This window comes from Trichoplusia ni, chromosome 5, assembly GCF_003590095.1.
Source record: "Trichoplusia ni isolate ovarian cell line Hi5 chromosome 5, tn1, whole genome shotgun sequence".
Taxonomy (NCBI): Eukaryota; Metazoa; Arthropoda; class Insecta; order Lepidoptera; family Noctuidae; genus Trichoplusia; species Trichoplusia ni.
The window spans coordinates 1-133,639 of record NC_039482.1 but is presented as its reverse complement, the minus strand read 5'-3'; the positions used below and the strand labels follow the sequence as shown (position 1 = coordinate 133,639).

The window sequence follows — 133,639 nt, the reverse complement described above, 5'->3', positions numbered from 1 at the left end:
TCATTACTATCCTCCTTCCTAATAAGACTGAGGTAACGTTGAACTCTTTTCAAATTTCTGGCGACACTAGTCAGTGACCTTTTACTAATTTAGTTATGTAAGAAATGCCTTTTGCGACCTGAAGTGACATTATAAGACTGATTTTGAACAGTAGTTATATTTATGTTATAATAAGAAAGACCTGACAATACAGCCTACAATAACAGCAAGTAGTACTAGACTAGGTTTTTGGTTCAAAATATTCCATTGTTCTATTTTTTTTTAAAGTATTATTCGAAGTATTTGTGATCTGCTTCGCAGCGCTTTTTGTGTGTGAAAAAATATTTATAGTATTCATTATTGATGTTTTAAATTAGTTGTATTAAAAAAGTATTAAAATTATGTTTCACACTTATACTTAGTAAGGCTGATGCAGTTTTGTTGATAATGTTGTAAAGGAATTGTTACTTATATATGATGATGTTTTTACAGACATGTAATTTATGTAGACCGTACAGTGTGACCCAAATTTGTGGCAATATACAAATATTATTGCATTTTTTATGAAGCAGTAAGGTTCATTAGCAAATTTGAGCTCACTACTGATTTGTGGAACACCGCACAGTCGAACCAAAGCATTTTTTAACGATACTGTTACACCTTTTATATGGAGTCTGTTTAAACATTTTTTTATTACTAAATTTATAAGTGTAGCTCAATGGTTCAAAGCCACTTCGAGTATAAATGCTAACTGTTGCTCAAGTCACTGACAGCCGGATGTAAGAGCGATACATAATGTGTGATTTTTCATTCGATGCACTTAGGTGACATTAGTCGAGTAAATAGTTGTTTACTAAACTTATCAACATACATTATTAATGAAAAACATTTTTACCCTGAACAAACATACATATAATTAACATGACTGAATACCATTACTTTTAGTGGTGAACTAAAATGAAGTGAAGTCAATTTAAGTGACTGCAGTGTCTGTAAGGATTGAGGAGCCACATCAGATATTTTTGATCCGATCTCACGATTATTTTGCAGCACCAATTCCAGATTTAGCAGCAAAATATATCACTAGTTATTTTAGTGCAAAAGAGCCACCTAGAACTCGTTAAGTAATAGATCAATATTTATGAGAATGCTGTATCATTTCGCAGTAACCACCGTATAAAAAAATAGTTTCTGTAGCGTTAAAAATATGAAATTTCAATACTTTTGACCTGTTTCCTCTATCTAAACTCAAGATGCGAATTTCTATATGACGTGAACGTCAATTAATATAATCGACAAAATGATCATTTAGTAGGTGTTTTGATTGATTTTTCAGTATAGGAAACACACTGCAGTCATGTCTGAACATTTGGTCGCGACACAATTTGTCACAACGATAACGTGGCATATCCACAAACAAAAAAAAAACATTTTAATCCATCTATTTAAAATGACACTTTTGTAATTGAGGTTCTAACATGTCTCCTGTATGTATATGCGTCTGCTGTGCATCGCTTTTGCAAGCGGCTGTTATTAGTCGAAAAATTATTTAGTTTTGTGAAGATGATTAAAAATCATTATTGTTGAATCATACTCATGATCATAACAGTGCTAAGATTCTCCAATTTACACTGTTTTGTCTATACGTGAGGACTAAGTGCACGACAGCAGAAATTATGTTTTTTATGGTGGTCGACTTAACGGCTGTACTGAGCTGAATTACAGTGTATGCTGTCCATTTGGATCTCTAAAGGCGTGTCCAAACGATGAGCGGCAAGAGTACGGCAGCAACAGAAGAGGCGTTTGTAGAAAACATTGTGAGTGCGGTAGCCAGTCGCACCCGTTTTCCGCTTGCCATTCGTGGTTGGGACTACACCGGTTTCAATCAAGCATTGTGTTTAGTTTGACTGTCTCGCTGGCCTTTGACCATTCTTAGCTTTAACCCATTTTTATGGAATATATACAATAATCTTTAAGCGAATCGCTTGTATACATAATGTTTTAGCTGAATAGCGAATTGATAAAAGTTGTAATCCTACTATCTGAATTCGGTTAGAAAATACTATCAACTCATTCATTTATAAAAAGTACGTACAGTCGCCATCAGAAATATTGTAGCAGACAAGGCGACCAAATAAAACTTTACGTTGTATAATATTCAGGTATTTTTGGTTTGTAGTATGTATAGAAATTATTGATAAGCATCTGCTCAGATATTAGCGAGATAATAAATGTTCAGATATTAATGGTAACTTGTATCGAATGGAACTTATTGACATGTGAAATTGTTCAGAAGTATGAGGTCACCTTTGTCTGCTACAGTATATCTAATGGCGACTGTACTACTAATGTGTGCGTAATCTAATCTTCTGCTCAGAATAATCGTAATATGGTGCTATACTTTTAAAATATTGACATAACTGTGTAGGTACGTAGTTAATTAATTTACTAAAAATATTGTGAAGTATAGTTTTTATTATATTGACATTAATCGTTCCTATAAAAGTGATATTTTACTCAGACTTGTGTTTTATTTTCCTATGCGTTGCGACCGGATTTTTTGGCGTTTTTGTGTACAATGCGAATGAAGGCAACTCTGCCCTTTCTAGCGAAGGTAAACCATCTTATTTTACTATGTCTAACAGAATAAATACTATTAATATATTGCTGCTCTACTTTGGGCCTGTAGCGCTAACGCTGATTACCGGTTAAATGATAATATTAATGGATTACATCGAACTGACTAACAGTAATCAATCCCTTCATTCACCGAAAAAAAAACAGTTTTCTTTTTTAAACGATTTATAGTTAGTTACATTTAGGCCTGATTCGCACGGGAGCTTTTTTAGCGCCCGTTAAAAAAGCGTACCAAATACATTTTCATACGACTATTCCCTTTAGCGCCCAACGCCCAGCGCTCAAAATGCAACACTACTCGACATAAAAGCGTCGCGTTTTAAAAGCACGGACGTATGAACAAGTACTTGGAAATGCATTTGCTCTATTTGAACGCTTTTTTAATGCGCGTTAAAAAGCTCCCATGCGAATCTGGCCTTCTGTGTATATTTCCTTAAGTGATCAATATATTGGTACAGGTAGTATTAGTAAATGCCCAACACACATTATGCACGGGACATTGATAATGTTGACTTCTTTGTGTTTTATATTAAAAATAATGTTTTACTGCATGTAAATGGCTATGAACGTAATAAATAATTTATTTTATAAGCAATCGCAATCGACTAACCTCTCGCTCTTGTACGTAAAGCGGACTAGTGTCTGGCAAGATTGAAAAACTATTAAAACTGACCGGCTATTGCGGTCACATTTTTCATAGGGCCCCAGGTAAGAAAAATCAAAATTTTGCTTATATTGTACTATTTCGAAAGTATAATTAATGCAAGTTTATGGATGTTTGTCATAAGTGTCCAGCAATGGGTGGCGAGATTTCTTAAGTGACCCAAAGAAATAAAAAGATTGAGCTTTATACTTTAACGAAAGTAAGGTACTTTTTTATACATCTTTAACACCGATTACCTGCCAAAGTAACCACTATTCAAACTATAGTCGCTGGTCGTTCTTACCTGAGAAGGACACAGGTACTATTTTAGCTTTAATAAAATAACGAAGCTTTCTATAGAAAGTGACGGTTGCCCTTGCATTTAAGATAGGACGTCACTGGTATGTTTCGTTTATTGCTTGTGTACTCTCGAACTGTAAACCTGCACGCTGGCCCCAGTGTGCCACGCATTGACACATTGGGGCAAGCAGGGGCGGTTGCCCCAGCCTGGCTCCAAGGTGCCTAAAAATAAAAATAATCAGATCCATAAGAATGTTACACGAAATAATTTTTAGAACACACCGTCCAAATTCTCCAGATGAAAGTTTGGAAACTGATTATTCCCTGGCTAGACCCGCTATTATGTCATTCGAAGATCGTATCGTGGAGAGTAACTTACATACCATTCTTAGGCATATTCTTTGGTAACATTGCACCCATGTAATATGTTGCAAATGACATGTTCCAAGATTTTGAAAACAAAACAAAAACAGAAGAAAATTTTATAAATGAAATGATGCCTTCCCAAGCTGGGCTGAAACGTGGTATAATTAATGGGAAGAAGAAAATACGGAAGAAGGAGATGGAAGTGGCGGATAAAATCAAGATTTCAGAAATGCAATTTCATGCCAGTGTAAAAACTGTGCTCGCTATTTTTCTTGCCCAGCCAATACGACCTGTACAATAGAGCGATCATTCAGCACATTACGGCAGGTCAAAACGTGGCATACCTCAACCATGAGCAAAAGTCACCTTAGCTTCCTGTGTATGCTAAGTGTGCACGGAAGGAGAGCAAGAAGTGCGGAATAGATTCAACCAGAACCCACGCCGGCTTCTCTTGAAGTAATATTACATGAGCCCAAACGGCCCAAGTTACAAAAAAAAATACCGAGGTAGGGGGAATAGGTTCACTGCTGCTCCACCCCGAGGCCAAGGCTGGCTTAGCCGATGGCGCCTCTAGCTGAATTGTGGCTCTAGTACAGTGCGTTTTTATAAAGTTTTTAAAATTTTTGCAGAACTTTGGATGCTACACAGATATTGTTACAATTATGACGCTTTGTCGCTATGACGCTGAACTCATATACTTGACGATGTCAAAGTCAATGTTTCGATATGCTTGTCGAAGTTGGGCCATTTGCATAATTTGAAAACTTTCATTGTACTAGTAATATTGATCACTTTTAGAGTTCTTTCATATCTGAATATGTAAAATGTTGAAGCTGAGTGTAAACTAGTCTAGGCACTCAGGTATTTACCAGAGTAGAGCAGCAACGCGATGCCAGTAAGTATTCTATGATATTTTATCGTTACGTTTTATTTTGTCGTAGGTGAATGCTGTTTGACAGTGCAAGGATAAGTAATGGTGATTAAACAAGTGATATGGACACTTATTTCCCAGCTGGTATTTCGGGAAGTGTTTCACCGTGTTATCCTTATTTGATACGTAATGACACAATTTTAAGAGTAGTATAGTTACATTTAGTACTCGTTTACAAAGTTTTCGAGATGTATGTAATTTTAATTATGAATTAATTTAATCGTTCCAGAAAAATAATAATAAATCCGTATAATATTGACATGTTACTTTTTGTACTCGTGGCAAAGTTTTCGAGTTGTATTTATTTTATTTGTGAAATAATTTAATTACCGTAAATTAATAAATCCTTATAAAACAAAAATCATATAATGGAGTAATTATTTTATTAGTTGCAATGTTGCACTATTCCTTCGTATTACATTTCGGAGCAAGTGCAGTTATAATGACAATACCCATACAATCAAACTGTCAACGAGCAGTAAGGCTGGATTACACAGTTGGACAGCTGGACAGTTAAGGTCGCAAGGAGTCGCAACAGTTGAGGCACGTTGCGACGCGACGCGGCGATTTATTATTAGATAGGTTAATGTCCCATTAGCCCTTAATGTCCCATTGTATGACCTTTCTTTCCTCCTCTTTCCCACTTGTTTTTAGATCTGAATTTATGGCACTCGGCCTAGCCTTTTCCCAACTATGTTGGGGTCGGCTTCCAGTCTATCCTGATTCGATACCAAGGGGTATCGTGTTGCTCAGGTAACTGTCTACGTCTATTCAAGGGGCTAGACTGGTTGTCAGACTTTCAAGCTTCTGACCACCTGTAAAGACTGTCAAAGATGTAGTAATAACAGCCGGGGCTTATACAAGATGGAAGGCACGTCATACCGATCCCATGGTCAAGCGTCATCGGAATTTTTCATCGGTCTTTTGATGAGTCGGTTTATTCATGCGGCTTGCACGCGACGCCGCGCGCCGCCTCTGCTTCAGCTCATGATTGAATGTTGAATTGACCATTTTGACGTCACTTTCGATTAGATTTGCGAGAGAGCGATGACCGACTAGTACCTTTACGAATCAGCTGATCGGTAGCAGTTTTAGTGTTTTATTTACAAAGCCTTTTTTCGTGAAAAGGGCTAAATAATGATTTTTGTTATGAAAATATTATTATTGAAATACGTAGGAAAAATTATTTTATGACACTTAAAATTTAAAAAATGCGAAAGCAAAATGCACAATTTTGTGAAAAGACCGATGAAAAATTCCAACGCAGGGAGGCTGGAATCATGTCCAGAACCCCTGGACCATGGAATCTGTATGATGTCCCTTCAACCCTGTATTTTAACGTTCCTTCTGAAACTCTTTATGACAAATTGGTCACCCATCTACGGACCAACCGCGTCAAGCGTAACTTAACCTGTGATCGATTCACTTATGCGGTTATTATCGTGGCTAATATATTAGATTAGCCCAATTGCTATTCATTCATCGGCCATTGTGAATTGCAAAATTGGGGCCCTATTTGTTCAGATTATTAATGAAGATAGTTATTCTGAACTTAAACATTACTTTATTTAAGATCCTAGAATCCATTTTTTTGTTGTGTTCTAAGTTCGGTCGAAATGCGACAGACAAAGGAAGTGCCACTTGTTTTTGGTAGCCGTGCTTGATACTGCGTTACAAAGGCGACCTGGGATTAAGAACGCAGTATCAAGTTCCTGACTCGATCTGCGACCTCAACGCCTAGAATGCGGAGCCCCATGTTTGTAAATCTCATCCAACAACTATCATCCAGTGGCCTTCCCAGCTCCACTTCAGCCTCGTTATTGTGGCACCTACGTCTCGAACTTTGGGTTCGTTTTCGGATATCCACATTATGGACTTGGAGTTTGATGCCCATTAGAGCGCTCTATGGCTCCTTGTGCCACTTTAATCTTATGGACAGCCTCATGTGTAAGCGTCCATGTCTCGGCACCATAGGACCTTGCTAAAAGATAAAAAATCGCCAAGATACTCGTAGTTATCTAAAGTCTCCAGGACTTCATTACCAACTCTAATTGAATTTAAAGAGCTGGAGCTCGTTCACACCGACATCAACTTGGTCTTAGACATAGTCATCCCTTAAACCCTGATCTTTATTGAGCTTTGGAGAATATATCGAATACCTAAGATCGCCTGCAAGCATAAGCTGAGACAAGAATGCACTATTTATCTTAATTCCACGTGAATACCAGTCAAGCATTGTAATGACATCCTCAATGGGACAATGGTTGAAAGCTTGGGTGAAATCGTATAATCCTGTCGCACCCCTCTCGAGTAGAATAGGCCGAATCGTAATGATCTTCCAATTATTGTCCAGTTACATCTCTAAGATTACGGAGTGGAATCTCTAAGTTTACTCATTTATTTTCGGACTTTTAGAAAAAGAAACTAAATCAATCTACCATATTTTTATAAATATAGTATTTTTGCTATCTCTTGGCAGTAGATGTTAGAAAACTCAAATAAATGATAAATAATTAAAAACTTCTGGTTGTATACATTATTTATACTTGAACTGTGTTCCTATTTTTTTTTAAGAATCCCAGTTTTTTTACGCCATCTCCCCATAGATACTTCTCAGAAGGATTGGGTTAAGTATTATTTTTAATTATTGTACTGTGTAATTTAAATCTTTCTAATGAAAAGGTGGCAAGGCAGTGACACTGGTAAGTTTGGAATAGAAGCAGCCTCGTGGCAGTCTCACAAGGAGAAGACAGGCAACCCTATATAAAACTGGCTTCTGTTAGCTATATCCCGAATAAATGAAAACTGCAGTGCAACATTAGTAACAGATACCAACAATAATCAAACGCTTAACTAAGCGTAACTTGCAACTGTAGGGTGGATATAGTTGGATTTCTAGAGTAATGTGGTTAGACAGCGTAAGTAATAGAACTGGTTAGAAAGAGGAAGCTTGAAAGTAGCACCATTGCAGCAGGGCTACATTTTAAAAAGGGTGAAATAATGAGGCCTGATACAAGCTAAGCAAAGAGAGCACAACCAAAAGGTGTTTGTTCTGAATAAAACATAGTTCTGTGAAAAAGGTATAAAATACTAGCTGTTGCCCGCAACTTCGTCCACGTGGTTAGAATTATCCCCGTGTTTTCCACATTTTCCATTGCATCTTCGCTCCTATTAGTCGCAGCCGTAATGCCTAAAACCTTCCTCGATTAATGATCTATTGAACACAAAAAGATTTTTTTCAATTTGATCCAGAAGTGCCTGAGATTAGCGCGTTCAAACAAACAAACAAAACTCTTCAGCTTTATATATTAGTAAGGTATAGATTAGTACAGATGAGATCACAAATAGAAGGGATGAATGGAAGAAAACAACATGACAGGGAGATGTTGCCTAAATAATACTTTACTTACACTTACTACAGTGTAGCTAGCCGCAAAAGGCAAGCAAAACAGATCCATATTACCAGTAACCTTTTTAAAAAATTCTTTGTCATTTAAAATAATCACATTTTCTCTAAACCTTTTCAACAAATTCAAGCACTTCGTCCATTTTCAGACATCCGAAGGAGTAAGTAAGCTAAGAAAAATATCAAAATCAAAAGCTTTTATTTCAATATGGCCTATAGACCAGGCACTTTCAAAACGGTAACGTACAATATTGACTCTAGGCGCACGGTTACAAAATGCCATGGAGAAGAACCAGCAAAGACTCCTTAATACGTTTTTCCAATTTCTCTTGACAGCAGCTGAATGGCGTTGAGTCCAAATATGAAAAATGTGCTAATATGCACACATGGCTGTGAATCTGTGAAGAGCTGGTCAAATCATCACGATGATGTCCATTAAAGTATATGCGCCTCAGTTTTAAAACTGTAACTCTTGCGACTCGAATGATATTCCAGTCATAAAAATGTCGGTAATCTAATACAGAATTGCTTATTTTAATTATAAATTAATTTAATTATGCAACAGTTTACTCACGCTTATTTATCGGGAGTGCCCGATTAGTTTCAGACCCAGTTTTTTCAAGTCGACTCGCGATCACGCGACCGGTTGGGTCCAAAAGTAGTCGGTCAGCCCCGATTAAAATTATTTATAATTATTAAGTACAGAAAATATTAGACTTATGTTAATAAATTGGTCCACAAAAACTGTTTTGAACGGATGGACTGTGGACTCCTATTGAGTCTCATATAGTAATGCAAAAATGTTATAAGTATAATATAATCTAAGTTATCAGGTTTGTATATATAGATATTTATGAATTTATATTTTAGTAACTTTTAGTTAGTTAGTTTTTGTTAGTTAATGCGTGAGTAAACCTAGCCTTTGCATCATTTAATCAGTGTTTCGATGGTTACTATAAAAATAAAGCCCTAAGTAATATATTAAAAAAAAACAGATACTCTTCCTTTACAGAATATTTTGCAATCAAGATTGCACAAAAATTAAAAAAAATACTTGATGATTCTAATAATTCTACTTAAAAAAAAACTTACAACATAAGGGGACAAATCAAACTGGATGTCAAAAAATAACATTGCTATCTTTTTATTTTTTCAAGATTAATTAAACTGTATTTCAAAATTTGAAATCCATCCTCCTAAGTAAGCTCTGTCAGCTGTTTTGCTTTCAGTTGGTTTCGAAACATTTGTGCAGTGCAAACTCGCCATCTGGCGATTATTAGGTACGTATTTACTGTATTTTTCAGGTTTTGGACAAAAGACACCAGTGGACAGTTCCCAGTTACGGTGACCATCCACCGCCTAGGATTGTGAAGCGTCGCGATTAACACACAGTGTCCTACACAACTTATATAAGTAGAATGTACTCTTTGCCAAAAAACGACGACTCGATTTCCAGAACAGTTACTCATTCAAGCGCTTTGCCTCACAAAAACAAGATTGCCTACCTTTGTGTACGAATACAATTATTTTTATACAAAAAGATATACAATATTATACTTAAAATGTTTTGAAAGTAAGACTCACCAGTGGAAAAGTTCACTTTCCCATAGACAATTTTATGTATTCTGTGACGAAGAATGTTGAGTTGAGACTCTGTGGTCCAAACAACTGAAGTTCCTAGGTCAACAATGTTGTGACACTGTTCATTACTACTGCAATATAAATCTGATGAAGTCAAAAAAAGGAAAGCTTTATGTAATTGAATTCCGTGATGGTGTGACTGCCATATTATAAGCTTATATTTGAAATAACTTCTACTATTTAGTTACATGATATCGGCCTGTAAGTTTAATGTAAGCATTGGTCTCAATCTCTCGATCTAAAGTCACAACCAGATGTTCGATGAGTTCTGTTTTTTATATAACAATATCAAAAATAATGTATAACTCGTTATCATCTTTGCAGTCCATGAGCAGCAACAGCGAAGTAAATGGCCATCAGCCGCCTTCATCACAACAATCAGCGCCACCATCGGACCCTCGTTTGAGAAACGGGTCATCCTCGGACCCACAGAGAATATGCCGTGACTATGTTTGGGGTATTTGTGGCAAAGGCACGCAGTGCAAATTTCGTCACGACTTTGATGTGGGGTCAATGAAAAACATATTGAAGTTCTGCCACGATTATCAAAATAGAACTGGATGCGCGCGTCCTGACTGTACCTACTTGCATACCACAAGAGAGGAGGAGAATCTTTTCCTGACTACTGGTCAGATACCTAGAGCGCTAGCCGAGAGACACGCAGCCATGTTTTCTGCACCAATGAACGTGTTTGTGAACGAGTACTTGGGCCAGGCTCCACCTCCCCCTCCACCGCCGCCGCAGCCCGCGGCCGCTCCGGTGGTGGCGCCTTCATGTGCGACTGCTGCTCCGCCACCCCCGCACCCTTACGTGACTGCTCAGCCGCCGCCGCCCCCCAGCACCTCTGAGGCCTCTGCTAGCGCCTCCGCCACCGCCGCCACCTCCGCCGCCTCCACCGACTATGGCTACTGTGCCTGCGCAAATGACCCCGCCTGTGTTCACAGGTAATTATTGCTTATAATATATGAATAAGTTGTGATGACCTCAATAGCGATAAGGAACTGACTCAGATTTCATACAGGATACTTTATTGTTTTTTGGAAAAATGTGCCGAGTAATGAGAGCATACCGAGTTTTACTCGGCTTAATTTTTTCAACCAAGTCCTCAGCCAACTACCTCAGTTCTATCAAATACCCGTTTTGCAGATGTAAAAAAGCGCACATGTATGTACAATGTACAACTTTGCTTAACCTTAAATGTACTACACATTCTTTATAATAATATTTATATATACTTAATGTAAACATATTGCTTTTTTAAGCAAAGTTTACACTCCACTCAAACTAAGTAAGTTGGCTGAGAGCATACTCAGAATATCTGCTGAGTATGCTGAGTACCGAGTATCATCCAAGTACTCGACCAATCTATTTGAAGAGCATTAGTGCATATTTTGTATGTTTTTTGTGGAAACCCCTGATGGAATGTCTTTTAGGGAGCTTATGTAAACTATGTGTATACACTAACTTTGATATATGTTACATTACTTATTTTTTGTTTCAGCTCCTGCTCCATTCAACAGTCCTGCTATGTATGCTGCTACTCAACAGTCACCACCTCTACCCATGTAAGTTGTTTTATTTACACTAGAAGAGATAAAAACTAAAATACATAATGAAAAATATACAATTAAACCTTCAGTGGCTAAATCAAATTAAAACCGTGAGAGTAAAAATGTTAGAAATAAAAATGTCTGATTCTTGTATTTACGAACTCCGTTTCGTATTTTATCTTCAACAAAATGATTGATTTAACTTTACAGGTTTGATGCCAGCAGGCCTCCTCCACAAATGTCAACAGTTGCACCTAAAACTAAAAAAACTGTTGTGGTAAAACGTCCGGCTGAATGTTCTGAGGGTAATTATCACAATTTCTTTTTATGATATTAATTTGGCGTCGAAAGGGTACAAATGAAGAATTAAAATCCAAACAATGCTCAGCGAAAATCAGTTGCATAGAATAAGCAATGTTAGCATGCGCGAATACTGTGGAATAAGACTAATTGGATTGACTGACACATGGTGTTGTTTATAAGTGGTCCCATAAACCTAGATCTATAGTGATTTAGGTTTAGGTTTTTACAAAAGCTGATTAGTTTTTTATTTTATTGTTACAAACCACATTTATTTCAATAGTTTTGTTTGTAGGTTGTTCTTCTTAAAGTTTATCTGTCAAATACAGATGTGATTGATGTTATTAAAGTTACCTATCTCTTTCTCAGGCTCTGGAATATCTGTGTAGAAAATTTCATTACATTCGGATCAGTAGGTTTTCGAGAAAGCAGAGACCGACTTTTTTCAAATTACTTGATTTGCTCAGTCACACCAGGTACTTTGCGAGTTCATAATTAATCAGACCTAGCAAAACATACTAACTGGCATGACAAATTGATAAAACTTTGTGGAGAGTTACAAATATAAATGCTTAATAAAAACATATATAAAACCTTACTTAAACTATTTTATGTTTTTTAAATATTAGTTTAATCAATATTTATAGGTCGTCTTAAGCATACACTGCAGTATCTCTAATTAATGAGGTCTCAAAATATTGTGGTGTTACTGGGACCACTTATTAAACATTCCATTGCTTGAGTACTATAGTTTTAATAAAGCATTATATTCATGCATCAAAAAATATATATTAATGGCACTTATTAACGAACATTCTTAATTTTAAATGGGTTTAATATAGGAAATGATTGAATGGTTCGAAACCACCTGTTAAAACATACATCTAACTAACTGCTGTGAAATCAGATATATTTGTTCAATTTTGACTTTGTTTAACATGCCACTGATGTGATGTGATCTATATCCATTCTGGGTTACAAGAGTAAATTTTTATGTAATAGGGGCAAGCCTATTGCTATTTGCCATTGCATAGTACCTTCTTTGATAGAAACCATTGAACTAATCATGGGTTAATGGACTTGATAACAACTTTTATTAAGAGTCTATTTTAAAAGTAATGGCATAATTTATAATAAAGCGAATATTTGAACGTAATTTATTAAAAGGATGACAAAACAACACATCATCAGTCAAAAATAAATTGAGTTACCAAATAAAATGTAATATTTGTTTACTTGTGCATTTTCTGATCTGAAACACGAAATGAAATACTACTTTTTCCTGTTTCATGAACTAAATATGGTTTTAAATTATGTTCAAATATCCACTTTGAATAAGTGCTGCCTGAGTTATGTCTTATGTATTGTGCTCGTTTTGATACAAGTTAGAATAGCTAATGTTATTTGCTTGGCGCTTATTGACTTTGTTCTCAGCCGGGCCAAGCAAAGCGAGAAAACTGGAGAGCTCCAAACTTGAAAGACTCTGCGAAAGCTGTGTCCAGCGGGAACTCAGGTTTGACACGAAAAGATTCATCACTATATTTGTACGCATGAAATTCCTATCGATAAAAATATTCGAGTCTTAATATGAGAAGTAAAAGAGAATGGTCATGAATCGGCGAGTGTTTTAAGCGAAGTGCGTTCTGACACCGATAGCAATATATTTCGAGAAGCGAATTTATAGCATTCAGTATGTAATATGTTTAATATATTTCATAAATGCTTGCATTACAAATATATACAGTTTCATCTATTAAGAGAACATCAGACACTGTAAATGTCAAATGAGATCGCCGTTACTGCAATACTAGTAGAAATAACATTAAAGTATATGGGCACAAACCGCAGAATGAACAAAATTACAAAGCTGTGCGAAATAATACTTTATCACCACTATTGATGCACATCCAGTAAATTAAATGATTAAACGTTCAATGTATCATTAATATGAAGTTTTTTTTACAATGGAGTTTGTAATGCATGTCAACAGTGTTTTCATTATTTACCTCATTTTCTATACGATGCTCTAGTTGGCAACACTTTACCGTTCTTACGCCCTTAGAGATTTATGCGGTCGCGTTGAACGCCTGTAAAATTGGCTGAAGGTAGCTATTTAATATAGAAATAGTAAAATCACACTAATACGTATATTTTAGTGAGTGTGTGGCTGTTACTATAATGAGCAATACAACGTTATAGGATCGATCTGTACCGCAAGGAGATGAAGAAGCTGGAGTGTGAGAGAGAGTACCAATCATACATCTATGAGACCAAGTCCGAAGGATATGAAAATGGCCGTCTGTTGTTGAAGTCTGTTCTTAGTCCCGAGTCGTTTCGTATTCTCGACGAGTACGTAGAGGTGAGAGAAATATTAAAGTCATTTTATCAGTATTTGAAATATTGAAGGATGCAATTGTTGTATGGTGTTCAAACTATATCCGTCTTACACAGGGATCTTCGCAGCAGTTCAACCAAATGTCTCCGTTTTCTGTGAGTATAATTTTTTTCGTAACATGTTTATACTAAAAAGCAAATTTCGCGAGTAGTAATAGTATACGAGTATGGTACCAAGGGAGTATGTAATAATATTATATGAGACGTACTTCAGGAGGAAAAGTTTTAGTAATCAGAAGGGCGCTAGGTGCCAAGAAGCAAGGTAGTAGTGGAATGTAACAGGAAAGGTGGTGTGTAGGCGTTAAAACTGTTTGCGACGTTAGCCGTTGGTTGAACTTAGCGGAAAAATACAGTCAAATCTCTCGGAAGTGAGGGAAGTGGTTCTGACAAGTCTGACAGCGAAGAATTCCTGAGCTGTTTAGTAGCAAGCGGCATTAGGCAGACCAATTTACCAAATACTTGGTTGTGGTTCCCGGCGACTTTCTCATTTAAAAGCGCGATCGTTCCACCAAACCTAACTTTCGATAGGAGAATTCTACATTGAGTTCGAAAGAGTTATAATGACTTCCGGGAGCCTTGTATTCACCCTCGGCGTAAAAAAGTAAAAATTGCTGCAAAATATCCAGTATTACCACCAATATGCAATAAAGAAAAAATATTGTCAATGTCCCTATTATTTACTGGACTCGTGATGTCGTTTTCAATCTTCCAAGTATGTGTTCTGCTTCTTTGATAAAAGAAAGCTAAATTAACAATCCTTTTTTTAGGCAACTTCAACAGTGCCCCGACAGTTTCTGCTTCAGTTGATGGATTGCGTGTTCAATAACTCAAGAAGTCTTTTGGACTCTGTAAGTATTTCAGACTGTGCAACATATCCAGTAGAAAATATGGTATTATAATAATGCAGCTTTCTCAAACTTCTTTTTCAGCCGCCTGTCCCTAGTGTTGGAATGGACGAGTTGTCGCTATTACAGTCACTGACAGCGTTGACCAGGAGGTCGGAACCTATAAACGACGCGCCGACGGATGTCATACAGGCAGTACTAGGCGTGCTTCGGAACTGTAAGTCTCAACGTCGATTAAAACAGAAAATGCTCTGTAAGTATGTGGGCGCAAAATGAGCCATAATCACGATTGTTTCCAGCCACGACGTTAAGCTCCTACAGAAGCCCTTCAGCCGAAGCGCGGTCGAGCGAGAGCCTGGGTGAGCGAAGAGGTGCGAGCAGCAGCGGCGCCATGAACGGGCTGAGCCACTTCCTGAACGGGCAGAAGGCGGAGGGCGCGACGGCGGGGCCCGCGCGCTACGGGGGCGCGTGTTCTGCGATCAGAGCTTTCCCCACGGCAAGCGCCGCGCCCCCGCCTGCCGCGCCCCCTCCCGCGCCCCCTGCGCCCCTTCCCGCGCCCGCCGCGCCCTCTCCCGCCGCCCCCGCGCCCCCAGCGGCACCGGCCCAGCGACCAGCGGTGCGACCTACCGGCCCAGCCGGCCCTACCTACCTGCCGTACCAACCGCCGCCCTCCCGGCCGTATTACCCGCAGCAGTACCCCTCCAGCTTCAGCCGTGAGTTCACGAGACACTGTGATGAGTTTGCCGGACTTACGAGCCGACTTGTACGCGCAAGTGCAGTGTGCCCCTAACCGCCTGACTCTCTTGCAGATATGCCAAACGTAAACACGCCTTATAATAGTACCGCTCGGGGCCCGGCCCCCCACGCCCCGCAGCGTCCGGCCGCGGCCGCACAACCTCCGGCGCCGCCGCCACCCAACTATAATCTGTACGGGGCGGGCCGATACCCCTCTCAGCCTCATTACTATCCTCCTTTCCAATAACCTAGACTGAGGTACGTCGAATTCTTGACATCTAATGACGAAGCTAGTCAGCGAATACGTGCTAATTTAGTAATGTAAGAAATGCCTATTGCGACCTAATGTGATATTAAATAAGACTGATTTTGTACCATACCTTTCAGATAATATTTTATACAGAAACGATTTTATAACATGTATGTAAATAAATAGAAAGACTTAATGCTTATGCGGGACAGTAATGATGAAATAGACAGGTCGAGCTGGACATTCAAGATTTCAAAGCAGCAATTTGACAATCGATATGTAGTATTAACATCGAACTTTCTTGGGAATCTTGGGAAAAAGCCGTCAGCTATTTATCGCGCTAAAATAGTGATTATGTTTTCTTATAAATATGCGCCGATGAAATTTGTCGTAAAATGGAAGATAATGAAATACTAGTTTATTGTTTTATCGAAGCGACAAAGTCGCTTAAACTAAAAACTTGGCCTCATTACTATCCTCCTTCCTAATAAGACTGAGGTAACGTTGAACTCTTTTCAAATTTCTGGCGACACTAGTCAGTGACCTTTTACTAATTTAGTTATGTAAGAAATGCCTTTTGCGATCTGAAGTGATATTATAAGACTGATTTTGTACCATAATTTTAAAATATAATTTTAAACAGTAACGATATAATATGTTATTAATACTGGCATAGTATTCATCGTTACAATTGTTTTTATTCCGATATAGGTATTATCTAGGATAACATTTTTTGTTAGTTAATTATTCAATTGGATATAATTCCTTTTTACACATTCTGCACAGATAAAAACTGACATTTATTTAGCTGTTTTTGTTGTATTAATTGATAATAGAGTATTTGATTAAGTCTAAAAAATTAAAACTGTTTTTTTCATCAGACAGAAGACCAAAAAATATTGAATAAGTGTTTTTCATTTTATTACATCATAAAAAGGTAAGAAAGATTTAAAGCACTTAAAAGAATGATTTGTATGGAAATGGGTGCGATAACGTCACTTGCTAAAGCAGACTGGTTAATGACGTCACACGAGATTTTATTTTATTGTATCTCCTCATTCTTGTTTACGAGATACAATGAAAAACAAGTAGCCAATATTTTTTGAAATCTGTCTGGGGCATTGTTTTTTGTAAGATATGTATTGCGAAGTTTTTTTACCGGCTTCACAGCACTTTTTGCGTTTTGAATGATAATGATAGTATAAATGTATAAATTATTGATGTTGTGTTTATTACTCAAAATTTCTTATTGTTGAAAATAGTAAAATTATATTTCACACCTATATTTAGTAAGGCTGATGCAATTTTGTAATAATATTGTAAAGAAGTTGTTACTTATATATGACTACGTTTTTACAGACACGTAATTTATGTAGACCGTAAAGTGTGAAGCACATTTTTGGTAATATATACATATTATAGTCATTGAGTTAGCATTTGAATCGGAAGCGGTAAGATTAATTTGCGCTTACTACTGATTTGTGGAGCACCGTAGAGTCGAGCCAATGCATTTTTAAACTATACTGATACATGTTTGATGAATTATCTAAATTTATTTGGAAACTATGCGTTTTTTATAAATAAGATAGTAAGTCATAAGTTCAAAACTATAGTATGACTAACTAGAGTATGATTACTAACTGCTGCTCAAGTATTTACATTTAACTTGATCTTGTTCAGACCCATCTTTTGACCACGACTACGAAACAACTTACAAAAAAAAACCATTTTAATCAACTTTGAAAATCACACTTTCGTTATTGAGGATATTGTGAATTATCGACTTTATTATATTGACATTAATCGTTCCCATAAAAACGATATTTTACTCTCACATGCGTTTTATTTTCCTTTGCGTTGCGACCGGCTTTGTTTTTGTCGTTTTTGTGTACAATGCGAATGACGACATCTCTGCCCTTTCTAGCGAAGGTAAACCATCTTATTTTTTTCTAACAGAATTAATATTATTACTACCTATACTGCTGCTCTACTTTGGGCCTGAAGCGCTAACGCTGATTCACGTTCAAATTATAATAAAATTAATGGATTACTCGAACTGACTTAACAGTTATCAGTCACTTCACTCGCCGAAAAATTTCAGTTTTGTATTTTAGACCAATAAGGTTCAAGCAGTCTTTATAAATAAACAACACCCAAAGATCTTTAAAAACAAAACTTTTCAGTAGCGAGACCTTTTCTTTATTTCAAAGACAACCCAAACGCCGCGCTTGTGCGCTAATGCATTATAGTGACACTAAAACGCACAAGCGCTAATAATAATTATTGATCACTTTAGGAGTATATGTCTGAATATGTAAGATGTTACTTTTTATACGAATGCCTATAGTAAGAGCAACGTATTCTCAGGTATTTACCAGAGTAGAGCAGCAACGCGATTCCAGTAAGTATTATATGATATTGTATCGTTACGTTTTATTTTGTCGTAGGCGAATGCTGTTTGACAGTGCAAGGATAAGTAATGGTGATTAAACAAGTGATATGGACACTCATTTCCCAGCTGGTATTTCGGGAAGTGTTTCACCGTGTTATCCTTACTTGATACGTAATGACACAATTTTAAGAGTAGTTTAGTTACTTTTAGTACTCGTTAACAAAGTTTTCCAGATGTATGCAATTTTAATTATGAATTAAATTAATTTTTCCACAAAAATAATTATATTGACACGTAACTTTTGTACTCGTAACATTTTTTTCACTGGGCCTGCACTTAATGTGCTGCGGTTTTTCCTATTATGAGCCCTTAATGTCCCACTACAGGACAGGTCACTCCTACCCCTTTCACCTATTTCCGGCAATGCCCATTTGGATCTAGTTCTGCGCAAATAAGTCGAGTTAGTTGTGTTCTCATAGGTCAGAGCTCTTCGCAATGATTCAATGTTCTATTTAGGATCCATTTCATAGTTTAGCAAAGTATTGCCAATGCAGAATTTTCTAGATTTCTGACACACGTACGGTTTTTTTTTAATTTAAATTATAAACAAATTTGCAATTTAGTAAGAAATAGTAATAATACGAATTCGCCGCGGTTTCTCATACATACAAAAGAACTTTGTATGTTGTCTGATAACCGCGGCGGAACTCGGAATCCACTTCTTCCAAGAAGCAAATAGCAAGCCAATAGGCTACACGGACTCATTATAAGTTTGCGAATTTCATTTAACCAACGCATTCGACGATGTTTTCTTAATTTTGGTGTGTTTATAATATATATCATTTTTGGTAAGAATATTATGAAAAACACAATTTTTTTCACAATGTTGTTTTTTGTTTTTGGATTTTATGCTACATTCGTACACTACGAACGGTATCGATATCGATCCACCCCATAGGCTGCCAGTCTCTATACCATGTTAGATCTGTATCAACAGAGATACATCATCGCCGGTAATATATTGCATTTGACACTTTATTTCTCGCCTCATCTAAATTATCTTTACTGTGAAGAATTTCACTTGTAACAGGCTTCGATGTCAAATCTATAACTTGAAACCCCGGACCCCCTTTACTTCCCGTTATTTATCAAGACTAAAATAAGCCAAATCGCTTCAGCTGTTCTCGAGTTTTAGCGAGACTAACGAACAGCAATTCATTTTTTTATGCAAGGAAAAGAAAGCAAGAAGAAGAATAGTGTAACACTTATCACTTACCTATTTAAACCTCCTTTTTAGTGTGTAATGTACAAGTGTCGGAACAGGCTGAGCCATGATGTATCAGGCTTTTTCGTGAAGCTGTTATTGAAACAGTACTCAAAATATGTGGATTAACTAGCTGGAGTCCGCAATTGCTCTGATCAGGATTATTAGAAGCTTATAATAGCGTGGCCTAGAACAGAACTAGTACTATGACATACCGCATAAGCGATAGTATTACTACCAAATGGGCATTCTTGTACTTGCTTGATATTTTCGACGATTCACACAATATATCTATAAATTGTACTCATGGATCAGTCTTATGCATAAGCCGTGCCCAAAATACTTTTATAAAAATGTATTTAGCAGTTTTTAAAATTTGTGCAATTAATTGTGAGGTTAAGAAAAACAAATTGATATATACCAAAGTGTGTTTTAATTTAGTGTCTACCTTTGCTGCCGAAGTGACCCACTTCTAATAACAATATTTATTTATTATTTCATGTTGTGTTGCCCTTGCAAGCCCATTGTAAAGTTACCTTTATGATACAAGTTTTTTTAGTACAGTTATTGTATTTGGAAGATTTTTTTTTACAATCGATATATATTAATAAAAGCATGTATAACATTAACAAAATACATTTATGATTATAAGGAAATTCAATTAAAATTAATTTTCATTTCAAGTATCAGATGCTAGTAGACATTAGCGAGCTTAAAAATATATTTACAGATTATTCCATAATTACATTTCTGATTGTAGTTTGGTGATAGTTATTATATAACACATGTAAAATTAAATATAGTCAACAATTAATTGTATAACATTATAACTTGGAAACAGCTTTTAAATACAGTTTATCGACGGTATTTCTTTAGCTAGTATTTGTGAAGTATATACGAAGTTTAATAAGACACAGTTCAAGTCTATCGTTCAGGTATACCATCAGCGTTGTACACTGGATATCGTAATGATTATATAAAGTGTGTTTATCTGGTCGTGTTGAGTTATTCGTTCTTCATATCACTTAATCTTGACACGAGAGGGAAGCGAACGATGCGTAGTTGATTGGCATAGTCACAGACTATCGCATCCTTCAATGGTAATATTTGTCGCACGAAGATACATCCGTCGCTCTGCCCTGGAATATGATAATCCATTTAGCCTGTGTAAATAACTACGAGCCCATGTTCTGTACAAAGCACAAACTACTATCCCTACAAACTTAATAAATAATTTATTTCTGAGGTCCGGTGTATTTTTATAGATCACAAAATTGTTTTTTTTTCTAAATTTTGTGCTTTTATAATAAATCGACTTCGGAATATGGCGAGAAACAATATAGCGGTATAAAGCCATAGGCCGTGTTGAGGACAGTAGGGTACAGCCAGTTGCCGAATGTGAACAGGCTGTGATCTTTTGATTAAAAACTGCAGTTTCCCTACAAAACGCTTTTAAGAGTAGATAAAACATAATACTACAAAGGTCGACAAATACTAGTTTAAAGCTTATGTAATGTTCAAAATATAGGAAATTTAATGTAAAGCAGTTCTTACCCAAGAGAACTCGGCGTATGACGTCACCACTGCTAAGGTCGTACGCGGTGAGCCCGCTGCGGTCACCCATCACAAGCATCGTGTGCGTTAGCGGCAGCATGCGGCTCATATAGTTCAAGCCCTGCACAAATACGGAGCTTTAAAACAAGGCATTTGTAATATTTGTATGCACTGAACAATAAGCAACATTTTCAAAAACTACTAGTTGGCCTAGCAAAGGATATATATAGAGACCACACCTTAAATTCGGTGTTAACCAAGGATGTCTAACCGCAGGCAATTTATTTTTGAATTTATCTTTTTTTATTTTTATTGTCTTACTAATTGGATAGATTGGTAGAAATTAATGTTTTCTTAAAAAAGTTGTTAATTATCATGGGCAAAAGTATAATTTGAAATATGACTGGAACTTTCCGTTAAAAGTCATACAATTCGGTTGTACTTACTATGTGAATAGAGTTCAGCATGTGTCCTTGGAAGCGGTCCCAGATGCACAGTCGTTCGTCCGCGCCGGCAGACACTACATACGACGCAGTGTACGCGAGTGACGTCACAGCCCCGTCGTGAGCCTGCATGCTGTATAGGCAAGCACCTGAAATCGAAACAATATATATATTTTTGACAAAAACACCTTTTGGAAACTGAGTGAAATATTTACCACTAACGACCCGCCCCGGATTCGCACGGAAGCAATGCTAATACACGCTACAATATTTCTTTAACGTTCTTTATTTTGATAAGCATTCATACCATCGTTATGAAACAACTTTGGAATAAACCTTTGAAAGAAAAATTTTATATGTATTTATTTTGATAAGGATAAGTACCATCTCAACAAAAACAGCTTCGCAAAAATGTTTTGTTTTATAATAAAATTAATAGCCAAAAGAGTGGTTATGGTGAGTGAACCTTAAAGATAAACATATTATTATGCTCTCACGGACTTTTTTGTAGATCTTTTTATGGTGTACAATATTGTAGAACATTATTTTGATGTAAGTCGTAGGGTTAAACCAGCGTTTGCGATGAAAGTATAAAATAAATTGGTAACAGAAGTGGTTATTGTGCGTGAACCTTAAAAGGTAGACATATCATGTCTGAGTTATTATGTTATTTCGTTGAAACATATGTGAAAGAAACAATAAAAAAAATATTCTAAATAGGTTTCCGAAGTAGCACATTCGAACGTCACAAAATAAATCTAAGGCCATAGGAAAAGATGATACCGTAAGTTAAACTGACGTTTTGATACGTTTTACCATCTTTGACGCGTTTTTTTTTTCAGCTTAATACCGTACCCTTTTGCTATATTATCCTGGTAGATGCCCAATTTTTTTTTCAAATCGCACTTTTTTTTTCAAAAAGCCATATTTAACTCACCAGTATGTAAATCCCATACGCATAATAATCCATCTTGCGACCCACTGCCAGCAATAGTGGGTGTCGCATGGTCAATAAAACAACTCGTTATTGGCCCACAATGACCATGCAACGTGAACAGTGGATTTAAATCTGCACTGGAGAAAACCTACAAAATATAAACATGGTTTATTAAAATTTTCATCACCCAGGTAGAATGTTTTTTTAACTTTACGTTATAGTAATTTGAGCGATATTTAAACTGTTGGAGACTGTCCTTGTAAACTAAAAGTTCAAGTGTGTAAATTTTATGATTTTGCTACATTAATTTGATTTAGTATTATTCTATTCATCTATGTTCTTAATATTATTGTTTATGTAAGCAAATAAATCTGACCTTGAGAACATGATCCTGGCCACCGGTAAGTATGCGCCCTCCTTCAGAATGCATCTCAGTGATGGGCTGCTGGTGAGGTCGACACTGTGCTATCCTGACGCATACCACTTCTGGAACCACGAAATGAGCCTATTACATTTTTAGTTAGTCTAAAGCCTTGGACAACGTCACTCGCATTGGATTACAAAAAGGGTAGAAATCTTAACACCTAAGGGAACGAAAATTTATTTCAACAGGTGATGTGGTGGTGCTGTCCACAGGCTTATTTTTAAATAGTTATGATAGTCCTTATTTGTTTCTTTTTTATAGCCTTTAGGACCACGAACAAAAGTTGATAATTTGACATTTAATTCAATTTGCCAGCTTTTCAGATGATTGATCGAAAGTTATAAGTTAAGTTGCGTATCTTATGTAAGCTAAAATATTATAAGGACGATCCTGAGAACGTTTAGCCGAAATCAGTCTGTGGATTTCGGCTAAACCGCTAGAGTAAGCAGCCGGCGGGTGAAAAGGAGTGATGTTTATTTTTTTTATTTTTTCTTTGACTTCCGAACATGTTACTAAGTGGCCCATTTTGAAATAAACGTTTTTCTTATTTTAACGCTGACCGATCGTTCACTTATATAAGACGGATAGCCGTAGTCATTTTACTGGTCGAAAAAAATCCGAATGTCCTACAAGTACATTTAAAGCTTTAGAGCTGCTTAGCTTTAATGATATAATTTGAATTCGTTTACCTTCTCCATCACTTATATCAGACTCGTATGAGAAACTCATTCTGGCTCGCATCGACTCGTCATCCGGTGTGTGAGCCTTTCGCAGAGAGCCCGTAGAACCCGTGCGTTTGTGCGCTGAAAAATAATATTAAAATCAAATTACCACTCCACTTCGTGATCACGGTAATTACATCTTTGACGAAACGACAATCCGTGTTGTAATACATACAATCTGTGCTGAAGTGTATTCATTAGGTTATCAGCCTGAAGTAACGTAGGGGACTATTCCTCGAAAAATAATAACTTTTTCGCATTTAAGAATAGAAAAAAGACTATATTATATGAAAACAAAACAAGTAACAGCCTTAAAGAAAGTATAAACATAGAATAACGGGTTTGTGTCAATTGGTATTACAAGAGCTAAAAGAGAGGTTAAGTTTACTTCTCCTGTGTGCGGTGCTGAATTGCCAGTCGACGTGTGCGCCCGAGGCGGCGTTGTAGGCGTCAAGTCGCAGCAGCGTGAGGTGTCCGGCCAGCGAGGCCACGCAGACGCGGCGCGCGCCCGCTAACGAGCGCACGTGTGTCGCGCCCGCCGCCACGCATCCGCCGCGAGCCTCCACGCTCCACCACACGCACTACACACACACATATTTCTACTACATATGAGTTGGTAAACTTCAAACGTGGCCATCTCCAATAGTCTTTAAAAAATGTTCAAAACGCACAATAAAGCACATAAATGATTAAATAAATAAATAAAGCCTGTTAAATAAAAATAGTCCATAATATTAACAATAGCCAACCTAGACTGTTAGTCCAGGCTCTGACGGCTATATAATTAATACTTGGCCTTTTTTTTGTTGTAGCGGGCTCTCCTCATGTACACCCGCCCTCTCGGGGGAGAGGACGTGTAGTTTCAGACTCTTACTGACTAAACCTAACCAAACCAAATGTCTATCAGATGTCTAGCACTCATCATACAACCTTTGCTTAGTTTGAGACTAGAAGGCGTTTTCGAAAGTTGTGAAATATTATGTAATATAATTTATATATTTTTTATTTATTTCCCACATATGAAATAATGTAGTTACCAATATCATAATTCGTTATACGTAATATGTCCTCTTTTACATCATTTGACAACAGATTTTTGGACTATGACACTGGTAATAACTGGCAACTAAATGGAAAGTTAGTAATTCATTCAAATGTATCAAAATACCTTTTCGTTATCATAAGATCCACAAAAAAACAACGGTTTCGCAATACTTACCATAAGTTTCCCAGTACTGGCCTCCCAGAACTCGAGGCGGCCGTCGGCACAACCCAGTATGATGAGGTCGTTACAAAAGTCCATGCACCACACAGGAGATTCTTTGACAGCTTTACCTCTCCAGTCCAAGTTACTCACATTCTCATGACTCACATCCTCCATTGAGCGTCCATGACGTCCATGATCACTTAACGTCTTACTACTATTACTATGCGTATTTACAGAATTTTCACTAGAATTAAACACGAATATGTCTTCATCACTTTTATCACTATTCTTAACACTATCGTCTATATGATTACTGCTAATGTTTAAATTACTTGTATCCACATTTTCTTTAGCTTCATAACAATTATATAGAACGTCTTGTTGGTCGCCGCAATATAAATTTCTGTGAACAAAGTTGTTGGGGTATTATCATATGCTTTGTCTAATGTTCAAAGGAATCAAAATAGAAACTCGAGTGATTTTAGGGACGATTGCAAGCAATTTGCAGTATATCTGACAGGTTTGTACGAACTTCGTTGCGGGTTTAAACCCCAAGATATTTGTACTGTAATCGCCATTAAGCATGTTTAATGCTCATTCTATACCTACACGTTATGAGACCCTATAGCAGGACAATATTACAATACATTAATATGGTTAGAGTGCTATTGAGGAGCTCGTGGCTAAGCTATAACCACATAAGTGATTCGATCACAGGTTAAGCTATGCTTGACGCGGTAGGTCCGTAGATGCGTGATCATCTTTGTCATAACGAGTTCCTCCGTGTTTCGGAAGGCACGTTAAATTGTGGGTCCCGGCTGTTATTCCTACATCTTTGACAGTCGTTACAGGTAGTCAGAAGCTTGAAAAGTCTGACAGCCAGTCTAACCAAGGCGTATCGTGTTGCCCAGGTAACTGGGTTGAGGAGGTCAGATAGGCAGTTGCTCCTTGTAAAATACTGGTACTTATCTGAAACCGGTTGGACTGGTAGCCGACCCCAACATTGCTGGGCAAAGGCTAGGCCGATGATGATGATGGTTAGAATGCTATTATCATAACACTTCAGACTTATATTATAAATGTGAAAGGCTACTTTTAACCGACTTCGCTAATGTTGTGACCGACAACCAAGTAGACGCAGCTGCCAACACAGCTAGTAAGTAAAATGAGTAAATCTTGTATTAATGAGTATACCTGTAGTTCTTAGCGAAGTCATATTTGGTAGTTTCTGCCGCGGAGAGGTGCGGCGGCGAGTCGCGCGCCACTGAACGAAACCGAAGCCCACTGAGGTACGTGCTGAGCCCTTTACGTAGCCGATGCACATTCTGCAAACATTAGATTATGAACGTTCTAATTATCTACGCGGAGACGAAACTTTGTGTAATTAATATATATACTTTATCTGATAAACCTGATGGAACAGCTAGTCCCATAAAATCGTTTTTCGGTCACTATCTAAAATGTCAATTATAGGTGAAAGTGTCAATTATGGTTATGAAACATCCTAATAATCATCATGTATTTTCTAGGAAAACGCCTATAGTTATGCACTATGGCTATAATAACCAATTTTTACACAAGTAAAGTACACACATACATACACAATACACGGAATACTTATAATTCTAGATAAAATGTTCAATGAAAACATCTAACAACAATTATTTATTAAAAAAAAAATGAACAGTGCTCTTACCTCGTTGGAGCGCGGGGATGACTGAGGGCTGTGGTTCACTATAATCAAATAAATAATTCAACATTTATTGATTCATAAATGGGTGTCAGAGGAATGACGACTTCGAAGATGCTGGCAAAAGGAACAGTGGTGTAACGATCAGCTAACTAAGCAAAGGTAAGTAAGCTTATGGGAGAATGGCCAGACTAGGCAGTACATAGAGAAGTGTAAAGGTCTATGGGGGAGACTTTTGGCCAGCAGTGGTACATTGTTAGGTTCAATAATCCTACAGTTAGGCTATGTTTCCAACAAGAAGTAAATTGCTTGTTTAATTGAACTCTGTACAAGGGTAGGTTACTTAATCTATTAGAAAATGACACAGATATGTCATCTACGCAAATCCTGGTGGAAATAAAACCTAAAATGCAATGAATTCAAACACCTTACATCGCTAATGTTGAAGTATCGTACTTAATAAAAACTGAAATTTTCTAGACCTGTAACTTGTATCTCTCCCTCTTTTACTCTCTCACAAGTAAATAGAGATATCTGGATACGATAGTAACAATGGTTATGTTTATACAATTTAAAATGATTAATATAAAACGAAACATGATCTCACCTTCTCGAACTTCATAAGTTAAATTATGTTTCTTAGAGACTTTATCGTACAATTCCTTTTGTAATTTGAAGAATCTGTAACAAGTGAAACAGTTATTAATATATTATACAAAAGTATATTAATCGAAGAGGAATTGGGATATAAAAAACGTAAACACAAATCAAGATGGAAACATAAAAAGTAAAAAGAAACAACATTAAATTACATTTTGGCCATTATTGGCGTAATTTAACGACATTTAGGGCCGATTTTTCAACCGTCAGATAACTTTTATCTGACGAATATGTTTGACGTTTTGACAGCGTTTGTCTAGAAAATATTTTAACGGCCATATTTATTCCCCAGATAGAAGTTAACTGATAATTGCCTTTAATGAACTTGAAATATAAGTATAATTAAAAAAAGTAAGATAATATTAAGCAGCTGGTATTTATTTAAGGTCAATTAAGGAGTATTATTCAGTAAGGGACACATCGAGACAAGCAGTCGTTTTTTAAAGACGGATGAATTACTCAACTCACAGACAATATGGATCTTGTGCGTTTAGATATGAGTATCCAAGTTCACAATCAATTTCTAAATACGTTTTAAGTCCTACACAATATTGAAATTGCGGGGCTTTTTTAATGGTAACAGCTTAAAGCCTTCATTAAGGATGAATTTACGAACATGTGATCCTATGACTACCGACGGTGTATTGAAGACAGTTTTAACGGTAAATTTTGTTTAGCGAGTCTTTATTGCTTTTTTGATCTATTCTTAGATGTAGGAACTGTACTTACGCCCCCCTATCGATGTTAGTAATAATCTCTCCGTTTTGCGAGTCCCATACTTTGATGTTGCCTTGTAGACAGGAACTCACAACCTTCTCTCCATCTGTTACCAAACACTCCACCTCCTGGCTGTGTCCCGACACCACGAGAGGTACCGCCTCCATCACCAACTAGAATGATAGACATAACTTGATAGACACCGCATAAGGAACATTTAACAGCGGTGAAAGCCGTTGGGTCTTCTTGGATGCAGGTGGCAATGAACCGGTCGCGCTGGAGAACGAACGGAGAGGCCTTTGTCCAGCAGTGGACAGCTACAGGCTGAGATGATGATGATGATGGAACGTTTTATTTTTGCTAGATTTCACCGAAGACGCGCTAGGTACAATTTGAGTGGTTGGTTCAAGGTCACGTTAAATGCAATACCTTCTTATATACCAGGACTACCAGGGCTATATCTGGGTGCTGCTTTATATTATATGCAAGGCCATGTATTTTTGGTGCACGTAAGCTACTATCTATTCAGCATCTATCAGTCGTATTTGAGATAGTGTAGGTTAGCTAAGTATCGTTCTTGCTTACTGCTTTTTATGTTTGTATGCATAGTTTGTGCATTTATACTAATTCACGCATACAGTATTTTTCAGCCTAAAAAAAATCAAAGTGACCTTCTATTAAATGTATGTACCTGTACAGCTGGTTGCTTCGCCACAATCTTTCTGTACTCCTCGTCATCATTCCAAGAAGCGCGCCACTCCGCATAGTGACGCGAACACACACATCTGTACAACATAAATCAATTAACATGTTAGTTAACAATATGGGCTTCATAAAAAACGCCTGAAAGAAACGTTACTACCTATTAGATATAGATAGATTTAGTGTTTACCTGTATAGTACAACCATCATGTAGGCGATAACAGCTACGCTTATGGTGCAGAGTATGGCTAGGAGAAGGATTTCCATCGGTGTCGTAGGGTATATCGGCAGGTCCGAGCCTTTGCCCCACTGGTGCGGAGGGCCCTTTCCCTCGATGATTTCAAAATCTGCCCAAAGACAACATACTCAAAACCAAGTGTCAAAAAAAGTAAAAACTATTTAGAACAGTTTAAATTTGATGACACAGAAATCCACAAAGCGCTTTGTTTTTGTAGTTGTATTAAGACTGTACTTAGCAGAACTGCAATTGCAGTTGAAACTCTAAACTTGTCCAAGGTGGTCCGACACGAGTTAAAGCGTGCATATTAAATGTATCAATGACCGTGGTCTAGACAAACTGTGATAGAGGGGGGTGTTTGAGAAGAGAGGGCTGTTATTGTTATGATGTGAGATGTGTTACCGGGGAGCATATCGATGGGGTCTAACGCTGCTGCTAGGGCCTGCCAGCGTAGCGGCGGCGGGTCGCGCTCGTCCGGGTTGCGCACACCGGCCGCCAGCTCGGGGCCCACGCGGTGGCTGACGAGCACTGGCGGCAACACGGCCACGTGCCGCCCCGCGACTGACTCGTTGTAGTGCGATAATATAGCCGACCAGTGGTGCGATGATAACCTGAATAGAATTTATAGAGAGGCTCATCAAACAACATAGCGGTGCTTAAAATTAGTACTGAGAGGAAGCGCTACAGTTTACAGGAAAGCTACAGTGGCGTCATTGCTTGCAATGCTCCTGTCAGCAACTAAAATAAAGAGAGAGTCCTAGTGTCACTGTGTTTGGACCTTTAGTTTTCAGACAGTATTTTTCTTTTTCTTCTTATCATTAAAGACATTTTTTAACTTTCGTGAGGCTCTTGCATGATTTTTTAATACCAGCCATTGCACCAGCGAACAAAAACAAATAAGTCACTTTCATTTATGAATACGAAAGCATCTATGCCTGGTAGGTTTACAAACAAAATGACGAGTTGGATGTTTTTAAAAATAAATTTTATATTACTAAATCTTAAGACACACGCCGGTTATATAATAATATAAGATATCCGTCTGTGCTTAGTATAACATATATGCTGTTAAAATTTTATTAATATCTCACCTCGACCAGGGGCGCGAGTGCGGCAAATGTTTAAGCATAATGGTGTCATTAGCATCGACGACAGTTTTCTCGGTTTCGATATCCAGAAGCGGCGGGAACACGAGCGGGTTTCTATCGGTGTTATTGTAAAATATGTACGTCGATTGTTTCGGCTCTGACTTCTCCACACCTCTCCTGTTGACGTCGGCATCAGGCTTGTCTATGTTGCTTATGAAGTAGTCCACGACCCCGGAGTTGTATACTATCATGGAGATCCAGACCAGCATCCACACCATGAAGGCGCGCTGGAAGAAGCGCGTCCTCGCCCACATGTTCACCAAGCGAATACGCTTCGGCACCCTGTGATCTTGGTGACCCGGACTAGAATTCCTTTTCGCCACCACATCTGTCGGACTGTTATGCGCTAAACCATTAAGCCTCGGGTGAGATTTAGACTTTGTCATTCTTTGAGGTGAAAAGCTGTTTTCCTCCACATAGTTTTTGCTAAACCTCCAATTTAATGCGTTATTGGCGTTAAAATATTCTTTTAGGTGCAATTTATTGTTTTGTTCTTGAAAATATTCCATACGGCGAACATCAACACCGAGTATTGTTGCAAAAAATGCCATTTGTATAAAGTAATCAGAAATTAAACTAACTATCATAAAAATGGAAAACTCTTGGATAAATGGGACAAACGTGAAGAAGCTGACAGTTAATATCGTTATTTCAATGAGCAGATTCTTGGTGATGGACCACCCTTCTTTGCTGAGCCCCTGCGCGAGACGGATCTTGACGTCAAGTCGGGAATCAGTAGACGTAACACTCTTGGTCAACACTAATACATTCTCCAAGCCTACTATAATAACTAAATAAGGAAATATTTCTTTGCCTTGTAAGCTCAGAGAAAATCCAAAATACAAGCAGATACCCATAGACATGGCTAGACTGCCACCAATCGTGAGAACTGCACAGGCCGCCAGACCGAGTTTGGATCTTATGAATTCTATCTTTCTCACAGAAAAGTATACGTAGAGGAAAAGTCCGACAAATGTTATAGTTAGTGGAACTAATTCTCTGTAGTTAAACTGTCCCGGATAATAAACCAACGTGAACTCATTGACGTGGGTGTACGGCGTCTCTTGGTATAACGGATACATCTCCCTTAACTTCTTTGTCAGAGACGAGATAAATCTGTAAAAATTAATATATAAATTTTAATAAAATATATTTAAGCTCAACCCAAAATTAAATATTAAAGCATTCTCATCTGTAACTCAACAATATAGTGCTCATATTTAAAAGATGCTTACACTTGTGATAGTTGCTCAATCATTATTTACTTGGGAGGAGCTCCGGCAGTGGGACAGTTATGTAATATTTTAAGATAATATTTTAATACAAATCATGAGCCATATACTGAATATGGGATCAGCGACACATCGGTCACTGTGGAAGTAAATTTTTAAACATAACAATTAATTTAGATGTTGAAGTTGCTTAACCTTTGGTCTGGTTGTTGATAGAAGATGGTGACTGCGTACTGCAAGACACGTGGCCGAGCTCGCAGCGGATACCTTTTGATGCCCGTCTCTCGGAGCTGCATACCGAACGCCATTTCTGATATTGAAGCTTTGGCTTTTTGAATATTCTAAAAACAATGTTATACCAGTTACATACAGTTCATTGACTGTAAAATATAAATAAAGTAAGAATTATTAAATTATTTGAAATTTATTTTTGAAATTAAATTTTATTGGGAAATAAATACTAAACCCAACGAGCGCGACGTGTCGCGGGTTCGATCCTCGAGTAGAACAAGTCTTTGTGTGATCCTCAAACGCTTGTCCTGCGTCTGAGTGTCTTGTGCATGTGACTTAAATGCTTATAAAACCACCCGCGACAATATTTTTGTGAAATAATCTTCGCTCGAAGCATAGGTAGGCCAGAATTGGATAAAGTAGTAGTATTCAGAAGTAGTAAATGTATTATTGTTTAGCGGTGGTTTCCTACAAGCATTACGACACATAACTTCGTAATGTGCGTTTGGATGTAAAGCAATATGTAACACGTTTATGAACCGGCTATTCAGTAACTAGTCATACCTGATAGTTATAGACGGTGTTTACAATATTTGCATCGAGTGAAAATGACTGTAGATTTTGTTGCCAAAGGTTCGCGGGTGATAGCATCAAGCAGCTGTACTCAGGCAGAACGCGTTCCATGCTAGCTTTACTGTCTCTGCGTTTAATGCCCCCGATTTGGTAGCAATGTTGCAGTAGAGTGCTTTTTCTGCAACAAATATTACCACACCAATAAAAACTTAGCAAAAAATCACAGACCAAAAATTTTTTGATTTTCAATTCAGATTTCGTCAATCCAAAATATTAGTTACGTATTTGGGCATAGCACTAAGGTATTCAAGCAGAATACTTGTAGAAAGCGATAATTTACTAAAATTATTTTTTCTATCTGGCCCACTGTGTCCCACTGCTGGGCAAAGGCCTCCCCCAAACCCTTTCACGAATCTCTGTACTGGGCCGCATGGAACTCAGCTATAAACAATATTCATTAAAAATATCTCGCCCATTAGCCTAATGTTCAATGAATTAGTTCAATTAATATTCAAATTATTATTTTTGTCTTGTTAAACTCTTTTACAGCACAGCAGTTTTAAACAGTACTCAAGTATTACAATAATGACTTTATTTTGCAATTGCTACACAAAGATGAAAGAAAATGAAAGGTTGTCGCTCAGGCTAGACATAAGCTGCAATTGACACACTTTTTATAAATGCACATGGCTTTTGGTAAGGCGAAAGTCAACATTCGCAATAGCAATATTTGTTTTTGTAATACCATGATATTTCAAATGTAATATTGCATAAAAGTATTATAAGCTATTCATCTTTTTAGTTTACAAGTCCCAAAATTTCTCAAAGCGTATTTTGGTTGGTTGGTGTGTATTCATTATATAAAAATACAGTTCATTGAGAAATTGAAAAGCTTTTATAATAAAATTTTACTCATTATGTTCAAATTAATAATACACAAACTGTGGAATGATTGTATTTAAACAAGTTTAGGCAGTGTTGATTCTCATTTGATTTATCATATTACGCTTGGCTTATTATATATTAATGATATGTCTGAACAAATCCTCAATTTGCAGTGAGCATGCAGTAACATGTAGTACTTAATTGTTACAAGCACGAAAGCTTCTTACATACTAAGTATTTCTGTATTTTCAAAGTTTTACACAAGTTCATCTAGATATGAAGGGACTCAGATTAGTTAGAATCTAGTGCACAATGAAAATTTGCATTTTTTTTGGCTATAACTGTACAAATACTCACGTTTCAGGATCTTCATGGTTCCTTATAGTTTCTAACAAACGAAATACTTCTTGTAAAGGTGCTCTAAATGCATCCCACATTTTTAAATTGTTATTCCAAGGAGATACACCTGAAATTGATTAATCATTTATTTATGATATAAAAAAAGAACAATTTAGTTTAGACAACATTGAAGTTGAATTGATTTTTAGACGGCCTGGAACTTACTTAGTTCAGCTTTCAAATTCTGATTCTTTTAAAAATAAACTATTTTTTTTTCATTTACCTACAACATTAGTGTTAGCCTTCAGAAATAATGGGATGACTAATAGAATTTGCAAGTTTATTATGGTTTATGGGTCAGTTATTGTAAACGAATATTGTTATTTTCTGAGACATTACAGCAGGCATAATAATAATCTTCATAAAATTGCTATCACAACATCATATAATAAATCCACTCTTTTTAAGGTTAGCTTCAAGTTGTAATTATGTGTTTAGTGACTTATCAATGATAGAGTTGACACTTCCTTAAAACAATCAGATAAGAACATAATCACTTTGGATTTTTATTTACCTATTTTCATAATAATCTGTTGGACATACAACAGGGGCTTGTCCTTTGCCCAAATATATGGAAGTTTTTGTGTTTCATTGAACAGGATATCTATATGTGATGATGTTTCTGTAAAAATAAATAATTACATTATTAGAAATAATATCTTTTTCGAGATCGATAATAACAACACCCTTTATTTAGTCGTGTATTTATTACCTAGTATACATTTGTTTTGACTGCAGTCTTTGGAGGAAGCAAAGATATCATTTTCATGTAGCGGTAATGTTACAACCGTTGGTATGTTCCCAGGTAAAGGCACATTCAAAAGCGGATAACTGCAAAAAATAGACAAGTCAGCAAGGCAACTACTCAGAATACTTGCTTCCCGTGCATTAATATTACTCACCAACAAAGTAATAAGACTGATAATACTAATGTGACGGCTGTTATGGGATAAGACGAACAAAACAGGCCGTAAGTGTAATATATTTGCGCCACCCTCTCAGGCAGAGTGGTCCCTGCCATCGTTGTCACTCAAAACTCGCTGATAGTAAGAGAAATTGCGTTTACTAATCTCAAGAACATCGCACGAGCGTTCGTCGTCACTTGCAAATTTCAAAACGTTGTTTACATGCGAGTATTTTAGCAAAGGAGCATTTATTGCGGTCGATCGCGTGTGCTGTAGTAATAGTCACGAATGCTATGGTATTTCGCATCATGCACGAGCATGCCGCTATTAACACTGTACACTTATTACCAATTATTAGGTATTACATCAACCAAAGCAACCACGCAATTTTGACAGTTTACTTTGCTACTGCCATTGAGTCATTTTGACATTTATGATTCATGCCACAGATTAGAAAAGCGTTCGGATACTGGTAGAAATATTGATGTCGATAAAAGATAAATAAATTCAACAGTTAAATAATAATAAATTTAAAAATTGTAATGGTTAACCAATCTAATTGGTTGTCGAGGTTATTACAATGGCCTCTTAATTCAGATTATTTTTAAGTAAACCGTTTAATCAAGACTGTAAATATTTTCTTATTCATAATTATTTTATGTAAAATGTTATGAAGCAAAAATAAACTTTGGCCTCAATGTCATTAATAGCTGTCGGGCAGATTGCAATGAAATACCTAACCTATCATTAATTGTTCTTAGTTTTCGACTTCTTTGCCACCTGTTCTTATCGAACAGTCGAGTGGCATGCGTCATCAATCATCAGAGGTGATTATATGTCTTATCTTGTTGCAAGATATTATCATACGCAATTTAATCGCTAAACCATAATTATACTATCAAGCAATATGAGTTAAAACTAAATTACAGGAAAAAATAACGATGTAAATTTTATATTGGGTATCAACCTATCACATTTATCTATCTACTTACTTATCTAAGCTAGGTAGCAAATTAATATTATTGCAGTTTTCAGCATAAATGTTTCAGAGAGGAGCTCCTATGGGGCTATGGCCACCCTGCATGGCACCAGGTCAGCTCCTTGTTATTCATATGAGCACATAATTATGCGTGCAAAAATTCAGCGCAACTGAAACCGGGAACTTGTTCTAAAATGACTTGCAAAACATGATTTGACAAAAGAGCTAGGTGAGATAAACATGGCAATGTTAAAAAAAATGATATGATATAACACGGATATAGCACGCTCAGGGACGGTTCGGCTAACTTGTGTCTACCTTAGTATATTATAATGTTTTCAAGCAGCCATGTTTTTAAGGAGACAATTACAGTTTTTCGTGTCTTTGAAAAAAAAGGCTTGGTAAGCAAAGACTTTTAGGCAAGTGGTCATTGCTGACTTCGCATTTACATTGACTATTCATATTTTCTGAAAATCAATACTGTGCCTAGTAATTAGATATGTAATTTAATGGTTAGGAATGTTTAATTGCGTATAGGCGCTGAAATATAATAGTAAGTGGGTAAAGACTATAGCTTTTACTTGTAACATCACAAGGTGCCGCTTTCATTCTTATCATACTAATTTCTACAAAATGTTACATCGATGAGTTGCATGTGTGACATTTTAACAAAAGGTTCAATTTAGTTTTTTCGGAAAGTTTAGCATTATGACAACATTGTCAAACATCGTCGAGCATTCGCACGGACGTTAAATTCCAAGGAAGTGAAGGAAGACACTATTAGGAAATTAATTTTCTCAAATTAACATTCATCATTGCATAATGTTTCGGTGATTAAAATAGGTAGAGTATAGACACCATACAGTCGTTCTCTATTTTAGGGACGTGCATTTCTAAGCATTCCTCTTCCTATCCATTCGGTTTCGAACAAAAAAAGAAAAGTTCGGAGATGATGAAAATGTAATACGAACAGAAATAGCGCGAATTTCGGGATGTTGGGTTTAATCAAGTTACGAAAAAATATTAACAACCTAAATGCAAAATTTCAATAACGGCTAGCATATGTAGGTAGATATTTATGTACAGAATAATGGCAAAGTTTGGGTGGATGATTTTTTTAACTCCATTACGTCGCGGTCGTGCCGGTTGAACGGATTTTGATGTAATTTGTCACTTATACTTTGGGTATACATGCAGCTGTACTACATTCTGTTCATGTAGATAATGTTTTGTGCCGTCTCATGGAATGCTCGAAATCTATCTGTTTCAGTAATCTTACTTACACAGATGGCACATGGTGAGTTTTGGAATGACTCTCGCCTGATTTCATTCATTTTATAAAGACTTTTCAAGTTTAAATCTCAGAATTGGGGTTTTTGGGGTTTAAAGGGTAGTAATGAAACCCTATTAAGCTCCTCTGACGGTCGTTCATCTGTCACTAGGCAGCGTCTCATGAAGGGTGATAGGTAGAGAAATATTTTAATAGATGGCTACTGCGGTAGTAAACTCGAGGTGTGCCCATTTTGTAGAGACTTATCTTAATCCTGTCATTTCGGTTTCATACCACAGAAGTCACCTATTATCAAGTTATTAATTAGCACTCGCTGTCAGCCTGAATGCACACTCATAATACAACCACACTATTGCATTCAAACGGACTAACTGTCTCTCAATCCTGTCATACATGCCGTCCTATTGTTGAACAATCTATTGACCGATTTGTGATCTGTAATACATTATGGGCCAAAGCCTACATTACCTATGTCATTAGTAAATGTGTTTTAGACGTACTCGCTTGATGGCAAACGTATAATAAAACCACACTAGAAGATAGGATTGCTGATGAAGCTGCAGAAGTATTTTAACGTTTCGCAACCGAAGGGTAAAAACGGAATTATTAGTAAGGCTGTCCATCGGTCACCAGGCTGTATCTCGTAAACTTGCTAGGTAGACACTTGATTTTTACAGATGTGGTATTTTTATTGCTGCCTTTGAGGAAGGCGTTAAGCATGGATGTGGATGGATATAAGGGAAGAGGACGACCAAAGAAACTATGGATGGATACACAATCCATCCATCGTTTCTTTGGTCGTGGAAAGGCGATATGGCTGTAAAGAGTGTTTCTTGTGAGATGACGGCCGATAGGAAGGTATGGAAGAAAATGACATGTTGCGCCGACTCCAAATATAATAATTGGGATAAGGGCAGGGAAATGATAATGGTATTTTTAATGCTGCCCATACAAATGCTAAAAATGATAGTTAAGCGGCAATTTATACAGTTATAAATTTCCTGGGCCGTGGTATAACTATAAACTGTTGGCTACACAAAGGACTTGTTTTTCTTTAGCCAATTTATGTGGAACGCTCTGTGTTGCGAGTCCACCTCATACTTGACCGGGTATTTGTGGGTGTCATATGCTTTTACTCCTAGGCAATCTCTTATCCCCCCAATTACTTATACCTACTTAGGTAGGTACTTACCTACATTATTTCTTCTGTATCAGGGTAAGTCAGATTGCTATTTCTATTGTAATTATTGTTGTACTTACAGTAAAAGTACAAGTATTTCATAATGAGAACACAAAGCTTTTGCAAACGGAATGCAGAAACTACTTCTTAAGTTGGTACCATAAAGCGCGATGGAAACAACATTAATGTAACGGAAAATATGTTTAGACGTTTTTCGCGTATTTGTATTTGCCTCTTTTTCATCTGAGATACTTTGTGAAAGTTCCTCATCGGGCACCCAGAAGATATGCAATCTTTTTTAACTACATTCTTTTTGCGTTCGGGGTCTGAGTTGAGGAAGGAAGGAAATGAGACTATCTCTTGGAAATCAGAATAGGGGAAGCAAACTACGATAACTAAGCGATGACTACTAATCCCAAAGAGATCACTTTAATATTAAGAAATTATTATCATATAGTATAGTTATAATTTTAATAGTATTCAACCTAACTTATTAATTGGATTCATTAAAAACTATTTTCACTTTTGACATTGATTCCGTCTTCGAGAAAAACTGAAGTGGTACCTAGGTATTAGTTAACTTTTGAAAGAAATGTGACAGGTAATACTTCAGCAAATCCCTGACATTTATGATTAGTTTTTTTTTCAGTTTCTCAAAAGTTCTGCCACAATGCCCAATAATTCTGGGTCTATAATCTCTAATAAACCTTCGCACAACCTAGATGTAATCACGAAACTATATAAAAGAAAACAAGTCGAGTAAGTAGTAAGTTTCTCTGAATAAATAACCGAACCTTATCATCAAATTACATCTGCAAAATCCAACAGCATTTATAAGTTTCTTAAAAAAGGACCGCGTCAACGGCTTTGATTTTATAGACTTGGCCACTCTCGGAACGTCCGGGTTGTGCTATTATTAGAGCCGCTAATGCCGGATCAAATTCTGTAACTTTTGCAATATTTGTAGTACGAGTACCCACCTGGAGACCTAAGAACAAAGGAAAAATAAGTTATTATTTTCTAGTCGACCCGGGCCTTCTTAGTTTGTCGATAAACATTTTTATTAGATTATACTGACTATAACATTCACAAATAAGGTACTGTGGTATTGGTAAAATAATATGATAACCGGTTTATTTGAAAACCTCACAATTTTCTCCTCTTTTGGCACAATTTTACTGTAGAATGTAATAAAAGAAAGCATCCCGCACGAAAAAAAATGAAGAAGGCATTTTGCGTGGTGGCTTTTAAACCCAGTCTTAATAAATACTGAAATAAATTACCTAGAATCTAAAACTAAACCAATATCAGGGAGTAGAATTAATAAGTATGGTTAAGTTATTGGAAAAACGAAGATATTCTCTCCGAGCTTTAGCAGCGTTGCCGATACAAAATCCGTCCCAGTGCGGTTAGAAACAGAAATCAGTCAACAAAATTCGGTTTTCAAAATAAGTCAATCAAATTCTGCTGCAGCTGTTATCCTAAAGTTACATAAAAGACTTTACGAAAACTGTAATATTTGAAACGTGCTTAGCAGTAATTCCTACATGCCTACACTGAAAAATACGTAACTACTCTGTTATTAAGTATTTGACGAAGACGACTTCTGGACTGAAGTGTCATGGGAGTTACCATAGTCATCACTGGCCACAAAGAATATTACCTACAAAAATAAAAACTAAACTGTAAATGGTCAAACCAAAATGCCGCAAAGTAACACTAATCTAAATAGTCAGTTGCTGCAGACAAAAGTGTGAACTAAATTCATGGCTTATGGCTACAATCTGCCTGAAATATTATAATAAGAATTTTTTACTGTTATTTTTGGTAATTGGTTATAGATCAGGTAGTTTTTGTGGTACATAATACGTCTTAATATTAAAAAAAAACTGTCAAATTTTTTACATGCTTTGTATTTCATTTACCTATATTTCTATTAGTCGCGGTAAATGGGAAATACCCTCCGAAACCCATCAAATACTCAGAAACAGTTGCCGATCATTATCTTAGAACACAAACATTGATCTTGTGTAAAGCCTACTGAATAAAAACCAGAAATGCCACGAGGGCCATGAGGTTCAGTTTGTACGATGTACGGAACGTAAAACCGCAAGTTTCTTACTAACTTTGCATCCCGTTTTACTTCCTTAGGGGTCACCCCTATCATCAAAAAACCTTTCTTAGTGCTTACTTTTTTATTAAAAATATACCTAGCTGTGAAATTTCTAGTTACTAACCCTTATAGTTTAGGCTAGTTGATACTGTAGGTACTGTAGTTAACAGATACAGAATGTGCGGTCCCCATCGCTGTCCAAATTCCTCCATATAGAAATCAGTATATAATAAAGTCCATCGAATAGTTACAAAAAGGGCCTTAAGTTACATTTATTAAAGTCAGTAATTTTATTTTTAGAACTTAGTAATTTTTTGACATTCCCGTCAAAAGTTTAAGGTTTCAAATTAGTTGGGTCTGAGTTTCTCTTTCCCGGCCTGGTACTTGGCAGGATAAGACTAGTTACGAAGAAGTATCATTAGGTTACTATATTAGATTTTCATTTAGAAATTTTATGCTACATGTAAAAAAAAGTTCTACACGTGAACGTTTCGGCTGCACTAGTATGTACTCGCGGTAAAAACACAGCGCGAAAAACGACAAGCATTGTGGCTTTCAGTTTGAGCCCAATGTAATCGCCGCAACCTATAGTCAAGAGAGAGTTTTCTGTCCGCCGGACTAATTGTTCGATGTCGGTTAGTGCATACTGGCATGAACTCAGCCATAGAATTCCATTTCGACTTTATTTTAATTACAATAAAGTCAATTGATAACTGGGTGGCTGAGGCACTATAGCTTTTTTTAGACTTCTTTAATAATAGTTCAATTTACATTACATTGATATCTTTTTCACACATGCCGCAAGATATAGAATTTGTAAATAAGAAAAATGTGTAGAATCTGTTTTTTTTTCTTTAGAAATTAACGCCTCCCGCAATAACGAATCATAAACATTGACATCAAATAAAATTACTATGCATTCAAATTATTTTTAGTAACTGATTTCCTAAATAATATTATGCTAAACTCTTCTTTTTGGATTCGTATTTCTAAATTAAGTGCTCATGTTTATAAAAAAATCTCATTAATAAAATAATTATCTATATTAATGAGAGAAGTAAAAACATTGTAATTCTCTGCTTCATGCCAACCTTTGTTTAAATATGGAGAATCTAACTACAACTTGGAAAATTCAATTAGCATAATTGTTTTTAATACGTAGGGACGTGTGCGTTACGTTAGCTTAGCTTGTTAGTTAAAATCTATCATTGTGTAACAGGATCAACTCTTCCTCGCTTTTCCCTCCCCGTTTCATTTACTTGAGACTTCTCATGTCCTGCTTTACGCTTGAGTGAAAAGTTCTAGTTTTCCGAGCCGAGGTTTGTCTTACATTCTAATGTGAATAAATTATACCACCCTGTTAAGAAGCTTTTGTTTAAGATGAAGTGCAGCCGACCAGGTAGCCCATTCCGCTATTTACGATTGCCGATGATGAATCAAAATTTGATTAAATTTGTCACGTTTCGTATTCTCCTTAAAATTTTGCCAGCTAATTGAAGATTTTGTAGGTACGGGAGGAACACTTAACGTCAATACAGTTGTATTGTAAGCACTATCGATGGCTGAGCAGTGAGCACTTTCTTACGGTTATATGTACCTCAGTAATCTTATTAATGTATCCGCGGCTCTTTGGATGACACGCTTTCACAAGTACCAAAAACATTAAAACGTGGTGATTTTCTGATGAAATTGTTAACGGGGCAATGTCTGGATCCCAATAATCTCTCGAATTTTTAGTAAGGCAAAGTGGGCAAACACGTCATGGGGTTTGTGTGATTATCTAAGTGAGGGGTCTAATATAGAAAAACGAGCCAAAGAGTGAAAACTGAAATTGAAGGTAAGGAGAAACATTGGACGGGAAGAACTGCCAATACATGATCTTTCGAGGCGAAAAATAAAAAATGCTACAGTTGTAATTTTCACAGATTTTAATTTATGAAAATAAGATCGAAGTTAAGATTCAGACAAGATACAAATTTATCTGTTACCCAACCGATTTACTGTGCCCGACAGAGTCCATAATTGTTTTCGAATATTTTATTTTTTACCACCTGGAAGGATACTTTATGGATCGTAATAAACTATTGGTACGGAACCCTTATGTCGCAGGGCTGACTCAAACTTGACTAGTTATTTATGACGAAGATGAAGGCGCTAGGGCGGCGCGGCGATGCGATGCGAGGAATAGTTCGCAACGTTTGAATCCATAAAATCGTTGGTCCCGGTAATCCCCTTAAAATATGTCTATAAATAATTTTTATATTCATAATCATACATAATATTAAAGGCAAGTCAATTTTGATAGGTAGTTATCGAACTAAAGAATGTTTTATTTGGTTTTCATTTGTTTTGTTCGCATTGCATTTCATTTCAGTTGTTTTAACAAAATATGATACAGACATTTATCATATATAGGTATAAAGAAGTTTATAAATAGATCTAAAAGCAGCTTTAATTTCATTACAAAAAAATAAGCAACCCTATGTAATCTATATGTTTTCATTAAATTATTTTATAAAACTTGTAAGCAGTGTACGAAAACGAAATATATAAAAAATAAAGCCCCTTGAACCTCAGGGCTTAAAATATCTAAACTTCCCGAAATTTCAGCTGAAGATACACTTGTTTTTATCCTCATTACTAAAATCTCTCTGACACTCAAACGGAGAATATTTAAAACACAATTTTCGCGTTTCTGAGGCTCAAGAAATTATAATCAGTCGTAAATTATCTCTTCACCTCTATTAAGTAAAATAAAATGTAGTATTAATATTAAATAACGAATGGTAGGAAGCTAACAGCATGCATATCTTAACATCTTTGACAAAGGTACTTTGAGTAGTTTCCTAATAGAGGTGTACTAGTAATCTATCTATGAATTATTAATTCAGAATCAGGAACTTTTTCTTCGGAGGAGGATATTTATTACCGAACAGACAGTAACGAAAAGTTCATGTGGTATAATTGAAATAGATTTGCAAAAATGCATTGAAATAATGCAGCCATAATCTAAATCTGGTTACTCGTTTATTAAATTATCTAAGTTACCAGAGTATCAACTTTTTTGTTTTATAAAATGCGTTTCGGTTATACAAAGCGCAAGGAGTGCGGCGGGCGGCGCGGCCGGGCGGTCGGGCGGCCGGTGCGGTGCCGTCATCGCGTATCGCATCCCGGCCCGCTTCGGCTGCGTCGACACTCGGCAGCCGCTAGTTGTAGTCGACCAGTCGGCTCTCAGCAGTCGCGCTCGCTATCTGCCGCTCGCATCCAGCGGCGCTACGTCCGTGAATAACCGAACCTCTCAATTTTAAAGTCTCAAAACTTTTCGCTATGAAGCCTAAATTATTTTTTAAGTTCTTACTTCTTTTTAATTGTTTAAATTTAGTTCTTTCGAAAAACTGTCCGAGTAAATGTCAATGTTTCCGAAATAAAGTTGCGTGCTTGCATCAAGACCTGTTGACCGTGCCAAAAGCTCCGGCCGACTCCCACAGCTTGTAAGTATAAATGATTATCCTTAAGTTTAGCAAGTTTTGTTGCCTGCTCAGTTTATTAATAGCGTCTTGTTACTATGGCTTTATAAATAAGCGTGAGATTCATGGCAGCGGCCACGAGCGGGCGATCGCGAAATGTTATTGTTGCGAAAGAGTCTGTTTAGAAGGAACTTAAATAGTTTTAAAGCTTGTTTCTCGTCATCTTGCACGAATCGGAGAAGCTGAGCGCCTCATTCCCTGCTAAGTACTTATTTTCAATCTCGAGGTTACATTGTTATCTTTGTTGGTACCCTAAAAAGATAAGAGGTCTCCAGAATCTTGACTCGCATTCCTGATCTTAACTTTCAGCGACCGTTTAGTGACGCGGTGCCAGATTGAGGTGATTTAGTAAACGTCGTTTATAATGTTATCCTTGCCCTTAGTCGCGCTTTCATTGGAATTTTATTTGATTTGATTAATGTTGCGATAAATTTAGAGGCATATAATCAAAGTAATTATTTTTGTGTTTTAAATGTTCGGCGCAAGGTTTATTGCGCCGAAAATTGTGAGTTTAAAACAAAAAAGTTCAACTACGGTTATGGTTATTGCATAATTTATTATTTCCCTATTAATGTCTCCTTTTTAAAATTCTGTACTTATGTAAGTCTAAAATCATAGATAATATTTAATTAAGCTCATATTTTAAATTTGTACATTTAAAAAGAGAAAATAATAAACTTACATATATCCATACGAGTAGTGTTACCATTATTCGCTCTCCTGACTACGACCCTAAAGATAATGTAAAACAAATCAGTTCCTAGTTCAATCTTACCTCTGAAACTGTTTGCTGACATGCACCAAGCGTTTGCGACGGTTGATTAACATAAAGATCAAGTTACGAATCTTATTCGATGCCACTGTCATCGAAGTTGTTTGCCATGGAGTTCAGTATTTATTTAACAATACGGTCAGAGGCAGCCAATTGAATCTACGTCGAGAGGATCCAATCTTCTGAGCAGGCTTCAATAACAATAAACTAAGTTCGAGATTAAGTTGCTCCCGGAAAAAAGTTTTCCGAATACCAATGGAAGTTTTGTTAAGGTAAACGGTCATGTTAACAGTTTTATTTTATTAGACTGTCTGAGAAAAAGCCATGAAATACCGATAAACGTTTTTCAAAATCCTATATCGCCTTTGAAGCGGCGCCGCGGCGGTTTGGAAAAATATTTCCGGATTTTCCTTTTCCTCCAAGGAATATGTGAAAAGCTAGTAAAACCATTGCATCAGAAATGCTATGACTATGATAACTAAAATAGCGATACTTTTTTTTAAAAATACTACAGATAACAAAAAGTAAAGAACTATCTTAAGCGTCGACTTTTTTTTAAATTAGCGTGAGTCACCTGTTTGTTTCTGGATACATAATCGATATTTTAATTTTAATTGATTCTTTTTGTGAGTCTGTATTTATTTTAACACTAATTTCGGGTGTGGAAATACGTGCTTGCCATTTTTCATGTAGTATTACTGTATTAGTTACTTGCAAAGTTATTCTACATTTATAGATACATTCAGCCAACATCAGAGCTTTTGATTTCATTTGGTTCCCTATTAGTGCCGCCAACGAATATTTCCCATTGCTTGAGTAAACTAAGAGGCTAATGCTACTGATTAGATAGCTTTCATGTGCCGTAAATTAGGCAGGTCATTAGTATAAGATGTGTTTTCTCAATCCTTGAAGATATTTTGTCACTGCGTTAACAGTTCCCATTTGTTATGACAGTTTAGACAGATAGACAGTTTAAATTTTGGAGTTCTTGTATTAAACATGGTAGCGCATTACACAGTAATGAATGAGTTATTTTAAGTTTTGGACTCTACCCGTAAACGCAATAAATGTATTATTATTATTAAACTCCAATATACCAGATTGTGTGAACGTTAAAACTAGTTGTAAGGAAGAATGCGGGTGGCACCGCTGGGCTCAAGTAGTGGTATTTTGTTTATATTATAGTCTAGATCATATAATAACTTTCGTAAGTCGAGTACGTAAGACTGATGAGTGGGTTCGAAAATTCGAAATCGCCTGACTTGTTGCGGACCCAACCGAGCTTCTTAGACATTAGCTGACGCGGAGACTAATTAAAATATTAACCCGTGGTTTCTCATGACGACTAATTAATAAAGAAATATCCGAAATTAAATACGAATAATAATAACCTTAGACAGGGCTCAAATCTGCGACCCCTGGCTTAGTTTCCGTGGTTACTGACCACAAATTTGAATTTGTTAATTGTTTTTTTTATTCCGCACTATGGAATTTAATTCTTGTGTCGCGAGGGATTTCACAACCATACAAATCACATTCACAAAGACACCGAGACTCAGAACAAGCATTCGTGGATCACACAAATGCTTGTCCTACGCGGGGAATGAATCAGCGACACGACGCGCGCAGTGGTTTATCATGGTGACCTCAAACACTCGACTATCTTATGGAAATATATTTAATATTACATTTTATCCGTTTGGTTCAAACTATACATAAGTACATAAAGGGAAATCAAACCAGACGGAGCACCACGGGATAGCGATGTTTCGCTGTATGGTTGCTATGGTTACCCTCTGGCTCTATCATTAGACACAAAAGCATAATCATCATTATAGAATTACCTACTTATGTAACTAAGTATGTGAAGTTTCAGCTCAATTGAATAATGTGAATTAGATCTAATTTGAATCTAATTTACCTATAGATATATGCGGTTGAAACTAAATGAAGCTTTTGTATCGATAAGTAATGAGATTCGTATCCGTGTGAATTTAGAGTTGAATCGGCTGTTTTTATAGTTCCGCCGTTTAACATTCATTGTAACCCCTTCTGTAGATAAGGCGTGAATAAGTTTTAAAGTCATGATGTTATAATATCGCGAAGGATTCCTAAATGATGTCATTGTAGTAATATCAATTAGCTATTTATATGCTTTGTAGCCACCGTGCGTAAAGATAAAGATAAAATCCGAACAAGTGCGAATCGGAGACGCGACTCAGAGAGTTCCGTACAAAAAGGGTACAAGAAAAACAAATTTGAAGAAGAAAATGACCGCTTAATAATGTGTTTCTTTACCTAGTGTTCTTTAAAATCTATAGAAATGCTTCGTCTGTGTATATAATATAATATATTATATGGTACATGAGCTACGGCCTGGTGACAGCGGAGCCGTAGCAACAGGGTTCCGTTTTTCCCATCTAGTTGCGGAACCCTAAAAACGGTTTACATAACGTTATGGCACGGCACGCAATAAAATTGTATAACTAATCCGTAACCGAGGTTGTAAAGTTCGGAAGATTTTAGAGCCCATCGTTTTCTTGTGGTAATCTTTCTGTGGAACAGTCGGCCGTCTTAATAATACTATGTGATCTAGATTCAGCTAACAAATACAGATTGTATTAAAACTTATTTTTATTTTTTCGTCAGGGCCCAGATAAATTAAAACAGTTCCACTTTTAATGATCGTACATATTGTGAACGCGAATTTGAAATCCTTGTTACATTTATGCGCATAAACCTGATGAAAGATGAAAGTTTTACATTATAGTCTAGATTAAGACAAAAGATTATTTTAAGAATGATATAAGGTACATCTTTGTAATCCCACAGCGATAGTATAATTAAAATGAATCTTAAGCTGAAATATTTAAATAGTTTTTTTAGCAAAGAGTCCATGCTTCGACTTATCGAATCGCAAACATTTTAGTGTTGAGTGATCGTAATTTGTTGTTTAACCCGTCGTTGAATAACGTTGAACTTATTGGACTCCTTTCAAAGTAAGTTGCTCAACTCCCTGCTTTCCTAGTACTCTTGAGGCAATCGCATGGGAGATAAGTCCATTCCTTTATAAGGCTAATAGAATAATGTGAAAAGGAACTAAAGTAATTGCGAGTTAACTTAAATTCTCGACCTTTACGTCTCAAATGTTTGGTCGTTTCATAACTGTTTGAGACTTCTATCTATTCTTTGCCATTTAATGTTGTTCCTATATATTATTATCCTCTTAGTAGAAAATTATTATTTCTAATATTACATATTCGCAAAATTCATTCCAACTATCAAACACATTTTCAGGCAGTTTTCATTTTTCATACAACAATCAACAGTTGAATTGGGTTGCCCTATTTGATCTTAGTAAAAAACCCTGTCAACCAAGAAAGTTTTGTATAATACTGAATTATTTCCTTATTCAAAACATTCAATTCCACAAGAGTGACCAAAATGATATAAAAAGTGGATAATGGGAAGTAGGCACCTATGTTTTGTCCTGGCTGTAGGAGCAGTGATTAGCAGTGACAGCCAGGCTTCGCGAGTCTTTACAATATCAAGTTGACTCTTGAATCCTGGCGGCGTAGCGCAAACAACTCCGACCTTTTTACTTACAATTATTAGTAGGCAGAAGCTAAGACAAAAGACTTAACATTTTGAGTAAGGCTATAAGATATATGACATCACACTACGACCAATAGAAACGGGAATCAACCTCACCTAGTGTATAATAGGCAGAAGCCGTGCGTTAGCCATTGTGCTCGGGATCTCCCAGCACAATAGCTAACGCACTAGGGTATCTACCCTACCTAGCAATATTACAATACTCTATACTCAAATAATATAAGCAATCTTCATGTGTATTTCAATATTTTATCAAAGCAAATGTAATTTTGGTTTACCATTTCATATTATTTTAATACATTTTCAGGTAAAAAGTCACACCAAGATTTAATTATCTCATTAATTAGGTATCTCAAAATCGATGATCTATATAAACTGACGTCGAATTGGCAAGCGGTCGAACTAAAAACTTACTCAGAGCAACCAGTATATTGATTTCAGACATACGCATGTATTATTTTTCAGTCAACCTTCCCAATCACTATTTTTTTAAGTCAAAATTTTTCGAAAGGCTTCATTATTTCATTACTAAGCCTTTATTGTCCGTCCGTTGCATCTGTTTGTTTATCAGGCTTTATTTTACAAACAGTAGCAGGTTGAAAAACAAAGTTATCCCTTTTTGTGCGAATCCGTCACGCAACTGGCCGGTTCTTTTTTATGTTATAAATGGAATTTATTTTATAATGCATAATCTAAATACTGCTGTAATCTATATAATGGTTTATAAGTAGGTATCTAACGCAATAATGCCAAGCCGCTATCCCGCCATATTTTAACACTATTAGGAGTCTATGACATTATGACATGGTTGGTAGGTTAATTGGATCCCACTATGATGCTCCAGGCACCCGCGGGCTGTATTTTCCGGCCACGGGCTTTTTAGTAGCGCCAGTATTTTGTATATATTTTTTTTTCTACCAATACTGTTTAAGCCAATTTGACTATTTTTCGTGGTTTTTACGACCTTTTTGTATTAATGTATTTCCCGGTCAATGTTACTTTGCTCGACTTGGCGGTTCGTTGGGTCGTAGAGAAATAAAATACAGAAACCAATAAGTGCTTGGCTTGTTACTTATGAAAGTATTTTCTTGCAATTGTTCTTGATCGTGCTCTCATTCACTTCTGGAGAATTGGTTATAATTAAATTGAAGGATTCTTTCCGAACCGCTTTGTAGAGACGGTCATAAGAAAATGTAGAGCAAACATATAAAACGATTAACACGATTTTGCATAAGTCAGTTACTATAAGAAAAGGTAATAAGTGTCTCGTTCGACAGTCCTTAGAGTTGCGCGTCGTTTTATAGCCCGCATCCTGTGCCATTGCCGTCTCATCCGATTCATTCGTCGAGTTAAAATAAAACGATGCTAACTTAACCGACTGCAGTAATCATTTCCTTAACTTTATTAACTCTCCTTGACTTCATTCGCGCTCTTGACTACGACTTAACTCCTTTGTATAGTATTTAAGTAGTGAAGAAGTGTTTTTGTGATTGTGATTGTTCTTATAAATGTGGGTTAAGTCTATTTGAATTGTTGCTATTTTTGTTAATTTTTTGTCGATCAAAATTCTATGTGAAGTACTGAAAAGGAGAGTCGATATGAAAGTGCATAATCTAAACCCTTTGCGTAAATACAAAACATTTTAAAATGATCCTCAAAGGGGAATACCCACCTACCATAGTCATTTCGGGCCGGGATGCACACATATAATAGCATACAGTAATGATATTATGCATCTTAAATAATCAATAGGTAAAGGAATTGGTTTTACAAAAAGTGTGGGTTCTTAAGATATAAATTGGCTTTTATTTTCACAAATATCATATTTTAACAATCATTTTACAGATATTCATTATCAAGCATTTCTCAGAATAAATCAGTTCTTAGAGGAAGACATGACACATGGTGCCATTGATCAACTATTTACCTGTTGTGGTCGAACCCGTTGTTGTATAAGATTTCGCACTTCTGCAATTTCCAAAAGATGTCTTCGTAATTTCGTGACATTTAAGCCACAATTGACAGCGTAAATAAATAAATAAATGTGAGAGCTGGGCTCGTCATTATCAGCGGATATCGAGTCCAAGTTCTTGCAGGGGTCATCGTCTGAAGCGCGAGTGATATTCATGTTCAGGCCGTGGTCAGTAGGGTAAGAAGAATTTGTCGAGGTCCATTTAGAAACCTTTTTTGTTGCTCAGATAACTCCACGAGAAAACAAAATAATAAAAATGCAAACGAAGTCGACTTGTGACAGTTAGTTGTATTTGACAAAATAGATTGATGATGATCGATGTTGTCACTTAATAGAAAAACAATAAAGACAATAATTAAAAGAGTAACAATAAAGAGTTTGAATTTGAAAAAAATCGAGAGATCGATGTCGATTTTGTTTGAATTATAACGAAACAAAAATATTCATAGTTGAGGCTGTTTAAAAAAGGTGCAGAGCTTTATGGACGTCTTTCAAACATAGTCTTAGTTCCTATAATCTATTTTTTAATATTATTAGTTTTTCAAGACCAGAATTATAGTCAAATTGTGCTGTGCAGAGCGTATTGTTATGATCTCAATAATTAATTGTAAATCAGCATAGCATTTTACTTTTCAAATAACCATAACCTCGTAATAATTATAGAAATAAACGAACGCATAGAGCATTAAAACGACGTCTTAAAAAAACAATCGAAATAGAATCGATTATCTTTTAATGTAATTATTAATTGGCAACTTTTTCAAATCAATCCACAAAATAATGAATTCTGGATGTCACAATTTCATTTTTGTATTTTCGGTACTTTTTATTACAGATATTTTTGCCATCTTTTTTCGATAAATTAATACCGTGACTAATTAACATTAAACTAGACATTTTTTTAGAGAAAAGCTCATTGTTGGGCGTTTCATGGCCAAAAATGGGCACTCCCCTTTACCAGTATAATACCTACATATTTTCGTTTTTCTGTGGATTTTTTTTTTATAATCAAGACTTTTGCGGCCGTATGTCGTACACTTAGAGGAAAATTACTGAAATAGGACGACCATTTTTAAATCGACCGAGTTCAAAAAATAAGAATGTAGAAATTCATATTGGTTTTTCAGTACTTTCTTTTTCAATTTTGGTATTCATATTTTTTGGTTATTTTTGTGGGATACGACGAATTCTTTCAAAAGCACAGCAAGCGTTGGTTTTGATTGCGTACGATACATATGTGCTTTTTTTTGAGCTAAAGGGTACGATTTTATGCAATTTATATAGCTAGAAAATTTTTTTTTTTTTTTTACAAATGCTTATTATGCAGTTGCTGAAATTGTAAAAGTCTGCATGATGCCGGCTAAGGTAAACTGAACCCATTCCTCAATACCCACTTCTCATTATTGATTATCTATTAGTTAGTCTATACAAAGTATGCGTATAATAAAATGCTTATTAAGCAACGACGCATACATGTCATTGAAAACTTTATAACGAGATGATACGGCTTTCCTATAAATAAGTTACAAAAAACGTCGGAAGTCTGCGGTGCCGCGTCAGCCTCATGCAGTCGAAGAGACGATGCATTAACATCACATCCTAGTCAGGTCTCTTTGAAACTTTTATGCGTTTATTTTAAAAATAGGATATTTAACGTCACTTGCAACGTTCCCGTGTCTACAAGTACGTGCAAAACGCTTTAATCTTTTATAAAGGGGAACATGTTTATGTGGTACGCCGTAGTTTATTCGTTATCGAATCGAAATTGGTTACATGCCCCAGTGAGTGGTTTATTTATCCTTTTAGAGTAATATCGGGTTAAATTTCAAGCTTAGCTCGTAAAGTTTGATAGTAGAAATTATACCAGGTTTGGCAATTACTCAGCCTATCTTACTAAATACTATGAAGTTGGTAAATCGACACAGCAACGCAAAATAGTTTAGCCTAGCAACATAATTGCCGAAAGACTAATTAAAAGCTAAGTGTTGGGTTCTTTGAAAGACGCATTTGTACCAGTTTTAAGAATAAGGTAACTCCTACCTTCACCTTATGTTTGCCTTCCATCTCAGGCAAAGTTTCTAAAAGACTGCGATGTGAGAAACCGTGACAAAGAAGTTTTTAGATTTTGTTTTTAAAAAGCGGACGCAATTTCATTTACAAAATTGCAAGCGGATTTTTTTGATTTTGCGGTTTCAACGGTTAATTACTGACAAGTGCTCATGAAAATCTTTTCTCAGTAAAACTGATGAACCGTACCAACGTCGAATAGTTTGTCAGTCAAAAATATATCTCTATAAATTAAACGAGCTAATATTTAAGTACTCGACGCTCCTTATAACTTATCATTACTTTATTTCTCCATTAGTCATCAGCATATAATAGAATCAAAGTGAGTGAGTGACAAGTGAGTGTGCCGCCGAAATAGGTTTCCACATATTGTACATTAAAGTGCCGCTATCGAATGAACTTGCCTAGGTATAATTGTTCCCCCTTTATTGGCTACTTCAAAACTGACAGATCGATATGCGCTGACGGCAAAAGCTCGACTCGCATCAAATATATTATTACTAAGTGACGTATTCAGCAATATGTTATTACGACGTGGATGCTGAATGCATAACAGCTTCTATTGTAACGTGACGTGCGAAGGACATTCAATGTTAGACTGGTAAACCAATTATTTAGCCGACAGCGAACGTGATCTGCAATCAATCAAAAACCGATTTTATATTCTAAACTTAACGACGTAAAACCAGACGTGTTAAAAAGAGAAATAGACAAGATTGATTTTCTATTTAAAAACCACGATTATTTGGTTTTAAAAGTTAGGTTGAACAACTGAATATCATTCTATAATTTAACGCTTTTCATTTATTATTTATATTAATTGAATAGTGAAAAAACATGTTCTGTCCTTTTTCGTTCCGGGTAAACAAAGTTCATATCAAACAAAGCTAAGAACACTCCCGACCATAGACAAATAAACCTTTTAATGAACAAAAACCTAACGCAAGCGCGACAGGCCTGTACGTCCAACTTATAACAACACGTCGTTTTGCTTCGGCGGCTAAAAATAAAAATACGACAAAGTTTGTAAAGTCTGGATACCCTGGTTAGTAGGCATGAATTTTCTCAGCAAACGCCGAATTCTGTCAGTTCACCTGTCTATTCAGGACACCGGTTATACACCTGGAGATAGCTGGAATAAAACCGCCACATTTTCAGCTTCGAACTGATAGTGTGAAAATCACTTCTTGTTTAGAGTGCGAGTGCTGCGATTCCGTGCGTGTCAATTACCAAGTAGTGGCTTTATTGGGTTTCCGATCTGCACTTGATTGTTAATTTCATTGATAGACCGGCCGCTGTGAATCGTCCAAATGTGTGATCGCGAATACTAAAAGCACCTTAATTTGATTATTGAGGCACGCATTGATGTTTCATAAAGGATAGATGTGCTTACATTAATAACATGAACTAGAAGTGCACATCTATATTACTAACTATTACTTACTTACTAACTATTATTACTAGTGAATACTGGGTACAGTACAATGCCGGTTGCAGTATCCGTCCCCGAAATATACGGTAACTGAATTCAGGTTGTCGTAGTTATAACGTCAGTCGATGTCGGATGTCGCCTTTTGTGTAAGAACTATTGGACCTAGAATAAAGCCGAACCGTCAAACAACTAGCATAGATCAATCATTCAGCTACTGACTCCTGTTTCAGGGATCACCATGTCATATATCGCTTTGGCAAAACAGTGTTACTCTAACAACTGAGATAGGTTTACTCACAAATCAAACTTCCAAAATCCATCAAGCCTCTAAGGCACTGCACGTGCTATATAATATCTTAAATGCATTGACATAACCTCGTTCAGGCAAATAAATAAAATTAAGAATATTTTAAATTATTGAATGATGCAACGGTTAAATCACGGATGTTTATCGGGATTGCCGGATTAGTTTCTGACCCAACTGGAGCTCTTAATCATGAGCTGACGCGGCAGCGGGGTCGCGAGTCCAACAGTTGTGTTCCAACTCACGATAGTTAGTATAAAAAAAGGATTTTAAATAGAAAAAAAGAGTAAGGTAATCTTTAGAGTTTCTATTGCGGTTTCTAATTTGAAAGCAGCTATTAACATTATTACTGAAGTCCGTTTCGGTTTTGCGTCCAGTTCAGAATTGAAACGGATGTCAAGCAAATGCGGTTTGCAAGTTGTGGCTGATATTCATTATGTGGGTGTGTCTGCGCAGAACTTAATTATGAGCTTTTAGCAAACCATCTTTTTAGCACACCAGCCAAACACCGTCAGCCTAAATAAAGCTATTTAATAAAGCTTCTTCTTTAATCATTTAAAGCGTTTGCAATATCAAACGACAGCGGTCCAGTTGAACTTTCTCGTTTTAGTATCGCATTTTAGTTCTGACTTATTCGAAGTCCTTTAAATTTGATGTCAAGTGTTTTTGGTACTTTAATTTTATAAACACAAAAAGAAAAGCAATAATGTAGGTAATACAGTTTTGAATTTTTATTAACTATCATGGAGGCACATCATGGCCCACAATAACCTGGTGAAAACTGTTGCCGGTGTGGAAGTGAGCTGCTACTCTAAGCACGTATCGCGCTGTCTCACTCCCACAACTCAACAGTAACATTATAAAAGAGGAGTGATTAGTGCAAATAGAGTCTTCGTATCGTTGTACACTAAGATGTTAGCCACGCCTGTCTGTGCATTCGCAAATGTATTAATGTTTCAGTATTTAAAAATAGAAGTATCGCTCGGAGCGGGCTTTTGCCTGCCTTTCCTAGAAATCGTCATTTTTTCTCTTCATCTAAAAAATCTAAATAAAAATGTAAGTCCGGAGCATGGCGAGGCGTTCTTGTTTTTCACCAGTATGTTGTTGATATTAAAGAATCTGCTTTGCTTCAAACTAATTATGAAATATTTAGATTATCTGTACAATGTTGTTGCCATGCGTGCTATATTAATTAGTTTGGCGATTGTTGAAGTTTACAGAATGTTTACATATTTTATGCTTGCACGCCCGAATTCGATGTTTAATTTATAGTTTAGTGGACTTGCCTTTAGTAATATTTGCATTTAAGCAATATATTTTTGAAGGAGGAAAGCATTCAACAGCTCAGTCCTTGATGATAGGTACGTCATTTGCTGACAAACACGACTTTACCAACTTTCATTACTATCAGATGAAATATCAATAGAATATTTTCCATCCTTCCGCCACTATATTTAAATTGCTTCACTGTAAATAAATTTAAATTCGAAATAACATGAAATGCAAACGGTTAAATAAAACCATAGGCGTGCCGCGGGTCAAATATTGCCGCTTGTTCTCTTTTTATAATGAATGATTTCCCTTTAAATTATATACCTAGAGTGTAATACAACACGCTGCCTTTTAGTTATATTAATATTAATTTTCAAGTAAACATGAAGTCGAAAATAATTTGAAAATTCATGCAAATATCGTACAGTACGGACATTCGATATTTTTATCAAATGAAATATATTGAACAAATGTAGATATTGATCGCGCAGAGGAGTCATCGCAACCGTAGTAATCCTTCACCTTACCTTGCTGTGCCACTGTTTCACACTATTTTTTAGCTTAAATGGCTTTTAAGTATTGGCAGGCATGATATAGTTTCGTTAGCCATGGTATAATCATGAGAGCAATATAAGTAGGGCAATTTAAATATGATTTTGTTTTGATGTTTTGCGATTTTAATTTACTGTCTTAGATTTATGATTATTTCACATGTGTTACTTTTTAACGACGAAAAATCTCGACATTTAGTTTCAAGTGCACGCCTTCATAGATTTTGTAAAAACAGGCTGAGACAGAGGGATAAATCGATACCGGAAAACCATACTAACTAAAATTAGTTTTTAGACAGTTCCATTTACAACTTTGCGAAGAATAAAATGCAAAAGAGTATATTATTGTCTGGCAGAATAGCAAATGCCTTTTATTAAAAAAGCACACTATCTGATTGTGGTTTAAGTGTCTTATTAAAAAGCTTTTAGTGCGGAGAAGACAAAGGGGCTTTCTTAGGTCACCATCATTCTCTTCTTATTTTGCGCGAAGCCTGGAAATACCTGCAATATTTTGCAACTAAATTGAAATTGATACTTCATTTCCAAGATCTAGCCGGTATGAGTTCTATGGATGATAGTTGAACCGGTCTAGATTTTAATTGAGCTCTAATCTTGAGATAATTAGTCAGCGGTAATGGGAATCTATAAGCCTAATAATGAGACTTGAGGGAGATGGGATAGATATCATATATTACGTGTTGTATCTACGGGGTATTGCAAATATGATCAATTATCCACATCATGCATTTTTACTTCAATAGGACACCGAATACGAATGCGAAGGCGAAGATTCGACAGGATAGCTTTCCCTAAATTCAGTTAAAAGTTTAGGTGTCTGCGTGCTAACGAACTAAATGTAAGAAGTCGCATTCAATCGATGTGTTGAAATATAAAGATGCGAAATCAAGGTGATATCTATTCATTTATTTATTGTGCCTGTTCTTCTAAAAATGAAAACTTTGTCTTGTTATCTTTTGTTAGGGGTTCAGTAGTGACGTCAGCATCCGGCCACAGCGTGTCATTCATTTTATCAGTCGCTGTCTGTCCCAGAATGAATTGTGGTCGCTTTGATTTACCGATCATATGAATATATTCGCGAGCAAAATCAATTCAAACCAAATACCAGATACCAAGAGCGTAACGTTTTAAAATATTTAACCTGACTATTTATACGGATCAAATTTAGTATGAAGCCTTCGTAATTATTAATTTGAACGTAATATTTTTATTATTTTACAAAAGGTTTGTAATCGACAGCTATTTAAATGTGAATGGTTATTTAAATAGCTTCATTTGTTTACGCGATATTAATAGGTGAGTATCGGCATCGGCTATTAGTTTTTTAGTTGCTCATTGATAAGCTAGCTCTATGGAGCATAACTTAGGAGCGCCAGGCGCGCCCAGGCTGATTCGTTACTACCACAATGAACTCAAAAATAGCGTTGCCATTGACATGAATAATTTATGCTTGGATTAAATCAGTTTGTTACATCATCGTTTGGTGCGGCCTATTATGTAGAGGATACTGCTGCTCGCTGGGTTATCACTAAGAGTTTATTAACATCGGTGTAATTAATTGATATCTTACAAGTAAACACTCGTTGTTGCCATGTGCCTTTGCTTCCTTACTGCATCTATACCGTCAATAAATATTATGTTATACACAATATATAATTAAATTCCGATTTATCCGTGGCCGGCATATAAAGTTTTTGGTATTTTATGAATTTACAGCAACATTTAATGTTTGATCGATAACCTCAGGTAATCTCTGCCATATCAATTACGTGTACTTCATTTAATATTGTTAATCAATGTTTCATGAAATATTGCTTTTATTTTGCTTTACATTTATTGCAAAGTTGTTAATGGAGAGGTCAAGCACTATTAACGTAATTTTGACTTTTTTCTGAGTAATTTTTGAGAGATAATTAGACAGCAAACATAAGTTTAAAAAAACAATGATAAAAAGACTGTTCCAAAATATATATTTTTTTAATACATAATTAAAACGTATTGAGTGATTTCCATGTTGTTTTCGGGTCATACATAAGAATATGACGCTGTCCTAAATTAATGTGAAACTTTAATAAATACGTGATCGAAAGCACGAGTGGGTGTAAGCAGATCAAGCATGCAGCTCCTATCGATCGTATACTCTCGTGTGCCGAAGCCTGACTCACAACTTGTTTATACTTGTCTTAGTTTAAGTATCCTGTAATTTCTTACACATGCTGTTTTAGGTAGAATCCATCAGAGAACGTTATCAGCAGACGTCAGCTTAAAGGGTCAAAGTTCAAACCCTAACACTGACGGTTGCTTTATCATATTTTTGCTTTGTATTTAATACGAGTTGGTCTATCTTATCTTGCAGAGGGCACGCGGTGATCGTTCGACCTCTCATAATTAATTCCGCGTTGTAAAAGCACTATACGTTTCCTGTTGAACTAGCTTTCCAGCCGAGTCCTGTTGAGCTCGTGAGAGTTATCCTAGTTTAATTTAAAGTCCTATTAACCTAATGAAAAAGGTTTTAGTAAGCATGGAGCTCTATTCGGCCTGTAGTATATGAGTAACTGTGTAGCGGCTATTACAATCAGCGCGTGTAAATGTAAATAAGAATGGATAAATGATATTAAATTACATAAAATAGAATTGTATCGTGAGTGATAGTGAATAAATACAATAAGCAGAATTTGCGTGCGATAATTTAAAATCTAGTAAACAAGATGACTTTCATTTAATTTAAGAGATGTCATTTGCTTTTGTTTTTATAAACGAAACCCGCGCTAATGAATTTTATGTGGGGTACGAACCCGCGACACTACGCGCGCTGTTGGCTTGGCGTGGTGGCCTCTACCACTCGGCTATCCGTACAGTCAAGTGTTACTGTTAAATGAAATGCTACAATTTTTTATATTAAACTTACCAACTATTATGAGCACTTACATAACATCCATTTATAAATCAAAAGGTAATAACATCCCTGACCGATTAAACAATGATTTAATTACCATCAATCCGCTTGAAATACTTAACCGATAACACTACTTAACATCATACTAAATAATGCACACACAGGCTAATCCGCGCTGCTGGGATTACCTCGACCCTGTATCACGAAACGTTTGCTGAAAATATACCGTCAATTTATCAGGCGGGGACGCCTAACTGTAAGTAGCACTCGAATAGAGCTCGAAAATGATCTGGCTCGTTAAACTGACATAAAGTACGGACATCGTAATGCAACGTATCGCATGGGCACAACTGAAAGCCGATTTAAATAGCTCAAAGCTAAGTGAACTGTTTCATACTACAGTGTGGTGGCAATAGCTCGATTACGTGTGAGCGACTAATCTAACGGACGATTTGTGCTGTGGATTTCAATCTGAATATTGATGTTCTTTACTAGGTTTGCCTCGCGGTCATTCAATACAGATTGCTTTGTTTTATTTGAAACAGAAAAAAATGTATATTTTTTAATAAAGGGTCTTGGTTGAAAATTTTAAAGAGCCGTTAAAGTATGAAGAAGTACCAAACGAACTCAGTAACTTTCTTCACTTTTCTATATTAAGTTTAAGTACTCTATATTAAGGCACATGCTTTGTTTGTTTAAGCAACAATCACCCCTCTAAAAAAATGTTAACAAATTACCTTCACTAAACTGTTATGCTGCCTTTACACAAGGACACTATTCCTTCAGATTACTGTATTTACAAGTTCAACGTGTTTAGAAGAAGGTCTGAGCCGTAAAGCTTTTCTTGTGGGTGCCTACCACCCACACTCGACTTGGAAAAAGACGTATTTTGTATCATATTTCAATAAACAGGGCTTTGTAAAAATAGTTTAAAAAAAACTACTAAGCAAGTGTCGTAACAATTACAATTACTAAAGAAATCATCCTGAAAATAAATGCAATATGAAATCCTTGTGGAATGTAGCGCTGATTTTATCGTTTATCATTTTCATCACACCAGCAGTATTTCGCTCCTTTGATTGCCTGGATGTCGGATATAACTCAAAAAACATGACTCTCCTTTATCGCACTCGGATAAAGCATAGCCTTAATTATAATCGAAGGTATTATTTATGTCCATACCTAAATTCATCAAAATCAGTCTAGCCGTTTGAGTGTGAAGAGGCAACAAACATACACAAAAACATACAAACATACTTAACCATTTATAAATTATCAGTGTGATATCAAACACTCCTTTGTCTCTCGTGCTTAAAATTTCCATTCAAATTCATTGAGTTTAAAGCGCCATTTTGCAAAAAGATTTGATATGCCATGTGCTAGGTGGTGATCGTAGCTAAGCCCCATTCATAGACCTCGCCGTATACTAGGTCTCTCGACGGACGGAGGGGATTTGTATTGCCCCATGCGAATGAAAAGTAGCAATAAGTACATTTTAAAGAAAAGAAGAAAAAAAAGAGTAAGGCCTTATCTTAGTTACAGATCCCGCAGGAGATGTTCTTAGCTTTCGCAGCTTAACGTAAATTGCCCTGGCTGGCGGCTATCGTCTTATCAAATTACTCAACGCAACAAAATAATTCCTTTAGAACGAACTGCGGTATAAACTAATCTGCAGAAAAGTCTTTATTCAACTTGAAGTTGAATACGTGCTGATCTATAGTAAATAACTTTATGAGTACGTATTGCACGTATATTATAGGAGTGGTATATAATTGAAAACGAACAGGAACTGGAATGTTATTAGTTTGTTAAAGAATCCTTAAAACTGAATTGTTTCACTAACTGATAAATTTCAAACTTTCTTATAAATTTTATTGCGGCACCGGCGCTCTACATGCATTCGAAAGATTGCTTGAATGTTTTTATGAGTTCTTTAAATAAATAGTGTTGTGCTTTTCTATTTATTTCAAAGTGAAATCACTTTCATTAGGAAGTTAGAGTAGATATCAGGAACGAGAACGGACAACGGTCAAACAGTAAACAAAGTTAACTGCTTTTAGAGCAAGCGAAACATTTCTGACTGCTTCAATACTTACTTGGTTCAATTTCGTCGTCTAATTTCTCCAAGATGTCTTACGAGATCCGAAGTCCATGAAACAGAAATGCAATAACGCCTCGGGTGACCTTTGATGATCGGAGACTACCATTCGCATTCATTGCAGTGTCTATTGAAAGTTGTAGTTGTACATCCAACGGCTGCTTTCTCATAAAGTCAGATATTGTATATAGTGAGTGTTACTTGGAGTTGCAATCGCGTCTTATTAAACTTTCCGACCAATTCCGCTTTTATAAAGGTGGGCTCTTACATAGTAATATCAGTTACTTACATTACAGTAGGCAACAGTTGGCCGATGACTAAAAAGAAAACTTAGTGGCATTTTATGAACGATAATATCATTTTTGTTGCTTATGTTATAGCTACCAGTCTTAGGAGTGTTGAAGCTCTTGAAATGGCGCAGGTATTATGGGAAAATAAAATGAGTAATATTTTTATCAGCCAACGAGTTATGCTACGCTGGTCTTTAAACTTTCTAACCAGCCTCTAGCTATTCCTCAGTATCTTACTAAGTGAGGAGCTCTTACAAAGTAGTAGATACAAATAAAAATCAATAAACTTGTCTAATGGTTGTGAAACACTGCAGTATTTACTCCATTATTTCGAATGAATTCGTAAGGTAAAAGCTCCGAGTTTTGAGCATTGCCTTGTAATGTAACATTGGTCTGAATGCTCGGCGCTCTGTTTGATGAAATGCTTGCGTCAATACACGTATTACGACTATACATCACATGTATTTTTTTGTTTTGATTGAAATATCAGATATCACGTCGCATCGCCCGTGCTCCTACAAAAGCTCAAACAGAATGATACACCATAACGACCGTTGGTTTGTATCAAAATGGCAGGCTCGCTCGACGCTCGGTTCGTAAAATGGTGATTTTCGTGACACACTAGAACATTCCAATGTTCGGCTCGGTATTCTATTACAAAAGACCTGTAAAGCAGTTCAAACAGATAAAATGAAATACGTCCAAAAGGACTTTTAGAATAAGCCTTAATAGGTTGCAATATCATTTCCCTTTGGGAGTGAGTATTAATTATGCATGATATCAGTGTCATTTAAAATAGAACGTTTCCTAAAATAACTATGTTTAAGTGAAATTGTTGAAATGACTTCGATTCAAAACGCTTTACATGTTACTTTCAGTAATTTTGTGAACTGTATTTGTAATTAATTTAATGTTTCGTTCGTGTTTACTTTGTTCGTTATTCAGAATATAAATACTTGTCACGGAAATGTCTAGGTAACGAGAGCTCCGTACGTTTCCTACAGAATTGAATACAACGAAACTGGCGAATATTTTGCACAGAGTATTGTAACAAGCAGTCATTTTGTTTTTTTTTTCTCGCTAAATGTCATTCCTGATATTTTCAGATATTTCAACGGTATTATACGCCGGAGTTACTTTTTAGGTGGAAACTTCAGGATTCTGAACTCAGTGCACTCATTTAAAAGTAAAAATATAGTTTTTTTTAATTTATTGAATAACCGGTCATTCGCGGCACTGTGAGTCCCTACCAAATAGACTAAAAAAAAATAATTTGCAAAAAGAAAAAGACATCTGATTTATGGACGACCCAACCGTTATTATTATTTTCATTATGTGTGAAGTAAAAGTCTAGCTATCACGGTTCATGAGATACAACCTAGTGACAGTACTACAGACTGACAGACAAACAGCGGAGCCTTAGTAATAGGGTTATTTTACTCGGTACGGGACTCTGAAAAGTTATTACTTTAATAACAGTAATATTGGAGCTGCGTTTTCAATCTGCAGTTGTATTTGTATTATCAATCTCGATTCTAATATATGATTCTGTTTTAATAGGCACCCGCAAGTCCACATCATGGATGATAATTATCCGACATTAAAGCCATTCGTCGGTGACAGCTAGCGCTAGGCATGCTAGACGCTAATAAGCCTGGCTATACCGAACACAAATTAGACTAATTGATCGTTATCGATTACTTTGTATACTACCTTTGTGGTCAAAACTAATCGATAGTATTTGTTTTGGTTGTATCAATATTAGTTGGAAGTATATATTTTATGTTATGTTGAATCCCCGGACTTATGAAAATATAACTATCATGGTTTTGAAATGAAATGAAATCATTCGTTCTTAAATTAAGTAGAATATTAATCTTTTTTTTTGAGTTTGCTGAAGTCGACATTTCCTATCTTACCTACTACGATAATATATAAAATGATCGTATTTATCTTTATATAGTTGTATATCTTAATGAAGTTATAGAATCTACACGTTTTGCAGAAACAATAAATTTTCTACCTCAGATTTAATACAAAGATGTCTACTCATCGGAACGTGCTTTGCAGTTCATAAGTTTTGTAACAATGATGATTTAATTTATAGTAGCTAAAATTGTATTGTATTTCTCATCAATTTTGCTGGTCTCAGGAACAGATTTTGCACTTAGAATGAGGTATCTGTAGTGTAACAAAATATTAAAAAGCTAAGATTGAATAAAGTTCAACCTATAATATCGAATGATCTGAAGTAAGTGTACGTGAATAGTGACAGAGTAGTGACAAGGATAAATTTAGATTAATATAGACGAATTTGCATTTTATTCCGTCCATGCAATATTTAACTAATACAGATAGACGTATCTAATAACGTATTGTTCAAAAATAGACGAAACAAACCAGCCGAGTTGTCAACATATTATACACTAGGTATGTCATAACGTTTCTGCTCTGCTTATTAATACCTTCTTAGGTACTGCATACAATCTTCTAATTAAAAAGCAATTCAATACAGCTTTGATTCTTGCGCTCTCATTATCCTTTGCCTTTTCAAGTCGCGAGGGGATCTTTTAGCCTTATTAGCTTAACTAAAACATCCTGCTGCTCTTAATTGTTTTTTATTATATTATTATAGACTAGTCATAATATATGTAAGACTTTAAGTGATGGGCTATAAAAACATCTTGAGAGGTTCTTGTGCCGAGAAACAAAGCTCGTTAAAGAAATCGTTGCCCAACTGCCCAGAAAATAATTTATTTTTTAAAGTGCTAAAAAATTGACTATTCTTAAAAATTTGAATAATTGACATTAAATTGCTTTTTAAAATCAATTATTTATTTTCTTACTATTAGAAATTAAATTCAACAGATTTATAAGAGGAGCAATTTATTTCCGGAAAACATGTTTACATACATAATACAACTAATTGATTAGTTGAAAGCTACTATCAGAGCTTTTAACGCAAAGCCAGTAGAAGTTTCGTTCCCATAGTAGTTGCTAGAGATTGCCAGTGAACCGACAATAAATTCAGCCGAGAGCGAGTGCCGCAAAACACCTTTGCTCGACGACGGAACTAAATCAGAGCTCAAATATTGCATCTTACAACATTTCGAATTGCGCAAACTTGTAAACATCCCGTAAATGTTCATTTAATAGCGTTTCAACGATTCGCCGAGAACTAAATAAACGTAGGTTTCTTGAGATATTTGTGTTAAAGTGAATAAAAGTAAGCTTGAATGCCTTAACACATTGTTGATTTATTTTTACGTGTTCTTATCAAAGTATTTTTTTATATTAAAGAAATCTAAATGTTTAGTGCAGGCGCTGAAGTTTATTATAATAATGTTCTAATGGCTGCCTTTAGCATCTATGCCATCAATACTGATTCATTTCCAGCTGAAACCAATATTATGAAATTCCTAAATGATGTATCGTTCTGCTTAGTTACGTATTCGTAAAATAAACTTCGATATTATTTTAAAAATATTTAGAAAATATTGACTCTAAATGTATGGATACGAAAAATAGAAATTTACGAATTTATTGGAATTTATTTTACTTATTTAATTCGTTGTTGTTTTTAATAGGAAAAGAAATATTATAAAATTCACGATAGATTAAATGCTGTCTCAGACCTGCGAAGATATAAAAGAGGTGTTCAGCAGTCTATTGTACCGTCTGGGCTTTAAGTGATGAGCAGTCAACACGACAAAAAGTAAACGGGGATTCGAAGCGAAGTTTGTTCTATAGTTTGTATTTTTATTACAAGACGTATGAGTAATATTTTTAGTCCCCTTTCGACAATAGACTCAAGACTCACAATAGTAACAGTTTTATAACAATTTTAAGAACTGAAAAAGATTTTCTAAGTTTGAGAGAGTTTTTTAGAAATCGAGCAATCACAAAGACTTTCTTCTCGTATTATTTCTGACAACATTTAGATTAAAAACAAATGTGACGTAATGATACGTCATAATACGACGATTTCAGAAACATACTTCGGCAGTCTTTAAAGATATCGAATTAGTTTCAATACAGTTCGTTAGTTTTTCGCCCGGCGTGTATCTTCATAACGAGCTCCCATACACGTGCGTTGAAGTGCGCTTGAGCCCTCATCAGTGCTGACGAAGTTAATACCTTTCATTTACCTACTCGTTACTCAAATTAAAATCACGTAAGTATGTCACAATCCGTACAGGAGCTGCGTAGGTTTCGTCCAATAATACTTTGAACAAAATATAATGCGAATGGAAATTGTATACTCACGGAGTTCAAAGAAAGAATGCTCATATAATTTAGCTGTATTAATTGCTTATTAACAGTAATCATTAAATGAATGCCCAAAATACGTTGTAGTTCAGATCGAGCGAATAAAAGACGATTTGAATTGTAACGCTGCGCTGGGTTTCTAACATTGCACGCGTCATTCAATTCTATGAAAAAACTACAAATACTTATGCAAAGAATTAGTTTACCAGTAGCGTTCAAAACTATTTTTTCAGTTTTTCTGTAAAGTTCGAGTTTTCAATTCACGTAGTTACTCCTTTGGTTTTCGTTCAACATATTAGTAGGTAAATATGCACTAGATCGCGCATGTACCTATTGAAACATTGCGTTAACGTGACAATGCCAATCGTGCTCATTATCGGATTTTAGGAGAAATTCATGCAGATCGAAATGCAGGGATCCGAAGCATTAGGGACCTGATTTGCGCGACATGTTTCAACTACAACTGTGTGATGTTCCAATGATCATTATTTCACCACAATCCGAATTCGTAGAATAACGGATTCAGTATTGAATATGTTTATCCTTCGTTTGCATAAGAGATTAAATGAAGTTTGTTTATATTATTGAATACTGATAAATAATCGCGAATAAAGTGAATGCGATAAATAATATACGTGTGTAAGATCTACATATTTTTCACATTCAAATTGGTTAGTGTATTTTTATTGCGAAGTTTAATTAAAAAACTTTGAAGGTGGTTGTAAGTAGCTTTTTCTCTATTATGAAATGGGAAAAATGGTAATAGATAACAAAACTGGGACATTCCAAACTGGTTTTCGCTTTCAACATCTCTGTGTTTTTAGAGCACACGCTTCTACAAGTATTACAGTTGAAACCTATTTAAACGGCTCTTTATGATACCAAACGCTTAAAAAAGATTTAATGAGTGTTGACTGGTGTTGACGGAATCATAGCTATAACGGCTTGAGAGATAAACAAAGGTAGACGATGACATAACGTGAGTATAGGCTATTGTAAATAAAATAACAACGATCCTCTTTTTTATATGTTCTAGTGAATATCTTTTGAGTGAACAACATTTGGTACATCATTTTGTCAAGTAATTCGATATTTCAGTAATGAGCGATTACAAATTACAACCCAAAGTTTGATCGAAAATCTCACTCGCTGTTAGCACTACTCCGAACATTCTTATTAACCCTTCATTATTAGGAAATGCTGTTTATACTTATTGCACTTGCACTCTATCAATCGTTAGAATTAAGTATAAGGCCTATAGTGATATATTATAGTGAAGTTCAAAGCACAATGATTTGAAATATGAAATGGAACTCAAAGCGAGTCTATATTGAACTCGCATAAAGACGCGAGCATCTCATAGGTGCTGATATTTCTGTGATCTTCGCTCGTCAATGTTACCCTTCCACAACTGAAGCCTGCATTTAGCACACGACGGATAATGTAAAACATATATTGCAGAAATCTTCGTTCCACATTTTTAATAAGGTTCATAGATACCCACTATCTCTCTCAATATTTCTGAGAAAGGCACAATTAACTGCCTTTTTCCTATTTAAAAATTAATTCTGAGAATAACTTTATTGCGAATGTATTTCTCTTTTTCAGCTTAACATACAAAATTATCAGTGATTAGGATTCGTTAAAACAAACATAATCTACAGTTAATTGCTTTTATTGATAAAGTTTTGTATGGCATTCAGAAAAGCGTAACTTACATCGCAACAGGGCTTTTGCAATCAATTATTGAATTGATTGCAAAGGCCTGGTTGATACTATTCATATTGGTCTCAAGTTTGTAAGGATAATGTTGTGACGTCTTCCCGCGTAAACTAACGAGTTAGGTTGTTACTGAACGGTTATTGTCAGGTAGGAGGAATTTCGTTAGTGTTATAACCATGTAACTTAGTATTAAGTAAACTATCTTTCGTCGACACCTTCGACCACCTGCTTTCGAATTTGTCTTTCAGTTTTGCCGTGCTAACTTAACCTTATTCGGTTGTTATGGGATGAATTATATTCGAAATCGATTAACTCGATGTTTGGTTTTAAGAATATTTGTTTAAAAGTTTATATAAGAATTCTGGGAAAATATGTGGTAATAAGATTTTAACATATAAATTAACAGCCAATTAGTCCTCATCCCGTATAAGGATTTTTTATAATTTCTTTGATACGTTTCAGTATTCGCTATTTTAATCCCAGTGACCAAAGATTGCACTCTTTATAAGCTGTCTAAAATCTCAAAACGAAATTCCGTTTTTTTGACCTACCTGGTATTCAAATCTCGACTACTAACGATGCCTGTTTGCTTCCAATAAAGCGGTTCCCTCCGACAATAATTGCCTATTGAGACAAGCTTGGCGGCCTCTAAAGTCGAGAGCCAGGGTTAAGGGTTAAGGGGCTTAGCCTGTAGGCCTTCACGTACACCTCACCTGCTTAATATAGCTCCCTTTGTATTACAACTTGTCAGTCATATCATGCCGTCGAAAGTTTCACTATATATTTGATACTCCATCGTATTGTAATGGATATGTGCCAATCGAAACAATAATAAAATGCAGCTGCATAAAATGTAACGTGTTCCAATAAAGCTGTCAGATGGCTGAGAGCAGCCTGAAAATAAAGGTCAATTTTATTTTTCTTTGTTGAAGTTTTCTGTTAGATTCATTACAAGTGGACAAAGGGGAGTTAGACTGGGAAACGAGAATCTCGAGAAATTTTGCTAATTGTTGAAACAGTTGTTGAATTGTTTTCCTAAACATCAATGGGTATCTACGAGCCACAATTTCCGATACATTCAAAATTGTTCTTAGTACTAAAACATATTTTATAGACAGATGGAGAACCAACTTAAATGTTTTGAATTGTGAATTGATTAACCTGATATCTTAAAAGTAGATTAATTTCAAAAAGATTTTTTAGAACTGAAGTAAAAATCCAATCACTAATAATATCACTATTGAATTTCAATCCTGGTCGTTAACCGAATGTGGCGGGTTCCCGAATTAACGGACACAGGCTTGTAAAACTAGAGTTTCAAATGGAAAAATACAAACTTTGCAAATTCGACCGTCATTCCATCACACCTGAGTTCGACGAAGTTGTAACAAAATAAAATCAAAAGGGAAACTGAAACCTTTTCCATAAATAAAATATTCACAAATATGTATGGAAATAAATTGAGTGTAAAAGCTATGGCAACAGAACTTTTTATAGAAGTTGCCAATAAACGCCGGTACCTTCGTCTGTCGACTTTTCTTCACGTAATTATAATATTACTAGCTCGACATTAAAAGCATTAAACTAGTTGAGAAGTCTTTGTTCGAAAGTCTTTGGTAGTTGCGTAAAATAGAGCACAATACTTTACCTTTTCTGAACAATACGCAAGAGGTAGATTCTTAGTGGAGTAGACCTCTTTGCTTTCAGTGTAAGATATAATCTAATAATAGTAGGTATAATAAAATTATAAACTGTTACAGTTAAAAAATGTAAAGTAATATAATGAGAATACGCTCATTACAACACAGTAAATTTGTTGCAAGAAAGCTAGAAATCTATATTGTATTGTACATAATATATACAATACAAGTATAATACAAACTAACACCATTACCGTGTGATGTCGAAGCACTTTGTTTGACGAATATCGAGCATAACGCTTACAGAGCCTCACAGCACTGCTAATAAAAATCACGTTCCACACAAACTTGACTCGAGCAGATTGTGAGTGCTTTACTCCATAATTGACATCAAGTTAAACATGTCTGGTCAAAGCGTCGCCCTCTGTGTCCTCGGTGTAGCATAACATTCACAAGGCAAACAATATGAACACCGACTCCACATAAAAAAGGACTCTCGAAGCTGAGTTAAACTGGTTTTGCGTTAGGAGCGTACGTATTTTTTTATTCCTTTGCAATCGTTCATGGAATGCTAAGTTTGGCATATTGCTGTTCCTGCAATTTATTACTCGGAATAATTCCTCTGTTCGTGTTTGCTGCCTTCTAAGGGTCGAAGGGTATTAAGGTGTAATAGTTAGGTTGTTTTGAAGTCGTCGGAGCCGAAGACACCTGCGACCGGCCTATCGTTAACGACAGTTATTGCCTACATACGTTATGAAATAGTTAGTCGGTACCAACTAAGAGGTCCCTCGGACTTGTAGGTGTTGTAGAAATACGTATACAACTAACAATGTATATGTGTAGTGCTCGTGAAGCTAGAATTTTATGAATGAGAGTTACGAATGGCACCGACGGAAGGAGCTCGACGAAGCTTGTTTTTTTGTTTGTTTGTTGTTATGTTATGATCATATTTTTAGATACTTTATTTTAATAAAAAAATAAAAAAAACTCTGATACTTCTGGTCTATGCTAATTCTAAAAAGGTTCATGGTGTTACCCGATAGTACCTACTTATGCCTCATTCAATCATTTTCGTATTTCATTTAATACTCATGTAGTTTACCTTATTTGCGAAGAACTTTATTTAGCTTTATACTGTTTTTGTGTGTTGAGAGGTTTCAAAGGAAAGTTAAAAGCGATATATTACAGACCAATCGGCAATTTTATTGTTGCATGATTGCGTCAGAAAAATGTAATGCTATATTTTCTATATTAAACCTACTTAAAAAATATTTTTAATAATTATTTATGCAAACCAAAAAGGCTACCCATGAATTTATATATAGATCTTTATGGAAAATATCAAGGTAATGATTTGAAAATTGATATTTTTTGAAATAAATTTTATGAAAGTATTTTCTTTTCATCGCAAAATACAAAAGGGCAAAAATGGCTCTATCTCTGTCTGTCCAGTGGGATAGTGCACACACAACAAAACTTACTTTTAAGAAAGCTTAATTTTAGGAATAATTATAAAATGTGTTCTAGACTCATCTTACCACGTATGACTTAACTTTCTAGTTGAACAATATTAATCCTTTCCTGCAAATTACTTGAAAATTAATCTTTTTGTGTTTGGGTATTCGCAGCAGTACTTACAATTCTCATGAAATGTTCATATTTTGAAAGCAAAACATAATTTACAGAAATGTTTGGTTTACTTCTGAGTCCGTAGAGTATTTACACGTTCAGAGCTTAACTTAGATGTTTCTTTTGCTTTCCTACGTTCATTCGAAACTAATTACTCGTATCACACGGAATGGTTCCGATTGGTGGATTTATAAGGTTTCATGTTTTCGCTACGCTTTGATACATTTTTTCTCTGTTTATAAAAATGTGTCTGGATTATGAAATTAAAATTGTAGTAGAGTATCTGTTTATGTCAGGCCGTCATGAATACTATATTGATAGACGAATTTAAACAGCGATCATTTGATTAATTTCTTTACAACTGATTTCATTCATTACAGATACCATGTAACGATTTTGCCAAAATAATATTCGAGCTTATGACTTAGAGCATAAGTGTAAATTACTTGAAATCTTGCACAGCGAATATTTTGCCATCTCTGTAAATTATGAGACTCATAGTCATATGCGTCGCGATTCTCCGGCGCCTATGTTATGTGATACACGCCTATCGTCATACATACTTGCGTTACCTTACCTTTGACTCAAAAGGGAGGAATGTTTGTTTGTTTATTATGCCTCAAACTGTATTCGATAGTTTGTAGATTAGTGGTAATGACAGCAGCCAGTGTTTGCTCTGGCAAAGTTAATTCATGCGTGACTCGTTGGCTTTATGATATCGTGCCAAGTGGAGTGTACCATTTGAGCTAGGTTGTATGTCCAAACCTAATTTGCCGTGAGCGTGACGTAGTACTGCCTAAACTGGGGGAGATTTTACATATAATTGGATGCTCGAAGATGCGATCAGTTTCCTTCTCGTTGCTATTTTAAATGTTTTTGTTGAAATGTAATTATAAATGCTACATCTTAACGCACAATTCTAAAACTATGTATGTATTTGTCCAGGGACTTGCGGTTCAACAAGATTGAAGACATCGAGGATGGCGTGCTGGGGCACTTGCACGGGCTCCGCTCCCTGCTGCTCAACGACAACCGCCTGCAGGAGCTGCGCTCGGGCACGTTCCACGGCCTGCGCCGCCTCAAGTACCTCTACCTCTACAGGAACCGAATCAGGAGCATCGAACACGATGCCTTCCAGGAACTCGTGCAACTCGAACAACTGTAAGTCCAAACATTCAATTGAAATCTTACGTAATTCATGCTCGCATCATTCCATTTGGATTAGATTACTCTTCGGACTCAAAGAGCTGGGGTTTTTTAAGTTTTTTTTAGTTCACTCGCAATGTTTTTGATCACGAAAATTGAAAAACATTCAGCTTGATTAACTAGTCCTAGATAAGCTCGTGTGTTGGTAAACAAACATGGAAAAAACATGGTTCATAAATGTGTATATGGATAAGCAAACACAAATAGCTGTGTTCGTAGTTTACATTCTACTCATAACTCTTTCCTACCGATGATCAGGTTTCAAACTTATAACTTTAGATAAACGATCGAGTGGTAGCAACTTGGCTTCGATGTGGGAGGAAAATGGAATTTTGAACCCAGCCTTAGATTGAAAGTTTGCTATTTATAAGATGCAGAGCAGAATAGATTACCATGACTGATACCAATGTGAATATGAGACGTTAAACGCCTTATTATTTTACACGAGCATGTGTTAGGTGAACGTGCATTGCATATCTGATAATAGTAATTTTGCTCCGACCCCATAACTTTTTAAAGTCGATGAATATGGAGTGATTCTTTCAGTCTGGACTACGCCAAGTCAATGCCTGGGGCATATGTCATAAATAAGTTTTTTGCACTGTTTTTTGCCTCTTCGTCATTCAACGTTTGTTTTCCTGATGGAAATCACATGATGTGTCTCCTCCCGCTTTAAACCCACCCTTGTTTCACCTCGTACCCTTTGAGTACCGAGCCGTTTAAACCTTTTAAGAACCATCTTCACCTTTAAACAACCATCATCATGATCATCATCACCCGGCTCAGGAAACTGCTGAACATAGGCCTCTCTCATGGCGCTTTACTGAGCTCAATCTTCAATCGACTTAAGTTCGGAATTATGCATAACGGATTAAGGAGTAGTGCGAAACAAAGATCAGATAGGCTGTCGGTAAATGTAGTAATAATTAATAATGTCGGTGACATTAAAACCCGACTCTTACACAATTGGAAACATATTTATGGGTATCTACAACATGAAGTACAATTTTAAACAATTTTCATTCCTACATTATTCTTGTACATTTTAAGAAATAATTAATTAAAATTTTCAAATTCTGGGAATTATATCCGGTGGCATCTGTGAGATAAGTGCGAGCCCCGGCCCCTAACGTAAGATAAGATAAAAAGGACGTGTGTATTTCTGTGCGTTGTTGTTTTTGACCTAAATTAAAGTTATAATTAATTTTAGTTGCACTCCTTTGATAAACATATGCGGGAGACAGAGTGGAGAATCGAGAACCGTGATCGCAGTGCTTGTTTATCATTTATTTATTAATCTATCAGATAATAAAACTTTTTTATATAACATTCGTGGCCTCATTCAGAATATTGCTTTCCTTATAGAAATATTCAGCTTTCTATTAAAATACAATGGTATCTATAATTCGCAAAAAAAAAATGACATTAATGCACCAAAAGTGACAAAAAATAATTAAAAAAAACACTCCTGCACAGAAACAACGTTTAAAACATTACGAACATCTTAAGACGATATTAAGTAAGCCCTAGGTTTGCATTATGTTAGCAGTTAAACCTACGGGCTAAACTAATACAATGTAATCAAACTATTAATCTGATATGAAAAGGTAGTCCAAACAATAGTTCTGTAAAGGACTCCGTTAATTATAGCATCGGTATTGACTCTACTTGTGTGCTAGCTTCGCATGCGAGTACTAATAACATATTTACTAGTACAAGTATTCATACAACGTGTTTAAATGACCCCGCTTGATTGTTTACCCAGAAAATGATGTCATGGTTTTATAATTAGTTTATTTATTGCTAAATACAGGATACTAAGATGTTCCTCCTGACAGTTAGGTAGCATATTATGTTGGTTAAGTCGATATAATTACAAACAGCTGTGTATTTATTTTTGATAAAACATTTAATTCAAATGGACAGATGTTTGTTCCTCTTTCACGCAAAAACCACTAAACGGATTTAGACGAAACTTGGTACTCAGATAGTTCATAACTAGGATAAACACATAGAGTAGGTTTTTATCTCGATTTTATGTTCCCGTGAAATTTGTAGCGGGCGGGACAGCGTTCAACAGCTAGTACATTATTAAAAATGACTAAGTGTAAATAAAATATATAAAATGAATGTCATACATACAGTCTTCTAAATGTATTATGTCTAAATGGGTATAGATTCTTGGAAGGAGAATCGTAAATCTAAACAATGAGCCAAATGTTTACAATTTCTAAACACTTAATTTAAATTTGTAGTATGCCAGTACTATGCATCGAGTATGCGGCCCATGTCACTCATGCCATCAGAATTGAGTAGCAAGCACTCGCTGCCAGTCGCTGGCATCAGGGAAGCCACATGGGGCGGAAACGTAACCTATATCGATACTTCGATATGCACTTCGTAACAGTTTCTAACATCGCATACAACGACGACCTATTTTCCCCTTCTGATTCTTACAATATGTACTAGATAGAACTCCCTTTGTAAACATTTCATATACAATACAACCAACGTCGTGTTTATCTAACTGCATCATTTCGCAACGGAAACAAGCAATATTACTTGCCTTATTGTTAGATCTTTCGTTTTGTTCGGACGACAGACAGCATGGTATGAATAAAACATAAAACAAAACAAGCCTTAAAAATTCACGTCGATCATTATTTTTCGAGGAGTAAAGGACTGCGTTTTGTGTAATTTGTACACCTCTACAATTGTTTGCGGAACATTGCAAATGTTAAGCGATCATTTATTCGACCTTCAATGGTTGATAATTGGAATTACGCCGCATATTAAAACAGTTCCACACAAAACAAGAAAAACACTTGAAAGTAAAACATGCGAACGAAATCGCGAGCGACATCGGACAACTCGGAGTAATAAATATAATTCCGGACTAGTTACAGCAGTTCTGAGTTTACGTGGCATGGAAAGTATGTGTGTAGGGAAAGGAAACTCTAGCATGTATTCCCACTATTTAGCAAATTTAATCTAAACTCACTTGTTACCACGTGAATGAGCAACCACCGCTGCATTTCACAATGCTACTATGATCTACGTCTAAAATTATATTAAACTTACAAACAGGATAAAATGGGACTCACCCTACTAAAATTATAAATACGAATGTTTGAGAGAGTTTGTTTGTTATCTGCTCTTTCACGTAATAGTTACCAAAATGGATTCAGGTTAAACTTTATAGTAGTACAGCTTATGAATCAAAATATGAGCCTAAAATTTATTAAATCATGGCTGACCAAATTTCGCCAAGGAAAAAAACATGCAATAAAAACTAACTGGTCGTTAAGAAACCATATATATCACGTATTTATTGTAGTGCCATAAAATTGTCATAACATTATTCTAGCAACAAACTGTCGTTAAGCATTTTTTTCTAGTACCTAAGCACAACGTGCGATGCTTACTTAAAGCTTATCGGCGGTCTAATCACGACCCGGGATGGTTGCTATGCCACAAAAGACATTCAATTGATTAAGTACAGATTGTGCGGGCACAATGCCAATTGACATTTTATGAGTTGACAGTAATTCTGGTAACGCCTTGCAGTGCCCTAATGTATTGGAACATACGCGTTTAATAACTGTCATAACAGCTTTTAAGTGTTCATCTAATAACATTAGCAAATAAATTAAACTGTTATATTGCTAACAGAAGTATAGCATATTTATTTTAAATAGCTCCTGATATACATCGTACCTAAAATATTTGAAGTGTTCTTTATTCGAAAGCGTTCAAATTTTGAGTGTTTTCTAAAGCTCAATTTGACCGATATTTTAGGCTATTTAAAATTACAATACCTGGTTTTTTAGATACAAACCGGCGTATAATCCAATACGCGTACAAAGACACATCTTATATAGTTACAATATTAGTATACTAGTATCATAATGCATACAATGCTATTATGCAGTATCATCTGCCTCTACGGATTATGGAGCGAATACATCAAACAAATCTGTAGACTTGGCTTGACATATCTACACGTACAATGCCCCTTATTCTGAATGCTGTTCAGTGTTTGTATTAGCAGTGTTAGCAGCTATTACAGTGCCTGTGGGCGATAAACTATTATACAGTGCACTACAGAGGTGACCTCTAATCTATAATTTGCCACGCATGGATTGTCGAGCTTTGGCGTTCGAACATATTATGTATTTCCTAGTATAACGCTGGATGCAGTCTGCGTTTGGCGTTACTTTGTACCAAGTCAATATAACTTTGTAAGTGGATAGCTTAAATTCATTCAAGTATATTGCGGACATAGTTCGAAAACCACTTGATTAGAATCTATCGACACAAAATTTGGGGCTTTTCGTTGAGCGAGAGCAACAGCATTGTTACGATAAAAAAAATTTATAACATTTCCAAAAATTCGATGCCTTTAATGTCTAATCATGAAAACCTATATCTGCATATTGACCCAGCGACACTGAAACGACTTCATTAGTTCATTCGGACAGATTATTGAGTGTTTAAATTGGGTTATGATGAGATGTAAGTAACATGCATGTTCGTGACGTAATCATCGTCGCGCAAATTCCAGAATAAAATTAAGCGCGAGTGACGTCGTTATAGGAACAACAAACACTAACTCCAGCGAGCAGCGACGACGGAAAACTTTAAGGAAAGGCATTGAAGAAGAAACTTCTGGTCGCATAAAATCTGGGAATTATTTGGTGACACCTTTTCGCTTGGCAGGAGACTAGCAGTTGTGTAGTTGTTTACAAAGTAACAACCAGTCTTTTGGAATAGACTGACGGAAAAGGAATGTTTGCACTAAATCGGCTTCCAGTGGTTAGTTCACAGTATTTTTCGACAAACTTATTTACGATATTGGCGCTTTCAGTGTAGGCACCTGCCTCAACATCTCGAGCAGTTGCTGAACTTCGACTGGTCTTGACCAACTTTGAATTGTACTTAGAACCCGATGCCATGAAATAATTGTACTTGTCGGAATGTCGTTCGATATTCTTATTCCTTCAAATACAGTGTACCTAATAATGTTTTTAGTTTTCTTAACACTATGAGTTTATTTTAGAACTTGTTCATGTTTTTTCAGAAACGATGTTTTAGAAACTAAAAAATGTTGCTTTTGATGAGATTTCTTTTATGATGTTCTCGTGACTAGATGGACTATGACTGATAGACCTTTGTAAGCTTCGAATTGGTCTAGGTTCAAAAATAGGTTAACGACTGCGCTTTCGTTTAACCACGAGTCTCCTCTCTATATTAAACAATTGAAATATCACCATATGTATATGACAGCATTCCATGACTGAACTTTTAGTACTCAACAAACATGAAAAAGATTTTTATTAAGTCCATTGCCCAATTGGTTTCAATTTATAACTATAGACGGTAATTCATGCAATTTAAAAGCGACTTTAATAATAATTTGATTGATTTACAACATAACCAGGCATTAACTGTTTTATGGTGTGCCATAAAATCGTATCAAAACTATTAGCAGCGGAATGAGAGTATGATGTATGTTTATATATCGCAGTTGTTTGAGTCGTGCACGTGAATGAGCAAAAGAATAGTGTCAGCGTTTCTTTGTGACGCCCCGACACACATCAAGCAAGTGTTTTTTCTTCTGGCTGGGTCCGTAAAACTTTCAAATATAGGAATTATAAAATATGTAAGAAGGGATGTTGAAATATCTATCAAACTTTGCCTTTAAAGCTGGCATACTTTTGTGCATGCATCGAAATTTTCGTTGTTTATGATTGGCATCTAGCAAAGGCTGTGCACCTGCAAGACAAAGCGTATTTGTTCTTTGTTTTTCCTTAAGTACAGGAGACCACAGCAGGCGATATTCCACTTTATAATAAGTAGGTATTTAAAGTATTTTCACATATTCTTTATCCATAAAATTACCCATAAAATCACTTCAACAACGGCTAATTTAAATCTATCATTGTTGACAAGTCGTTGAAGTTCAATAAATGTTCAATTCAATTCAATTTTGTAAATTACGACGACTCAGTAGGAAAATATATTAATTAGCTAGACACAGAAATAAGCCAGCCAAGTGCGAGGCACATTTATAAGACACATAAGGTAACTATTGAATGTCTATACTTGCTGTTTTGTAAGTCTAATTATAAAACTAGTGTTTGTCAAGTTTTTTAAAAGAATATTGGTTTATACCTAAATTTTAGCGGATGCTGTTGTCTGTGTGTGTCGAGTGCTGTTATTGTGTTAGGCTAGAAATGCAATAATATTAGTGAAAATTTGCTGATGACTGTACTGGTAGCACCGAGCTTTATGAATACTTTACGAGATTCTATCATATCACGTATCAAAATAGAAGTTTATATCTTCACCTATATTTAAAAAACAAAGTTGTGTTGGTTACACCATTTGAAATTCCACAAAGGCAGGAACAATATTTATGATAGGTACTTGATTTTTCGGACAGCTTTAAGTTCAAAAATAAAAATAACATTTGAAAAAAAAACTAACGGGTAGGTTTAAAGGGATAGAGTTAGGTTTTAATAAAATCTTCTACACCTAAATAAAATTATGATAAACATTTAGACTTAATATTTAAAGTATTTGGTTCTTGTATGGTTGTGGCTCTCCAGTTCATTTTAAAACTATTATATAACAGGAATCTGTTTACCTTTCATACTAAGGAACATCAGTGGCACATTAACAATATCGATTTTCTCTTTCTCCCCGATAAGTAAGCCAACTTTGCTTCTATGTCATCGCTCTTTAAACTCAACCGTCGTCTATCCGTCGACTTATCCTTGTTATCCTCTTCCAACATGTTTTCTATAACAATACCAGACAAAAGACGGAGAATGTAAGTAGACTGGATCACTCAAAGAGGCCCCTTTAATGCAACACAAATGAAGACTAGAGTCACAAGAGTCTTAGAGATTTTGTTCTCACAAAGGAATCTCATCACTACCTATACGACTGTACTCGAATACAAATCTTTTAGCTGCAAGAGCTTAGATATTATATGAAAAAGCGGTCAAGTGCCAGTTTGACTCGCGTCAGTCGCGACACTGAGAGTTCTAAACGAAGAGGTTAAGGTAACAAAGTAAAATTTGGACACCTATTTTTTCAACCTTAGCAGCGTTGCGTAACCTCAATTTTATGTGTATTAAAGTATGATGGTAATTATATGGTTATAGCACCAAAATGAGCTACTACTAGCAGAACTAGCTATCACAGTTAATGCGATACAGCCTGGTTACAGACTTCAATGAGACAAGCAGGCAGTAAGCAATAGGGTTTTGTTTTTACCCATCGGATGTGAAACCCAAAAAAATGAGTATGTTTTCGAATTTGGATGAAAAATTCAGGTCGTTCGATTAAAGCGCGAGCTTTTACATCAAAGTGGAAGCCCCGTTGATAGAGTTTACATGCCTTGTCTGGGGTTTGTACTTGATTGAACGACTGTATCATTTGCCTTCGTACTTCTAAAAAGTTGGTAAAATTCTTGATCATTGATATGCATTTCATGATAGTGTCGAAAACAATTAAAAAGTCATATAACAGCTGTTTCTCGTTTTTCGTTTTTCGCTGTTTTTCGTTTGCTTGAAGCTCTTTGATGCTATTTTGATCCTGAAACAAAAGAGATTAGTCTATGTCTTTTCCTTAATAAACGACCTTTAAGGAATTTAAATCTTATGTCACGCGGGCTACAAACATTCAAGCCACTTGCACAAATACCTCTTGAACCAAGGCATGCATACGTGTATCATTAAAACGCTTGTCTTTCGCGGGGAATGAACCCGCGATATTGAAGCTATCCGTGCAGTCGAATTTGGTCATAGTATGCGGCAACTAAGTCGGATATTCTTGCCAACCTTTAGTTTTACTTCTAAATTAGCATTCTTTAAATAGTATGAAGTAGTTGCGGTTTCCCATCTTTATTTCGGGACATACAGGGCCAATCAATGTCCTGCGGTACTGTGGCTTTATATTTCAGCTATTTTCATATTGATTTTAAGACTCAAACATATCTTCTGCTAAATAAGAACAATTCGTATACCTACCAAATAAAAGTTTTTAAACAATTTAGTAGATAACGCAATTAAACGGGGCAACTGAAATTAAACTAAGCAACAAAAAGACTAGTAACATTTATAAGTTACTAGCTGACCCAGCAAACGTTAATTTTTTTTTTTTTCAAAAAAAGGAAACAAACATTTTCGTCCAAAAAATAAAATATATTTTTTTGTGTGAGCAACCCTTATCACTTAGGGGTATGAAAAATAGATGTTAGTCTATTTTTAGACATACTTAATACGCATATAAAATTTGGTTAAGCCTTTTCGGAGGAGTACGGTAACTAACATCGTGACACGGGAATTTATAATTATATATTAGAAGACTTGAAGATTAGTAACTGATAGTAACAACATCGTATCGTAATCCCAAAAACTAAATGACGGAATAATATGCACGGAATTGGAATGCATTACCTACTGGTTCATACCAGCTTCAATTAATAAAGCGTTTGAACCGTTTGCAATTTAACAAAATATTCTCTGTTTTCCAGGTATTTGCACATTAACGAGATACATCATATGGACCCTAGAACGTTCACCAACCTGCCTCATTTGGAGCGATTGTAAGTATCAATTCCACAAAGTACCTCAAACAAGCGTTGTATTGCAGAAGGGTGCTTAGTAGTGCTCGATGAATTCCTTCAGACCGAGTGAGATGTTAGGTATCTACATCACTATGTTACGTTTCATTTCTACCAACAAATTTAATGAGTACGTCAGATTTACTACCCTGTTCAAGTATCTTATAAGTGTCTTAGGGTAAAATAGAAACTCTTGAATGCATAACTGGCGTTAAAATTAGCATTGTGCATAATAAATATTATTTATTAAGGTAATTCTACATCAATATCAATAATAAATGTATTCCAGGTATTTGCATAACAACCACATTAAGAAAGTGCCGGCTGGGTCTTTCTCGGGCATGCCTAAGCTGCGAAAGTTACGCTTAGATAGCAATGCCCTGATTTGTGATTGCTCGATGTTGTGGCTCGTAAAGATGATGGCTACTCACAACGAAATGTATATAGACGCAACTTGCTATGAACCGTCTAAAGTTACGGGAATGCCTATCTCTATCATGGGCGAACATGATTTCGATTGCAGTAAGTAGATCTATTTTTCAAATTAAATTGTAAAACAATACCGTTCATGACCTCTTGTACTAATACCAAATTTTATGCACGTTTGTTATTTTTAGAACTTCCTGAAATTCAGAAGGACCCCCAGGACATCTATGTCAATTTTGGAGAAGCTGCTATGTTTAGCTGTGTAGTAACTGGCGAACCGAATCCCGAAATAGTATGGCTCAGAGATTCCAACGAAATACCGATAGACGGCACTCGGTATGAAATAACAAACAACGGTTCTCTAATGGTGCACGATATACGGGAAGCAGATAGTGGCTTTTTTGAATGTATGGCCAAAAATTCGGTTGGCGAAGTACACTCCAAGCCAGCGAAAATGACCGTAAAGCCCAAACCGGTCGAAAATGGTAAAATATCAAAATTAAATATTTATTTTGTCCTTTTAAGGGTTTTCAAATATTTTAATATTAATGTTTTTCTAGGTCCCCCTGAGTTAGTTGTGCAGCCTAGCAGACAATTTGCCAAAATCGGCCAACAACTCGTTAGCTTTGACTGTGTTGCCAGAGGTCATCCGAAGCCCCATATTGTTTGGCTCTTTAACGGACAAAGGATCTTGTTAAATGAACGTATATTAATACGATACAACGGTTCGCTTTTTATTCAAAATATTCAAGATACTGATGCGGGCTTGTATACCTGTATAGCTGAAAATGTTAACGGAAAACTGAACGCCACTGCGCCCCTGGAAGTGATGGGTAAGTTTTCACATGCATTCAATAAATATTTAAAATGTTCGCGGTGTAATCGTAGAAAGGTATTGGAAAGCCTTTTTTAAATACCATAATTACTTATTTGTTTTAGTCGCACCCATGTTCATCATCGAGCCGCGTAACGAAACGGTCAGAGTTGGGGACAAAGTTGAGTTTACATGCAAGGCTAAAGGCGTACCAAAACCACAAATCAATTGGTTTAGGAATACACTCGTGTTACCGGTAACTGATAATGTCGTTTTGAGCGATGAAAATCAAAACTTGACGCTTTTATCAGCAACGACTGACGACGACGGCATATATCATTGCAGAGCTGAAAATGCGGAAGGCTATGTAGAAGGATCAGCGTATTTAAAAGTTGAAACTTTTGAAATTATTAGACCACGTATCGTGCTAAAACCCGAGGATACAGATGCTTTCAGAGAATCGACGGTTCAATTACCGTGTGAAGTCGAAAGTGATCCACCAGCCACAGTAGAATGGAGGAAAGATGGCTCCTACTTAAGTATTGATGAAAAACATTCAATAACCGTCATTGGTAGTTTGATTGTTAATAACTTGACCTTGAGGGACACTGGTAGGTATGAATGCTCTGTTTATAATGATTTTGGACGAGATACTGCATCTGCTTTCTTAACTGTTAAAGATCGAGTTATTCCTGGTGACGAATATGTCAATATAGCTTTGACTGAAGCGACTAGAGATATCGATCTTGCTATAGAAAGGACGATGAATGATCTATTCAATAATTCTCAATCTGTAAAATCTGACATACACCGGTTGTACAGGATCACTAGTTTTCCGAATGCTCCAGCTAGAGAGGTAGCTCGCGCTGCAGAAATTTACGAAAGGACTCTAGATAAGGTCAGAGATTTTATTCACACAGGCCATAAGGTGACATCAGCGGAACCTTTTAACTATCAACATTTTCTAACCAATCAGCACCTCGAGGTAATTGCTCGTTTATCTGGTTGCGTTGCCCATAGAGATAAGGATAATTGCTCCGATATGTGTTTCCACAGTAAATATAGATCTTACGATGGCAGCTGCAATAATTTCGCAAATCCTACGTGGGGATCATCACTCAGTGGATTTCGGAGAATACTTTTCCCTATTTATGAAAACGGTTTTAGCCAGCCTGTGGGATGGAACAAAGATATCAAATATAACGGGTTTACCTTGCCAAGTGCCCGTTTAGTGTCTACCGCCATTATTACCACCAAGGAAATATCTGAGGACCTTAAGATAACGCATATGGTTATGCAATGGGGTCAGTGGCTTGATCACGATTTAGACCATGCCTTGCCATCAGTAAGCTCCCAAACTTGGGACGGAGTTGACTGTAAGAAAACTTGTGCGTATGCGGCTCCTTGTTTTCCCATTGATGTTCCCAACAATGATCCTCGCATTTCCAACCGCCGCTGCATTGACTTTATTAGAACGAGTGCAGTTTGTGGGTCTGGCATGACTTCAGTTCTGTTTGGAACCCTCCAGCCAAGAGAACAAATCAATCAATTGACCTCTTTCATCGATGCCTCGCAAGTGTATGGATTTGAAAAAGCCGTTGCGGAAGATTTGCGAGATTTGACAAATGAAAATGGATTGTTGCGTGTAGGAGTTACTTTTCCAGGCCGAAAACCACTATTGCCTACTATTGGTATTAATGGAATGGACTGCAGACGTAATTTGGAGGAAAGTAACCGTAATTGCTTCGTTGCTGGAGATATCAGGGCCAATGAACAAGTTGGTTTGGCGGCTATGCATACTATTTTTATGAGGGAACACAATCGTATTGCTATGCAATTGAAAGTCCTGAACTCTTTCTGGGATGGAGACCAAGTTTACCAAGAAGCAAGAAAAATCGTAGGAGCTCAAATCCAATATATTACTTATGAACACTGGCTACCTATCGTCCTCGGCAGCGAAGGATATAAACAATTGGGCAAATACAAAGAATACAACCCTAATCTAAACCCATCAATTTCAAACGTTTTTGCTACTGCAGCACTAAGATTTGGTCATTCTATGATTAATCCGATTTTGCACCGTTACGATGAGAACTTCGAAACGATCCCGGAAGGGCATCTTTTACTGCGTCATGCTTTCTTCTCACCGTGGCGGCTAGTCGATGAAGGTGGCGTTGATCCGTTGCTTAGAGGAATGTTTACGACTCCGGCTAAACTGAAGACACCCAAACAAAATTTGAACTCGGAATTGACTGAAAAACTATTCTACAATGCTCATGCGGTTGCACTTGACTTGGCTGCTATTAATATCCAGCGAAGCCGTGACCATGCTATTCCATTCTACACCAAGTGGCGACAGTTTTGCAATATGTCTGAAGTTAATGATTTTGAAGACCTGGCTGGTGAAATATCCGATGAAACTGTTCGGCAAAAATTAAAAGAACTTTACGGATCAGTGCACAACATTGACGTTTGGGTCGGTGGTATTCTAGAAGATCAGGTAGAGGGTGGAAAGGTTGGGCCGCTGTTCAGATGCTTGTTAGTTGAACAGTTCAAACGTTTGCGGGACGGGGATCGGTTCTGGTACGAGAATCCATCAGTATTCAAACCCGATCAATTGCGTCAGATCAAAGAAACGAGTTTGGCTAGAATTTTGTGCGACAACGGCGATAACATCGACACTATCGGAGAGAATGTATTTTTCCTGCCCGAAGTACAGGACGGTCTGGTTTCGTGCGAGGATTTGCCCTCGATTGATTTCCGTTATTGGGCTGATTGCGAAAGTTGTGGAGATAATGATGTTGAAGAACGCCCGAAACGTCGAGTCCGCAGGGGCAATGCTAACGACAAGAAAGCTGAAGAGGAACGTATCAACGAATTGGTAAAGTCGCACTACAATATCGAGAACACGATTGCATCATTGAAGAAGAGGATTGAATTTTTGGAAGAAACCTGCAAGGTGGAATAAATCTTAATAAGACAATAATGTCTTGAACATATTTTGATGTCTATTTATCATGTATACTGTTTCTTCGTATCCATTTACACTGTAAGCTTTAATCCTATCTATGTGGTCCAACTAATTAAGATTTAATTTTATCTTCGACTCATAATTATACATTTATTTTGTTTAATTTATTCTCTTAGCTACAATTACGTCTGTTTCCTGACAAATGGTACTATGTAATTTACTACTTTATCTACCAACTTCTTTTGCTACATTTAATTTACTACACCAGCATGTTCAGTATATTTACCATTATCTGATAATTAAGCAAAGTATTGATGTAATCCATTGTTATAGAAATAGTTGATGTCTGTAGCTAAGTTGTAAAATCAACCATTCCTCTGGTCGGATACGATTTATTAACTTGCAGTCAAAGGTTTAATCGTTTTTTTGTCACAGCCGCGTTTTTGATTCTGAAGGCGTGAAGTTCTGGAACTTTACAAAAGTTTTATTATGTAATAAACTAAGGCGAAGGCCTAAAATAAACTTCGCACCTTTGGAATGGTGATTTAACTGCAACGTCATATTTATCATAGTACATACAATTAAATACATATTATTAATCCAGTTTCGATGCCATATCTTAATTAATTATATTAATCATAGCAACGTAGAACTGTTAGTGTTATAAAAACAAAATACAAAAACAATGATAAAAAAATAAAAACGAAAAAAAAAAAGTTTTTTTCTCGTTTTGTTTGTTTCCAATTTTCGTTTGCATTCATTTTGTTCCGTTTTAATTTGAGGTTGGTTATTGTTACAACGTTCTGATGTTTTTTTCTGGTTAAATCGTATAGGGATATGGACTAAAATACCTTTTGTAAGTAACATTGAAAGGAGAGTAATTTCATTTATGATATATTTTTTTATTCATTTCATGTTGAATTTTACGTTAATTTTGATATATTTATTTATTTTTACATATCAAATTCTCTAAAATAAGTCGTATTTATCGTCTCTGTAAGTCAAATATATTGAGTGTTAATGATAATGCATTTGAAATAGGTATTCAATTATATCTACCTTAAACATGTTACACAATATTTAGATTAAGTAATGGTAACTTGCTTGCTTACTTATAAAATACTTGTTAATAACAACTGTCTATCAAGATGAAGACTATCAAAACCTAGTAGTCTGTAGATACCCACTCAGTTGAATGTGCGTATACATCTATCAAAGTAAAAGCCCGATTAAAATTTCGACCGAGAAAGTCTGTTGTTTGAGGGGGCTCTAAAAGGTGTGAAATAAACGATCTGATCATTACACCTATCAATCAGAGGACTCGTAATTCGTAGTAGGTATTAAGACAGTATGAACATCCTTTGCCGTCAATCTGTGATCACTTTGGCATGGAGACCTGCATATACCTCTTAAAGGAAGATTTTGAGGAATGAGAAAGAGACAACAAGCTGCGCCGTTTCTCTTCTACAGCTGTAAAAGAACTTACAGAACTGCTTGGAGACGTCGTGGTGGGATCCTAGGAAGGTAAAATACCATTCAAATGACAAATTCAAGTAACACCCTGGCTTACAAGTACAACATGTAAGCTGTTTTAATATTTTAATAAGTGAGTGGGCAGGATACCTTCAATAGCTGTTGCAAGTTTAATTAATGTTACTAATTTATTCGAAATAGCCATTATTTACGTAGTGAGTGGCTTTCAGTGTTACATTTAAAGCATTTAATATTTAAAATATTGGTGTTAATACACTTAGGTACTTAGATCGTAAGGGTTGGATGACTGATTAAAGATATGTTAATATCCCGGTTTGCAAGGACGGAAATATTTTATCACTTGAAATTGTATCTACTCCATTCACATCGAGGGCCAGTTAGTCGCGAAAATTTTAAAATGACTCGCAGCAAATAAGAATAGAACACCACATAACGTGTTTATTGTCAGTAGTTTTGCAACGTATGTCGTTGAGCGTTGCATTATCTGAACTGACATAAGGGACACACAAGACTTTAAAATAATTCTTTTTGTTGACTACACTGGCCTTCTGAGCTTATATTGCGAGGAGTAAAAGTGATGGCAGCAGGTCTAATATAAATTCTAGATTTATATTCCTCTATAAAATTCGAATTTGTAATGGTGCGTTCACACAGCGATTACTTATCATGATAATATTATTTAACAAATTCTGACAAAATTGGAAAAGGGTACGTCTAAAAATAAACCTACAGGCAAGATTCTTTGCCATCTAGGATCACAGTACAAAAAGCCTTTACCATTGGTATCCCGAATACGACGGGATTGTGCTCCTATCTAAGGAGCTCTTAAATTCACTTTTTGGGTACCATCAGACCAGCCCAAAGATGTGTCTACCGATTGCATCGATCACTGAATTTACTAAGAGGTGGTCAATTAAATGTCAAGAAGAGTTTCTATTTCAGTTTGGTTTGGTAACCAACTGATTGCTGAAGATTACATATACCCAGATTACCCAGCTTCTGACTGAGAACAGCACTGAAAAATGCCGAATACCTGTTGCATTGTCACCGAACCTCTATGTGTAGAGGTAGACGTGGTTGGTCTTTACAAAAATCGAACGCTAAGTGTTCCTTTATGAACTTGCCAAATACTGACCTAACCAAACAACTTACAGAACACACTTTGTCGCTTCTATAAATTACATAGAGCTTAAAACTAACACACAAAATATCTACAAATAAAAACAATTAGCTACGACCTAACACTGTCCGCACCGCCTCTTCGGAAAATGGAAAAGCCAAAATACTATTTACATACAAACCCTGCAAACAAAACTATTTCGCATATAGGCTTCACCCCGAACACATTCCACCAAGATGTGTTGCACATCCTCTACTGTGCCACAGTCAGGACAGTTGGACGACAAAACACACACATACCCACTCACACACATTACTGTCTGGTATTCAGTTTCTCGGCAGACTAGTTACCTACAACACGTTACATGTTTTCAATGAACGAAATGATAGAATTTGACATGTTTGAAACCATTCAACAGCTCCCAGTCAGAGGTTTTTAAAAGCGGACATCTATGCTAACGAGTTTGTGCCAGACAGCAATACAAATAGGAAATTAGGTCAGCAACGAAATAGACGTACTTAGAAAAACAAGTTTGTTGAAATTTGTTAGATGTATTACCTACATTTTCTGCCTTGTTAAATATGTTTTTTAATTATTTGTAAGGTTTTTTTAGGTGCTTATTATATTTCTGTTAAACGACAAAACAATAAGGCTTTAAAAAAGCTTACGAATCAAATAAAAATATTCACAGATAAACTGGTACATAATTGAACTTGAACTTAAATGCTTGACGACCTGTTGCGTTATTATAAGCGATGACAGGTGAAAATATACTTACACACGAATGCTTAATTGCGACGCGAGAAAAAGCGCCGTTGCAAATGTGGCCAAAACTCCAAATACGCGAACAATGGAGCCGAAAGATCACGATCGATGTTTATCACTTAGATTTTTTACATATTTTCAGTTTTTCTAGCAGTTAATTGTTCAAATTGTTCTACAGTAGATTTACTAACTACACTTTGTCTCCATTATATTCTGGGGGTCTACCACTGTCCCATCAATACGCCTAACGGGCGAACAGGTGCCTAAATGCGAGAAAGGTAGCCTCACCAATATTACCGCATCAAGTAAGGGGCTTGCAATTGCGAATGCGCCCTAGAGGTACATCTCTCATACACAACTGAAACAAAATTCTTGAAAAACCGATGGTAGGCCCCTTGGATATGCTGTGTAATAGAACTGTTGTAAATAGCTTAAACGTCCCGATGTTTCAACTACTATGCGTTTCAAATAAAAATATAGGTCATCGCAAATTAAATAATTAAACTTACAAAGGTGTATTTATTCAACTTACACACGATAGAAATATTAAATTAACACGATTCAAAATTTCACCTCAAAAATGTCAACTTATTTAAAACGCATAGTAATTCGATCTTGGTCCAAATCTTCACCATCTTTGCAATAGTTTTATTCAAGAAGGTTTAGTCTTAAAACTGTGAAAGGTTTTTGTTACATTGTAATTTTCAAAATAGCTCTATACTGAATATGTATCTAACACTGCCAGGCAAATGTTTAAGAATAAAAGTTATATTTTTGGTGGGTACAAAGTCACTATTGCAATAAGATCTCAGTTAAGATACAAAATATTAAATAATGTACCTTGACACTGATTAAAAAAAAATCACTGGTAATATTACATTTATCATTAAGAACTAGTCATTTTAATATTCAAATTAAAAAGTAACAATTAAAATATTACATCATACACATGTCTTGCAAAGTTAAATGTATATCTTTTGTCCTTAAACAGATCTGGCAACACCAAAAAGTGACTGCTGTGTGGCAACACTATAACATTGTAGTATCAATTTGTGTGAAAAAATAAATGAAAAAATGTAATTGTAGTTTCATTTCTCTAAGTAAATAACCAACAGCTATTTAATTTATTACACTCTTCTAATTCTACATTATTGAAAACACATGTATTTAGATTGCTGAAACATGATTTAATAACTTGGAATAACATGATCATCTACAAATTAAAATATATAAATAAAAACATATAAAACAATGTACAACTGTTAGCAAATACTAATTTGAATAACACAGTTGGGTGACAAGTTGTGTACATTTCTTTCTTATCACAATTTTATCTACTTCAGTCTACGTAAACAAACTATCTTGTAGACTTGTGAGTTACTAAAATTGAATGATTCACAAGAAGCAGCATTTCTGTCTTGAAATTCAAGGTTCCCTTACTACCAAGGTTCAATGAAATCTTCTAAACGATCAAACACATTCACATTTACAGTAATAGTAAAATAGAAATTAAATGCCTATATACTTGGTGTGTCTGCCTGTGGCAAGTAACTGATTTGTTTCCTTGTTCCGTACCTCCACTTCTAAGAAGGCTATTTTTTTGCCAGCCTTTTTTGTACAAGCTTCTACTTCAATTATATCACCATCTGCTGCAGCAGTCAGATAACTGAAATGATAAAAAGATGAGGTTATGTACACTTCTGAATAAGTATTAAAATTAGCTAATATGAGATATATTCTTCTGGTGATTGGTCAAAGTCCATGGTATTTAGAAAATCTAATTTGTCATGCGTTCTTTCATAAGAATAATACGAGAAAAATTGAAGTCTAAAGTCGTTGTTTACCTTACACTAAGATCTATAGAGACTCCTCTTGTGTCAACTCTTTCGTGAGTGGTCAATGCATAAGTGGAGATAGCATCAACCAAGTGTGCTATAAAACCTCCATGCAGTGTCCCTCTCTGGTTGAGATGCTCTGGCCCCACTCGGAACTCTGCCAACATCCTGCCATTACCACATGATATCAACTTTACCTGGAATTTGTAAAATAAAAGTCCTTGAAAAATTTAGAAACAAATAAATATGTTTAGTATGAGAGAGTAATTTTGCTGACATTTTTTTTTGCCATATGTGCTACTTCAAATGATCGCATTGTAAAAGTATTATTCACTTATTCGCCAAGTAATTTTATATTGCGACCTGTGTGGACCTAATACATAATATAAACAAAATTGTTTATTTTGATAGTAGCCATCTTTTTCACAATCTTTTTTAGTAGGGGAAAGCTAATTTTAGAAAAGAAAATAGCTTACTTATTTCACATTTTTTTCTAAAATAAACAGTGGGGACAATCGGTTACGAAACGTAAATTTTATAACCTTGCGCAGATGTTGATCAAATCCTTTTGTACTGGCAACTGCTTTAGCGAATATTTCTGCAACCTGTGCTCCTTTGGTAAACATTTTACAAATAAGTAGCTGCAAATCTCTGGATAAGTGTTTTATATTATATTTATTTACATTCCCTCAGATAAATTTTGATTAGGCACTATCAGCTGATTGTTGACTTTGACATAAAATGACCATAGATACTATAGATAGCACTAACATTTGTGTAGTTTATTGTAACAGATAAGAAATGATTTGAATCCTAAAATTAAAATAGGTAAAAAATCCCGAAGACCTCATGGAAATAATGTGGAATTACTAGGTTGGTATGTATTGTGTATTATAGTAGAGAGAGGCAAAGAACTTCTGCGCTGTAGAAGCGGGACATTTAAAGGTTAGCCAGTAGGTATACTGGATAGACTGGAAAGATATCGTAAGTTGACAAACTGACCCAATAGAAGTATGTACCTACCTAAATACTTAAACTAGCCAACCTACTTGGATCTACTAAAAGCCTTCTTCGAACAAGTTGAAATTCGCGGTATTTCAATGTTTAAATATTGTAAGTAACAGAAAATGTAGATCCAAGTAGAAAAAAAACAAGTAATTCAATTTGTTTAGATTTATTCGTCGAGATTCCCGTAACCTGTGATTGCAACTATTCAAAGAGGGTTGCTATTGGAATTAATTTGATTACCTATTCGGAGAATCCGAGAAAAAACTGACAACAAAGTAGGCAGATAAACTCCCGTACTTCTCATGGAGTTTAAGTAAAACAGTTTGTAAAAGTAAAAGGTTCAAACTAAAAGAAGAAATAAGTTTCGACTAGAAATGAGTTTTGATGCAACATCTTATTTTTAGTTTTTTGAATATACTCTGTTAAGAGACAGGATTAGGGTATGATACAATGAGGAAACCATTAATGATGAAAATAACTAAGGGCAAACTCTTTCTTTCAAAATTTATTCTTGATATTAGTGTTCCATTGTGTAGTGTTTGATGTTTTTCCACGCCAAGTTTTACAAGGAATAGTTTTCTGGGGGAACTACCTACTTATTAGCTTTTCGCCCGCAGCTTCGCCCACGTCGATGTCGGTTATATCGCATATTATATTCAAAAGACCGGGATAAAAACTATCCTATGTTCTTTCTCAAGGTCAACTCTATCTCTGTACCAAATTTCATTAAAATCCGTTCAGTGGTTTAGACGTGAAAGCGTAACAGAAGACAGACCGACAAAGTTACTTTCGAATTTATAATATAAAAATATAAATAATATAGTAGGGATTTTCCCAACAAGAAGTAACTTCACAAATATTCAAGTACCATGCACAAAGATACCCAGACTTAAGATAACTATTCAACAAACACATGTTGTACTAGGGGATCGAACCCGCGACTCGCGCACTGTTGGTTTGGCATTGTGTCATCAACCAGTAGAAAAAAATATTTCCCTAGTGTGGAATCAGTCCTATTTTCAAATAAAGGTAATGATACTAAGGTACAAGGTAATGTAAGGAATAATGAGGAACAGTGTGTCTGATTCTGCTAGTCCTCTTTATCCATGCAAGGCAAGATTTACGTCCGTTATTAGAGATACGCGTCTCATTGTCAGTCGCTTCATCCGCTCCAGTTTAAGCTCAGTATTATATGGCAGGCGTGCATCGCTGCATGAAACATTAATACTCGCGCTTATACCATCAAACAGACAACCTAAATATTACTTCCTAATTAACAATATATGAATATTTTACAGAATAATTATCAAGAACCTGTGTCCTGCAAACAGTTTTATTTTAAACTTCAATTTGAGCTAAGTAGTTTTTTTGCCATTGCCGTTCATTTAAAGCCAGGCCAGTAGGAATATGCGCTCGCCCGTAATAGCTTGCTCAGTCGCCTTTGGCAGGCTACCTACTAACCTGCTTGAAAAACTTGCTCTCTTGTAATTTAAAACTTTAATCAAACATTTAATACTTTGGCAGTAATTGAAAAAATCCATTTAGACGAATGAATAAGCAAATACTAGAAGAGAAGAAAATATTGAATGATTACTATTGCCACTTTGAAAAATATTGCGAATATTTTTAAAGAAATAATTTATGTAAAAAGGTACTTCGATGAATCTTATTTATTTTGATCTCAGCTCTATTGGGATGTTAACTAAACTTCACATTGAGTTCGAATTTTCACAACACATGATTTTGCCATCAAGAATCTTTTAAAAACCTTGGCTTTATATGATACTCATGAACCTATTCATTATAATAGGTAGTTGTTGTTTAACCAATATTTTTTGATTTTTTGTACATATGCTAAGCATCCAAATACTAGAGCACTATCAAAACTCACTTGAACTCAATAAAATGCAATAAGTTACTGTTGGAACCGGGAAACAAATTACTTGGGCCACAGACTCGCTGAACACTAATAATACAGAGTAAGATTGCAGACGTAATTGAAACTTTTGGGATAGTGGAAATTTCATATTGTAGATCGACGATCGTCGCTGATCATAGGTAACCTTAAAATTCAAAGATGCACTGATGATAGGTCTTCCATAAACAAAAGAAATATAAAGCCTTAATATCTGTTCACTGATCGACATATAGTGTCAGTCGTCAGAATAACATGCTGGCATAAAAAGTACCTTAGAACGCGTTTCTATCAATAGTAGTCAATCCAGATAGCTACTGATTTTTTGGAAACTTCTCATGTATTCTGCTATCTACCAATTATATAAAATTCTCTCAAATCCTCTGTACGAATTTAAAGTCCTCCGAAAAGGCTCGATCACATATTTTTCAATTTCGGACAATTACATATTTTTTAGAGCACTATCTATACATTTTTTTATTCCTTAGAACAATTTCCTACCGCGAAATAACTTTTGCTGGGGCTCCTAGTATTTTATATAAAGGTTTAAGTTCTTTTAAGTCAGGAATCATATCTTTTAAGTACAAGCTGTGAGCTGCTATTGACAATTTAATATCAGGAAAATGAAACAAAAACAAGGCCTCGTGCTCTGTGTTTGTGGCGACTCGGAGATTGCATTTCTTTTCTCACTAAGCTTTATTTATTGAAACTATCAAGAGAGATACCTATTTCTAGTTCGATGTATCATTGCGAAAAATGAAAATTAAATTCCACCAAAAACATTTTCATGTAAAATGTTGCCAAGACGAACCCATATGACTCGCACTGTCAAAAAGTTATCAGATCTCATGAAGAGCCAAGCTTCTAACACTACACGCCCTAACTTCACAAACTCTACATCTTAGTCAAAATATGTGGCTTGGCCATTTCGCTACATTCACACAGGCTTACATAAGGTGAAGAATTAATTCACTATTCATTACTTTTGTGTTATACAATAATTCTTGTAGTAACGAACGGCAATAGTCCGCTATTGACAATATATCCCGAAAATTTTGTTGATCTCGCAGTTGAATTTCTATTGATTGTATATTTACATATTTTTATAACTGCTTTACTACCGAAAGTCAGCTTTAGTAATTAAATCATGAGTATGTATAAAATTACGAAACAGTTACAGTCTACTCTCAGGATTTGGACATACATCAGCACCCCATCCAACCTGTGCCAGTTTTCAGAAACGCCGTTCTACACGCGCTGTTTAAGGAACTGACTCAATTACAGAAAAATTCTGCTGTTGGTAGGTGTCGAATCCTAATGTACCGAAGTATCAAAATTTCAGTTTGTAATCATTTGCCGTCTAGCTGTTCCTTACCTGAATAGATAGTGGATCAGTCTGGAATCACTCACTGCTTGGTGTAGGCTTTTCCTTTTCTGCTACTTTTCTTATGTCAATTTCGCTTCCCAACGTGCTATCGGTTGTCCGCGACTTCTAGGATCCGTCTTTGGCCACCACTCAATATCGGTTAATTTCCATAGGACTTCTGGTGTTCCAACAGTGTTCTAAACAATTCCATTTCAGTCTAGAATGTAAAATCTACTTTCAAAATGTAATATAAGTCAGATCAGTTGCATAAAAACTTCATAGGTGGCATTGCGACACCTGTAGGGCGTATAATATTCCTATAGCTATGACAGTACTGGCTTCTGTTTGTGCAATAATTTGCATGATGAATAAAATTGATAACCGATTCAGGCAACTACTCTTGTATCGATCGAATGTCCCTTTGTATTGCGACGTGCGAACGTCTTGCGATTAAATAAGTATGGATTGATAATCGAGTTGAGCAAATATTTTGACACGAAAATAATGTATTAGTGAGCTTCACTTTAGGGGACACTTTACAATATGGAATGGAGCAAAAGTTGCACAATTGGATTTGAGCTGTTCTTATAAGAGGTAATATAGATAGCCTGCCTATTCTGATGGTGGCCAAGGAAGTGGTATTAGAAGTGAAAATCCCATATTCCTTAGTTCTAATTAGCCCCCAAATATGACGCCTTTTGAAGGCTTCCCGTTTTTGCAAATACTGACAGTAAATTTTCACTTTCTCAACTCTCAACTGAGCATTTTTAGGTCTGGTGACTGGGACTACATCATCTTTTTGACTTTAAAATAAGGTGCCTAAAATGTACTGAGGCTATCACTGCAACTTCTAAAAGACAAATGTATTTAGGGCACTGACACCCTACGAAACTGTAGCCAATATAGATAGGTATTGCTTTTTTACTAGCCTAATGTAAGATCCCACAGCCGAGCAAAGGCCAGCAAGTAGCTAAAACTTGAGAGTAACATATTATTGTTAATAAGTTATTGTTAAAGGCCGCTACGCATCGTCAAGATTTTCGGCAAGTGAATAAATAAGGAAGTATTTTTTACTCTTACAATGAATCACAAACATACAGCGAGACCTAATGATATGAATATCAATAAATTTCCATGAAAAAGTATGAGAACATATTGATGTAAAGAACATACAACGTACAGTCAGCAAAAAAATCTAAGTAAGTGTAGGTAACACAACTGAAATCTTGATTGCTCAGATAACCGAGTGGTATAGATCACCACGCCAAAGGGACCGCGCGATGTGTCGAAGGTTCGATCCCCGCGTAGGACAAGCTGCAGCGACCCACAAACGCTTGTTCAGAGTTTAGGTGTACTCACGCACGGGACTATAATGTAAAGCCTTAAAAACATAATACCAATAAATTTAGTAATTATATTGTGAATAGACAGCAAAACAGTCCTAAAATTTTACTGATACTGATAAGTTCTGACTATCAGTAAGTAATCTTTTAAATCAGAATTTTTCATCGATTTTTATTCCTGACGGTACTTTGTAGTTTTCTAGGAAGTTGTTTCCGGAAAGACGACAAGCTTTACAGACTGCACCGCATATAAGGAACGACGATATCAATTCAATCAACAACCCGTATTCATATCTAATGGCCTGAGATTCCGCGAATGCTAAAGGGAAGAACTAACAGAAGTCTTAAGACGAGGACGCATCTTACGTCTTTTATCGAAATTTTATATAAAACCGATTGACAGAAATACAGGGAATTTCGTAAACAATAATAATAATATTCGACAAAAAGCAGACAGATTTGCAAAAAATATTGGGTACGTAAAAATGATGGGGATACAGTGATTTAAAATCTCGTGTGACGATCATACTACTTAGTACGCTTTTTACTAGCAAGTTATGTTTTTAGCCCCCACTACAAAAATTGTTTGTTGGTGCAACAAAACGGTTTTTATATTTATTACTTTATCATGTTATTAGCTGCTGCCCGCGACTTCGTCCACGTGGTTAGGAGATCTTGAACCGTTTTCGCAGCGAACGCAACAGAAGCCAAAGATGAATATTTTTCCCCGTTTTTCCCACATTTTACATTGTATCTTCGCTTATATTAGTCGCATCGTGATGTTATAGCCTTCCTTGATAAATGGTCTATTCAAGACAAAAATTCGAATTCGTCTTAATTACTCTAAGACTCCACTGACAAACGGTGATGTAAAACATCGTGAGGGACCCTGGATTCCAAAAAACCTCTAAGAGCTAGCGTGGATGTCGATGCTTAGCCCTTCCTTATACGGGAAGAGACCTGTGCCCCGCAGTTAAACGTACATAATGTAGGCTGGTATTATTACTGTATTTTAATACAACTCGTTAAATATACAGCTATAACATCTAAACATGTAGGTATACTTATTTACAAAATCCTCATTTAAATAAATTAACATTGAGTGCACATATTACGTAATATTGTAATCTGCTATTTTCTATTTATAATGCGTACCAGTATATCCATTGTAGCTACACAATAACAAAATTGTGCATAACAATATAATGACAACCCGCATTTCTTTTGTTATTACTCCGTTATGAGAAAACTTCAAGAACAATTTGACGAATCTTGTCACAGGAGCTGCGAGTCACAAGGTTATTAGTATTACTACACAATGGTATGTGTTATATAATCCAATTATATAAGTATGTTGGGAAATAGTAATTAAAAAACAGAAGGGCCACGTCCGCTTTATGAACTTGAAAGTTGGACATATTCTGTAGGGTAACACTGTTTTACAAGTGGCTGAGGACAGACGTTTTGGATTACAAAAATAGAATGTTGTACCTAATTTACATATTATAACATAAAAGAAGCAGTTGTCGATGTAAATGGCCATAGAATTTTTAATTAACCTAATCAGAGCACAGTTTAAGTACGCCTATTACTGATTGTTAGTTAAATGATATTAGAGTTAAGAGAAACTATTTTAAAGTATTATTTCAAATTTTAAAGTAGTAACTATTTGAATAATTTGAGAGAGAAGAGAATTAATTAGAATTTGAAAATATGAACTCGAAAATAGGTTTTAATGTAATGCGAACTTCCCGAATCTTATTAGACATAAATCCTTATTAGTGTTGTACTTCTTCCGCTGAATAAATTTCCAAAAAGACCTTACGTACTCGGCCCTAAGGTATAATTTTCGAAAGTACACATTGAAATTCACATTGATATTTTTAAAATGAAATATTAATTGTTTTACTTAAGACAGTTCTAATATTTCATGGTCACTCTAGCAGATACCTGTTTACGTACGTTTTTAAACAGATTATGTATGAGTTCAAGTAGTAAGGCTTTCTGTGTTATTTGCTCTCGTTACCGCGTACTTACGCGTAAACAAACCGGTTACTAGAGGTAAATGGTTACATAAGCATATGTATTTCGTAGTTATTTTAATAACACGATAATCAATTTTGGTTAATGTGTGTTTCATACTTTCACTGGATTCTAAGAGTGTTTGTTGGCGAAATATGTATAAAAGGTAAATTAGATAATTCGAACCTATCTATAATGTAATGCAAAACTCAAAGAACGAGAAATATTCGTTTAAAAATAACATAAAAAATAACGACTCTCGCATTAAGGAATTTAATCCTTGAGTCGCAGGGGTTTCACAAAGATTCCCAGACTCCGAACAAACATTCGAGGATCACACAATTGTTTGTCCTACGCGGTGATCGAACCCGCGACACGACGCGCTCTGTGGGTTTGGCACCTCAAAAATTCGGCTATCCGTGCAGTCTATAGGCGTCTCAGCTCCACAATGCCTATAATCGTATATATACGATATCATAAAAATAATCAAACGAGTTTAATACGCGTGAATGTTTGGCAAACCTTTCACCAACTGCGTACACGATCAAACATGTTGGAAACAAAAATTACAAGCTTTGGGGCAAAAGTGTTCTAAAGAACTGTTTACTAACTTAGATGATGACCTATTCAAGCAATAGTGTCATTTGCAATTTTTCGTTAACTCTTCAACCTTCTAACCTCATTGGTTGATCGATCACTACTTGCACGTCATTTGTTATTCCTTCGCGAAGATTTAGAGTCTTGTAATATGAGGCTGTCGGATTGGTTACCCAGGTCAAACAGTGATATCAAAAAGGTTTTAGTTACTTCACTTTAGCCTCATATATCAACTTTATAGATTCAGCTATCGACGCTTTGGCCCCGCTTGATATATGGGATCATTTTATTTTACAAACCCTAACAAAGAACAGTAAATAGTGCGATGTATTGCTGGGGGCGGTTCCTAGAACACTTCCGGAAAAACCCACGGATTTCGAGCTTTAACAACATATTTTTTTTATTTTGTTTTCAATCCTTTACAAAACACATTTGTTTTACGCTGGCCTTACTTCGAAATAACCATGGCCAGAATAAAGGACCGTCAAATAAAAAAAACATGTCCCAGATATTCAATCGAACATATCCAGTTCATTCAAAATTTGAGCACTTTTAAGTGTCAATCTAAAAGACAAAATAAATAACAGTAAGTACTTTAAAAAGAGAACTACCTAATAGTAATATTATATGCGATACAAGCCTTTAAGCTCTAAAATACAGTTACCTTTTTTATTTACGAATAACAGTACTCAGTTTTATTAATTAATCTGTAATATGGAATGAATAGCATGCGAGAGGTGCTTGACGGAATCAACTCATGCACCAATTCGATTCGTCGATAACCGTAATTGGATATTTTGTAAATGTTTTGATAGACTTTGTACAACGTGTTTTAACAGACATCGGTTTTATTTTAAATATCACTTATACGCATTAAATTGAAAAGTTTACAAAAGGAGAGCTGGTTTCAAATTCACTTTCGAAAATATCATCAATGGTACTGTAAACCTGATCAAATCATTCAAGGGAATTGACGGCTAACATTATTCCGAAATAGATACTGTGGATTGAAGAAAACAACGCGGTTTTTAAGTTTCGCTTTTTTTGCGTTTGCGTCAAAGGACCCCACGCCAAACCGACCACACGCGAGCACGACGTGTCGCAGATACGATATCCGCGTGGGACGAACAAATCCAAAAATGCTTGCTTTGAGTCTGGGTTCTTTGTGGATGTGAATTGAATGTTTGTAAAACCAGTGACACTAGGGTGAATTCAATAAAGAGGGAGTGGTTTAAAAAATGCGTTGTATATTGTTCCTAATTTTTAAATTTACATGAACTCAACGGCAAGGTTCTTTAAAAATATTCGATGATTGATGAACGAAGACGTTGTTTAATTATGCAACCCCAAAACAAAAACGAAATAATTAATTTGAGGTAACCAACTACCGTATCGAGCTGCCCCAAACTCTTGATAACAAGTGGTCAAAATTTAACATGTTGGTAATTGGTCAGCACCTACCTCCTCATTACATAATACAAGTACAAAGCAGAGTATATTAAGATTTTATGTTTTAAACTAAGCCATTATTTATTTGCATTGTGGTTATATAGTTTTTACTTGTTATGTAGTAGTAACATCTTTGTTTCATTTCGTTAACTTCAGGAGGCTTAGTGAATATTATTGCAAATGTGGATGCGTGGCAGCGCACTTTATTTGGTAGAGTTCTATCTCACTTCTACAACTGCCAATGTCACTAAGGCTCGAGGTAAAGGACTAATTTTAATTGTGAACCTATCCTCTGTACTATTTCCATCTCCCGGTTAATAGTAAAATGAACATTAAGTACCCTTGTCTAACTCTGTAGTGTCGAAAATTGGAACAACAATGGACTGTAAACGCAGGCTCGTGATTTATTTAAAATCGAAAAAATAATAACATAAGAATTAATCATGTAATACCGATGACAAGGCAAGTAAAAATTATCGACACATCCGAAAGCTAAAGAAAAAAACAAATAATATTATTCATATCTATGTAAGATTGGCGCTAACAAAAAAGGCCTGTCCTCAATTCCCATAAACAGGCTAGGGTCATGTCTCAATCGATCTAAAAGTGTGTCATCAGGTGCACGTTCGGCAGTCGGCTGTGTCATACTCATGACACGTTGCGATTATATAAATCGTACATAAACAAGTGACAAGTGACGTGCGGGCGACACTGTTTGGTTATACATTGGTATTGTTAAAGGGGCAAAGTGGGCACATATCAGAAACAAAGCGGTCAACGCAAACCGTCGACGTGACGTGAGCGACGGGCCAGGCCACCGCGGCTGTACCGACTATACCCACATGTGAAGGTTGAACGCTCCCAAAATTATACTCGAATATAGTTATTCGATTTCACTTACTGAGTTCACTGCGTAAGTATATTGATTGATGTATAATAAAGTTTCATAACTTTGAATAGTAGGTACTAGTTCGCAGTAGAGAAAATTCGTCGCTGTAAGGAATGCGGGGATTAAACATAAAAACTCACAATTAACGCTCTTAAAATGATTTGATTAATAAAATGCTATAAAACTGACTTTATTTTTATACAGTCATGTTACAGAATCGCATATAAACACAAAGAGAAATTTCAATAAAGAGAACACTTGATCTCTTAACGATTAAGTTCGATACAAACACAATGAGACAGTCATAAAACTGTTAAGACCGTTGTTCATTCATGTCTAGATTTATAATCAAAGACATTTAATATAAGTTTTATCATAATATGATCCAACAGAAAAGAGGCGTGAGTCAAGATAATCAGGTCTAAAATATTGTTTTAGAAATTACCAATTTGTAACCTTCCACGCAGTTAATAACGTACAAAAGCAGAAATAATCTGAAACCAAAAATGTTGGAACACATTCTTTTTTTAAATAAAAACAACCTTTCCAAACCTTAAATACTTCTTTTATCTCGCGGACTTATTATAAGAGTGCCGTCCGGATATTAAAAAAAAAAAACAAATAACATAAAAGAACGAACAATATAAAGGTGACAGTTGTTTACGCACTACATGCGTTATCCGGTGTTGCGCAACAGTTCGCTAAACTGCTAAAGGCGAATCAGGTGGGTGTCTGGCCTGTGGACTGTGGTAGGACTCGATCTGAGAAAGTCATTCGACCCGTTTTGCTTGGGAACCTCTTCCGCAAGTTCCGCGTTCAAAAGGCCCATAACACACGCGATGTTTTAGTAGCTGCGGTTCTGTTTGTATTGCATTAGTACATTTTTAATATTCAGTCGATTTTTTTTATATTGTATAATTAATATAATAAAACCTCCTTAAATGTATACTAAATGAGATCGTATTGAATTGTAAAATAATATTACATCCTTTATCCTAATTAAGTATCTACTTTTAAATCCGGCTGCGATAGGGAAGAATATCGGCTATTACAAGAACAGAAAACTGATTAAGTTGTTTAGGGTCAGTCAAGGCTTCTATTAGGCAAAGAAAATGAAGTCTCTTGTTCTATGTGACGACGCGCATAAAACTTAATAGCATTTTTGTTTTGACATTTTTTATGGGACTTCAAGCTAACTTAAACCCACCCGCAGCTTATCAGCTATGTCGTTTAATTATCGATTGGAGAACAATTGGAACATCTTTAGATATTACGTATTTTTTTAATAGTATGGTATATTTCTTTAATTCATACAGTAGGTAAAGGAAACTTTCCAATAGGAAAGTATATTTTTAATTCATAGAGTAAAATTCAATGTCCGACCATTGACCATTGTCAACGTACTCTAGGCGATACAAAATCACTGTTAAATAGTATGCTTTAGATCCGTGATTAGTTGGAAAATGACAATAGGCTGGCGCTAACGTGATTATTGTAACATGCTGGGAGCCTAAACCGTGTTCCCCCTCCCGCTCTTCTCCCCCTGTCGTCTCCCCCGCTCACATTTAGCCGGACTACAGTTCCTGTTCACGAAACGCTTCCTGTTGCTGTACGATTCGAAAACTTGTCACTGGAAGTGGGGATAGACACGACTACACTTTGACGAAAAAGCAAACATAGATACATTCATCACTCATTTTACTAACTTGTGCGGAAACTACATTAACTTTCGTATTTCAAATAATAAACCTAGGAATTACACTACATTAAAGATTAAATCTCAATTTTCACTCTATAAATAATTCAATTACCGCTCTCAAATGATACATTACAAGATACTGAAGTCAACTACTTACTAAACGACTGCGGATATGCAATTACGTGAGTCTACGGTCAAATATAAAAGCTAATTCATTGTGCGGTTGCATGACGGGCATTGCACACGTTACATAAAGTTATGGCTTTTGACAGTTCGCATTCATTTGCACCTATGTATGTAGGTTTTCATGTAGATATACAGTAGGCAGAGAAACTCCTGCTTACACTTTGCATAATCTCACAATTTGTTGGTTACACCACGTGGATAGGTGGCACGTTATTATTATACGTCAAGTATTATTACAACGACCTTATGTAAGTTATTTACCATAACGATAACCAGAATATAAAATACGGGTATTTTTTTCAAACTAATTTATTACACGTGCTTACCTACTTAATTATTGGTGTAGAAAAAATATTATTTTACAACATTCTTGCGGTTTTATTAAATCGTTTTTAATCAGTTTTTATTTTTTTTACAAATATGATATTTCGTCCATTATTTTTTTATTCACTGGTTTCGCAAAAAAAAACACCGCCCGCATAATATGCAAGATTATGCGGGCAACATAATCTTTATATCATAACATCACATTTACTACAATAATTTCTATTAAGCCGTAATAATTTTTCGTCTCGACTATTTCTGATTTAAAATTAAGTACGTTCATTAAATATTACAAACTCTATGACAAGTGAACCTGCAGCTAGCAGTGTATTGATTTCAGTTACTGGTTTTACTTTGTAGAAATACTAAAAATAAATTTTATTGTGAAATATAAATGTCATGGTTCGTCGGCACGTAATATATATAAATAGATTTCATGGAAATGTTTCTAACTATATTGAAAAAGACGTTATTGGTACACCGTCAATGGTTTTTCTATAACTAATTGTTATGCAATCATACTTAGTACTTAATCAAAAAATCATTATTTTATTTTTCTATTTTTAAAAGTCACTAAAACTATGAAAAACAATTTGATTGCATTTTATAATTAAATACTTACAATTCTCAGTATCGTAAAAAACCGGATTTGTAAGTGCAATCGGAAAACCACTCACAAAATTCTGGAAATGTATCGTGAAACCCAAATACTGAAAAAACAATCCATGCACATACAGATAAAAAAAATACAATAAATGCTTTTAACAAGCTATTTAAAGATTTCCGCTAATTTATAGAAAAACAAATGAAAAGTCAAAAGTATTAAAATAGTTGCTGTTAACAAGCTTTTTTCAGGTATCCGACAATTTCTAGAAAAATAATCTAAAGTTGAAAAGCGTACCTGGAATCGGCATGTGGGTGTCACTTCCATCAGAAATTGAGAACTTCCACCCGTTCATTATATGTACGCAAGGCGTAAAGATCGCTAATAATGATGAACTCGTTGTGTTGTAGCACGCCTTCCTTCCGCTTGTGTTGTTGTTTTACATAACACTTGATTTGTTCAGTAATTTATCTACTGCTAAAACTGATAAAAATAGATACCTATTTTGTCTGTGTGTAGTGGCTAAGAAAATATTTAATCCGTTTATTTAAAATTAAACTGTACGAGTACTGGATTATTTTCGGCTTTCAAGCAAAATAATGGGGCAACATCCGATTTTTATGAAATTATTTTTTTACTAGATAGGTGTGATTATTCTTACTCGTCCAAAAATCAGGTACTTATATATTCCTATCATGTTTTTTTTTTCAATCCAGTTATTGTTTACGTGATTCAAGTCCCTACTTAGTTGTATTCTTGGTAAGTCAAAAGGTGTTACTCATCATGATCATCCTGGAATACGTCCACTGCTGAACAAAGTCCTTCCCCAAAAATCTTTACGGTGATCGGTTTTCCTGCGAACTTGATCAGGTCATCGGTTCACCTTGTTGTAGGCCTGTATATATTTTTCTTCAGATACGACCAAGGTGATACAAAAAAACATGAACATGCAACAAGAACTTAGTGTCTAAAATCCTAGTAAAGTTAGTACATTTTTTTTATCTGGCCCTCTGTGTCCCACTGCTGGGCAGAGGCTTCCCCCAAATCCTTCGACGATTCTCTGCCCTGGGCCTCATGGAACCAGCCATGCGGTAAGCGTTAAGATCGTCTCGCCACCGCTTCCTAGGCCTCCCACGGCGACGCCGTCCATCCGCTGACTCCCATGGTGTGGTGTTTTTGGCCCAGCGATCGCTGTCCATGCGGCTGACGTGACCCTGGCAGCCTTTTACAATTTGAGTAATTATTTTCTAGGCGACCTCCGTGGTCGAGTGGCGTACGCACCGGTTTCAAGGTGTCGCTAGCTCCGAGGTCCCGGGTTCGATTCCCGGTCTGCTTCAATTTAACAATTAACATTTCTACATCGTCTCGGGTCTGGGTGTTTGTGGTACCTTCGTTGTATCTGAATTCCATAACACAAGTGCTTTAGCAACTTAATTTGGGTTCAGAACAATGTATGTGATGTTGTCCGCATTTATTATTTATTTTCGATCGTCAGTTATTTTTATCCAATCTGTGCAAATGATTACAAAAACCCAGTCAGTTCATTAGCCAGTACCTAATTTAAACCGAAATTGTTAGCATCAAGTAGCATTTAGTTTTAGCGGTTATTGTAATTACTGCATTCCCTAATTGTATTCAATTAAACAGTATTATGTAGCGTTTCATTCCAACAATGGAATAACTTTTACCTACTGGTAATTATTTGAGCTTAATGACTTGTGTCTACCGAAATATCTTCACGTATAATTAAAAAAAAACGACTCCCGCCTTAAGAAATTTAATCCTTGTGGCGCCAGAGTTTGCACAAACATACAATTCACATGCATAAAGACACCCAGATTCAGAACAAACATTTGTGGATCACACAAACGCATGTTCGACGCGGGGACCGAATCAGCGACACGTCGCGCACATTAGGTTTAGTGTGATGCCCGCACTCGGCTATATTGTAACTGTGGAAGCGTGACAGCGCAATGAATGGTGTAGAGCGGCATCTCTCTTCCTCTTATCTTGACTACAAGAGGTTATAGTACAGCCGTATTAGGTAATTAGATATGGTATTTGTCCTAAGTGTAAGTTTCATGGATAGTTCCGGACAGTGTTTTCTGCAATTCAGTGTTGAGTGCGTGGCATTTAAGTACTGTTTATCGACATTTCATGATACGTAATGTTCATTCTGGGATATTTTATGAATTTTAATTTTCTTTTTAAAGTTTACATATTCACTATTTCAATAAAAAATACCAAAATCCAACGGTATGAAAAAAAAAAACGTTTTATCATGACATTTTTTTTTTAATTACCGAAGTTTGTCTGAAAAAGCAAACTAGCTACAAAAAACAACAAAACGGAACTAGAAATATTATTAACTTGGCCAAGGAGAAAGAAGAAGGGATATCCTGGTTTATTTCTAGCCCGCTGTGCTTATGATAGCTCACATTGTTTGATCATGTTCTCACAATTATTTTAAAGGTGAGATTCTTGAGAATGATAGGTGATTAAATGAAAAAATAAAAACCGGTCAAGTGCGAGTCGGACTCGAAGCTCAGACGGTTAAGTACAAATAGGCCAAACATAAAACTCTTGGGTGAAATTATTTGTTACTGCAATAAAATTTTTGACCGTTACAATCTTCATTTTAAATTTGTTTTAGCAGAAGCAGAAATACATCACCTGTGAAAATTTCAAGAGTGTCGCTCTCACGATTCATGAGCCTACAGCCTGGTAACAGACTGACAGATAGACGGAGACTTAGAAAGAGGGTTTCATTTCAAAAAATGCTTTTGGAACCCTAAAAAGTATCTGATATTTTCATAAACACTGTTATAAACTGAATAAATCTGGAGGCTATTTATTGTACTTACAAAATAGAATAGTAAAACCTTAATTTAAGCTCATTGTTCTTCTGGTACACTCAATGTCGTCGGCTCCGGTACAATCTTGCCTTCTGAATAATCTGACAGGTGCAATCAGGTAAGTTCTAGTAATTGCTGCCTCACAGAAACTAAAGACTCAAGGCAGGCCAAAACCACCTACTAATATTAATACAGAAGTTGTAGCCCGCAGGTCCGCCCGGGAAATCGAAAATTATTTTAGCACCCTAAAATTCATGAAAAAGAATGTTGAATCACACTTCCTTTGAATTAATGCATCCTTAGATGAAAAATATTTTGATGTAACAAATTTGGCTCGTGCGTGCACGCAACTTCTTAAAAATTACAACCAAATTGGTAGGTCTTAAATTTTCGCCGCTGACAACATAACGAGGTTTTACCTGATATTTTAGCTCAAATTTAAGGACACTCGTAAAGTTGGTAAAACGTCTTTGGTTTAACTTTCATTCTTTTTGAACATATGAATAATGTATATATGACTCCTGGGTTATAATTTATCTATATTATGCAAGCATTTAGAAATAGAAGGATGCTTAACAGGCTTCAGTTAAAGAACAGATTTTGTCGTGTGAAAGTTGTGGAACTTCTTTACTGTGTATCGTTGAGTCGATGACGTCAGCTGTCTTTATCGTATCAAGATACATATAAACACGTGTAATTACGTCGTCGGATGATCAATCATGTTCAGGACTGCATTATTACCGGTGCACAAATGACAAGTTGTACTTATCGGATAAACACATTTTGTTACGGAGTAAATGTCTACTATGAAAAGAGACGATAGCTTATTACGGACGATGCGAGTTTATTTTTTCTTTGATATGACTCTTTGTATCGATGTAGTGCTAAGTATTAACTTATAGTCTAATAGTTTTTGAGGTTTTGTAAGTTCAAACGGAAAGTTTTCCACAATGGTAGTATTTCTCAGGCTCTGCTGAATGTACGACTGACAACAAGTATTCTCATGAATGAGTTGTAATAACTAATTATAATAAAAATAAAGGTTTAGCAAAGGTTTCTCAAGTCGTGATGGGTGAAAATATTACTGTTGAAAATGTTTTTCAGCAGTGTGTAGTGCTAGAAGATATAACGAATGTTTTGTAAAGCTTAATTTTGAGCTGTACTATTTCAACAATTGAAATTCTACGAATTCAGATTATATAGATATGAATGATACAACAGTCACTACTGAAAACAGATACTTTAAAAGCAACATATTTAAATCGGCTCTCGAGTTAAAATATCTCTCAATTACATGAATTTAAACATCCATAAAATATCAGTCATTTATGCATACACTTTAGATCAACAAAATTTAATTTACATAAACAGTATTTCGTTGGATTCTTTAGTTCATTTTGGATTTCAATAATTGAATTGAGTGGGATCTATACGACTGGACGTTAGCAGTACATTATTGCTTCAGCAGTAATTAATATTAATCTTTTATACTTATATGTATATAAATAGAATAATTTGGCTATTTTACGTGTCGGCTATAAAATTCTCGTCTCCCAATGTTAGTTACCATTCTCTTCCGAAACGGCTTGAAAAATACACATTTTTATTCTGAGAAATTGGCTGCCATTTTTGTATCCTAAGTGATAATTCGTCCACCCGTAACATTTTATTATTCACATTTAATAGATAATTGTTCTACGCCAGAAATTATCTAAAAAATATTTATATGGTGGAACAGTGTTTGCCGGATTTGCTTACATATAAACGCAAACATTATAGTTGGACGAATTCAAAAGTGTTTGCGTAACCTAAAGTATATTGATTGCATTTCAGATAATCGTATTGTGGTTAACGCCTACCAAGTTTCGACCTCTGTTATGAAACAATTCCATTCAAATGCTAATATATGCTGCTCAGCTACGACTTGACTGATAACTTCAATCTGACCCCAAATTACTTGTACGGTGACACTGATGACCGAACACTTACGATAATGTGACTACCTTTGCAAAAAAACATGTGAATATCATACCGTGCCTTTTTTACCTTCGCAATTTCTTGCTAATAAATTCCGTACGTTATTTTCCACTAATGACGTAACGTATGCTTTGAAAATAAAAACAAGAAAAAGCATTCGTAATAAAAACGAATATTTTCATCTAAAGAAATCTGTATCTATCCTTTGATAAAAAGCTAATTAAAATTTTCTTTTCCAAAGCTGTCTCGGCTTAGCTCAGTACCTAGCTATTTGTTCTTATTAGTTCGGTCTCATTTAATATAATTTTCCGATGCTAAAGAGATTGCAGACTAAGCTCGATAGTACCTAATTACTTATAGACTCTTCAGTAAGTACGGCAGAGGGAACCAGGCTGATTGAATTCTGTTTATATTCACACTAATGGCTCGTAATGGACTTAGTGGTAAAGAGATCTTTTTACATCCTTGAAGCAATAGAGAATTGATTAGTATAAAATTGAGATTATAACCGGGGTCAGTTCTGTAAAGCAAAGTAATATTATAAATGTTATTTCTATTTCATTATATCCTGGATTTTTATCCTGAAATAAAAGTTTTTAATGGTGTTTAAAAGTTTTGACTTGCTTATATTTTTATTATCACGTTGAAGTTCGTAACAACAAGTCCTATATAAATTTGCATAATATAATTAAAAAGACATCCTCATTGATAAAACAATGTTATAGTTTTGTAAAAAATAATAGTGAGATTTATTATTCTCCAAAAAGAAATCCCTTTTTGTCGTTTAGACATTTAATAACAAGACTGAATCCTGTACAGTTAACAGAAGGATCATATATTAAGATATGTTAATGGTAATCCGTCTGTTAAAGCAGGTTGCTGATAGGTTTCCCGTGGTGTAGCCCAGTTATACATGACTTAACTAATGTGTAGTGATCCGATAACACGACGAACAAGCTGCCTCTGACATTGTGACGTAATGGACGTAACATCCACTGTCCAGTGTCCATACTAATAATATAGATTACATAAGTAAGCTGTCGGTCTGTTTGTTACACTTTCACAGATAACAACTGAACCAAATTTGATATATGATAAGGACTGTGTGAAAGTACCTGAGTAGAGCTAGGCTTAGACTGCGGTGTGACCTTGACGGTTTTCGATAAAATCTAACACTAAACAAATGATGAAAAATAGAAGAAAAGAAAATAGAGATACATTTGTTGTGCAGGGAGGAAAAAAATTAAAGAGAAAAGGCTGTCAATTGTGAATCGCACTCGCGAAACTGAGGGATCCGTACAAAGTGGCTGAAAAAAACTCTTATCAAATTAATGACTGTAATAACTTGTTTAAAGGATTTATTCTTATTGATTTTTGTTATAGAAGTAATTTGACACTTTTAAGCCTATCTGGCTATTACGGTTCATGAAAAAACGCCTTTTGTCAGACATCAAGAAAGCAGTCCTAATTATAGGTTTATATGTCCGAGTATATTGTTCCATATATTAAACATTCACACTCGTGTTAAACACAATTCGTAACATTTAATTTAATATTCAATGTCATGAATCTAACATTATGCATATTCATTTTTTGAGAATAAAAACGTTATAATAGTTTATTGTGAAATGGTTGTATCGAATATCTTTCCTTATAAACATTGTAAGAGAAGCAGAATCATTTCATAATAGGTAAGGTAGGTACAACATTTTTAATTTTATTTAACAAATGAATAACCATCGACGATCGAATAACGCATCTAACGGTAGGATGCGGTTATCTTCTCAACAGCAGAAACTAAGTTTTAAAGTTATACCAAATTAATCTGTTTAGAGGAAAATGCAATTAGCTACATTTACCACTAAAATGGTACAAAAGAAAGTAGAGCTACGAGGTGAATTTCCCTTTCAGTATTTAAGACAATATTAGAATAATAAAAGGTATACCAGATTCTTTACCCTTGCACTAAAGACCATTTTTACGCGATGCCAACTACCGATTCATCCCACACAATTTTTTTCAAACAGGAATCCTCATGGATTATGATAAAGCCTGGAGAAGGTGAAAAACTATAGCTCTTATCGGCTAAATTCACCGGAGTGCCTCGCCTTTCCCTAGAACCAGAGACGATGGGTACGTAACGCAAACCACCATATCACACACCATAGCGGAACTGTTGGCAGTAAACATTAAAATACCTACGAAAGTAAGAACTTTGTGGTATGGCACACATATATAGGCATTCCAGATAGCGCCACTTGTCATAGCTCTATAAGTACGAAGAGTAAGAGGTGTGCCAAACATGTAACACATTCTTTAAGCTTTTGATGATACACTTTCTTCCTACGCAGTCACGATCCACAATCCTTACCGTCGCCTGTTTATGGGGAGAGAAGTTGCTCTATACCGTGTAGAGTGCTGTCTCACTTCAATTATTGATTGTTGGCTTAGAGATTCCCTGAACGAAGACGAAACTACTGACAGCGAAAAAAAAAGAAAATGCAATAATATTCATGTACCTACATCAGACTTGCACTTTTTGACTGCACTAATAGCCGAGTGGTTGAGGTCACCAAACCAAACACACTGCACGACGTGTCGCAGGTTCGATCCTCGCAGGACAAGCACTTGTGTGATCTACGAATGCTTGTTCTGAGTCTGGGTGTCTTTGTGCATGTGGTTCTAAACTCCCCCGCGACACAAGCAATTCCTTACTGCGGGACAAAAGTTTTAAATGGGATGATGTCAATGTTGACTCTCTCAACTCCATGAAGCGATCTGAGCCAACGCCGACGTCCTGATCTAGGATTTTCGTATTATTCGTAAAATATTAATATACTAACAGGAATCCTTCGCATTAGTAGATAGTAAAAAGATGACCAGCAGTTATTTATTACATCCTTTCTTGTAATCATAAGTGCAGTTTGTTTCTTATTAGTGTAAAATATTGATCATAAAAAAGTCCCCGTTAAAATTTGCGTCGAAACTTTCTTAAAGCCAACAAAAATATTCCTGTATGACGTAATTTAATTGGAAAAGTTCTGCAGTAGCGAAACAAATAACAATATGATTTGTGTGAGTGTAGCCCCTAAATTGGGAAAGTCTCACGTTGTTGTGCAACAACTCCTTGTTAACAACTACTAGTTTATCAAAAATGTTACCTGTCGAGCTGTCCGACGGTTCGGATTAAAAAAAGGATTGTATCCGTGATTTGACTTTTATTTTAGCACCAGCTAAGCCTTTTTCCAATAACCTGACAATGTTACCTAGCTATCAAGTAAGAAGGTTTCAAATCATCAAAATAATCAAAAAGTAATTTCAGACTTTTAAAAAAGTTTTATTATCAATCTTGATCGTTAACTGTAGTTTTCGTTTTTGGCAGAAAAATGAGAAGCCATTATTAAAAAAAATGGTATATATGTAAAAGATATCTACTGACGAGAACACTAACTTATTCTCTTGAGAGATTTAGTTATGTACCAAAGAATACTATTTATAATGAATTTAAGAAATTCTTAAGAATACCGACTACTTACTGTCTTTCTATATTTATTTCCCTTTGTTTCGAAACTTACCTTGCAAAGACTTTTTATATTTAATTTTAGCCCTAAGCTTGTTAGAGATTATTATTTCGTCTTTCTGTCGTCGGTGAGAAAGAAAAGCCGACGTAATTATTCTACAAAGTAATTGTGAGGAAAAGAGACTTATAAAACTGTTTAAGAAAAGCAAGTCAAAGAGAGCGATGCAGATGAGATTGAGATCCGATGACATTTTTAATTTTTATATTTCCATACCCAAAGGGGTAAAAATGGAACCCTATCACTGAGAGTCCGTGTCTGTGCAACTAGACTGTCTGACCGTCCCTCAACTGGCTGAACTCATGAACCGTGTTAAAATGCTAGTGTTAGTTGACATTTTCACCAATGCCCGATGATGTTCCTATTTCTGTAGCCGTTTTAACAAAAAATATAGTTCGAGGTCAAGCAAAAATTGTTATGTTCACGAATTTGTTGGTGGATGACAAATAAATTTGAAAGGTCAAAATATTTTTTCTACACCCATATCCTTTTAGGGTGGAACTCTTCACTTTACGTTTACCGACTTTTTTAGGTTTCTTTCGTGAATTTAATATTAAAAAAAAGTGGCCCAGCCTGATTTATGCAACGCGTATAAAAAAAATGTATTGTATAATGTTTGTGATACACGATTGATATTAACATTTATTTTTGATAGTTGCTTCAATGCCGGTCACTAATGATGTCGCGCCGCGAATTCAATGTACGTTTACCTATTGTCACTAACTTTTATAGTCAGAATACCGAATACGCACTTTTGTGTTTTGATGGAAAATCCAACAAAAAACATGTTTGTAACGGCTGCATTTATTGTATTTCGTGTATTTTGTGTCAGTTCTCAGCCAATATATTTATGATGAAAATGTTTTTCTATTTGTTTGTTTATATCACATGTAATAGACAGGACTCTGATAATCAAAATTTTCACAAAAAAAAACCGACTTCAAATTAGTTTCAGTATTGCGTTTTTTGTAAAACTTTTTAAGTGCCCTTGAACATTATTTTTTTTCGAAATAGTTTTTATAACCTTTGTAGTGAGTACAGGCGTGATAATATGTTGTGTGATGGCGTAAACAATGCTTAGATATGCTATAGCAACCATTGCGGTTAATCTGCTGTTATTTATTGAAGAGTTCCCCCGATTTCTACAAGATCCCATCATCAGATATTGAAATGGTAATATGGGACCACACGGGAAGCACAAGCTTTCAAATAAAAAAAGAATCATGAAAATCGGTTCACCCAATCGCAAGTTACGGGGTAACAAACATAAAAAAAAAAAAAAATACAGTCGAATTGAGAACCTCCTCCTTTTTTTGAAGTCGGTTAAAAATGACAATGACGATGCGTATTTGAAATTTAATTTGTTTCCAATTTGATTATTTATTTCTGATCATTTTGTCGATCGAGTGTTGTGGATTTAAATTTGTAAATGAAATAATCATCAGTCAGCTACATTACAAAAGTTTTTTACATACTATCCAAAAACATTATGTCTGGTAAGATCTTACACGTTTCTTTTAGTTCACGACGATATTGTGAACTAAGTATACAAATAAATATATCTAACGTAGTCGCTTTCACATTTATTAGACACCACGGTAAAAAGTAAGATTCTGTTGAAATATCGTTAAGTGGTCATATGGAAAAGTCAGTTAAAGTTTACTTAAAATCAAATTTGAAGTATGTTTAGTACGCAATTTTCGAAAATATGTACATATGTGCCTATATTGTGATCATACTTATACATTCACAACTAATTAAAACTGAATTACTGCGATCATTCAGACGAAGATATTATTTATATATCTTGTCAGATCACTGAGATCGGAATTTTTCGTAGAAAAATATGTTCTTATACCTAACTCTCACATATCAGTAATTATTGACTTATAAGTACACAAATTGTTAATGTGTTTGATTAAAAGGGTTACTTATTGAATTTAGTGTTTTTCATAGAAATCTATCTGAAATTAAACATAATATTTATAGGTAAGTAAGAAGAAAGAAAGTTCTCATTGAATTGAACTAAAATACCGATACGGGCGAAAGTAATGTCGGCTGGTTACGAAATTGTAACTATTTTAAGACTTTGGAACATTTTTTCATTAAGTGATAGTGTACAGTGTTCTGCAGACAACTGCCTTTTTTGGCTTTCCGAACACTATCAACACAATAATTACCCTATTCGTATTAGTATACAGTCTATTTTATCTGATACAGATTATACTTATCTTATACCATTAGCGTGAGATATTTCTTTCATAGTTTTCCAAGAAATTGTTATCGATGATATCAACCATTATCTTTTCGAGGCACTAATCGTTATACAGCGATCTATAAAAGTATTAATAATTGATACTAAAAATAACAATGATATATTTTAAGTTAGTTTTCATAAATATAGTGTTTACTTTATATGATTACATTGACATTGTGTTATAATTACGGCAACTTGTTTTTATAGTTTTTGCGTTAAATACTATAAATAACATTTTGACTACCTGGCAGCTGTCGTTGATAGAACACACTTGAGCATGGATTGGATAGGTCTAATCCGTGATTTATCGCAGCGAAAATTTGGCTTCGGTTATCAATTCATTTTCTGTCACCGCTGACCAATGTCCAAATGTCACTTGGTTAGAGGAGCATGGATCTTCTCAAACTTTTGCTGCTAACTTGGACAAGTACTGTGCTATGAAGCAAGATTACATTTCGTAACTTCGACGACAGGGGTCAGTAGCGATGCTTCCTATATTAAGTAGTATGGGTTTTTTGTTTCGCTAATTATAATGCATGAACGATAGAAATAGAATTAAGCAATAACCGTTTGACGAATAATTTAAATCGGTGTTATACAACAGTGGCAATTAGTCAATATAATACAATAATATTATCTTATTATTTAAATGTTCATTTTTATGTATTTTGGACCTGCTCTTAAACCGGGTGCGTTTATAACAAAGAGTTTGGGTCGTGTAAAGTGTAGAAGAGAGATGTATTGCATGCACGGTAATGTCTGTAAATCCTTCTGAAAATGTTCCATCATATTATTTCTTCTGGATTCCTCAATTATGGTCAATATGACTAAATTACTAATGCGTTTTTTAGTGAAATAATTATATCTAAGCAGAGTGCAATTGGTTTTATATGAGTTACAGATTGGCAAATAAAAAAAACTTTTTGTTAATTTGGTTTCAAAGTAGGTAAATAGAGTAGTAGTTATTTTTCCGAAAAGCATAAAAACTTTATATAACTACTACCTGACCCAGCAAACGTGGTTTTGCCGAATTTTTTTTTTTAGTTGTATGTATTTTTAGTACCACATTATAAAAAAATAAAAACAAAAAATTTCGTCCAAAAAGTAAAATATTTATTTTTGTGTGAGCAACCCTTAACACCTAGGGGTATGAAAAACAGATGTTAGTCGATTCTCAGACCTACTGAAAACGCATATAAAATTTGGTAAAAATCGGTTAAGCCGTTTCGGAGAAGTACGGTAACTAACATCGTGACACGGGAATTTTATATATTAGAAGAAGATATTATTTCTGCGTTGTTTTATCAGGCTAGCATGTATTGTGACTGCTTACGACGTTGTGAAAAAACATATTTTTGCATGTACTCTTATGTATTTCGGTAACATGATGCCCTATGTCTGCACAGCCAGCAATAACAGCTAGAATAATATTAATGATATTACCTTCCACCGCGCACTAAATGGAATGCAATTTATTCCACCTAACGAGATCCTCTTAAATTTCGTTATGAATGACAATTTGAAATATTTTGATACATCGCAATATATTCTTAGTCGAAATTAATTATCGTTCACAATCAGATTATTATGATTGCGTTTTCATTGAAAGCTATAGCGAATGTTGCGGTCGTCTAAATGCATTTCATTAATGATGAGATGAAGGAAGATAATTGTAGTTTTGTTAGTTGTATTAAGGAGGTAGTGTGGTGGTGGGATGCTGGTGCGTCCTACGCGGTCCGGGAAGCCGGCTGGGGAGCGGGCGGCGGCGCGGCGGCCGCGCGGGGTGGCCGGCGAAAGTGAGCGCTCGCCCCACCGCGGCGCCTGATGGGGTGGACCAGTCCATATATAAAGTCATACTCAAGGTGAACTAATAGAGTAATAACAGTTCCGGCGTCTTAGCTAGTGGAACGGCCGTTCCCCGCCTCATCATGCGAGGGATCTGGAGCCAAGTGGTCAGTGTTCAATCATTCAGAGTTACAAACGCGGAAAATTTTTTAGTTTTCTTTTTATATATTTTTTTTTAATTTTCAATATCTAAGTGTTGATTTTTACATTACGAAGTGTGATACCTAGTGAATCGCTGTTTATCCGTTGTTTTTATTATGAAAATAGTTTCTCGGTCGTTTCAAAATAATAATAATTTATTTAAGTATATCTAACTTTTCCCATTTTCAAAGTTCACAAAAGTTACCGTTCGTAAAATAATAATAAAAAACAAAGAGCACTAAAAAGCTATAATTTAAAACACTTACCTAACTCAAAGTCCGGAACTCTACATTAAAAATGTTTTCTATCGTTAATTGTAACTTTATCGCTCTATGCGTAAAATCGTACGTTCCGTAGTAAAATCTTATGCTAATTACATTTACTACACGGTGGTATTGTGAAGTTTGCTGAGCAAATAGTTCGCGTTCGTACCAGTAGTCAAAACAAATATTGACAACTACGACTGCGGTTGTCTTTTATTTTTGCCGCGGCTGCAGTGACCTGGGCTAATTAACAAAAAAAAATACACGTTTTAAAATATAATGAAGTATTATAAACGACTTTTTAAAATACAATTAACGCTTGTTACCAAAATAACATTAATGAGAATGGTAATTTAGCGTCATCGAGTGAACTAAGCCTGCATTCAGACATAAACGCTCGTATCACCTCCATCAATCTCAGTGTCAGCGATCGTGACAATAGACACATTTTTTATTAATGTTTAGAGATTTTTCATTTCTGAATGCAAGTTCTCGCTATTGTTATTCCAGTACCTATAATGAGTGGCGAATCTCTCTAGAACATTGCAATAATGACGATGAACTCGATCTGATTACATAAAGGCTTCTTCCGTTTTGTAGCGAGTTAGTCAGGTCACGATTTGCACTCTCGTTTTGGTAAAAAGTACATTCCACTTGGTCCGGAGCTTAAAATAACCACTGCGTTGAGAATGTAAACGATTGCGCAATTTTCCGCATTAATACGGAAACATAGTGAAAAAGCTTTAGGCTTTACATTTCCGCCTGAACACTTATTTGTGAAAGCTTTTAAGAACAGGTGCAAATGTGTTTGAACGTATTTTTCGATGCAATTAATTCGGTATAAAGTTTTTGTTTATCTTAAGACTTGTAATTAAAAAATAAGAAATTGCATATTATAATGAGTTTTAAATTTATATTATGGGTACAGGCCATTTGCGATTTTGTCATTAGAGTGACTTTATAAAAAGGTAGGTCTTCCAAATTAGGGATACAATTGTTTTGTACCGACACAACCTGGACGATGTGACCGTTACCAGAACTCGAGTCGCTTGTGTAACTCTTGCATAATTGTCGTCCAAATGTTGTATTGTGTTATTATATTAGCCGTATGTGTGAACTATGCTAATGCACTGGATGTACATAAACTTTCTAAATATCTTTTCTCTGTCCTTTAGAAAAATTATATCGACGGTGCTAATATGATTTGAGATGCGTGACCGCTCTCTATCGCTCCTCAGTATACCGAATTCAAATTTGGAAAACGCATCCTGCATTATATTTGCAATACTCGATGATTAATAAAATTACATAATTTGTGTAATATATTGTTCGAGATGACCTAGTAGCTAGTCCATACATGGCATACTTTAGTGTTCTCATAACATCGATTTCTTATATAACTGATAAACTTGATGGATCCGGGTTGTAATTTCATAAACTGGTTTCCTTGCAATGGGTGCCCTAAATTGGAATTACATTATCGATAATAAATGTATTTTATATTGAAGAAATATTGTTCTTCATATGGAAGAGAGACCGTGTAGTGATGATGTTATATCCGTTCACTTGAAACTTGATTTTCCAGGCGCCAGTTCGCGAGTTCTAGAAATTATGTTCGATGTTTACCGCTAGTCAAACACTCATTTCCTAGATCCGTTCGACCTGCGAATTACTCAGAGCGTGTTCTAATGTCCCCCACCTTACTTAGTCAAGTCGTCTTATACTCACTTTCCTTTTGTGAATCACATACATAAACTTACATAACTTTTTATGGCTCGCATTAATTTATGTAAGTGAATCTAAACAAGGGATTGAGTGAAAACAATGCTCGTTTTGGGGTTAGCCACGATCACGTGTGACATGATTTACATCGCTCAAGCTAATTGGGCTATTGTTAAGAGATAGGAGATTGCATTACAAAGCAATGCCAAAGTCTGTTATCAACTTACTATTGATTATTTTTTAACTTTAATAACATGTATTTTGAAGCTGTGCGTTGTATAGAATAAGCTATGCGCTAATAACTTAATAGTTAACTTAAATTAACAAAGCTTTCTTTTGTTTCAGATTACCCTAGGGGTAATTTTACAAATCGCTCTAGTTTCGGGAAAGGCATTAATTCCTCAAAATCAACAAACACAGCAACAGGTGGAACGGAATTCTGAAGTAGGTAATACTGCTCAGAAGCGAGTTGGCTACGACTACCCAGCCCCACCGCTCGATCTCGTCAATCCTTTCCAAGATCATGATGACTTGCATTCTCACGACAACCACCACGAAGTAATCGAACACCACGATGAGCATGATCACCACGGCTTTGATGATCACGAGCATCACGAACATCAAGAGCACAATGACATTCATGAGGAGCATCATGTAGAGGAGCACCATGAGCACCACGATCACCACGATCACCATGACCACCACGACCCTGGCTATTGGAAGAAGAAACTGATTTGGAAGCCTGGGTGGAAAAAAATCTGGAAGCCTGCCAAGAAACAAATCTGGAAACCTTCTTGGAAAAAGATTTGGAAACCAGTCTGGATACCTACAAAACGTCCCGTTTGGAAAGAAATTAAAGTTCCAGACTGGAAGAAGATCTACAAACCTGAATGGAAACCGATAAAAGTACCCGCTTGGAAGGAAGTAAAAGTTCCCGACTGGAAAAAAATCACGGTTCCATATTACAAGGACATTGTAGTACCGGGTTGGAAGGAAATACAAGTACCTGCGTGGAAAAAGGTTTGGATCCCTGAATGGGTCAAAGTAGGCGTGCCTGGTGAGAAATATTTAGGAAAGGATCACGATGGATGGGAATATACGTCTCATGATCTCTGGAAGAAAAAACTAATTTGGAAGCCTATTTGGAAAAAATACTGGAAACCAGCTAAAAAGCAAATATGGATTCCAGACAAGAAATTAGCATGGAAAGACGAGTGGAAGCAAATTTGGAAAACCGAAAAGAAACAAACATGGATCGATGACAAGAAATTAGTATGGAAAGAAGCTTGGCAACAAATTTGGAAGCCATCTAAAAAGTTGATCTGGGTACCTGACAAGAAGTTAGAATGGAAAGAAGCTTGGAAACAGATTTGGGTACCAGCTTGGAAGGAGATCTGGGTTCCAGGTGTCAAGAAAATCTGGAGACCTGTTTGGATCTCCGAATGGTTCCCATCTCCTGATCATCATGAGCACCATCACGAGTCTCACGGATGGGACAGAAGTGACGTCTCCGACAACAATGCAGCAGCAAGCCAAAAATCTGTGTCCGTGCAGCAACCTGATCAGAAAGCGGCGCCGAAGAAGTCACAACAACAGTCGTGGCTATTCCCCAAATAATTTATATCATAAATTATATGCTTCTTCTGTAGATTTTAATCATCGAATTAATCCGTCTGACGGATAAAAAGCGCTTAGATGCGTTAGAAGCCATATAATGTCAAGACTGTAAAACAGCTACCACAGGCGTCCAGGAGCGAAGAGACTATCCCATCACAGCTACTCACTTAGGTAACGAACATTTGTTTTACCATTATGATATGCCAAGCGAAAATTGTGAGTCAGCGATGCGATTGTGTCTTTGCTCGGAAATATTTTTCTCATACAAAAAGACATACGTACAAATGTTTTGACAATATTATTTATGGTAAGCTTTAAACTGTTGTGTAGTTACCTTAGATCAGTCTTATTGTAGAGTAAGTTGAGAGCTTGTTGTCCGTACCCACTGATGCTATGTGTTTTGTTGTTTATTAGCTATGTTAAGTCTTAGATTAGGATTTAGTTTTTAATTTTGCGGAACCAATGAAATAAATAATTACGTTTTATTAAAATATTTCCTGGTTTTACTTGACTTTCAAAGTGAAATTGTCGAATGCATTTTACACATAACATTTTTTATGTACACATAACTTTTATGAAGAAGAAATTTAAGTATCTCATAAGTTCATGCATGGAGAAACTCCAGCAAGTATACATACAAGAAATTAATTAAACCTACTCTTCCTTGAGGCTACGTACCTTTACAACCTGCCAAAATATCATGTGTACTTAATTACACATCTAACACGAAAATCAATTGAATTCACGAACAAAACGCATGCCCAGAATCAAAAACAGTATTATCGAGAGAAACAAAATTTTGCTCCGTGATGGGATCGAATCCACAGCGTGAAGCGCAGTGGTCGGCTTTATCTTCCATATTAAACACCACCAACGGCAACATAATGGGCTCGTTATACTGCTCATTGTAATTATAATCGTGGAACGTTCAAACCTGAAAGCCTAATTATAAATGGCCGATAGACTACCCAAATAGGTACTAATTACAGCTCCACACGCACATACTAACCTCCTTGAAAATACCTTTACTGTGGTTGGTTTTGATGCTGCATTGTCGTACATTACAACTGAATAACACACCTGCATAACATTATTAATGCATGGGATAGGATTTAGGTAATTCGAAACTGCAATTGCCGAAACATTTCACTGTTCGAATGCGTTAGCTAATTTAGATACCCACCTTGGGTTTAAACACTAAAATTGAAATTTTGCGATGCCAGCAATTATTTAAGAATACCTCAAAGTAAACATTTAAACTAGTCGAAAAATGTTGTTCTCATAATTTTTGAAGGGAGCTCTTTGAAGTTGATGACTCATTAAGTAATAACGACAAAATTCTCAAGCACAACTATTGTTTTAATTTCGCACCTTCATAATTTACCTTCGCACACTAAGTATTCATTCATAAAATAATTACTTAAATCTTATCTAAATAAAAGGTCAGTTGCTAATGGCTGACAGATTAATCAACAAAATGCACATGTTATTAAATAAACAAAGCCACATTGTTGGTATGTGTACCTCGGTAACTACTAATTACATCTTATAGCAATTCGTTATATGGGAATGGATAGAAACCTGGCGCAATACTTAGGACTCAGTACCTAAGTATCTACATTTATCATTTTTACAATATTCGACTATTTCGCTGGGACCTGGTGCAGCACTCGTAGCAGAGGCCGGCTTGCCTGTCCCTCGAGGCTCGAGAGTGTGAGCGCCTGTTGTGTTGAAATCCGGGACTAAGACGTTCGTACTTGTGAATCAATCATTCCATTAAACTCATTGCTTATATTTTAAACTTTTCTAACTGGGAAGTATATTTTCCCCTGTGTTTTAGAAGTTTGAAATCATATGCACAATGAATATCCAGACTGAATTCCCTTGCCTCAGAGCTGCAGCAAGTTCCACTGTAAGTACTAACTTCTAAGCCCAAATACAGAAATAAGTATTTTTGGTTTTCTTAAAGCATCATAGTTCAAATTTTTATATATTACTAGCTGACCCAGCAAACGTTGTTTTGCCTAATAATTTTTTTCTAGTTGTATTTATTTTTAGTGCCACATTATAAAAAAATAAAAACAAATAATTTCGTCCAAAAAATAAAATATTTTTTTTAGTCTGAGCAACCCTTAACACTTAGCGGTATGAAAAATAGATGTTGTTCTATTCTCAGACCTACCCAATATGCAAACAAAATTTCATAAGAATCGGTCGAACCGTTTCGGAGGAGTACGGTAACTAACATCGTGACACGGGAATTTTATATATTAGAAGAGTATAGATATTGATGTTTCGGTATATATTTTTTTCTCGATTTGCTCAGAACCCAACTGCCTAAGTAAGGGCAGTTAAACGCAAAATTAAACTTGCATCTGAAACTTTGTGTAAAAAGCTTAGGTTATGCAGAGTTACACCTCGCGAGAGTGAACCAGTGTCGGTTAAATTGCCACACTTGTTCCCATTTTGTCAAAAGCTTTCAATTTTTTATTGATCTCAAACACCTTAAATATCCGTGTGAAGCACAGATGATCTAATATTCGCCAAAAGGCAAACGACCGAATTCAATCTGTTAATGGTCAGAGAAAGTTTTACATAAAAAAATAATTGCATGATGCCTTAAGGCTTAAATTGTAGAGTGTCCGCATGTGAGTAACGTAACACTATATAATATTGATTAATTGCAAATCAATCATTTAATGGTGGTTATGCGTAAGTAACATACATGATAGGAGACATAGCTGTTCAGAAATCAAATTCGATTGAAGTAAATACTTGAAACAGTTTTCAATTTATGAGGATATGAAATTAAGAGAGATTATGATTGAAAGAATAAATGATATTTACAGATAGTTAACAATGGTAGGCTTAAACGAATCCGCATAACGAACATCATCAATCAATCGGGCAGTTAATTAACTGGGTCAAGTCTAGGCGTAGTCCAATGTGTGCCAGAGTAATCTGTGACCAACGAGGCAATTTTTAAACAATATCGATTCTGTTCAAGGAGAACGTAATGGATAAATGTTTTTTCAATTGTTGACGCATATTTACAAAACGATGCACGGTGATTAAAAAAAGTTTTCAATTTTACTAAAATATTCACTATTGAAATGAATAAAAACATTAATTACAAATATTTAGCTTTTAGCTCTTTTGTTACGATTTCAGGACTACACGAAGTTGAAGCTAAGGTTTCTAAATATGTTTCTTTTTTAAGAACAATCTCAAGCCTCCGAAGTGCCCAAAAAGATCCTATATAACTATTAAAAACATATTCAGTAGTTTACAAAGCAATAAAATACAGTCGAAAAGAGATTTCTCAACAAGAATCTAGATCGACACTCAGTTGTCTACACTCTATTTGTAAACTGATTTTCCCCTAGGAATTCTCTCTTTCGAATTGTGCAACAACATCGACTCTACGAGAGTGCTTTTTATCGGCTTATACAAAATACAAACTTGATTTGCCGATTCTATTTTGGAACTCGAAATGCAATACTAATTAAAATTGAGACGAACTGGCTGTTGTTTTACATCGTGCGCAAACAGATAACCTTAAATAATATTATTTTTTTATTGTATTGTGAATTTAGAAATACCTTTTGCTTTTTTCTCGCTGGAGCCAGTTTCAAATGTGATAGTGTGAAAGCTAAGAACCTTCTTGGAGGTACTACTAGCATCAGGGTGCAGCAGTAGTGTGACTTCATACGTTATATATACAAGCATGTATTTGCTTGCAAAACAGGTAACACGGATGAAATTGTCCGAGTGCTCTAGGAGATTAATTTAATTCTAATTGAAATTACATCCGAAAGCAGTAGAAATTACATCCGAACCGAATTACACTGATTCAATTTTGTTTTAATTAGTAACGTGATTTAATTTGATTGGGTGTTAATAGGCACACCGATTGTCTATTAGAATAATATAGTTTTACTTCATGGTGTATCAACTAATTTGTCAAAATGAAAATTAAAGCGTTTCCGCGAATATGCTTAATACTAGATTTACGTTTATTGCGTAGACATCTCATTTGTTACTCAAACAGTCTGCGCTCAACGTTGCATCAAAGCAAATAGGGTAAATAAGTTTAAGCCCGAGGGAATTGCTTATTTTATTAAAAACGGAAAGATTGCCTGAGTCTTAATATTATGTGATGCTGCATGCGTAAAGTGATGTCGTTCAAAATGTTATTGCGAAACTGAATCGCAAAGGCTTTGAAAGATATTAGAATTTTAAACTGTGGATCGTATTAACCGTGCCGAGTTTTCGAGTGCAGTCTGTACGGCAGGGACATAGCTCAACGCATTGCAGAGCTGAAGTGGCAATGGGCTTAGCATATCGTCGATGCGATAAACGTTTGGTACCAAGTGTGTTGGAATTTTAGCTCAGAAAGACATTAGGTATTCGCGCAGTTATATTTACTACTGTCAAATACTAAAATACTAGGCTGGCTTGTGATCCGTAACAATAATTAATAATATAGTCCTGTTAATTGTAACATTCCTGGAATGTATTTGCATTCAGTTTACCCGCAAAAGTGTAACAGTCTTTTTTACAAATATTTGTATCGATGAATAGACTTTTTTGTGCCAATTTATTGAGAAGCGATCACTGACTTTCTGATATTATGACACAATAAGGCAGGGTATAAGTTCGTATTGTCAATATTATACGAAGCTTCGACATTTCCAAGAGATTTAACCTGTTTCCACTAATACCGCTCCTCGCATCCCGCAAATGTTGGTCTCCAATAACTATAATGTTCTCTAGACGTCTTTGTATTTGCCGGTAGCAATTAAAGCACATGCAGGATTTTACACTGAAATTGAACTGTAGTGTAACTATACATTTGAATTATACGTATATTCGTAGGAAACCTCATTATACGAGGAAGACGAACAATATTGGGTTATCTTTGTTTCGTATAAAGGTATATTACGATTTATGTGTCAATAGTTTTGAAATAACAAGTATAATAACTACTATGATTTTATCTCACCAAATATTTTGCTAACCATCTGGCCTATCGACTGTCATACAAATATTTTTACAGTTATGGAATCGTGACGAAGCAACACATGGGTTAGAGCAAGTGAAAATAAATCCACGTTTTTATTTAACTAGCCTGTAAAAGATCCCACTGCTTGACCCTTTGCCTTCTCCTTTCAAACTTCTGTCTATTTCTAATCCTTCCGTAAAACCTCCTCGATAGTTCCACATCTATAATTGTTCCGATTAAATCACAATTATGTAAAATAAGTTGGAAATATTCAAACAAACCATCACACAGCGGACAAAGTGTGTAGGTCGAGTAAGAATGCGCGGTCAATGAACTCTCGATTGTAAACACTCTCATCGTCATAGGCCGATCAAATTTATCCCACCAAAAACATTAAATGTAAAAAAATGCCAAGTCTCTCGATGCAGTCTTTCCATCGTAAAAAGTTTTGAGATCTCATAGAAGCCAAGTCCTATTCAAAATATTTTGTAGTTATAAATCAACATTTAGTAATTGTATCAATAGTTTTCTTTATATTATAATTATAGTGACTTGGCAATGAGCACAAGAAGAAACAAATAAAACGGCATATTTGTAGGAGTTGAAAGTTACACACACCGCATGCGTAAACATTAATATCACAAAATTAATTTTCTTTTGGTTTTTCCGTGTCGTCCCAACCGAATTTCGGCAACGGCAGTCAGTCTTAGTTTACTCTCGATTCATTTACTTTCATAAAGCGATGGCCCGTAAGGTATTCTTAATTATTGTATTGGAGCATGTAGTCGGTAGTGACCATCATGATTCACACATAACAAATAATCTGATCACTGGTCTCGTCAGTAACATTTGCACATAATTCCAGGCATCAAGCAGCTTTTAATTTGTGCTCATTGCCAAGTCACTATAATTATAATATAAAGAAAACTATTGATACAATTACTAAATGTTGATTTATAACTACAAAATATTTTGAATAGGACTTGGCTTCTATGAGATCTCAAAACTTTTTACGATGGAAAGACTGCATCGAGAGACTTGGCATTTTTTTACATTTAATGTTTTTGGTGGGATCTCATTTATTTTTTGTAAGTGTATTTCTTTCTTTTTTTTTAGGTGTCATAATTTCTAGGACTTCAGCTACTGCTTTGCTTAGAACCCATTCTCTATCTCTATCTCTTTTGTTTCTTCTCTGAGACTTCGTTACTTCTAATGTAAACAAGCTTAAACTTATATATATATGCATATATATATCTACTAACTTACAAACTATAGCTAAACTAAACTAAATAACACGTAAAGTTCTCCGAATATCAATTATCACTACAATATTTTTTAGTTTCGAAATGGTTTTTCATAGACAGGTGGCGCTATCAAATGAAAATTATCGAATTATTCTGAAGTACTACTTAGACTGCGCTTTGTAACGAAACCATAGCGCGATTCAGACACGTACAACGCCATCTATCGAGCGCGCATACAATATTTATCGCAATGCAATGGAGTTTTAGCTTTATTAATTTAATGAATTATGAATTTTATGTATTAATTTGTATTAATGATAGTCTGTGTATTACATTTATATTATTCTTTTCTATTCTATGTATGTATTCATCCAATTGAATAGGTACTTAAACAACGAACAAAGTTAACAATGCAGTCAAAATCCATACATAATGTTCTTGCCAAACCGCAAATATAAAATTGTTTTCTATGGCATATTATTTTTTAATGTTTTTATAATTTTTCCTTTATATGTGGCTAAGGACCTATCTTGGTGCAAAATTTGAAGTTTCTAAGTCTGCTAGAAGTACCTTAGATTTTTGATGATCTGTCAGTGAGTCAGTGAGTCAGTGAGTCAGTGAGTGACAAAATGGTGTAACTTTGATCGACCGTAACTCCTAAACCATTAATTCAATTGGCATGTAATTTCGAACTTAAGCTTGTTCTAATGCCTACTATTATTCCCCGAAAAGCTAAACTCCTAGCTTTGTCCACGTCGAAGATACAGGGGGGGCGAAACAGCCGCGAATCGCTTCGAGAAAAGATGGTACGGCCGTGCCCGTTTTGCTCGAGACTTGGCAGGGGCACTGCCGTGCCCTCAGATTCGTACACATTCGTTTTCTTGATCACTTTTTTTTATTATGATATCTTATGCATAAATTTTATTAAGAATTAAATGAATCTATACCGTTAATTACCGTTCATACGCGGCATTTAAAAATGTTAAAATCATTTTATCCTTAATTGCCTGGACTCAGATTCGAAAATGCCTAGGTACAACTTCAATAAGAAACAATTTTACGTAATGGAGATCAAAATTCGATTTCGATAAACCTGGAAACCCCAAAACCATGGATCTCAGATAGTTATCTAAAGTTCCTAAGATTACTAAAGCAAGTTTAAACTACCTTGGTCACTGCAAACCCTACCACATTATTTGCGGAGGTATTGAATTCATTGTAAAATAGTTAGCGGATCGGTCGATCGCGTCGCCATCAATTATAATTCTATTTATATCTTAATGGCAACCCTCACAGTGTGACGTCACATTGTTTTAACCCTAGACGCAAAAAAAATAAAGGTAAGTTTGACTGCTATGTGTGTGTGCTGCGCTGTCACTAAAACTGATGAACCATTTTGGATGCAGTCTTTTTATAGAAAGAGGGTTTTCTAGCGACAGTTTTTAGACATATGTAGTCAAAATCGGTCTAAACATTTAACGATCACGAGCTCTTTTCCAAGAGAGGAGTAAAGGTTTGAGCGCTGAGTGTGTCTGCGGCTTTACTTTACGCGTTACATTTTATTCAGTTAAAATTAAATCGATGTCCGTACAGGCCTATTTAGTTATTATATTTTTTTGTTAATGCGAAATATGTTAAAGTATTTTGTAACTGATAAATTAAGAAAACGGTTTAACTCTCGACTCCAAAGTAAAGTAGGTAAAGATAAAAATAGCACTTTTTATACAAATTGTCAACCACCTAATTTATAACTTTACCAACCGTTGCTTACCCAATCTCAATAGGGATTATTGAAGCGACTACAGAAATCCATCTCTGTTAGTCTTTCAACTGTCTAAATATCACGGTTCATGAGAGCCTGGTGACAGACGCCTTAGTAATATGTTTTCGTTTAACCCAGAGGAAAACGAACAAACAAAACAAGCTAACAAACCTTAAAAATGGTTGAAAATTGTAAAAATTAGAACCTCCTTTTTTTTAAAGTCACTTAAAAATAAATAAATATGGATTAATACAATTTATTCAATGTATATGATAAGAACAATAGTCGGTTACGAAATAAAAATGATTGAAAAGCAATTCTTTTTTAAAACGAATCCCGCCTTAAGGAATTTTATCGTGTGTCGCGGTTTCATACCCACTTGAAAAATTAAAAACTCTTTTACGGCTTAACAAGGTTTTCATATTTAATAATAAAAGTCTATTGAATGAAGCCTATAATTTAAAATAAGTATCTGGATGAAGAGCTATTTTCATTCAGAAATGTTTTATGAAATTCCATTTAATAAGAATTTCTCTTTTTGCGCCAGGCTTGGGAAACTTGCCTCAGTTTATAGTGTTTTAAATATATAATAAAAAATATTTATTATTTCTCGTCCGATATCCATCATTATAATATTTATTCAATACATGAGAAAACTATAAAATAAATACATGTTATGTTGAAAAGCCTGGATAATAAAATAGTTGAATATGGTTGGCTTTTTTTGTTTGTGTTGTTTCCAAGCGACTTCAATAAGGGTTCTCAATTCGTCTATTGTTTGTTTGTTTTTTCTCATCTCAAAACTTTGAACTGCATGTTGTTAAATCTTTTTTTTAATTTAATGTAAAATAGCTGACATGTTTCTAGAAAATAATATCACGATTTTTTTTTCTTTATTTAGGAAAACATAAAAAAAATGAAAATAGTTTCAGTAATGTTAAAGAATACAAATCAATGTAATAACCACAACATTTTCCAAGTTTTGGTTCATTCGTTTTTATTTGAAGTCGGGTATATATGTGTTTGTTGTCAAAACAATATTATTCAAGGCTTACAGGTTCAATTGCCTGTTGCCTAGTTGAGAGCCTTAATCTTAAATGTCTGTTAATGCATCTAGCAGGGATTACCCACACACGCTCTATGGGAGAACAGACGTCGAATATCCAAAATTGATTCAGATTACTGAATATTATGTATGGAAAATTAAGTGGCTATTGATTGACTTCTTAACCGAAAGTGTCCGAAAAAAAGCTGCTTAATATTATTATTCACAAAGATATTTCATGGTCGGCTTAGTTTGTATTTAAGAGCCATTTCACATTTTTTCCCGAATTGTTAAGACTTTGAGCTTCTCTATTACCATCTTAGGTAATACCTAGAGTTTATTGAACGAGTATAAAATGTAGGTTAATCTTTTATATTGACGTTTAATGAAACACATTTACTAAAATCGCTTTGTTTTATTTGTAATGACCCATCTCCCACAACCATTTTACTGAAAAATTGCCGCAGAGTCAACTTCGGAGTCCTGAATCTATCAATAATACTCATAAATGAAACTTAAAAAAATACATACAGGGTCAGACATGTATTTTTGTAGACGTTTAATGAAATAGATTCCTGAATTTTATTACCATTAATGAGTAAAAAAATTAATTCTTCGACCAATTTTTCACTTTTATTTTGTGTTTTATACGTGTTTTTTGGTTGAAATACGAAGTAATTGTGAAAATAAAATTATTCCAAAATAATCTATGTTCTTTAGACAATCGAACCCTATAGTTATTTTGACAATATTTGCATAAATTTTGTCAAAATATCAATTTGAACATCAGTCTAAATCACAATAAATTACTAAACGTAAGTGTGCACCGATCAGAACGGCGCGAGCGCCCGTCGAGGAAGGACCTGTGCAATTTTTTCCGTCGTCCCGATTTCCGAGCGCTCACGAAATAAAGTGAATATTATACTACGACCACATAATTTTGATCCGCTTTGCATTTTTATTTTTCGTAAGTTAGATTTTGTTTGTTTTCACATATTGTTAAGATGTGTTTTTTTTTTGTAAAATAATTATATATATTTTTTATTAATTGTTTGTAATAAGTAAGTAGGTATATCAGTTGTCTGGTTAAATATATTTATTTTTATATTTTATTTTATTTTTTTTATTTTATATTTAACATTGATTTATATGTAGATATCGGAAATTAATAGTTATTTTTTTAGCATTTTAGAATGAGAAACCGTCTAAACCGCATGGAAGAGGGTAGCACTTTTGTATTTGATCCGACGTAGACGACAAGGAAACACCGGCCCCATTGTACATCCACCCCGTGTTCTATTTTACCATTTTTTTATAAGTATCATTTGCTATAAGTATTTTACATAATACCTATCAGTGTTTCTTTGTTTATTTTATTTAGCGTAATGTGTAAACGCATTACGCTAAATAAAATATTCAATTTTTCATAATCTATAATTTTTACCAAAACATATTACAATAACGGCTCAAGATTGTTTCGTCAGTCTTGACTCTCATGTTACACTGTTTATATTGCATTCGTGTGACTCGCTACGCACACATAGACAATGACGCACTCTTTTGCCTAAACTTGAGCGCAATCATTTTGTGAAATGGCTCTTAAAGTACAATACAAATGTATTAATAGGTATTACGGGTAATTTAAGCTTAGAGGCAATTAGGTGAATTGATAGTTTAAAAAAATATAGTAATATAAACTCTTTTCTTGTGTCGTTATGATATTTGGATACCTACTAATATGGTTAGTGCGTATTCTGTATAATGTGTGAAACAAAGAGAAAGCTTAGTTATTACCAGTTCGCCTTCTTATACACTTATTGGATGTTAGTTGTTTAGAAAAAGGTTTTATTCAGATGGTGCATGAAGATTTTATACGATTAATTTTGTATTGTAATTGGGTAGGTTTGTAACATTGTAGCGAAAAAATTTCTAGTCTAAATTGATAAGACTTGATGTCATATGCACATTCCTGCATAGATATGTTTTATTACGTTAAAGAAGAGTATTTAGTAGTATTGTAATAGGTTTGCAAAAGTTTCCGTGACTCTGGCTTAAGCAGTAGAAGAGACCCGGGATATTTTTAGTTGGTAGAAGTCCGACATATCCCTACTTCGTACCCTTGTTTCAAAAAGAAAAACACAAAAAAGTTATACAAAAGTAGATGCTTTAGCTAATTGGTTACAAACCGATGTCGGAGGTCTTATTTTCCAGCGGTTTATTTGATTTCTAAACAAAAAGATAAAGTCTTTTTAAGTACTTAAAAAAATAGTATTTTTGTTAAAAAAAAACCCAGAAGTCGATGAATACTTACTATGCAAACCTATTAATTAATTATAATAACAGTCATTAACCACTGTCCTTGTATGATAAGAACGCATCGATCGATATGAGTATTTATGGAAATGTGAGTAATAGAGTTTTCTAATATTATTAATAGCTTGAATTTGTATAATTGTGTAGTACTAAGTTGCATTTTACAAATGATAACAATATTATTATAATCTTCTTAGGAAAATCCCATCAAAATCCCATTGGAACAAAAGCCAACATCAATGTTATGATATTATATATTACTAGCTGTTGCCCGCGACTTCGTCCCCGTGGTTAGAAGATATAACTTATGATTTATACCTGCCCTGTTTTTTTCACATTTTCCAATGTATCTTCGCTCCTATTAGTCGCAGCGTGATGGTCTATAGCCTAAAGCCTTCCTCGATGAATGGTCTATTCAACACAAAACGAATTTTTCAATGTGGACCAGTAGTTTCTGAGATTAGCGCCTTCAAACGAACAAACAAAAAAACTCTTCAGCTTTATATATTGGTATATAGATACCATGAACCACAAACACACGTAAACCACTTTAGGGATAAAAGCGGCGAGATCTAAAACAAGTTCTCTAACCAGCCCTGAAATTTATATGTTACAACATAAAATATGATTCTTCTTAGGACTAGAATGATATATTTTGTAGCCTAAATTTTAACTTGGCTAGTTTTCATATTGTTCTAAATTAGAAATCGTAATAATCTTTATTTCTGATAAGTTTTACTCTTACCAGTAATTTTTATGAACCGAATTAAATAAAAAAAAGAGTACCTATGTTTTATTTATGTTTTTATACCTTTCATTAATGATTCAAACAACGTTATTTCGAATATTAACTTTTTTATTACTTATTTATTATAATGTCTTGCTACCTTACGTAATGGTACTTTACGAATGCAATAACAATGATACTTCTAAGTACTTAACGTAGTTATGATTCTGAACTTGGAATAATGAATATGTGTAACGAACACTATTTATGTAAGATAGAAAGTGCCCTCTCGTAGGCAGTCACGTAAACTTGCGCACTCGCCTTTTAGCAAGTGTAGCGATTTTGTAACTCGGTGTTTATCTTATCAATTGTCCTGAAGTTACTGTGACCCCTTAAACCTGGACTGAAGATGTTGTGGGAGCGAAACATCGCTACTTGCCGTCTCGCTTCCATTATTATACAAAAGACGGACACTGCAAAAAAAATTGTCATCAACCCTATAACCAGATAATATTGCTTAATATATTTTGTTATACATATAGGTATACACACAATGCAATTGTCTTCATCTATGAGAGCTAAACGTTGTTAACAAAGTTTCAGTTTCATAGTTCCGCTAAATACATATAATAGGCATGAGCACAATGAACGAGGCTACACAGATTGTACATTTAAATTATGGATGCTAAATTTACAATATAATACGAATTTCTATTCTATTAGCAAGATTGTGCCTCTATACGGTATAGTTAATGCCTGCATTGTGTTATTGATGTAGAGATTGTCTGTACTCAGAATTTTGTAACTACTCTCATTATACATTCGTACGTAAATATATATTACCGAATACTAAGATCGAGGAGGACGTGACGAAGCTATAACTACACATGTTGATCGATCACAGGTTAAGCTACGCTTGACGCGGTCGGTCCTTAGTTTGGTGATCATCTTTGTCATAACGTGTTCCGCCGTGTTTTGGAAGGGACGTTAAGAACGTTAAATTGTGGGTCTCGGCTTTTACTCATACATCTTAGTCAGTCGTTCCGCATATTCAGAAGCTAAAAAGTCTGAAAACCAGTCTGACTAAGAGGTAGGTATCGTGAAGGCCAGGACAGAGGAGGTCAAATAGGCAGTTGTTCCGAGTAAAACTGTTGCATCCGGTTAGACTAGAGGCCGACCCTAACATATTAGGGAAAAAGGCTAGAATTTTGATGTGCCCAAAAGATACGGAACACATTACGCATTTGCTTGTTTTGTGGGCTACAGTTGTTATTTTAATTAAAGCTGTGATACTATTTGCACTGTAATTAATCTTCAACAAAACCCGATTTTAAAATAAACTATTTGAATTATTATAAGTTACTTTGAACACGGCCACAATATTTTTTGTATCGTTAGATCAAAAATACCATGAGGCACTGTTACGTAATGGTACCAATAATTATATTTTTGAGCCGTTTAGGGTCGAAATGAAATGCTACTGACTAGTACTGACATGAGAACCAGGTGCACGAGTTGTTTATAAAGAACTCGCAAAGCGTTTGGTCGACTTCACTCGTGATCAAAACGCTGGTCGGTTTTTTGCACAAAGAATTGAAATGGCCATTCAACGTGGCAAAGCTGCCAGGCTGCTGGGCACGTTCCCCGGTGACAGGGATGAACGCTTTGCATATGCATACTATCTTTACTAATATTATAAAGAGGAGAGATTTGTATGTACGCTTGTAATGAATAAACTCAAGAACTACTTGACTGATTTCGAAAATTCTTATCCCAGATTTACATAGGTCGCCTGAAATCGAAGGAACTACAAGTCAATTTGATAAATTATGTCTGTGTTAGATAGTATCTTCATTGGGAAAGGTTATAGGATATTTATCTACCATCACACAATGATTAATAGGAGCAGAGCAGTAAAGAAATATTCCGAGTCTAAATAACTAATCCGACTTTAAAAATCTTAGAACCACGCGAACGAAGTCGCTGGCAACAGCTAGTAATATATGTTTTATTTTCAGATTAAATCTTCGGTATATAAATTTTGATCTTAAATGTAGTTATAAAATGTTGTAAATGAGTAAAAGTTATTATCGTCATACCTATATCAATTTTACAAATTAAGTTACTTACTAGTTATTTTTATCAAATAAATGGACACATGTATACTTCTGTATTAACAAAACATTTGTGTTAAACGCACTGATCAAATCTGTCAGTTATCTGTATCTATTATAATATATCAACAAAATATTTCTATTAATTTAGTAGTTATTTAGTATACGAGGAATAAATTGAACATGTTGTGAGCATTCAGCCAATATTCTATAAGCTGTACAAATAAACAATGTTTCGGAATAGAATATATTAATTAAATTATTTCCACTCATGAAATTCATAATTATCTAGGATTAGCTTTATTGTTGACTCAATTAGAAATTTTGTAATATACAGGATGTGTTCGAATTTGAAATGTTTTCTTGATTATATACGTTCAAATTGTTTGTTAAGCCTAATTAATTAATGGACTGACTAATTCTCGTTTCGATATGAAAATATATGAGAATAAAAGTAGTTTGTGGTGTGTGTGTTTTTTAAGTTTTGGAATAGAGTTCGGCACCGAACCTTACTGACATTTTATTTTTAACCTGAAAAATACAATGGTAACCCTTGGAATAAAAAAAAA

At 35.4% G+C, this 133,639-nt stretch overlaps 5 protein-coding genes across 5 annotated transcripts; 3 read left to right on the top strand and 2 right to left on the bottom strand.

Moving 5' to 3' along the window:
- The first annotated feature begins 10,200 nt into the window (after nucleotides 1–10,200).
- LOC113493912 (actin cytoskeleton-regulatory complex protein PAN1-like) lies at nucleotides 10,201–17,811 on the top strand. Its single transcript, XM_026871944.1, is given in 11 exon segments — nucleotides 10,201–10,737; nucleotides 10,739–10,847; nucleotides 11,405–11,468; nucleotides 11,664–11,758; nucleotides 13,188–13,266; nucleotides 13,953–14,112; nucleotides 14,205–14,243; nucleotides 14,915–14,995; nucleotides 15,077–15,209; nucleotides 15,292–15,705; nucleotides 15,802–17,811. Coding segments are annotated over 11 exon segments (1,884 nt in total). The 3' UTR covers nucleotides 15,975–17,811.
- Nucleotides 17,812–20,047: 2,236 nt separating this feature from the next.
- On the bottom strand, nucleotides 20,048–34,717 carry LOC113493911 (sterol regulatory element-binding protein cleavage-activating protein). Its single transcript, XM_026871943.1, has 22 exons — nucleotides 34,298–34,717; nucleotides 34,108–34,226; nucleotides 33,910–34,017; nucleotides 33,354–33,462; nucleotides 32,103–32,289; nucleotides 31,503–31,648; nucleotides 30,019–31,191; nucleotides 29,330–29,538; nucleotides 28,880–29,036; nucleotides 28,679–28,772; nucleotides 28,000–28,160; nucleotides 27,218–27,291; nucleotides 26,617–26,654; nucleotides 26,115–26,245; nucleotides 24,933–25,323; nucleotides 24,102–24,294; nucleotides 23,681–23,794; nucleotides 22,944–23,053; nucleotides 22,568–22,715; nucleotides 21,634–21,779; nucleotides 21,188–21,308; nucleotides 20,048–20,772 (listed from the first exon to the last, which is right to left on the bottom strand). The coding sequence occupies exons 1-22, from the start codon at nucleotides 34,414–34,416 to the stop codon at nucleotides 20,639–20,641; spliced, it is 4,182 nt and encodes a 1,393-aa protein (XP_026727744.1). The 5' UTR covers nucleotides 34,417–34,717; the 3' UTR covers nucleotides 20,048–20,638.
- Nucleotides 34,718–43,002: 8,285 nt separating this feature from the next.
- On the top strand, nucleotides 43,003–88,448 carry LOC113493909 (peroxidasin). Its single transcript, XM_026871941.1, has 7 exons — nucleotides 43,003–43,354; nucleotides 70,883–71,098; nucleotides 79,689–79,760; nucleotides 80,068–80,300; nucleotides 80,396–80,689; nucleotides 80,765–81,037; nucleotides 81,144–88,448. The coding sequence occupies exons 1-7, from the start codon at nucleotides 43,191–43,193 to the stop codon at nucleotides 83,984–83,986; spliced, it is 4,095 nt and encodes a 1,364-aa protein (XP_026727742.1). The 5' UTR covers nucleotides 43,003–43,190; the 3' UTR covers nucleotides 83,987–88,448.
- An 86-nt stretch (nucleotides 88,449–88,534) lies between these two features.
- Nucleotides 88,535–89,947, bottom strand: LOC113493910 (acyl-coenzyme A thioesterase 13-like). The gene is made up of 3 exons (XM_026871942.1): nucleotides 89,746–89,947; nucleotides 89,213–89,400; nucleotides 88,535–89,034 (listed from the first exon to the last, which is right to left on the bottom strand). Exons 1-3 carry the CDS (start codon nucleotides 89,827–89,829, stop codon nucleotides 88,878–88,880), a joined length of 429 nt encoding a protein of 142 aa, XP_026727743.1. The 5' UTR covers nucleotides 89,830–89,947; the 3' UTR covers nucleotides 88,535–88,877.
- A 25,219-nt stretch (nucleotides 89,948–115,166) lies between these two features.
- Nucleotides 115,167–119,353, top strand: LOC113494013. Its single transcript, XM_026872128.1, has 2 exons — nucleotides 115,167–115,224; nucleotides 117,589–119,353. The coding sequence occupies exons 1-2, from the start codon at nucleotides 115,201–115,203 to the stop codon at nucleotides 118,858–118,860; spliced, it is 1,296 nt and encodes a 431-aa protein (XP_026727929.1). The 5' UTR covers nucleotides 115,167–115,200; the 3' UTR covers nucleotides 118,861–119,353.
- Nucleotides 119,354–133,639: the final 14,286 nt, after the last annotated feature.

Coding starts and splice junctions, on each gene's coding strand:
- LOC113493909 (XM_026871941.1), top strand. CDS start 43,191: ATGAAGCCTAAATTATTTTTTAAGTTCTTACTTCTTTTTAATTGTTTA. Junction 71,099..79,688: donor CTCGTGCAACTCGAACAACT/GTAAGTCCAAAC, acceptor TCTGTTTTCCAG/GTATTTGCACATTAACGAGA. Junction 79,761..80,067: donor CTGCCTCATTTGGAGCGATT/GTAAGTATCAAT, acceptor AATGTATTCCAG/GTATTTGCATAACAACCACA.
- LOC113493910 (XM_026871942.1), bottom strand. CDS start 89,829: ATGTTTACCAAAGGAGCACAGGTTGCAGAAATATTCGCTAAAGCAGTT. Junction 89,401..89,745: donor TTGATCAACATCTGCGCAAG/GTTATAAAATTT, acceptor TACAAATTCCAG/GTAAAGTTGATATCATGTGG. Junction 89,035..89,212: donor TCTATAGATCTTAGTGTAAG/GTAAACAACGAC, acceptor TTATCATTTCAG/TTATCTGACTGCTGCAGCAG.
- LOC113494013 (XM_026872128.1), top strand. CDS start 115,201: ATGCGAGGGATCTGGAGCCAAGTG. Junction 115,225..117,588: donor GAGGGATCTGGAGCCAAGTG/GTCAGTGTTCAA, acceptor CTTTTGTTTCAG/ATTACCCTAGGGGTAATTTT.
- LOC113493911 (XM_026871943.1), bottom strand. CDS start 34,416: ATGGCAGGGACCACTCTGCCTGAGAGGGTGGCGCAAATATATTACACT. Junction 28,773..28,879: donor ATGATGGTTGTACTATACAG/GTAAACACTAAA, acceptor TATGTTGTACAG/ATGTGTGTGTTCGCGTCACT. Junction 25,324..26,114: donor GACTTCGCTAAGAACTACAG/GTATACTCATTA, acceptor CTTTGTTCACAG/AAATTTATATTGCGGCGACC.